General features: G+C 39.3%; 1 protein-coding gene, 2 long non-coding RNA genes and 1 pseudogene across 5 annotated transcripts, besides 6 other annotated features; 2 read left to right on the top strand and 2 right to left on the bottom strand.

Annotated features, from left to right (window-relative positions):
• The first annotated feature begins 16,543 nt into the window (after positions 1-16,543).
• On the top strand, positions 16,544-69,226 carry LOC105375836 (uncharacterized). Its single transcript, NR_188096.1, has 3 exons — positions 16,544-16,976; positions 55,272-55,477; positions 66,901-69,226. It is a non-coding gene; the product is annotated as an uncharacterized LOC105375836 (long non-coding RNA).
• On the top strand, positions 33,319-34,348 carry EI24P5 (EI24 pseudogene 5; annotated as a pseudogene).
• Positions 34,718-34,797: an enhancer, noted in NCBI's record as "active region_27351". NCBI's record gives its function as "activates an Ori minimal core promoter by ATAC-STARR-seq in GM12878 lymphoblastoid cells {active_cell/tissue: GM12878}" and the evidence as "EXISTENCE:reporter gene assay evidence [ECO:0000049][PMID:35858748]".
• Positions 34,908-35,017: an enhancer, noted in NCBI's record as "active region_27352". NCBI's record gives its function as "activates an Ori minimal core promoter by ATAC-STARR-seq in GM12878 lymphoblastoid cells {active_cell/tissue: GM12878}" and the evidence as "EXISTENCE:reporter gene assay evidence [ECO:0000049][PMID:35858748]".
• Positions 36,185-36,234: an enhancer, noted in NCBI's record as "active region_27353". NCBI's record gives its function as "activates an Ori minimal core promoter by ATAC-STARR-seq in GM12878 lymphoblastoid cells {active_cell/tissue: GM12878}" and the evidence as "EXISTENCE:reporter gene assay evidence [ECO:0000049][PMID:35858748]".
• Positions 36,245-36,314: an enhancer, noted in NCBI's record as "active region_27354". NCBI's record gives its function as "activates an Ori minimal core promoter by ATAC-STARR-seq in GM12878 lymphoblastoid cells {active_cell/tissue: GM12878}" and the evidence as "EXISTENCE:reporter gene assay evidence [ECO:0000049][PMID:35858748]".
• OPRK1 (opioid receptor kappa 1) lies at positions 64,697-90,610 on the bottom strand. Of its 3 annotated transcripts, NM_001282904.2 has the most exons (5): positions 90,421-90,610; positions 89,754-90,058; positions 81,712-81,885; positions 73,732-74,084; positions 64,697-68,802 (listed from the first exon to the last, which is right to left on the bottom strand). In NM_001282904.2, exons 4-5 carry the CDS (start codon positions 74,072-74,074, stop codon positions 68,270-68,272), a joined length of 876 nt encoding a protein of 291 aa, NP_001269833.1. In that variant the 5' UTR covers positions 74,075-74,084; positions 81,712-81,885; positions 89,754-90,058; positions 90,421-90,610; the 3' UTR covers positions 64,697-68,269. The 3 variants fall into 2 exon arrangements, with proteins under 3 accessions (NP_001269833.1, NP_000903.2, NP_001305426.1); NM_000912.5 differs by lacking the exon at positions 81,712-81,885.
• Positions 75,091-75,150: an enhancer, noted in NCBI's record as "active region_27355". NCBI's record gives its function as "activates an Ori minimal core promoter by ATAC-STARR-seq in GM12878 lymphoblastoid cells {active_cell/tissue: GM12878}" and the evidence as "EXISTENCE:reporter gene assay evidence [ECO:0000049][PMID:35858748]".
• Positions 84,323-84,452: an enhancer, noted in NCBI's record as "active region_27356". NCBI's record gives its function as "activates an Ori minimal core promoter by ATAC-STARR-seq in GM12878 lymphoblastoid cells {active_cell/tissue: GM12878}" and the evidence as "EXISTENCE:reporter gene assay evidence [ECO:0000049][PMID:35858748]".
• Positions 90,611-115,368: 24,758 nt separating the features above from the next.
• On the bottom strand, positions 115,369-117,256 carry LOC124901946 (uncharacterized). Its single transcript, XR_007060912.1, has 2 exons — positions 117,110-117,256; positions 115,369-115,835 (listed from the first exon to the last, which is right to left on the bottom strand). It is a non-coding gene; the product is annotated as an uncharacterized LOC124901946 (long non-coding RNA).
• Positions 117,257-144,179: the final 26,923 nt, after the last annotated feature.

Below are 144,179 nucleotides of genomic sequence, written 5' to 3' on the forward strand. Positions count from 1 at the left end.
CTTATTTACATATTTATAATTTTATACCTTGGCTCTATTGTAACCTTCCAGAATACATTCAATAATGTTTTGACTCAGTAAATGGCACATGTGGTACAAAACTAAAACTGGCTGATATAGTATTCTCTCAGCCACCAAATGTTTCTGTCCAGGAGCAATCATTGTCCAAGATTTTGTATTTTTTCAGACATAGTCTTTGGTTAAACAAGAACTTATGACTATAGTGATTCACTATATATATATATACACACACACACACACACACACACACACATATATATATATAGTGTGTGTGTGCCTGTATAATTTATTATCTTCAATTAACAATTATTACTATATTTTATACTCCTGAAATTTTCCTTTGCATACATGGTTACAGTTATATTTCTTTTTTTAAATTTCAACTTTTATTTTAGATTCAAGGGTACATGTACAGGTTTGTTATATGGGTATACTGATTGATGCTGAGGTTTGGGGTACAATTGAACCCATCACTCAGCATAGCACCCAATAGGTAGTTTTTTAACCCTTGCCCTTCATGCCCCCCCTCTCTAGTAGTCCCCAATGTCTATTGTTCCTATCTTTATGTTTATGTGTGCTCAGTGCTTAGCAGTTCTCACTTATAAGTGAGACCATGCTGTATTTGGTTTTAAGTTCCTGTGTTAATTTGCTTAGTGGCCTTCAGCTACATCCATGTTGCTGCAATGGTCATGATTTCATTCTTTTTTATGGCTGCCTAGTATTCCATGGTGCATATATACCACATTTTCTTTAACCAGTTGACCATTGGTGAGCACCTGGGTTGATTCCATGTCTTTGCTATTGTGACTAGAGCTACAATAAACATATGAGTGCATGTGTCTTTTTGGTAGAACGATTTATTTTCCTTTGTGTATATACCCAGTAATGGGATTGCTGGGTCAAATGGTAGTTCTGCTTTTAGTTCTTTGAGAAATCTCTAAACTGCTTTCCAGTGGCTGGACTAATTTACATTCCCCCAAGCATGTATAAGTGTTCCCTTTTGTCTGCAGTGTCACCAACATCTGTTCTGTTTTGACTTTTTAATAATAGCCATTCTGACTATTCTTAGATATGAGATAGTATCTCATCACAATTTTGATTTACATTTCTCTGATTATTGATTTTTATTATTAATTTTTTAACATTAGAGATGCTTCAGTTTTCTTATAAAAATAATACTTGATCACTATAAAAATTTAAATAGTATAGAAAAGTGTGAAGAAAAACTGAAAACCACATGTATTTATATTAATACTACCTAGATACCTTTTGTGAATAGAATTACATAGATAAACTAATGCAATAATTCAATGAAGATATGGTAATAGAGGTACAATAGAAGTTCAAAATAAATAAGAAACATGTTAGACAGGTTTGTGAAATTCTTCAACTATGGTATCTGATAGGAGTGATGCTGAACAAGGCAGATGTTACCGACTAGATGTTAAAAGAAGATTAATTGGCCAGGTGAGGTGGCTCACACCTGTAATCCCAGCACTTTGGGAGGCTGAGGTGGGTGGATCACTTGACATCAGGAGTTTGAGATCAACCTGTCCAACATGGCAAAACCCCGTCTCTACTAAAAATACAAAAATTAGCCAGGTGTGGTGGCATGTGCCTGTAATCTCAGCTACTCAGGAGGCTGAGGCAGGAGAATCACTGGAACCCGGGTGGCGGAGGTTGTGGTGAGCCAAGATTGTGCCACTACATTCCAGCCTGGATGACAGAGTGAGACTCTGTCTCAAAAAAAAAGATTAATTAACCTGTGTAAGAAAGAGCCTAGGGAAAATGTAAAATGAGAAAATGTCTTAGACCAGAAAAACTGATGAATTCGATGAACCAAAGAGAAATAAGCATGCAACATGAACAGCCAGAAGAAAGTTTTCAGGAACTAGTGGAAGATTACTGATGTGTTATTGAAGGACTCATTCAAGAGTAAAGATTATACTACTCTGCACAAGAAGTTTCCAAGTGTCTGTACATCATCCTGTGAAAAATCTGATCATAACTTTAATTTCAAAATCTTGTACCATTTTGCATACCTTAAAAGTTATCTAGCTTATCTTTAGTTGAATATTTTCTTTTGGAGAGATTGTATATTTTAAAAAACTGTTTAGAATTTGTGAGCATATATTACATGTTTTAAAAGTTATAGTTTCTGAAATAGCCAAAGAAAAGCAGTTGCTTTTCTTCTTAAGCAGTATAGTAAATGATTAGTTGTGATATGTTTAAAAACTTCTCTGCCTATAGTTTCATGTGCTCATGAAACACTAGTCCTCATTTTATAAACACTGAGGGTTTATTGTGGGCAAGGTACCATACAGAGTATTAGAGACAGTGGAGTGATAGATTCAGTTCCTCAGTCAGGAAAGCCTAGAAAGTGTTTGTAGACCGCCCGTCCTGGCTCTGTATCCTCAGTGGAGCCTTTGGATAGGCATGTGCTCATCCTCAGACATATGCTCCTTCATCTTTGGCCAGGGAGGAGCAGCAGCCATGATCTAGATGACGGCCACAGCAGGCAGCTTCAGACTTGGTCCTTGGTGACCTTTGGTTACATCAGCAAGGGGTATATTTTAAAACTTTAACCCCCAATTTCCACTTTTAGATAGCAATTGTCTTTTGAAGGTATCGTTAAAAAATCACACTAAACTTTTTTTTTTTTTTTTTTTTTTTTTTTTTTTTTTTTTTTTTTTTGAGGCGGAGTCTCGCTCCGTCGCCCAGGCTGGAGTGCAGTGGTGCGATCTCGGCTCACTGCAAGCTCCACCCTCCCGGGTTCAAGCCATTCTCCTGCCTCAGCCTCCCGAGTAGCTGGGACTACAGGCACCCACCAACACGCCCGGTTAATTTTTTTGTATTTTTAGTAGAGACGGGGTTTCACCATGTTAGCCAGGATGGTCTCGATCTCCTGACCTCGTGATCCGCCCCTCTCAGTCTCCCAAAGTACTGGGATTACAGGCGTCAGCCACCGCTCCCGGCCCACACTAAACTTTTATTATGAGAGAAAGTCTTCCAAGATTTGGTTTTGTTTTCTTTAACAATTGCAATCACCAGATTTTGGAGAAGTCCCTGAGAACAAGCTCTGTCTTAATCCATTTGGTGTTGCTTTTACAGAATACCTGAGTCTGTGTTTATAAAGAAATGAGGTTTATTTGTCTCATGATTCTCGTGGCTGGAAGGACACCTCTCGGTGTTTACACCTTTGTGTAATCACTCCCTACTGGGTATGGGAGGAACCTAGTGACTTGCTTCTACTAATAAAATATGATGGAAAGTACTGGAATATTTATACAAAGTAGACGGAATATTCATTCCAAAATTAGTTTGCAGAAACTTTTAACTATTGCCTTGCTGGCAGTCTCTCTATCATCTTCTCCACTTGCACACTTTGTTGAAGCAAGTTTCTACGTGGGAGAAACATGCATAGCAAGGAACTGAAAGCAGCCTCTGGTCCACAACCAGTGAGAACAGATGCCCTTATGGAACTGAATCCTTCAAACAATGATGTGAGTTTGCAAGTGAATCCTTTTTCAGTTTAGCCATCAGGTAAGACCACAGACTCTAAACTCAAGTTTGATTGCAGCCAGACCCAGCTAAGCCATGCTCAAACTCCTGCCCCAAAGAAACTGTGAGAAAATAAATATACGTTGGTTTAGGCTGCTAAGTTTTGTGGTAATTTTACATGCAGCAATAAATAATTAATACAGGACTGAAGAGCTCCATCCATATTCATTTGGACCTTGCTATGGTCTGAAAATGGTTTGTTTCCACCAAAACTCATGTTTGAGGCTTGGTTCCCCAATGTGGTGGTGTTGGGAGGTGGATCTTTAAGAGGTGATTAGGTCATTAAGGATGGATTACTCTCTTCTCAGGAAACTGGGTTAGTTCTTAAGAGAACAGTTTATCCCTGTGAGAGCAAGGTGTTGTTAGGCGAGATTGTGTCCAGTGTCTGCTCTTTTCTGCACGTGCACACTTCCCCTTCCCCTTCACCATGCTGTGACGCTGAGCAGATGTTGACATCATGCTTCCTGGACTTTCCAGCCACCAGAATCATGAGATCATGAGCCAAATAAATCTCTTTTCTTTATAAATTACCCAGCCTTGGGTATTCTGTTACAGCAACACTAAATGGAATAAGACAGACCTTGTTCTCAGGAACTTCTCCAAACTGTGATTGCAAGTAGAAGCAGAGCCTGGAACTGTTAAAGAAAGCAGAACCAAAGCCTGGGAGACTTTAATCTCATAATAAAAGTTTAGTGTGATTTTTAATGGTATTTTCAAAAGATATTGCTGTCTAAAAGCAGAAATTAAGGGTTAAAGTTTGAAAATATGCCCTTTGCAGAGGAAATTCTTTGTCAGAGTTATTTGAGCTTAAGAAAAAAGCAATAGAAATTTAACAACTGGATGTATAGCCTCAAGACATAGTCAATTGTTACCTAACTGAAACCTTTTTTTCCCCTTCTAGCAACTCTCCATCAGTTAAATAAAATTTAAAAAAGAAGAAAGTTTAGAGAAATAGTTAACCGCTTTTAGAGTGGTTTGGGGAAACATTTATTTTCTGTAATACCTCTATAGGACCTCTGATAAAGTTCTTCATCTTTTATGTTTGTTTGTTTTACACAAGATGAATTTTAACAATGAAATAACATATTCCCCTGTTGAATGTCCCAAAGAACAAACCTCAAAATGTATTTAATTATTTCTCTACTTCCCTATTTTTTCAATTTTTTTCTGTCTGATGAAGTGATTTGTACACCATCTATTTATTAAAGATATTTGATATGTTTACAATAGTAAAACACAAATAAAAGAGGTCATACATGGTAGAAAGAGGAAAACTAATGTATATCCCTTTACCTTAGATCAATTAGAATTAAATTTAGATATATATTTTCTGATACCCAGGCAAACGGGTGACCATTGAATCACCTCTGCTTACTTGGAATTCCTTAAGAATAGGGAGCATGTTTTATTCATTGCTTTAACCCAGTGTCTGATCCAGCCAGGCACATAGCTTGTATTTGTTGAACAAGGGAATGAGTGAATGAATACATAAATAAAATGCATCTCTGATTCCTGTTTCTAAGACTGTCTCCAAGTTTTGACTTCTCCTAAGCTTTTAAAAACTCAGCAGACTGGATAACCAAACTCTAATGTTTGAGACATGAAAAATCAAAGGTGAATTGCAAGCTATCCAAAATTTAAAGAAAGAAATTTCTACCATGGCATGGTGTTAGAACTCTTTAGTTGATGTCAGGGTTACTTTGGGAAGTAACATTTATCTTCATAATCTCACCAATTCTGTCACATATATTTTAGACTCAGCAAAACAGGAGGATGAGCCTCTGTTCAATGGGAAAGTGTTTAATTTGCTGCAATTACACAGCTTTAAGATGGAGATATTTAAAATAATAAGGAATACCATTTACTAAGCTCCATCTATTTATGAGACACAGAGAAAAAAGGTTTATACTAATGGACTTATTTCATCCATATAGCAAACTTGAAAGTAGATATTATTATACCCATTTTAAAGATGAGGAAACTGAAGTCAAACAACTAGTAAGAACTTGAACTCAGGTCTATTCTAACGCAAAGTGTGTTTAGAGCCAAAACTAATGACACAGTTTCCTTGATTGAAAAATGTCGTTGACCAAATAAAACTTGATGCACAGATTGAAAAACAAACAATGAACAAACGAAAACTAGTTTTTTGTTAGTACAGCTAAGACTGTCAAGCCTTAGTCTAGTTGCTGTCTCAGCCAGTTCCCTTGCTGTTTAGTTGGTCCTATGGATGTGCCTATCATTTATTATTTGTATTAAGTAATCACTGTACTAAAGAAGATTATGAATACTAAAGAAAAGAAAGGAAAATGCTATTGACTCTGGGATTAATTGAATATCAGCATTTAGGAAAAAATAATCAAAATATTAAATGTATACACAAATAATGTTATTAATTCATAATAATATGCATTTAATCTTACAGTTAAGTAACTTCTCCTACAGAATCAGACAAATCAATGTCTAAACTTCCTTCACATTTAAAATGTAAAGGTCCTTTTGAATCAATTTTGGCCACTGGCAGTTAAACACAGCATTGCTATGATGTACTGATTTTCGTAACTTTTACTATTGGCCTTTTTGGCACTATTAAAGTTGTCAATATAATTTCTAGGCATATTTCAGATCACAAGGGTTTTATCTATAGTGTCTACTTTGTCAGACTCATAGTCATTTATAGAGTTGAGAGCATTAACTTTGGATTCATGAAAACTTGTATTTGAATCCAACATCTGCCATTGTGTGAGTTTGATCAACTTTCTTTTCAGTTATGATAGGTTACACTGTGCTTTGGTATCAAATTACACTTACATTTCAGTGGCTCACACAGCAGGGCTTTATTTTTTCCTCCAGCTGCATGTCCATTCCATGTTCACCACAGTGGTTTTGCCCATTTTGGGGGTTGGGAAGGCTTCTCAGAGCAACTGACACCCAAACCAAGACTGGAGGTGGAGTGGAGGATTGGGATGTGATGGGAGAAAAGCGTTTCAGGTAGAAAAACAATGTGAGCAAAGGTCTCAAAAGTTAGAGTTTGGAAATTGTGAAAACTAGTTTTGGAGGCTATAGAGTGACAAAGGCTGTATTAAGTTCTTGATTTATCAAATATTTCTGTGACCTCAACAAATTTACTTCAAACTCTCTGGGTCTCGGTTTCCTCATCAAATGGAGAGAATGATAGCAACATTTTAACATCAAATATCCAATGATTAATGAAGGCAATGCATGTGATAATTCCTAACTCATTGCTTGGAACATATTAAATGACAGTTTTTGTGTATTTTGCTTGCCAGAATGTGAAATTGTGCAGTCTATCAAATGTAAACATAATGAAAAATTCAGTGAATATTTCTCAACACCAACACTCTTGGGCCTCAAAAGGAGGTTAAAAATGGGATCTAGATGCTTTGTGTTTCCACATAAACAGTTGTAATTCAAAATGTTTTTGCTTTCCTTAATTTCACATTTTATTTTTTTCAACTAGGCAAACTTTTTCAGTATCTATATATGAACACTTCTCTGGGTCCTGCAGGAATATCAAATCAAGTAAGACAGTCTCTCAAGATCTGTAGATCTGACAGCATCTACAGCCTAATGGGAGAGATAATCCAAACCATACTGAATTTTCTAGCTATCTATTTGCTAAGTGGTTTCATCTATACACAGCTGTCCTGAAATAAATTCAGGGTTTTTTTTAGCCATCATAATGAATGTCTATTTGTAATTAATTGTTCTTGACCCATAAAGACAGATAATAAAAATAGATATATCCTAATTATTTTGTGTATTTCTCATTTTTTGATTTGCTGTTATAATTGAAATAAAATTTGATTGATTCAATTAAGATACTATGATGTCAATAAGACCACAATTAAATCAAATGGCTGATTTAATGACATCATATTCTTGGATTGATACAACCTTTCTATAAAATGAAAGTAGAGAGAGAAGACAGAATGGAAAACTTAAAATGTTGGGCATTTATATCAAATAAAAGTTCTTTTAATTTCAGGATATCGGTTACAGTTGGCAGCTGCAATAAATTACAACATCTGATAAGGAATGATAATGAGCTTTTCTCCCTTCTGTGTTCAGCTTTACAGAATAAGAAATGAAAGTCTTTTCATTAAAATGATTTTATTTTTTCTATATAATGCCCTTCTATTACTGTGTTGAAGAGATTTTTTTTTATTCAACAGTAAGTGGAAGAGCATGTGATTTTGAATGTACATTTTGGGCACTTTTGTGACGTACTAGACTTGGGATATCAATTAGTGAGGAGTTCTTTATGATTCTTATTTTAATTGTGAGGTATCACCTATAGAGTGATGTTTTCCACTCAGCAATTTAAAATAGGAATGTGGGCCAGTCAAAGTGGCTCATGCCGGTAACACTAACACTTTGGGAGGCCCCAGGGCAGGATGATTACTTAAGCCCAGGAGTTTGAAACCAGTCTGGGCAATATAGTGAGACCTTGTCTCTACAAAAAAATGAAAAAAATTAGCCAGGAGTGGTGGCCTGCCTTTACTCCCAGCTACTTGGGAGGTTGAGGTGGGAGAATGGCTTGAACCTGAGATGTTGAGCTGCAGTGAGCCATGATTATACCACTGCACTCCAGCCTGGGAGACAGACAAGACCTTGTCTCCAAAAATCTACATAAATTTAAAAAATTAAATAGGAATTGGAGGAATAATTTTCAACTTGAAGATAACCTACAAGAAATGAACTTTCATGTTTTGCCTCCTTTGCCCACAATTCTAAAATGCAGCACTAGGTAATGTAAAAGAGACCACTGGTTCTCACCTAATGGCCCAGTGCTCCTCTCCATTTTCCAGCCCTGGCACTGGGTGGAGTCATATCACTCATTCTTACCAGTGGAAAATGCCCATGGATGTCAAGAACAGTTACGCTTTCTTCTCTCTCTCCCTCTCTTTCTCTCAATCACATTTATAGAAATGAAGTTTTCTGGGTTTGGGAAAATGAAATATGGAGCTGCATGGGACCCTTAAACATTGCTTGGAGAAGAGCCACACAAGAGAGCCACTAGAACTGCACCTGCCAGTGATGCAAGCAAGGAAAGCACTGCTCCAGCAGTGGGTCCCAAGGCTGGGTTTATTTGTAGCAGCTGGCTCGTCTTGTGTCTTCCAATCCCCTGTGGCTAAGGTGAGAAATGCCCAGCAAGCACACAGCATGCCTTCCCCCTGAAGTTAGGCTGGGGACAGCAGCTGGGCTCTGCCAGTCCACGCAGGACAGATGTGTGGGCCACGTGGTCTAAGGACATTTTCCCTGGAGAATGTTGAAACCATTCCTATAAACTTTTTAAAATTAACCAGGAAACAGGGATGAGGAGAAATAAAAATAAACCCAGGTTGCAGCACATCAGCATTCGTCATGGGGTCAGCTGCTCTCTGACCCCTTCCTCACAGTTGTTTGGTCCCTATTGCCCCAGAATCATACAGACCCAGTCACAAGATTATAGCTCCCTTAACTGCTCTAGTTGTTATCTAACAACTTTGAGCATGGTCAAGCGTTAAGTTTTCCATTTGAGATTGTTCCTTCAGGTCCTGCATACTGATGAAACTACAGACTCAGCCGATGTGACGGAACCCACTGATGCTAGCTGGTCTCACAAGGAGCTGACTCATCAAAGAATGCGGTTTCCATAAGATGATGATTTCATCCCCCTGCCCCAACCAATCAAAGACCCCAATTTTCCAGTACCTCTCCATCCATGACCCCCTTAAAAATCCCATCCCAGAACTCCTTGGTTAGATGGATTTGAAGATCTCCTCCCACATCCGCACTTGACCAACCTGCGATTATTAAGCTCTTTCTCTGCTGCAAACCCTGATGGTCTGTTCCTGTACAGCAGGCATTTGAACCTGGTGGTCCTGTAACAATGTGAGTTGGTGAGGAGCTCTGTAATAGCTTCACTGCCACAATCAAGTACCAACCATTCTTTCCCTACAGTGCAACTCAGGATCATTGGAGACATTTCAAATAGGATAAGAGTGCATCGTGTAATATAGATGAGTTACATGTGGAACATCTCTATCTGAGAACTAATTTCCATTAGATCATGTGACCTTCTATGATAGTTAATTTTATGTGTCAATTTGACTGGGCCATGGGCTGCTCAGATCCCTGGTTAAACAGAATGTATGGATGTGTCTGTGAGCATGTTTCTGGAAGAGATTAGCATTTGAATTGGTGGACTGAGTAAAGCAGATGGCCCTCCCCAGTGTCAGCAGACATCATCCCATCCATGGAGGACCCCAATGGAACAAAAGTCTAGAGGAAGGTTGAACTCTCTCTCTGCCTGACTGCTTGAGCTGAGATGGCATCACTCTTCTCCTGCCCTTGGACTGACACTTACATTATCACACTTACAGTTGTCAGGCCTTTGGACTGGGATTGGAACCACACCACCACCTTTCCTTGGTCTCTGGTTTGTAGACCACAGATTGTGGAACTTTTCAGCCTCTGTAATTGCATGAGCCAATACCTTATAATAAATATCATTCTATGTATTTTCTATTGTTTCTGTTTCTCTGGAGAACCCTGACTAATACAACTTAAGAAAATAATTTCACTGTATTCTCAAAATAGTTAGAATCCTGAAACAATGCAGATACAGTCTCTAACCTGTACTCCTATGAGAAATAATATAGGGCATATGGGTAAACATAGATTTTGTTGAGAGTAATAAAATCAATATAGTATAATCATATCTGATTAATATTGTAGCCATGTATGCAGGGTACTATGTGATGCTGCTCTATGGGGCAATACAAAAATCATAGGTGAAAGTAATATTGTAGAAGCAAATAAAACTTTTAATGGTATAGATGTTGATGATCAAATACATTGGTAAATCAATCACAGTTCCCTCAAGGTATTAGCTCTCTGGAGGAGAATTCTGAAGAAGTTTTAGACTTGATTAATGATAAATTAATTATGGTTCTCAATCACTGCATAGATGTGTATCATCAAGTCCAGATAGCTATAGATCACAGAGGTAAAAGAAGTGCAAAGTGAGTACAGAAACCTGAGAAAGTTTGCATTGCTATTATTGGATGCTGCAGCTGCCTGTCTAGAAGTCTAGACCAACCCCTCACTGCTTACTTAAAATGCTTAGAATGTGTGCATTTTGATTGTTTATCTGATTATACATTATTGCAAGGCCAATAATGGCCATCAAACTATGAGTGATTGTTTTGCATAAGCAGGCCTTGACCACAAGTCGGGGTGGTGAGCTATGCAGGGGGGTTTACTCCAGCAGGCCTGGGCTTGGCTTGAGCTGTTTTGCTAAGTGAGAGAATTGTCTTTACACACTGACCCCTTGTCAAGAAATGAAATCTGCTAGTCAGCAGTGTGGCCATGGGTCCAAGACAAGTCTCTGGTGGTTTACGCCAGACTGTCAACATTGTTGATTGAGTAAAGTGAGTCTAGGTCACTTTCCTCAAAGAATCTGCCATTGGGGCTTGGCTGCATAGCAAGAATATGCCTATAAGACCAGCTGGGGATAAGAAGCTCTGCTCAAGACTCTTATTTTGGGGTCCCTTGTTCTGTAGTGTTCTGGGTACACGTTGGTATATGTTGGTTTTTGATCTGAGAGAAGAGGCCTGTGCTGGTGTGACTCTTTAGAGAGAGGGCACTGAGGACTTGCTCTTTCTGCTCCCCAGACCCCTTGCTGTACAGCAGGCAGCCTCTGGCTGCAGTGCATGTCCTCACTTTAATGGTATTCCTGTGTTGAATCATTTGCCAACAATAATTGAATATTTTGTAAGCGTGGCCATTGTGGATCCTGTGAATATTCTTTCGTGGTTGAATCCTGTCTAACTCCCACCGTTAGTGCTGTTTCTGTTTCCCCACAGAGACAGAAACAGTGCCTGACCAGTGGGACGCATCCACTAAATGTGAAATGACTGAAATACCTATGTACCCTTCCTTGGTGGGGAAAGAAGCCAGAGTGATTTAAATAAATAGTGACCAATATAATTAAGTTACATTAGTTACCCAATAAAATCAAGTTTTTCATCTCCAAAGACAAATCTAACCACTAATAGAGAGAAAGAAAAACTGGAAGGTCTGTTTGTAGATCTTGGTTCATCATTAGACCTTAATAGCTGATACTTACAGAACTGATATTTACTGAGCACCTACTCTGTGCCAGGCACAGGGCCAAATGCTTAATATTTATTTGTTCATTCATCCATTCATTTATTCAACAGATATTTGTTGAGCACTTCCCTGATGGCAGTAATGTTTTAGATGCTGGGGATTCACCTGATCTATTTATCTCAGCTACCCTGTGGGTTGGGTTCACATTCTCATTTTACAGATAAAAAAACTGAGCTTTATTGAAGTTAACTTGAATCAGATTGTTATCATAGAACAATTTCAGGAATCTAGTCCTATCCCTGAGTCTCTTAGACTTTCAAACTATGCTTGGTTTCCATAAGACACAGAACCCTCCCCTGTGAAATAGGATAATGTTCTCCCACCTACCTCAACAGGGAAGCAGCTTAAGACCAAATGGGATGACGTAGACCACAGTGCTTTTCAAGCCATCAAGTGCCATATAAATTTATTGTTATTATGTGCCTAAGGAGTATCTTTGCAACACAAAATTAGTAACATATTTTAAAATTTTTCTCATTGTTTACTTTTCCTGTTTAAGAATCAGAGGTAGTTTGAAGAAAGTAGCACAAAGATGCTTTTTTAAGAGTAGTTTCAAGCCCCATAGCCAAAGACTTTATTCCTTCACAGTGGATGGTGGCACAGCTACAGAGACATGTCAAGGGCAGCTTTTCTCCCAACACACAGAAGATCACAGCTCTTGAATCAGACTTTGTTCATTACCCATGCAGTTTGATTTTGCATTTTGACCTTAAAAATCATGAGTCATGGTGATAGGTTTTAACCAGTATGACTCTGCCTGAAGGCAGAAAAATGGATTAATGACCTTCTGAATCCTACCCTCTTAGACTGAGAATTATGTTTTCTGTAAACGCTTTCAGAACTAATTATAGAAGAACATCCACCAAGACTAAAAATTTGTTTCAAAATGAAAAATAACTGCACCCACAGTTTAGGTACTAAAAGATTTCTTTTGACTGTTTCTGCAAAATACTGACTTTAGGCAAGAAATGGTAAACAATTTTTTTAATTTAAAATAAAATTTCCAAGTTACACAGCAGCTTGAAGTCTATACAATAGCAATTACCGTGTAATTAAAAGTCAGATGGTCTCTGGTTATAAATGTCATGAAAAAGACTACCTGTCTGATGGATTGTTTTTAGGAGCCATCACTAAGCACTGGATATGGATAAACAGCCTTGAGTTACAAAAAAAAAAAAATCCTCTCATCAGGACACCACTTAATTAAAGAAGCAGAATGTATTGTTTTCAAAATATTCCAGGCCTTTGCATGAAGTTTCAGAAATCTGGCTACAGAAGAAAGGAATAAAATATTTAGAAGAGAGCTGTTAGTCATCCATGAGATGGAGGTTCTGCAGGCCCATTTTTTTGCACTGGATTTTTCAAACTCTTGCCACCAATGAGCTGTTGAGAAAGTGGGCATTCTTTGTGCACCTAGTAGGGATTCAGACACAGTAGCAGGGATTACCTGCTATACCTGATCGTATGGGTTGACTTGTTCTCTCCCAAAAACAACTTAAAGCCTGTCATCCAGAAGACCACTAGGATGGCTAAACAGTAGGAAGGAGAGCTTTTATTGGTCATATCAGTTTGCAAGTGGGAAAAGAAAGTCTCCAGCATGGACCAAAGGTGCTCTCTCTTTGAAGAGAGGGAGGACAGGTTGCGTTTTTATGCCTCACAAAGTCCATATGACACAACAGAGTTCTACATATTCACCAGGTTTTGGGGAAATGCTAGACATAGTTTTGAGGGGAGCCAAGCCCATGTACAATGGGCAAACATGTATGTAACATACATTCCATGTTCACTTTGGGGTGGGCATTGAAATGAGATGGATTTTTCCTGTTTACATCAAAAGGTGAACTACAGGACACAGAGACAGTTTATGCACAGCCTCTGTGAGCTGCTAAAGCTGCAGTAGCTTATCAGGAAAGAAAGCATGTTGGTAAGGCAAGTCCTCTGTCCAGTCCCCATTGAGGTGGTCTGGATTATAAGTCGGAGTTAGGATAATTTGCCTGATAGCTCCCATTGTTAGGGAGTTTAGCAAAATGTGTTTTTTTCTGGTAGGAATTTGCCATGTCAGCCAGGCCCGAACCCTTGACTCATAGGTAACTTTGTTTCCTTAACATTTTGGTTCATCTTAGTTGGTAAAAGGCATCTATTTTCATCTCTCAGATCACATGTCCTAACGCCTAGATGACTAAGGTTCACTCAGAATGTGACCTTATTTGGAAATAGGGTCTTTACAGAGGTAATCGAGTAAAATGAGGTCATTAGGTCAGGTCCTAATCTAATATGACTGTGACCTTAAGAAAAAGGGGGTTACTGAGACACAGAGACAGTCATGCACAGAAGGAAGACAGTATGAAGAGACACAGGAGGATGCCGTGGGAAGACGGGAGCCACGCTGCAGAGACACAGAAGGATGTCATGTTGGGGCCAGAATCATGCTGCTGTAGTCTGATGAAGATCTGAGGCTTCCAAAGCCGGAAGAGGCAAGGAAGAGTCCTTCTCTTACAGGTTTCAGAGGTAGCATGACCTTGCTGACACCCAGAGCCTCCAGAACCACGAAGCAATACATTTCTGCTTTTTTAAGACACACAGTTGATGGTACTTTGTGATGGCAGCCCTAACAAATGAATATAATAATCTTTCTAAAGGAATCAATTTTGTTTAGTCATTAAGAGGATGGGCTTCCAAGTCAGTCAGTCAGCCAGTCATTCAGCCAATATTTTCTGAGCTCTCTGCCTTAGGCACTGAGACTACAGACAATGAAGACAGGCTGGGTCCACTTTTCACACAGCTCACATCAAGCAGAGGAAGGCAGATAATGAACAAGCAGAACAGAATATAAAGTGAGTTCAGAATTGGTAAGTGATACCAAGAAACAAAATGGGACACTAGTTAAAAAGAGTTATAGTTGAGATTTTAAAGGGTGTCATGAAATGCCTCTCTGAAAAGGTAATTTGAGCAGAGATGCAAAGGGTAAAAAAGGAAATAGTCATGTGAATACCTGGCAAAAGAAAATTCTGTGTAGCAGGAACACATCTGCTATATTCCAGCAATGGACAGAGGAAGAATCTAGCAGGAGAGTCCTGAATTCAGGAGACCATGATAGGAGATGATGTTTGAATGGCTTGTGAAACCAGGTGAGTCATGGTGGAGAATCTGGATTTTAGACTATAGCTAAAAGAAAATCACTGGAGTCTTTTAAGTACAGAGTCCATGTGACCTGTTTACATTAAAACATTTCTAATTGAAGTATTATTTTTATACTTCAATTTTATTCCCATTTATTTTTAATGGGAATGAAGATTGGAAGCAGGACAAGCAGCAACTTAGATGAGAGAGGGGATTGGCTCTGGCTAGTGTGGTAGTGAGGAGGGGTAATCAATTTATTTCCAATTTTTTTTGTCTTTTTTTTCCTTTTTGTGGCAACAAGGTCTCTCTATATTGCCCTGGCTGGTCTAGAACTCCTGGGATCAAGCTAGTCTCCCACTTCTGCCTTCCTAAGTGCTGGGATTACACAGGCATGAGACACCATGCCTGGCCACTGTGATCAATTTAGGATTGAGTTTGGATGCAGGATTGGCTGATAAATTCAATTCAGTGCAGCTGGTGAGGGTAAATAAAAGAAGGAATCAAAGATGATTCTTTATGTTCTGATGTGCAACTCAGTGGTGATGCCATTAAAGGGGATGAGAAGGAGGAGGGTTGATGGTAGAGAGAGATAGTGGAGTCAAGATTTTCATTTTGCACATGTTTAATTTATGAAGTCTGTTAACACATTTGTACAGAACTGTGGAGTATGCAGTTGTCAGAAACTTATGGGAGAGATTAGTGCTGAAGATATGACTTTGGAAATGATCTACAAATAGAAAAACGAAAGAAAGGGAAGGGTCAAAGATTATGTCATGGACTATGCCATCACATAGAGGTTGCAGAAGAGGAGAAACAAGTAAAAGAAGATGTAGTGAGCTTGGGGATTTAGTGGCTGACTAAGGAAAAAAGAAGAACATGACAGCAGTATTGCACAGAAAGCTTTCTTGGTGCAACATGGACAGATTTACAAGAGAGGGGAAGTCCCTTCCAGCAGGAAATAGCGTAAGACACCACACGGAGTGGGAGAGGAGTGTCGGAGAGGAGACTTACAAGACCAGGTGATGTAGCTCAACAGCAAGATGGGGACCCTGTGTCAGGGAGCTGAGAAGGACAGCAGAGGCTTCAGGTCTTTTATAGCCACAGAGTTTGTCTTACCTATGACGAGCAGATATTGAGTGCAATTTTGTAGAGTATGCCAAGCAAGCAGGCTCTAAATCATAAAAAATATACTTATTTGAGCAATTGGATGTGTAAGAATTATTTGAGTTTGGCATCAGTGGTCCTTGAGCCAAAGGTCCTTGCCTGCTGTGAGGAAGTAAACATAGAGAACAGCACAGGGGGATGTTAGGTACAGTAAGTTCCTCTTCAAAGAGTCAGCTTGTTCAGCTTCTTTGTTCTTTGTTCTCTATTTCAAAGCCTAACTTCCTCGTTCTTTGTACCTCCTTGCCCCTAGTTACATTTATCTATAACCCACATCTGTTCCCTTGGTTACCCACTCTACAACTGCCCTTCCTGCTGAAACTATTCTACCCACCAAAACCACTCCTCCTACCACTGTAACCCACATCCCTGCTCTATTTGAAATAGCCAATTGGGATTAGCTTAGATTGTGCCATCCGGCTCCAGCCAATGGGAACAGGACACAGAAGCAAGGACTAACCTCTTTAGGGATAAAAACCCCTTCCCTCGTTTGTTCGGTGTGTTCTGGCAGTGGCCAGGAGGGCAAGTGGCACCCTTCTGTGGAAGTAAATTTGCCTTGCTGAGAAATTCTTTGTTTGAGTGCTCATTTTCCTTGCGACTCCAAGCTCTTATTTCCAACAGGGAAATCTTTGACCTGTTTATGTAACAAAGGATGAGATAGAAAGACAGAAATGCTCAAGGATGGAAAGAAAAGTGAGTGAGCAAGAGAGATTAAGAGACAGAGAGTCAGAGTGTAACTTGGAAAAGTGGTGAAGAAAATCTCAGGAAAAAAGGAGCACTCCACGACTGCTGAGGGTTCAAGAAGAGGACAGAGAATTGATGCTGTATGTGCCTGAACAAGACAATTGACAACCTTGTTGAGAGCAGTTTCAGTGGAATAGTCAGGGAGAGAAAACCTGGATTGGAGCATGCTAAGGAATGGAAGTAGAGATGTGAGTATCTACAAATCTTCCAAGGAAGACTTTCTAACTGTTTTAAGGTATGTTGTCTGAAGAAAAGCAGAGATGTGGGCTAGTTGCTCTACAACAGTGGCAGACTTGAGAGTGCTTTTAAAACCTTTTTAAGGAGAACCATTACAGCATGCTGGTTTGGTGTTGGGGGCAAAGAGAACATCCTTTCCTTGGTTTCAGGTTTCCCTGTGAAGGGACCTTCACCAGAGGGAACTTTTGGCCTTTTGTAAGCCCTTTGCTCCTCACAATGGAGAATGAGTTAACTCGTCTTAGTGGAAACACATTGGTCCTGTTTCTCAAGCTGATGGAGTTGATCTATTAAAAGTTTGCAACACTAGGATTTCTTTTTCCCTTTTTTTCTTTCAGTGCCAGACTAGGATGAGACAGCCATCCTGGATAAGTGTTCCTACTCTAGACCTAAACTTTTCTTTAGGAAGGCTTTCCTAAGGTCTAAACTGGATCAGGAAGCAAAGAGTGTCAGCAAGCCCTTTGGCCAACAATTTAAAGATTCTCTACAGTGGATTTTCAGTAAGAATGATGAAAATCTTATTTCTATTACCCTATTTCAATCAAGTCTATCTCAATAGATTCCATACTTGGATCCATATAAAATATAAATATGTTGTGTATTGACCTGCTAAAAATGTACAAATTGGATATTGGCAAGAATGATTTGGTAGAATGGAAAGTAAATGTTGGGGATATGGGAAGGAGAATTGTAACTGGAGGAACCAAGACAATGAGTAGGCTGGACCTGCAGTATTGTATGTCCACTGAAACAGAAGAGAAAGTGGAATAGAGGGGTGCAGAGGCAGATAGAGCAGGGAGAGAGACTTGGGTTGAAATCTTGACTCCACAATTTAGCAAGCTAGATGGCTTTGGGAATCTTTCTTAATCTCTCTTTTATTTCTATTTGTAAAATGGGAATAGTAATACTTACCATAAATTTGTTGTGAAGCATACATGAGCTTTCAAATGCAAAATTCTTAGCAAAGGATCTGGTCCCTTATAATTGGTAAATAAATGATGATAATATCTGTAGTAATGTATCCGTAATAATAAGTGTATACATCAGGCAAGATGAAGTATAGAAAAGTGTGTGGGAATATATAGACATCCTTCTGGTGTCTAGCAAAGTTGTTAAATTTGTAGTTTGCACATCCATAAAGCCAGAGGAATTTTCTAGAGATTTCGATATAAATAACTTTTCATGTCTTTCTTCAGTGAAAAAATCTTTTTGGTGTTTGGTGTTCAAAAAGTCTTTTTGGCATTCACTTCGGGCAGGATGAAAACTGTTCTTGCTCTTAGAAACTGAGCAACCTGGAACAGATGATTGGCCTGTTTCATACTTTTAGTTCCAGGAAAATTTAACTTCACTTGAAAATGGAAAAGTTTGTGGAAAAGTCTGAGAGCAGCTTTTTATCACAGAGTGTTTGTAGAGAGTCTGAGAACAGATACATTTTGTTTCTCCTGATTCTCTCCTTATTGATCACGCAGTTTAGACAAAAGTCCTTATCAAAGTTTCTATTAAATTGTAATGATTTTCTTCAACAATATGCAATGAAGAACTGAAGGAGAGCTTCATGAGAGCTCGGTGCCTATTAGTCCACACTCCTTCTCTACTAGTGAGGCATCCCATATCAGAGATATTAATAACATTGTCTGCCAGTTCCTTTTAAGGGAGGACACTACCCTAAGGTAAAAGGTAAAATTTATAAAATACATATATTAAGGCATTCAGTTTCATTGACACACACACACAATCTGGTGTATTTCCTGTACCATGGAGTGTTCCCTTACACCCCTTGGAAGTTAATCCCCTTTACTCCTCCTCCCCAACTACCAGGCAAATACTTTCTGATTCTATCTCCATCTATTTGTTTTGCCTGTGTTTGGATTTGGTGATATGGAATGATGAAGTATATATTCTTTGTATAAGACTTTTTTTTCCACTCCACAGAATGTTTTTGAAATTAATGTTATTTCTGATATCCACAACCTATTCCTTTTTATTGCTTATTGGCTGGCTGAAATATTATTCTTTTGTAAACTGTCTGCCCAAGTCTTTTGTCAATTACCTTATTTATTTTTTACTGGTAATCTTTAGAAGTTATTTACATATTTTGGACACAAATTTTTATCAGATATAAATATTGTGAATATATTTTCAGAGTGAGTGGCTTGTGTATTTATTACTTTGATGGTACATTTTGATAACCACAAATTTAAAATTGTATCAAGTCTGACTTATCAATTATTTATTATAATACTAGAGAATTTGGGTCTAGTGTAAGTAATCTTTGTCTACCCTGAGAGTGAGAAGATATTGTCTGTGTTTTCTTTGAAAAGTTATATGGTTCTAACTTTCAACATTATGCCTACGATACAACTCTATTCAGCTTTATGAATGGAACGAGGTATGGTTCAAGGTATATATAGATATTTAAATCAGGTTTATTATGGTATAGTTTACATGAAATAAAATTCATCATTTTGAAGTATACTTGATAAGTTTTGACAAAAGGGTACAATTCTGTAACTTCTACCACAATTGAGGTACAGAACATATTTATCAACTCAAAGTTTTCTAGTGCTCCTTTTCAATCAATTGCTTTTATTTCAAATGCTGATGTGTCTCTGTCCCTTTAGTTTTGCTCTTTCTACAATGTCATATAAATGAAATCATACAACATATAGTCTTTTCTGTCTGATTTCTTTCATGTACCACAATGCATTTGACATTCCTTCATACCATTGCATGGATCAGCAGTTCATTCTTTTTATTGCTGAGTAGAATTTGAATGCATGGGTTTACCACAATTTTTTTTATTCATTCACCAATTGATGGATATTTGGGTTGCTTTTAATTTTTGCCTATTGTGAATGAGCTTCTATGAACATTTGTGTGTGGGTCTTTTGTGGATTTATGTTTCCATTTCTCTACATGAATCATATGGAAATTGTATGTTACATTAATAAGAAACTGGCCAGCTGTTTTCCAAAAGTGACTGCATCATTTTGCCTTTCTATCAGCAATATATGAGAGTTACTCACATCATCCCTGATACTTGGTATTTCTTAGTCTTTTTAAATGTTAGCCATTCTAGTAGGTATGCAGTGATATCTCACTGTGGCTGTAATTTGCATTCTAATAATGAGTATCTTTTTATGTATTTATTGGCCATTTGTATAGCTCCTTCAGTGAAATCTCTGTACAAATATTATTTTTAAATTCTACTTGGATTGTCATCTTATTATTGAGTTAGAAGAATTCTTTACATAATTTGGATGTGTGTTTTATCAGTTATGTATTTTGTAAATATTTTTGCCCAATCTCTGTGCGTGTATTTTTTATTATGAATGAGTGTTGAAGTTTGTCAAATCCCTTTTTAGTGCATTAAATGGAATAATCATGTGCTTTTTCCTTTCTATCCTGCTGAAATGGTAACTCACATTGTTTGATTTTTGAATATTGAACAAACTTTGCATTCTTGGGATAAGCATTATCACTTGATAAAATAATATTTGCATACATTGCTGGATTCTATTTGCTAGAATTTTGTTGAAGATTTTACATCTACGTTCATGAAGGCTACTGGCCTATAGTTTAATTTTCTTATAATGTCTTTTTCTGGTTTCAGTATCAGTGTGATGCTACCTTCATAAAATAATTTAAGTACTATTTACTTCCCTTCTATTTTCTGGAAGATTTTGTGTAGGATCAGTATTATTTCTTCCTTAAATGTTTGGTAGAATTTATCAATGAAGTCATCTTGTCAGGAGTTTTCTTTGAGAGAAGGTTTTTAACTACAAACTAAATTTAATAATACGGACTGTTCCGGTTACCTATTTCTTCACATGTGAGCTTTAGTACTTTGTGTCTTTCAAAAAAATGTATTCTTTTCATCTAAGCTACAGAATACATTGACATAAAGTTGATTGTAGGATTCCTTTGTTATCTTTTAATGTCCATAGAATCTAAAATGGGATATCTTTCTTCCAGGTAGGGTAATTTGAGTCCTCTCTTTTTTCCTTTCTGGCTAGAGGTTTATAATTTTATTGATCACATCAGTGAATCAGTTTTTAATGTCATTTATTTCCTCTAGTGCTTCTTTCACTTTTCCATTTCATTGATTTCTACTCTTTGTCATTCTTCTTTTTCTGCTTATTTTGGGATTAATTTTTCTAGTTTCTTAAGACAATAGCTTAAATTAAAGGTTGACAAATTACAGCCTGTGGCATATTTCTATCTAATCTCTTAGCTAAGAATGAATTCTATATTTTAAACTGTTGTAAAATTATAAAAAGTAAAGCCAAGTAATATTCAATAATATTCAGTAGAGATCATAGTGGTCCACAAAGCTTAAAATATTTACTGTCTGGGCTGGTCTCGGTGGCTCATGCCTGTAATCACAGTACTTTGGGAGGCCAAGGAGGGCAGATCACCCGAGGTCAGGAGTTCGAGATCAGCCTGGCCAACATGGTGAAACCCTGTCTCTACTAAAAATACAAAAATTAGCTGGGTGTGGTGGTGCGTGCCTGTAATCCCAGCTACTTGGGAGGCTGAGGTGAGAGAATCGCTTGAAACCAGGAGGCAGAGGTTGCAGTGAGCAGAGATCATACCACTGCACTCCAGCCTGGGTGACAGAGCAAGACTCTGTCTCAAACAAACAAACAAAACAATTTACCATCTCTTCACTCATTTGTAAACATTTATTAATTGCTGGCTTAGATCATTGATTTATGATGTTTTGTCTTGTTTAATATAAGCATTTAAAACTACAACTTTCCCATGAATCACTGTTTGAACAGCATCTCACAACTTTGTTATGTTGTGGGTTTTTTCCCCATTCAGACAAAACTTCAATTTCTTTTGTGATTTCTTCTTTGCTCCAGGGGTTATTAAGTGTTGCCTAATTTCCAAATGTTTACATAGATATTCCCTCCACCCCTTTTTCTCATTACTGATTTTTAGATGAACTCTGTTGTGGTCAAAAAGCATATTTTATATTATTTCAGTCCTTTTAAGTGTATTGAAAGTTATTTAAGATCCAAAATAAATGTTGTCTGGGTAGATATTTTATTTACACTTGAAACTAATTTGTATTCTTCTGTCTTCAGGTGTTTTATGTATGTTAATTATAGAGGTTCTTTTTTATACAGATATTCTGTTTTTCTTTTAAAAAAAAACTTTGTTGAAATATATCCTTTTTTTCCATCTAGTTGACAAAGTGCCTTGGCCAAAATTCAATACACTCAATATCTGCGAGTTAAATTTTGAACTCTTTAATCTGTTTTTTGTATAAGTTTTCTGTCTTTACATTAGTCTCATGCTCTTTTTATTACTATAGCAAGCACTGATAACAGGTGGTGTGTATTCTAGTATTACTTCAAAAATATTTTTTGACTATTCCAGATCCTTTGAAACTCCATCTTAATTTAGAAATGCCTATCTCTTTTTTCAGAAGTATCTGCTTGAAATTTGTTTAGAATTACATTAAATCTGTAGATCAATTCTGGAAGGACAAATATTTTTTAACAATATTGAATCTTTCAATCCATGAATATAGTATATTTAGGCTTTCTGTAATTTCTCTCAAAGATGTTTTATTGTTTTTAATGTAAGAGTTTTACATAACTTTTTAAGGGATTTATTTCTAGGCACTTGACAGGTTTTGATACTCTTGTAAATGGATTTTTAAAAATTATTTTCCAATTATTTATTGCTAGTATATAGAAGTGCTACTTATTTTTTAATATATTGACTTTTTAGCATGTATTTTTGCTAAATTCACTTGCTAATTCTAGTATTTTTTTACATTGTAGATATCATAGGGTTTCTACATACGCAATCAGAATTTTAGTTATTCTTTACCAATTTGTATAACTTTATTTCTTATTCTTTCTTTATGAAGTGGCTAGAAGGCTAGAAGTTCCAGTACAATATTAGATTAACATATGAAGAAGCAGTGAAAGGGGACATCCTTGTCTTGTTCTAAATCTTAGAGGGAAAGCATTCAATATTTCACCAATATGGAGGAGGTTACTAAAGGCTTTTTTTCTTTAAGAAATCAAATATCAGTTTTAGAAAATTCTCTTTATTTCTAGTATACTGAGAGTTTTATCACAAATAAATTATAATTTTTATCAAATACATTTCTGCATTTATTAAGATTATCTTTTTTCTATTATTCTGTGTATGTAGTAATTGATTGATTTGGATATTAAACCAACCTTGCATTTTTTAATTAGATTCCACTTACTCATTATAGGTCCATTTTTAATATATTGCCAGATTTGGTTTACTGATGTTTTCTTAAGGGTTTTTTGTGTCTATGTTCATGATGAATATTGACCTGTAATTTTCTTATAATGCCTGTACATTTTAAAAGTTAGGATTTCACTAGCCTCATAAAAAGTATAATTGGAATTATTTGTTCCTTTTCTGTCTACTGAAAGCATATATGTATTAGTCATATTATTTCTTCCTTAAATGTTTAACTGACTTCACCAGTGAAACCATTTAGTCTTGAAACTGTTATTTTGTTTTTATTTTGTTTGTCTTTGATGGAAAAGCTTTTCATAATGAATTTAATTTTTTTACTAGATATATGAAAAATCAGATTTTTTGTTTATTCTTTTGCCTGCTTTATGTTTTAAGAAATTGAGCATATCATCAAAATTCTTGAATTTATTTACATAAAATTGTTCATACTATCATTTATTACATTTTAAGTATCTTTAGGATCTGTAATATTTTTTCCTCCTTGATATTGGTAAATTGTTTCTTTTTTGATCAATCTTACTAGGGGTTTATCAGCTTTACTCATTGTCTCAAAGCACACTTTTTTGGCTTGTTGATTTTGTCTGTTGTCTCTTTCCTACCTCATTAATTTCAGTTTTTGTCTTTATTATTTTCTTTCTGCTATGTATGTTTGCTTTTTTGTGCACTCCTGTTTCTAGTTACTTAAAGTGAGATCTTAGGTTATGTATGTATTTGAGAAGTTTCTTCTTATCAAATATAAGCATTTAAAATTGCAAATTTCCCTTTAAATAATGATTGATCTATATCCCATAGATTTTTATATATGGTCTTTTTAATAATACCTAATATAAAATCTTTTGTAATTACTCTAGTTTGACCCATGGGTTTTTCTGTTGTTTTGTTTTGATTTTTTTTTCTTGTTGGTATATTTGCTTTTTAGAAGTGAGTTCAAATACTAAGATATTTTCTAGATGTATAACTCATTAATTTGTAGTTTAGTTTCATTGTAATCAGAGTCACACGTTGTATATGATTTCATTTCATTTCTTTTTGATTCACTGAGGTTTATTATATTGCCCAGTATGTGATCCATCTTGGTAAATGTCCATGCATATTTGAAAATGATGTGTATTCTGCTATTGTTGGGTGAGATTTTCTATAAATGTCAAATGGATCAGGTTGACTATTTGTGTTGTTTAAATTTTCTAAAGCTTTAATGATTTTTGTCTACTTGTTTTGTCAATTACTGAGAAATATTTGCTAAAATCTCCAGTCATGATTGGAATTTGTCTGTCTCTTTCTCCCCTCTCACAAGTTTTGTTTCACATATTTTAAAGTTGTAATATGAGATTACTATATACTTCAGTTTACAATATTTGATAAATTGATTCTTTTGTCATCATGATATGTATGTCTTCATTTGGTAATATTCTTTTTCTTGACATATAATTTATTTGACATTGGCATGGTCATATCAGCTTTCTTATGTTGAGAGTTGCATGTTACATCTTTTCCTATATTTTCACGTGTGGCTTATTTGTATCTTTATTTTTAAAGTAGTTTTATGAAAAGAGCATATTCTGAGGTCTAATTTTCTAATTCAGTTTGACAATTCTTGCCTTTTAATTAGAATGTTTGACTCATTACATTTAAAATCATTAATGATATTAATAAATTTAATCTTAAGCTCTGAGTAGTTTTCCCTTTTATCATATATGTTTTCTTTTTCTTTTTCTTCTTTCTAACCTATTATTTAATGAACTGAAGGTTTTTTCAAAGTTTTTGGTTTGTTTTTAGTATTCTATTTTATCATTTCTATTGGCTCTTTAACTATATCCCAATATTTTTTAAGTTGATATGCTAGACACTAAAATATGAATATCTAAATATCTAAATTGATTAAGATACCCTTGGCTATATTAATGTATTATTCTACTTCATAAACAATATTACAAATTCATACCAGTTGAATTCAGTTTACTCAACACAATCTTTGTGCCCTTGTCATATATTTTACTTTGACATCTGCTATGAACAGTGTAATACATTTTCATTATTTTGCTTGAAGTAGTCAACAGATTTTTTTATTACCCATATATTTGTTTTTTCTATCTGTATGTCTTGTCCTCCAAAGAGTCAATGTTTTAATATTTACCTTCAGCCTGATACAAATTCCTGTATATTTGTCTATCTAAATATTTTTATATTGTCTTCAAATTTTAAAGAAGAATTATGATACATATAGAGTTAAAGGTTAACAAGGTTTTTTCTTTTATCATGCTTGATCTTATTCTCAAAATATTTGAAGTTAGTGATGAACTGAATCTAAGTAGAATTGCAAGAAAATTCAGACTCAGATCAATTACAGATTAGAGTGACTCAACCATCAACCCTAACAATCAGACAGAAGATATGTAGAGGTTAAAAAAAAGACAAAGAAAAAAACAACAAACAAACAAACAAAAATGTGGGAAAATGAATAAAGCCTCCAAGCTCCATGAGGAGGTGTCAAATGGTCTAACATACATGTAAGTGGAACCCCAGATGTCCTTTAGAAGAGAGTTTAAGAATGAATGAGGATTCATCCTGTCTGTGACTCCTTGGGCTTCTAATCCACTGTTGGATCCATTATCAACTTTCTGTCTCTGAAGACCAAAGAAAGCAAATAAAATAGCAGTAGGTACAAGCAAAAAATATTTGTAACAGAAACTTATTGTTCTGTCTTGCAACACAAGGTGTGAGACATTCCCATAAGTTATTACTTGAACGCTTTGGATGTATGGCTCTAGAATCTAGCCATGCCACATTAGGTAGAGGGCAAGGAAGATAATATCTAAAGACACATGTAGCATTTATCTGAGTTACCTGGAAATACTATACAGTCTTTCATGAAGACAGTGTAGTTAGCATAGTTGAAAAAAATGTGGAGACACAATGTTTCTGGTAATAGAAGGCCTAGTAATTATGCATAACTTTGTTATTGAGCAAATTTCAATACAATAGCAACTAATAAGAATCATCCCCTGCTTAGGTAGGCATAGACTTTGCCCTTCTGGCTGTCTTCAGATATCTATTTTCAAACTTCCAGGTATATTTTTTTTCAAACTATAGATACAGTAAGAATCCCTTGAGCATTATTCTCTTGCAATAAAACAGTTTGTAACTAAAGATAATTTCCCATAACCTTCCTTTGAACATTGTTATCAAACTTGACAGTAATTCCTACTCCTATAACTTCTAGGGAAATTCTTTAAAACAATTATGATTTCGATTTGTGTTACTCTGATAATAGTGATGTTGAACATTTTTTCATATGGTCGTTGGCTGCTGCTTTGTACCCCAAACATCAGTGCAACACAGTATACTCATGTAACAAATCTGCACGTGTACCCATGAATCTAAAAGTTGAAATTATTTTTTTAAATGCTGAACAGTTCCCCATCCCCTAGTTTAATAAAGAATTTAGAGTAAAACAATTGGAAACTATCATAATGTCATGATTATAAATAGATGCATAAGTTAAGTAGAAATGGATGTGATTTTGAAGATGAACAAACAATTTTTAAAGTAACCCCAAAACTTGAGGGTTAAGTTCATACAGTTTTGACTTTTCATGATCACCCACTACCATCTTATTTTTTTATTTTCATATTCCCAGGCAATATTATTTCTGCAGAGGCAACATTATGTGAAGAATCTTATCTTGTAAAATAAGATTCTTCTAAACATTTTATCTGAATGAGCTTATAAAAAGGGTTATTGAAGAAGAATTTAAAGACAGCCAAGTATCAATAATCTGGAATCGTGAGATATTTAGGCTCACTTGGGAGTATATTTGATGCTAACAGCTTAATCTGTGACTACTCAATGTCTCAGCTCAGTTTCCTTTTTTCCGTATCTAGAGTGGTGAAAGTCTTTACTCAAGTAGGTTTTTAAGGCAAAATGTAGCATATTTGCTTGATCCGATTAATATTTAAATTGGAATTCCAGAAAGACATTTTCCAAAATGGCTATGTAAAAGAGGTATGAGGTCTAATAGTTACCTTTATAAGTGAATTCCTGGAGCTTCAGAAACCTGAGTGTCTTTGCTACACTCAGTTCCATCATTCCTCTGCTGATAACATACAAGAAGAGAGATAAAAAGGCATTTTTAATATAATCCATTTGGATGTTACCATATAAAAGATAAATTTTATGACAACTATGAGGCTTCAGGCCAGAATCCCTATTGGGACTTATATACTGCTTCCCAGCTGCAGAACTCAAACTGGACATAAACATGGGTTTCTGAATTAAGGGTCTGGAGAGCTACAGGCTCAGAACTACACAGTCCTCTTTGGCCTTGGTGTCACTGTTTTACCATGAAGTGAGGGAGGTATTTCTGCAGCGTAGGGCTTTCTGAGGCTACCTTATGCTTCAAATGAAAATGCTGGTTTGTTGATGCTATGTCAAATCATATCTGCAGAATCCTGGGCTCAGAACTTGCCAGCAGCAAATCAATGCCACCCTGCTTAGGGAGAACCTCCTCATGGTATAAGATACTTTCCTTTTTTCTTCCATAATGAATAGAATAAGCAAAATATGTCTTTACCTTGACTAGAAAATCCAAACGTAATTAGCAACCATGTTTATCTTTACATCATTTAAAGCATCATTGATATCAGTGAATTTTTCATAAATATGAGTTCTGGTGCTGTTGAAACATTTTTCATGATAATTAGCAGCCTTAGCAAAAAAGAGACTTAGACGGTCTTTAGGAGTAATCCTGCATTTACTGTAACTGTGAGGAATGAGAAATCTGTTCAAATGATATTGCTAGAAGATTTCTAAGTAAAAGCCTTAGGGAAGTTTATATAACTAAATATTAATATCTGAAAATTGAGTTTTCCCTTTACTGAAAAAGAAAACTTTTCATACTCAAAAATATTTTGAAAAAAGTCCACTTCACTGAAAAGTGGTGACACAATTATTGAAATAATATATACCTCCTTTCTAAATCGATACAAATAATATCAACTTCCTTTATAAATTAGTACAAATGTAAACAAAGATCTCTTTTCTTTGTTTACCCATGGATTTTGAAACTGTTAATATTAACCTAATAGAGTGCTTATGTTTAGTAACTATGACTCAGTAAAGATATGTAAATATAGTTTATTCAAATAGTTAACTTATTTAGAACTAATTTGATTATAAATTTTCCTTGAACAGTCATTCCAGTTGTGTTTTAAATAATCTGTTTCATTAAAGATATTTTCAAGTTTCCTATAGTTATTCAAGACACAGACTTTAAGGTCATTATACAAATTATTTCTAGTTAATGCAAGTTTTTATAAATGTTTTCCCATGAAAGGGTTTCTAAATAACTGCAAAAACCTAGATTGTAAAAAAGACCCACAAAAGAAAAAGGTAGGTGTGGGGGTGGTGGGAGGAGTTCTTATCAGAGTGAAGAGCATTGGATCAAAAGATCCGGGCTTGGGGCAAGCATCTTGGCAGGCTACTCTGCTCACTCGCCTCTGGATGGATTCTGGTTTCTCCATTTACCTCTTAGGTATGATACCAAGAACTGCATGAAGCACACCTTTGAGGGCATACAGGTCCTGTGAATCTTGAGAGGCAGCATCACACAGTGTTAGAGGGTTAATTTCATTCATGAAATTGAAATCTACCAGTTCCAGTACTCAACCCACAAACAACCCGTGGGTCCCCAAATGTCTCCCTTACACTACATTTATTTCTTTATTTGGTTAGATCCTTGAAGTAAAGCAAAGACTCATCACAAATGAATACTTTGTGAACTGTCGTTGTTGTTGTGGTGGTGGTGGTTGTAATCAACACAATCTTCTGGAGAGAGGAATTGCCTGAATCAGAAACAAACTCTCCTGATTTTGAGTAAGAGTTTACAAGAATTTGTATTGCTTCCTTTAGTTATCTTTACGTAGATAATAATGAGCTTATCATTGGAATGTTTGTTGTTTGCCTTTTTATTTAAAAGCACCTCAAGAATCTTACTTTGGAGAAAGAAGATAAAAACCCATTAAAATTCTCACACGATGCATCTGCTCCACTTGGGCTTGTACTTCAGGGCCTTTGCACTTCCTCTCCCTCTTCCTGGAAGTGTTGATCCAGGTATCCCCATGGGTGCTCCCTGCATGTCTTAAAATCTTTATTCAAATCTCATCTCATTACTCAGGCACTCCCTGATGACATTCTAAAGAGTACCCCATCTGTCTTTTTCCTTCCACGCTGCTTTGTTTTGCTCTAAAGCACTTGCCCCTCTCTTATATTATGTTATGCATCTGTTTCTGTGTGGTAAGAGTCTATTTCTGTCATTGAAATTGAAGTTACATGAAGTATGAGACTTCTTTATTTTTCATTTGTTGAATTAATAACTGATGGGAAAAGCACCACATATATTTGTACTTATATACAAGAAATTTAAAGTTTTGGATTGTATAATTCCATTTAGGAATAACATAAAGTATACTTTTAAGTAACAGGTTGATTTTCTCAAACAGTGGCCATTCAGGCGCCTTCTTTTTAAAACTGCATGTTCTGAGGCTCAAGTGCAATGAAAATGATCCAATTTATTGCTCTCCATAGTCAAAACTGTGCCTGTGCCTTCCAGCCTTCCTTCCTGTGCCCGCTTCTTCCCACACTTGCTGCTGCTCTCTTTCCACTGCACCCACACCGAGGGGTTTTCATCGGACCCTTAGCCCTGCCGTGTTTTTTTTTCTTCTTCTTTTTTGAGACGGAGTCTTGCTCTGTCACCCAGGCTGGAGAGCAGTGGCGTGATCTCGGCTCACTGCAACCTCCGCCTCCCAGGTTCAAGCGATTCTCCTGCCTCAGCCTCCCAAGTAGCTGGGACTACAGGCACGTGCCACCACACCCAGCTACTTTTTTGTATTTTTAGTAGAGATGGGGTTTCACTGCGTTAGCCAGGATGACCTATTAGCAGATCTCCTGACCTTGTGATCTGCCTGCCTTGGCCTCCCAAAGTGCTGGGATTACAGACGTAATCCTGGCCTAGCCCTGCCTTTTAATTTACTCGAGTCTGCTTTTGGGATTCATCCATGATGTCACGTGTATCAGCAGTTTGTTCCCCATTTTTGAGATTCATTCACCATGTGACATGTATCTACTGATATAGCAGAGTAGTGTTCTATTGTATGGATATGTAATATCTTTTTCTGCATTTACCTGTAGATAGAACTTTGAAATGTTCCCAATTTGGGGCTACTATGGAGAGAGTTATAATGGACCTTTACACATGAATTTTTATGTGGGCATATGTTTATTTCTTTTAAGTAAATACTTAGGAGTGGGACTGCTGGTTAATATGGCAAGTGTGTGTTTAAACACTTTCAGTGTTTTCGAAGTGGCTATACCTTTTGACATTCCCATCTGCAATGGCTGAGAGTTTCTATCACTTCAGGCTTGGTATTGTGGTATCACATTTTGGTTTTAATTTTGATTTCTCTGACAACTAATAATGTTGAGCATTGCTTTTAATTTTCAAAAGTTATGGTATTAAATACACAAAGTAAAATTCACTTTTTGATGCACATTTCTATGAATTTTGATAGATGCATAGGGTCATGTAACCACTGCCACAATTAAAGTACAGAATGGTTCCATCTCCCCCTCATGCACACATTTCTCTCATGCTGTCCCTTCATAATCAAATCCTCTCCTACATTTACAGTTAATGTAATTATGAATACTGTTGGGCTACATAAACCATCTTTTACTTGTTTTCTATTTTTTCCTTGTGCTCTTTGTTATTTTTCCTTTTTTATCCTTTTATGGACTAATTTAGTATTATCTAATATTCAATTTTATCTCCATGATTGACCTATTAGTTTTATATCTTCACTGTATTTTTTTAGTGGCTGTTCTGGGATTTACAACATGTGTCTTTAATTTATCACAGTCTACTTTCAACTAATGTCAGAATCATTCACATATAAATTAAGAACATCCTAAGAGGAGATTTACATTTCTTTCCTCCCATTCTCTTACCTGTATTTCCATGTATTTTATTTCTAAATGTTTTAAATCCCACAACACATTAATACTTTTTCAAATAGTAAACTGTCTTTAAAATTTTAAATTATTGAGGTATAATTTGCAAAACATTCGATCTTCTTTTAAAGAGACGAAAATACATATAGGACAATATTTTCTATTTACCCACATACACACCATTTCCAGTGTTCTTCATTCCTTTGCACAGATCTTAATCTCCATTTGGTATCATTTTTTTTTCTTTCTGAAGAACTTTCTCGGCTGTTGTAAAACATTCCTTGGCTTTTATTTGCCTCAAATGTCTTTATTACACCCTCAGATTTTTTAAGAAAAATATTATTAGAAATGAATGTGGGATTAACAGTATGTTTTTCTTTACACTTACTCAGTTTGAGTTTTCTTGCATCTGTGAATTTACAGTTTTCCTCATGTTTGAAAAGTTTTCAACAATTATTTCTTCAGGACCTTTTTCTGTCTCCCTTCCTCCCTCTCACCTCTTCTTCTGAGACTTTAATTACATGTATTTGAGGCTGCCCAATACTTGCCCAAAGGTCACTGAGACTTTTTCATTCCTTTCTAGTCTTTTTTCTTCTGTGCATAATGTTGGAAAGTTTCTATTGCTATGTTCTCAAATTCACTGATTTTTTTCTTCCACAATGTCAAATCTGTTAATCTTATCCAGTAAATATTTTACTTTATACATTTAGTTTTTCGTCTTTAGATGTTTCATTTTCAAATATCCTTAATATGGTGATGTTTTACTGCAAATCTTGGAGCAAATTTATAGGATTTGTAGTTGCTGTTCTGAAGTTATTCCTTGACACCTCTATTGTTTCCGTCATTCCTTACTCATTTTCCTACTGCTTGTGGATTATAATTTGCTTATTATTTGCATGTGAAGTATTTTTTGATTGAGTGGGAAACATTGCATACATCCCATTATTAAATGTTTAGATTTTGTTGTTTTACTTTTAAAATGTAGTTTTCTTTTGGAGAGGCAATTAAGTTTCCTCTGCATTATATTGTTACTTTTGGAAGATTATTTTTAAACTGTGTTAGTGTAGTTTTAGAATATCCTTATGTCTACAGCTAATTTAGCCCTAGTACTAAGATATGACCCTTCTAGTAGTTCCACTGATCTTCCCAGGTTTTCAGCAAGCTCTTTTTACTCTGGCTGGACAGAATTCAAATGCCTCCCCATTCCATGTGAACTTTGGGATTGTTTTTCATATTGCCACCAGGAGTTAGTTGTTCTTTGAGTGGACTTGCAGTTTTACTCCTCACATGCATAGATTAATACTCCACTGAAGGCTCAAGGGGACACCTTTGCACATTTCCGGACCTCTTTTTCTGTGTTGCTCCTTCTTGTCTGGTTATTTGGCCTGATTATTTCAGGCACATTCACCTCCGTGAACTCCCACCTCTGTCTCCTCTCTTCACACCAGCGAGATGGCTGGTCTCAGTCATTCTAGCAGGAGTAGGAGGTGAATGTTAGGGATAATTGAAAGTTAGAATCAGCATATGTCCATGGATTAGATGTAGTGTGTGAGAGAAGAAGAGACAAGTATGTCATCTACATTTCTGTGCTGAGAAACTGGGAGGATAGAGGTATCCTTAATTGAAATAGGAGTTTGTGGAAGAAAAAAGGTTTCTAAAGAAAGTGCGTTTAGGATATGTTAATTATGAGGTATCTATGAACTAGTCTAAGGAGATATTGAGTAGGCAGTTAGATATATATTCTCTGGAGTTCGGTAGAGAGATCTGAGCTGAGATATAATTGGGACTATCGGTCTATACGGTACTAATAAAGTACTGTATGGTGCTCTAGGTGATTACTGGGAGGACAATGGTAGATAGAAAAAGGAGGCGGTCCAGTGGCTGAGCTCAGGGCACTCTACGGGAACAGGGAATCCAGCCCTGGGGGTGCAGCTGTGGTGAAGGCCAGTGGGTCTGTGTGGGTGAGGTGGAGCCTAGGGCTGCAGCCAGGGTCCAGCTACAGCTGACAGGCCCTTCAGGATGATAGATTTGAGGCACTTTTCTCTCTTCTGTGTACTTGATAGTCTGGGCGGTGAAGACATGACTGACAGGGTCACACCCTTGCTCCTCTGCCTGCGGAATCAAAGACTCCATCTGGGGCTTGTGTGTCATCTGAAAGCTACACGCTCAGATCTGGCAACGGAGAGGGAGCAGGGCTGAAGAAGGAAGAGTAGCGTCCGGGCGCAGTGCACAGCCCAGAGCACAGAGCTCCCGCAAGAGAGTGAGCCCCATATTGTTGGTGGAATTTTCCAGTATTCCAGTTAAGTCCCTTGTTTCATTGAGTGTTTTCTCCTGTGCCTCAGTCAGTAAGAGCACAAATTACTGGAGATCCTTCTTTACAGAGACATGTTTGGTGGCAGCTGGAGTTCTCCCCACACCTATTTTCCATATTCTCTGACTGTGCCCTCTGATTACACTTAGCAAAACTGTCCAGGCCGTCTGATTTCAAGACATAGCTGACCTGCCATTTGGGGCGTCGGCAGGGAAGCCTCATCCACTCCTGAGTGTTGGCAAAATGACCGTGCCCAGCCTCTCCCACCTTTAGCTGTGGCTCTTGACCCCCCTCCACAAGGTGTGGGCCAGTCTCGAGCCCACGCGTCCACATCATTGGTCAGCTGGTCAGTCTCCTGCGTGTGTCTCTTCTCTACTCATTAAACTGCTTCTAGTAACCCTGGTGCAATAAAGAAAGTGGAATGCGCCAGCAGTTGTCAAGCATTGGAAAGGAATCAGCCTCACTACTTTGGATTTGGTTCACCCTTAGCTTTTCTCACAGCTACACCGTCCTCAAGCATCATCAGTAGCTGCTGCCTCTTCTCTCTCCTCTCTCCTTAGTTCATTATCAGCACCAATAAGCAAAGATGCTGGCAAAGTGCACAGTTTGCACCTCTTCTCCTTGGTGGTCTTAAGCCACAGACCCTTTTACACAACAGTCTCCATGCTGTCTGCCCTGCACAGCTCAACCTCTGCAGAGAAGTTCCCTTTACCACCTCCACCTCCTGCCTCACCGAGGGCTGCTGCAGACCACTGGGTCACCTGCCATCCAAAGGGGCTGGGTGGGATTGTACCAGCTGGACACTCCACCTACTCCCCACCACCTGCAAATACACAAGGAATGCAGGACCCACTCTGCCAAGGCTGTCACATCCCTTCTCTCTGAAGAACTGGAAGTTTATTTTCTGGTGCATGGAAGACAGAATCTCCCTGACACTATGTGGATTGTAAACACTCCCATGGTCTGAAAGGACCACAGGTTTTTCTGCAGCTCCTTTCTAGCCCTTGCCAGTCCCTGAGCCTGGGCTGATCTGGATACTTTGTCTTTCCACTTTGTCTTTCTCCCTGTGCTGTTGGGCCTTCTACCTCCTTGGAGGTGTGAATTGCATCACCCTTGCAGTTTGTGCTATCTTTCTGTGAAGTACATACATTGGATGTGGGACAGTAATGACAGCTGTCACTGTCTTGTTCCTTCTGACTCAAGTTAAGTTTCGGTCTGTCTTGCTCCACTGCAAAAAAAAGACAAAACAAAAGCAAAAGTGAACCTGAAGAGAAAGGAAAGGAGGGAAGACCTCATAGCCAGATCTGCTGGGTTTTGTGGAGTGATTTTCTTTCTCCTCCTTTAAGGGGCAAATGCTTTTTCCACTGGTACATTTGAAGTCCTCCAACTATGGAGAGGTACCAGCTCAGGACAGGTGGCATCCCAACACAGAGTGTTCAGACAGCCTGACCTTTTCAACTCTGGAGGGAAGAGATTTACTGTTGGCCACTCCTGGGTCTTTCTGGTATTTCAAAGGAATATAAGGTTCTGTGAATAGGAAATGAAGAGGTAAATATGTTAAACCCATTAAATCCATGATTGGTCGATATACTTCTGTCATTTTAAGAGACTAAATATGGAAGGACGGCAGATGTGAAAACCATCGTACAATTTTAAAATGTCACAATTAAAAATGAACTGGCCCTTGCCCCCTAAAAAAGTGAATCTGTCATTAAGTAGCAATATAACCTTTGATAATTCACTTTACTTGTGTATCTCAGGTGCTTTGTGTGTAAAATGAAGCAGGTAGACTGATAATATCTAATACCTCTTTTAGTTTGAAATCCTCTTCTTTCTTTCCCTCCTCTACAGGCAGACAGAAAACTTAAATTGTAGGGCATTCCAAGGTCTTCCAATAATATTCAACAAAGGTAACTTAAATAAGTAAAAATATTATAAAAACAGAAGTCATTGGCCATGAGATTTCAAGGTCTACTTCGTTACTTGCTAGAAGAAAATTAAAGCAAAAAATAAAGAAGGAAAGATCAAGGCTAAAAGTAGAAAAAATGTAGGTGGCAGGAAATATAATTGCATAGAAGTTTGAGAAATAGGCAGACTAAGTAATGAATTTAATATCAAAATGTCGAAGAGTCTAAAAGGGATAATTGAAGGTCAAGAGTGAGCCAGAAAACCTTTGACTGAAAAAGCCAAAAATATACAGGATAGAAAGTAATACAGAAGATATAAATCTATTAAAATATTTATGTAAACAAATGAAAGCTATAAAACTTGTGGCAACAGAAGTAAAAAGTAGGGGAAATAATTAGCATTTATAGAATACTATTACATGTCAGGCATTGGGTTAGCTGGTTTACCTAATCAAAGCAATTTATGAGTTCACTGGCAAATTAAAAACAAGAAACTAGGGCCACCATGAATAATTATTGTTTATGATGCATAAGCTTTGAGGATGCAAAGAAGTCTTGATCGGCGTTTGTGAAGTCAGTAGGACTTGAGCATGGGCCTGTTATCTGTATTTTCAATGTTTCTCATGCATGGTCAGGCTTGAAAATCACTGGTCTAGTGTGCATCCTTTGAGGCGGGATGTTTGCATTCAACTGGTGAAAGCAATGCACTGCTATAACTGCAGAAGACAGCAGAGGGCTATGGAGATGAGGGGAGACTCCCATGTAACTGAGCCAGAAAGCTGGGTGGGTGGGGCTTAGACAAATAGAAAGGAGAGGGGAAGGAAAGCAGTTTTGAGGTTGGGGCAGGCCTGGCTTCTCAGGGAGTCAAAGTTAGTTGGTTTGGCTGAAAAAGAGGGCATAGATAACATGGATTTTAATTAGAGTAAGACTAGAAAGGAAGTTGATGTCATAATTGACCAGTCTTAGCCACTGGTCAGGGTGGTATCTGAATTGGCAAAGCCCAGATGGAGAGTGAAAGCATTCGCAAGAAAATTGTTGTAAGCACAAATTGAAATATACGAAAAGCTCCATCCAGGTTTATATCTGATATGGGTTGGCTGTGTCCCCACCCAAATCTCACCTTAAATTGTAATTATCCCCATGTGTCAAGGGTGGGGTCAAGTGGAGATAATTGAATCATGGGGGGCAGTTTTCCCCATACTGTTCTCGTGGTAATGAATAAGTCTCATGAGATCTGATGGTTTTATAAATGGGAGTTCCCCTGCACAAACTCTCATGCCTGCCACCATGTAAGATGTGCCTTTACTTCTCCTTTGCCTTCTGCCATGATTGTGAGGCCTCCCCAGCCATGTGGAACTGTGAGTCCATTAAACCTCTTTCCTTTATAAATTACCCAGTCTTGAGTGTGTCTTTATTAGCAGCATGAGAATATACTAATACAATATTTAAGACTCCATAAAGAATAAGAGCAGGTATGTCAGGCAGGGAACAGTATTGAGTTCTAACAGCAGCTGGGCACTACCTGGAAATACTTAGGTATGCATGTGTTCAGGGGGCAGGAAATGGAAATAACCAGAACCAAGCAGGTCAACAGGGTTCCAGGTAAGGGGGTCCCAGATAAGGGTCTTTGGGTTCCAAATTCTGTGGCTCTCACACAGCTCCCAGGAACTAGAGTATGCATGGGGTAGCAAGTCAGAGGGCCTCACCAACTAAATGGAAAGGCACAGTGAGGTCCCAGGGGAAAGCTGAAGTCCAGAAGGTCAACGGGGTTCACACAGAGAAGCCCACCCCAGGACCCCAGGTTCTGGGCCACTCTGGCATGGAAGTGATTCAGGACAGGCAAGCCCCCAAATTGGGGCTTTCCCAGGAACGATTCTTGCATCACCCAGGAAAGAATTCGAGGGCCAGCCAGTGGTGTTAAATAGCAACACTTATTGATGCGCCAGTGTACAACAGCAGCAGACATACTGCTCCTTGCCCAGCAGGGCTACTTCATAGGTAGTGTGCCCAGAGTAGCAGCTCAGAGGAGCTTTTGCAGTCATATTTATACCAACTTTAATTCTATGAAAATTAAGGAGTAGTTTATGCAGAAATTTCCAGGAGTAGTTTAAGCAGAGATTTCTAGGATAAAGGCAGTAACTTCCGGGTTGTTAGGTTGTTGCCATGGAAAGGAGCGGTAATTTCTGGGTGTTGCCATGGTGATGGTAAACTGACATAGCACACTGGTGGACAATCTTGGGGAGGTGCTTCCTCCCCAGAACTGTTTTAGCTAGTCCTCAGTTTGGTCCAGTGTCTCAGTCCCACATCCTACCTCACCAACAGAGCAGAGAGGAGCCCAGGAGGTAGTGTGTGTTTGTGTGTGTGTGTGTGTGTGTGTGTGTGTGTGTGTGTGTGTGTGTGTGTGCATGTGAGAAAAAGAGGAGGAAGCCGGAGGAGTGCGCGGACATGGGAGGGAAGACATCAGGGGAGAGCAAAAGAAAGGGGACCCCAGAGGTGGGAGATGGGGCACCCTGGTCTGCACTGGAAACTGAGGGAGGTCCGCTGTCCCGGGAAGGATCCCCAAGGAGATGCGCAACCCCCAGGTTCTGGTCACAGGTATCAACAATGTGTGCACACCTGAGAGATTCCATGTGAACTCACTTTTCACAAACAAGCGCTGAGATTGTGAAAAGTGGGTTCATAGGGAATCTCTTAGGTCCTTCCCTACTGCAAAATGCTGTGCACAACCAGCGCATTGGGGCAGGCTGTGTGGAATTACAGGGAGAGTGCTTTAAAAAGGAGGCGGCCAGTGAACACAGTTCTTCAGAATTTTTAAGGTAAAAGGAACTTATGTAATACCTTCAAGGACTAGCAGGGCAAAGAAAGGTGATTCAGTAACCACAGGTATAGTGTGCTGGACTATGTTCCAGTGGGAGAATAGATCACCCTAAATTCATGGGCACAATGGAATAAAATCGACCAAAGAATCCTATAAGGGATATCTGTTTTCCTCAGTGATTCTCTGTGAAACCTTCTGGTTCTTATGAAATGAATCCACCAAATCCTCCAAACTATGAGAGCTAGTACCATGGAGTGCCAGGGAAACCAAGGAAGTGCTTTTGGGAGAATAGGAATATACATTTAAATGTCTTGGCATTTTGGCTAATTACTTGTGATTTCCTAGGGAATAGTCACAAGATGATACTCTCATATCCGCATATTCTATCAACCTTGTGCCTTGCAAAATATTATGCTCTTCACCACTGAAGAGTCCAGGAAGCAGTTGTTTCTATACATAAAATGTGCTTAAGACTTCACATCCCTGGAGTTTAAGATGAAAGGAGAAGAGATACATCACAAGGCACAAAGTTGCAGTTATATAGGATGAATAAATCTGGAGATCTAATGTTCACCTCCTGGTTAATATTTTTGTACACTGGTAACTTGCCAAGAGAGTAGCTATTAGGTACTCTTACCGCAAAGAAAGAGAAAGGTATCTACAGTATATGAGATGATGAGTGTGTTAATTTGCTTAACTGTAGAAATCGCTTCGCCATGTGTCTATCAAGATAAGTATATCAAAACATTATGTTGTACATCTTAAACATATACAATAAAAAGAGGAAACACAGTTTAACTGAAGAGCAGAAGCCCGAACTATTGTGGTGTGTTTGCATTGACAAAACCAACAATTTCTTTATTACAGTGATCTATTTTGCTATGAAATTGCTCTGGGCAAAACTAAAGTTCATTAAAAGAAAATAGTTTGGAAAAATTTCTCATCAGATAATCATTCAGATCATTTAGTGGGCTTGGGCTTTTAACAAGGAACAGAAGATTTCTCCCAAGAAAGATTTTCTCAGAAAAATAGGATTGCTTTTTCATGGATGATGATGTTATTAAGAAAATGTTTAGTTTTCAAGAATGAAAACCTTGGAGTTAACAACAACCCTTTGAAATCTAGCTCAGAAAATCTGTCTGGATTTTGATTCAACATTTGCCAAAAATATCTGACATACAGATCTAACCAGACATTGCCAGACATAGCTCAATATTCTGTGATTAGAGTTGCTGAACTCACTTCTGCCTTTAGGTCACACCAACTTGAAGCGTAGTTACCTTCCAGAAGGCAATAATGGGCTCTAGACAGGCTTCTTAATTCACTATAAAACAAAGACAACAAAAAGTCTTAATTCGGTCAAACTCATTCTCCATCCAGTTTTGTTCCCTTGCTGGCAAGGAGTTGTGAACCTTTGGAGAAGAGGCGTTCTGGTTTTTGGAATTTTCCACCGTTTTGCGCTGGTTTTTCCTCGTCTTCGTGAATTTATCTACCTTTGGTCTTTGATGCTGGTGACCTTTCGATGGGGTTCTTGTGTGGACATCCTTTTTGTTGATGTTGATGCAATCCCTTTCTGTTTGTTAGTTTTCCTTCTAACAATTAGGCCCCTCTGCTGCAGGTCTGCTGGAGTTTGCTGGAGGGCCACTCCAGACCCTGTTTGCATGGGTATCACCAGCAGAGGCTGCAGAACAGCAAAGATTGCTGTCTGTTCCTTCTTTGGGAAGCTTCATCCCAGCGGGGCACCTGCCAGATGCCAGCCAGACCTCTCCTGTATGAGGTGTCTGTCAACCCCTGCTGGGAGGTGACTCCCAGTCAGGAGGCACAGGGGTCAGGGACCCACTTGAGGAGGCAGTCTGTCTGTTAGCAGAAGTAGGCTTCAGAAAGTGGGTAATGACAAACTCCTCCGAGCTAAAGGAGCATGCTCTAACCCAATACAAGGAGCTAAGAACCTTGAAAAAAGGTTAGAGGAATTGCTAACTAGAATAACCAGTTTAAAGAAGAACATAAATAACCTGATGGAACTGAAAAACACAGCACAAGAACTTCGTGACACATACATGAGTATCAAGAGCCAAATTGATCAAATAGAAGAAAGGATATCAGAGATTGAAGATCAACTTAATGAAATAAAGTGTGAAGACAAGATTAGAGAAAAAAGAATAAAAAGGAACAAACAAAGCCTCCAGGAAATATGGGACTACATGAAAAGACGAAACCTACATTTGATTGGTGTACCTGAAAGTGACAGGGAGAATGGAACCAAGCTGGAAATCACTCTTCAGGATATTATCCAAGAGAACTTCCACAACCTACCAAGACAGGACAACATTCAAATTCAGGAAATACAGAGAACACCACAAAGATACTCCTCGGGAAGAGCAACCCCAAGACACATAATTGTCAGATTCACTAAGGTTGAAATGGAAGAAATGTTAAGGGCAGCCAGAGAGAAAATAATGATGAATGTGACCTTAGTTGGTAAGTGTTGCTTGTTAACCCTGAAAATATAATGTGAAGTACATGTGTAACACAAGACTCTTAACTGAAATTACTTGAGGTTTAGATTTCTATACCTAATCTTGGATGTATTCCTTAGGGTAAAATAAGCATATTTAATATTCAAACTACAGTGTTAAATATTTCAGTTGAAGTACTTTTCTCCCAATTCTGTTAATTCAGCACAATGCTCATCTCTGAGGATATGCAGGCAAGTAAAATTTCCTCTTGTTAATAAGTTCATTAAGACCCGGAGCCATGGTTATTAACACCAACTATACTGCAGAGTTTTCTGTGGCACTTTTGAAATACAAGGACTTCCCACTTTAACCCTTAGTGTTGGTTTTGGACAGCGCTCGGTATCTATTACTTTTATGCCCTGCAGAGGATTCTGATACCCAGCTAGTGAAAAGAATCACTAGTCTTATAAACATACTTTGCTTATCACCTCTTCCTTTATTTTTCTAAAGGTCATTTATATGCAATTTCTCATAAAACTAACTATGCATCTTTCCTGTAACCCAGCAGTTTTACTCCTAGGTAGTCACTCAAAACAAGTAAAGACATATGCCCACAAAAGGACTTGTGCAAGAGTGTTTATGACACTTTATTCATAATAGCTCTTGTGTCCAACAATAGGAAAGTGGTGGTGTGGACCCTCTGATACACTCATATAATGGAATGCCACTCATTAATTAAAAGGACTGAATTATTGATGCATGCAACAAGATTAAATCCCCAAAACACCATGCTTAATAAAAGAAATCTCACACAAAATAAAGGTACTTTAGTATTTAATACTGTATTATAGTATTTATATTACATTCTAGAGCAGACACAACTAATTTATGGTGGAGATAATCAGAACAATCATTGTGTTCAGTGAGGACAAAGTTGGGGAGAAGGTCAGTGAGTGTTGGTTGTTGGGAAGGCAAGAGGGAAATTTCTAATGTAATAGTCATAATCTATTTATTAATAGGTGTTTGATCATTCTATTAGTCTGTTTTCACACGCTGATAAAGACATACCTGACACTGGGTAGGTAATTTATAAAGAAAAAGACATCTAATGGACTCACAGTTCCACGTGGCTAGGGAGGCCTCACAATCATGACAGAAGGTGAAAGGCATGTCTTACATGGCAGCAGCAAGAGAGCATGAGAACCAAGCACAAGGGGGTTCCCCTTATAAAACCATCAGATCTCATGAGACTTATTCACTACCATGAGAACAGTATGGGGGAAACTGCCTCCATGATTCAATTATCTCCCACCAGGTCCCTCCGGCCACATATGGGAATTATGGGAGCTACAATTCAAGATGAGATTTGGGTGGGGACACAGCCAAACCATATCAGTCATACTGGTGCATACATTTATCAAAACTCATTAAATACTACACTTAAGATTTGTGTATTGGATTTTTTGTAATATTACCTCAAAAGAAACAAGTTTAAACAAATCTTGAACACCTGATGACACATACATTGAAGTATTTAGTGGGAAAATGTAACAAAGCAACAAGCAACTTACTTTGAATAAATGAGGTGTACTGATGGATAGAGAGCAAGATGGATGGATAGGTAGATAGGAATGTGATAAAGCAAACAGAATAAAGTGTAAATGTAGGATCTAGGTGGTAGATGGTGCAGAGTTTACTATAAAATTTTTTTCAACAGTTTTGTATATTTGAAAGTTTACATGACAGAATGTTAGGAAAAACATTAGAAGTGTGCATGTAATGTTCAAAGTGAATACTTTATCCATAATAACTCACTGATTTTGCATAAATCTTGTGATGGTGAGAGACTAGCTGTCCACCAAACCGACTCCTCTTCTTCCTGATTACACAGCTATTTCCTAAATAGTCATATGCTTAAATGTGGTCAGGCGACTGAGTCTGACCAATGGAATGGGAGTGGAAGGGATGTGCACCATTATCAGGCCTGGCCCATAAAAACCTTTCTCATCTGAAATTGGATGGAAACATGACCTTGGATACCTTTTGTTGAAGATAGTGGAGCCATACACAGTGAGTCTCTTAATCACTGAAGGGATGATGCTTGACAATCAGAAGTATCAGTTTTGGACTACTTGTGAAGTAGAAATACACTTCTAGTTAAATCACAGAAGTGTGTGTTTTATTTATTATAGTAGCCCGTGCACAACTCTACATGCCAGGTCCTATTAGTACCTTATTTAACATATGAGGACACAATCCAGGAGTCAGGTGGCAGCTCAGCAGCAGCCTTGCCATCCAAACCCAGGCAGTCTGGCTGCAAAGTCCAGGCTCCTGAGCCTTACACTATCTTGCCTCTTTCTTCCTTGCAGGCAGAGATACAAGATCATTGTTTGTTTCTCTTTTAAGAAGGTCATATAACCCTGTGACAGTGGGTAATCCTTCAAAATACACATTTATATTCTTGGGAGCAGACTTTTCTTGCTAATGGTCGAGCATGCTGGTTAGCCACCATTTCTGCCAGCTGGCAAGCTTCCGGGTACATAATGTCTGGCGAAAGCAGAGGGAGGCAGGAGGGAAGGAAGAAGAGGACATGAATATCAGCATCGCCAACCCTTGCAGACATTCTATCCCCCATTGCTAGCCTAAATGATGAAAAAGAGGGGGTGCCCCAGCCATTGCATAAAGCTCCCTGGTATGTTTCCAGCTGGTGTTTCTGCTGGCCCCAAGAATTCACATCCAAATAAGGGAGACTGAGCTCTCTTCCTTAACCTTCACCTCGCTCTGTCTCATTAGTAGTATCTTTGAAATAAACCATGTGTATTGATTTACCGAACTCCTGGTAATGAAGCTGGTGCTTACAGGACCCACAATGTAAAAAAGAGAGGTCAGAAGAGGACCTCTGCTGTTTCACTGAACTGAGCTCTGATGGGTTCACCACATCCTGCAAAATACATGCCTCAAATACAGCATCTGGTCCTCCAACATGCAGATGCAGGAAGTGGAAATTTTATATATAGAACTATTACCATGGTGTCTTTGGAACTTGTGTGAACCATCACGCTCCTAATTGCCAGATGCCATGCAGCTTTGAGTTACATTTAGGAAATTATCAACGCTGCCAAATTCACATTTAAAGACAATAACAAGGGGCACAGCAATATCAAGTAGGCTCGCAAATCAAATGCAAAATCAAATGAAATTCAGCCACAGACCTTCTGTTTTCATGTTTGTTATGCTTTACCAGGTAACTGAATGTGAAAATAAACCCATGAGGATTCTGTATTTTTTAATGTAGAGCTACAGGTTACAAATCAGTCAGCTTTTGGCAACACAATAGCGTTTCTGAATATTAATTGTTAACAATCTCTGAGCATTGAAATGATCTGAAATATCTTAGATTTTAAAATAAAATCTTCAACTTTCTCTAGGTGATTAATGTCGGAATAGAAATTCACCAAACTTACTCTTTAAACTGAACCTTTAGAAAAACTCTTGCGACCCTAGCCCAAATGAACCAATGGCATTTTGTCATACTACCCTCAGCTTCTTCCACGTGTAACAGATGTCAGGGTTTGGTTTTCAAATGTTTGTCAGCTAAGTCCCCAGAGACCACAACGTATGCTCATGTGTGGCCCTCAGGGCTGCTCAGTAACAAGAAAAAGAGTGGACCCCAGACTTTTGGCTCTGTTCTATCACATAATTTCTGAGGAGTTTCAAATTCAGTTAACTACTCAGCTTCCATATAATGTGCCTCCCTAAAATTCATGTCCACTCAGAACCTCAGAATGTAAACTTATTTAGAAATAGTATCTTTGCAGATGTAATCTAGTTAAGATGAAGTCACACTGGAATAGGGTGGGCCCTAACTCCAGTCCTTATAAGAAAAGAAAACAGAAACAAAGACACATGGGAGAAGGCTATGTGATAAACAGGCAGCAATTGGAGCCATGTGTCCATCGTTTGTGAAACACCAAGGATTATGAGCAGCCTCCAGAACCTGGGAAGATTCAAGGAGGAACTCTTCCCGAGAACCTTCAGAGGGAGCCTGGCCCCACTGACACCTTGATTTCAGACTTCCAGTCTCCAAAACTGGGAGACAAACATTTCTGTCCTTCTAAGCCACCCAGTTTGCAGTGCTTCATTATAGCAGCCCTGGGAAACTAATACAGGAAACACTATCTGTTAAAGAGGTAGTGTTTTAAGGATTTATTCCTAAGTATTTGAAATCGGATCAATGGGAAATGCAAAATGAGTCTTTCCTCATTTTGTTCAACTTTCCTCTGAAAGAGAAAAAGGAACAAGTGTTTCCTCTGAGGTCACAGCTACAGACGCCAGCTAGGCACTGCCAGCCATCTGTCATTCTCCACTATTATGCTTTAAGGAGCAGAAGACTTTCTATGGTAAATAACAGATAGAGAGCAAGCCCAGGGCCCCTTCTTCCAGCATGATCCTTGCTGTCTTCCAAGATGGCACCTGTGAGACTCTAGATCTGAGATCATCCTCATTGATGAAAGTGTCAAAATATAGAAGCATTTCTTTGCAAAAAAAGTTTAGAACCAGGCTGCAGAGAGTGATATTGGCATGCTACTTGTCACATCAATGAGCTTGCACTGGTTGTCTAGCCTTCTGAAGTCTCTATTTCATCTTTTATGAAATGGAAACAATGGCAATGCCTACCTCAGGATTATTTAGAGAGGTAAACAAGTTAAAACCTGAAAAGTGTGTAGAACAATAGTCAGCTCACAAAAGCACTTAGTCAATAATAGCTGTTATTGTCTAGGACAGTCCCAAATGTTCCAGAAGGAAAAGTTCAATATAGAGATTATCATTGCCTGGGAGACATTTGCTTCGCCTTCTGTTTTCAAATGCTTGCAACATAGAAGACTGGAGTGAATCCAAGACAAGTGTTAATACGTTGTCCAGATCTTTTATCCCAACTGATGTAAAACCATGAAGCAAGATAGCTATCTATCTCTGGTAAATAATCTATGTATTCCCTTGGCACGAGCAGCTTCCATGGCTTTCTGATAACAGTGATAAGAAAATTATTTGTCCATTAGAAGAACACCTTTTTTATCTGCTTTCTTTCACTGTATGGACAGAGTGCTCTTGACTTTTAGCCAAGACTTAGAATCAATTTGAAATGACACTGTTGATAGAGACAGCACCAAGTTTTCCTCCTGTGACACAGAAAATTCCAACTTCATAGGCATCTGAACCAGCACTTTGTGAGGCTGATAGATGCCTTCATTATTCAGAAAACACAATTATCTTTACTGTGTGATCTGTCATGAATATTCTGACTTATTGAATGTGATAGTTCCTAGTCTCCCACAGTATGTTAATTCTAGAAAAAAAGTTGGTCACACTTATAAGGAAGATCACCCATTTACTTATTGTGTTTCTCCATGAAAGTTGACTATTTGGCTTGTTTAGTTTCTTTGAACCCTGTATCGACTCATTTACTCAAAGCATAGAGCAAGAGAGTGAAACATCAAAGTTGGATGGTATCAACATTTCATTGCTTCAAGCTTACATCCAAATTTCACATGGTCTTCAGCTAAACTGCCTCAGGAGAGCTAAGAGCCCCTCTCTGTCTCCAAGTGAGTGCAGGTCCCTGCATTCAGTGGGCACCAAGTGAGCAAAGGAGCACATCTTCATTTTGCTTCTGGAGACTTCTGGTTTCTGGTCTGACACAAAAGAGCTTACATGTTATCACCTCTGTTCTCTGAAGAAGAAAGCTAAAAAAACTGAAAATCAATGACTCTTCTTAAATCCATCAGAAAATTGAGGTGACAAGACCAATTACTGACTCAAAAGCTGGAAAGAGAAAGATATGGAGAACCAGAGTGTACTGAGCAAAAGCCCCAGCTAGTAGAAACACTTAAAGGGTGATGGACTAATTCCTAGAGGCTGAGAATGGACTACTTCAGTAGAGAAAAAACCCCTCAGGGCCCAGCTGTGGTGGTGATGGGGATACATGATGAGTTGCAACTCCAAGAGACTACCAGATTCTCAAGGTGAAGATCAGAGAGAAAACCCTGCCTGATTTGAGCAAGGGGAAGGAAAGTAATCATTTTGAAATACACTTGGAGCATTTCAGTCTCATTAATAGTGGTAAATCCTAAAGGAAAACTATGTTATTTCCTTAAGGAAAACTTAGATCAACTAAGATGGGTTTTACCAGAGCCTAACCAATGAGGGGGAAGGGAAACACAAAATCTCAGCCCCCGTTCCCCTCCTATCCCACCTAAGACGGTGAAAAAAGCATGAGGAAGCATTTGTGAAGATTACATCCCAGGAACATAGGCCCATTAAAAGACTGAGACTCAGTTATAGAACTACAAAACATTTAGCTTTCCCCCATACCTTACCACTGTATCAATAGAACACTTTTATAATAAGAGAGGATTACAGATAAAAAGAACTGCAAGGCTCAGATTATTTTAGAAGACATCTGTAGGGAAACCAAAGACAACAGGGGAGTTGAAAACAAGGGCACTAGAAGAAATTTTAGCCTCGGATACCTATAGCAACAGCAAACAGTAAACACAGCCTAACTCCTTCCTAGATAAATATAAAATTGCACACTAAAGGAATATTTACCTCGGTTTCCTTTACACAGTACACCATGTCTGGCTCAAAAAAACAAAAACAAAAACTCAGGGCATACTAAAAAGAAAAAACACAGACTAAAGAGGCAAATCAAGCATCAGAATCAGACTGGGATGTGGCAGCAATTTTAGAATTATCAGACTAGGCATTTAAAATAATGGATTAATATGCTAATGGCTCTCATAGCAAAAGTAGGCAACATGCAAAAGCAAATGGGAAATGTAAACAGAGAGATGGAAACTCTAAGAAAACATAAAACTTAAACTTTAGAAATCGAAATGAAAGAACATCTTTGATGGTCTCATTAGTAGACTTAACACAATTAAGGAAATCAGTGAGCTTGAAGATATGTTAATAGAAACTTCCCAAATGAAATGGCAATGAGAAAAAATAATGGGAAGAAAACAGAACTGAATATGTAATAGCACTAGAGGGATTTTTTAATAGACTTTATTTTTTAGAACAAATTTAGACTTGCAGTAAAATTAAGAAAATGGTACAGAGATTTCCAGTATATCTTCTGCCCAGTTTCACTATTATGGGCATCTTACATTAGTAAGCATACATGTTACAATTAGTGAACCAATACTGATACATAAGTATTCACTAAAGTCCATATATTTTTCCATTTTCTTAGTTTTTACCTAATTTTTTTTGTTTCATGTCCCATCCAGAGTGCCGTGTTACATTTAGTCATCATGTCTGTCTCCTTAGGCCCCTCTTACCTGTGACAGGTTTTCAGACTTCCCTTATTTTTGATAATCCTGATTGTTTTGAGGAGTACTATTTGGGCATTTTGTAGAATATCATTCTCTGGGGATTTGTCTGACGTTTTTATTATGTTGTAAACTTGAGTTATGGTTGTGCTGGGAGGAAGCCCAAGGCAAAATGCCATTTTATCACATCATATCAAGGGTACATACTGTCAACATGACTTGTCACCCTTGATGGTGACCTTGACCACCTGGCTGAAGAATCGTTTGCCAGGTTTCTCCACCACAAAGTTACTCTTTTCCCCTGTTTCCATGCTATATTCTTTAGAAGGCAGCCATTCTGCACAGCCAATACTTAAGAGGTAGGGAATCATGCAATACCTCCTTGAGGGAGGAACATCTGCATAAAATATTTGGAATTTGTCTCTTTTCCCATTTATTTATTTGTTTAGTTATTTGTAGGCCAGTGTGGACTCATCAATATTTCTATTACACTTTGGGTTATAATTCAATACTACTTTATTCTGTTGTTCAAATTGTTCCAGCTTTAGCCACGGGATATCTTTCAATTGGTTCCTGTATCCTCTGACATATCCCCAGAATTAGAAGATTATTTATTTATTTTGAGTATATCCTCAATTTCTGGCACTGGAAGACATTCCAGGCTAATCTTGTATATTGCCTGCCTCAGTCTTAGAATTGTTGCTCATGTCTTATATTGGAGAGTGGCATTAGAAACTATGATCTGAGCACTAAGTGTGCTCATTGCTACTGGGTGTCATTTTACTTAGATTCTCTCAGTTGACAGAGCAAGGAAATACATGTGTATATGATAGGTCATACACATACACATCTATAAATTTTTCTATATGTAATTATCTGGATCTATATTAAGACAAACATGAGGTCATACTGATGTCTCCAATTCTAATCTATTACTACATGGATGATTCTAGTTCCCCTTGCTTGTCTGCAAATTCCTGTGCAACTAGGAAACCTGGCCCGTACATCTGCCATCCATTAACCTAATTGCTCAATTCCAATATACATGTGTCATAATAGCATGTATCCATCATTACAGTAACAAATAAATTATTTCGCTGCCCTAAAAAATCCCTTGTGCGTCACCTATAATCTTCTCTCTCTCTCCTTGAACCTCTCATTACCATTGATCTCTTTAGTTTCACTCTAGTTTTGCCTTTTCCAGAATGTCATAAAATTTAAATCATACAGGATGCAGTCTTTTAAGAGTGGCTTCTGAAAGTGAGACTTGGAAATATGCATTTTGGTATCATCCATGTCATTTCGTGGTTTGGTAGCTCTTTTTAAAAATCACTGACTAGTATTCCTTTATATGGATATGCTGCAGTTTATCCATTCACCTATTAAAAGATATCTTGGTTGATCTAGTTTTTATCAAGTATGAATAAATCTGCTATTATGAATAAATATGCTATCAACATTCATGTGTGGGTTTTTAGATGAACCTAAGTTTTAAATACAGTTGGGTAAATACCTGGGAGTTCAATTGCCACATTGCATGGTAATCCAACTGTTTAGTTTTGTAAGGGAAAAGAGGGTTAATTTTTAAAATTACCCCCAGTACCAATGTTTTATGATCCTACCAAAATATAGGATTTATATCCATTCTATATCAATGGTTAATAATGATAAAATGCAAAACATGAATGGGAGGGAACATGAAAATGATGATATACTAGCACTATTTTTCCCCAGAGTATTCTTTTCAGTGAATTAATACTTTATCTCAACCAGCTCATTTGGGATTAACAATAAATTCACATAGGGAAATAGGTGCTGATCTCTGTGACTGCCACCTTAGACATCTTGAAACCTATCATTGTCTTTCAGGCTAACAGTCATTAAGAAGTAATTCTCTTTTTTAGGGTTTCAGGGAGTATTCACTGGCCTATCTCTGGCAATCAGTGAGATGTGTTCATTCCAGCAATTTCAATGTTATATAGTCAGGTGACATTAGCCCAGTTGTTTATGAACTGTTGAGCAAAATGCAATCTGACTCTTTTAAAAAGAAAAAAACACAAACTTTTATTTTAACTTCAGAGGTACATGTGCAGGTTTGTTATATAGGTAAACTTGTGTCATGAGGGTTTGTTGTACAGATTATTTCACCATCCAGGTATTAAGCTAGTACTCAATAGTTACTTATTTCTGATCCTCTCCTTCCTCCCACTCTCCACCTGCAAGTAGGCCCCAGTGTCTGTTGTTCCCTTCTTCGTGTCCATGTGTTCTCATCATTTAGCTCTCACTTGTAAGTGAGAACATGTGGTATTTAGTTTTCTGTTCCTGCATTAGTTTGCTAAGGATAATGGCCTCCAGTTCCATTCATGTTGCTGCAAAGGACATGATCTTGCCCTTTATTATGGATGCATAGTATTCCATATGCACATGGTGTATATGTACCACATTTTCTTTATCCAGTCTACCATTAATGGGCATTTATGTCGATTCTTTGTCTTTGCTGTTGTGAATAGTGATGCAAAGATCATATGTGTGCATGTATCTTTGTGATAGAATGATTTATATTCCTTTGGGTATATAGCCAGTAATAGGATTGCTGGGTTGAAAGATAGCTCTGGTTTTAGCTCTTTGAGGAATAGCCACAATGCCTTCCACAATGGTTGAACTAAGTTACACTCCCACCAACAATGTATAAGTATTTCCTTTCCCCCACAACCTCACCAGCATCTGTTACTTTTTGACTTTTTAATAATAGCCATTCTGACTGGTGTGAAATAGTATCTCATCATGGTTTTGATTTGCATTTCTCTAATGATCAGTTATGTTAGGCTTTTTTTTCATATGCTTGTTGGCTGCATGTATGTTTTCTTTTGAAAAGTATCTGCTCATGTCCTTTGCCCAATTTTTAATGTTTTTTTCCTTGTAAATTTGTTTAATTTCATTGTTTACCCAAATGTCATTCAGAAGCAGGTTTTTCATTTCCATGTAACTGTACAGTTTTGAGCAATTTTCTTAGTTTTAACTTCTATTTTAATTGCACTGTGGTCCAAGAGAGTGGTTGGTATGATTTCAGTTTTTTGTATTTGCTAAGGATTGTTGTATGTCCAATTATGTGGTTGATTTTAGGGTATGTGCCATGTGGCAATGAGATGAATGTATATGCTGTTGTTTTGGGATGGAGAGTTCTGTAGAGGTCTATTAGGTCCATTTGGTCCAGTGTTGAGTACAGGTCCTGAATGTCTTTGTTAATTTTCTGCCTCAATGATCTGTCTAATACTATCAGTGGGGTGTTGAAGTTTCCCACTATTATTGTGTGGGAGTCTAAATATCTTTGAAGGTCTCTAAGAAATTGCTTTATGAACCTGGGTGCTCCTGTGTTGGGTGCATATATATTTAGGATAGTTAGATCTTCTTGTTGAATTGAACCCTTTACCATATGTAATGCTCTTCTTTGTCTTTTTTGATCTTTGTTGGTTTAAAGTCTGTTTTGTCTGAAATTGGAATTGCAACCCCTGCTTTATTTCTGTTTTCCATTTGCTTGATAGATTTTTCTACAGCCCTTTATTTTGAGCCTATTGGTGTCACTGCATGTGAGATGGGTCTCTTGAAGACAGCATAGAATTGGATCTTGCTTCTTTATCCAGCTTGCCACTCTGTGCCTTTTAACTGGGGCATTTGGTCCATTTACATTCAAGGTTAGTATTGATATGTGTGAATTTTATCTTCCCATTGTTCTGTTAGCTGTTTATTATGCAGACTTGTTTATATGACTGCTTTATAGTGTGACTGATCTGTGTACTTAAGTGTCTTTTTGTAGTGTCTAGTAACTGTCTTTTCCATATTTAGTACTTCTTTCAGCAGCTCTCATAAGGCAGGTCTGGTGGTAATGAATTTCCTCAGTATGTACTTGTCTGAAAAGGATCTTATTTCTCCTTCACTTATGAAGCTTAGTTTGGCTGGATATGAAATTCTTTATTGGAACGTCTTTTCTTTAAGAATGTTGAATATAGCACCCCCGCCTCCCCATCTCTTTTGGCTTGTAGTGTTTCTGCTGAGGGATCCACTGTTAATCTGATGGGCTTCCCTTTGTAGGTGATTTGTCCTTTCTCCCTACCTATGTTTAACATTTTTTCTTTCATTTCAACCTTAGAGAATCTAATGATTATACATCTTGGGGATCATCTTTTTGTGAAGCATCTTGCAGGAGTTCTCTGTGTTTCCTGAATTTGAATGTTGGCCTCTCTAGCTAGGTTAGGGAAGTTCCCATAGATGATATCCTGAAATATTTTTTCCAAGTTGCTTCCATTCTCCTCTTTCAGGGATGCCAAAATATTGCAGATTTAGTCTCTTTACATAATCCCGTGTTTCTTTGAGTTTTTGTTCGTTCCTTTTCATTCTTTTCTTTATTCTTGTCTGACTGTCTTATTTCAGAAAGCCAGTCTTCAAGCTCTGAGATTCATTCCTCAGCTTGGTCTATTCTGCTGTTAATACAGGCAGTTGTATTATGAAATTCTTGTAGGGTGTTTTTCAGCTCTATCAGGTCAGTTATGTTGTTCTCTTCTGTACTGGTCATTTTCTCTGCCAGCTCATGTATCATTTTCTTGTGATTCTTAGCTTCCTTGGATTGGGTTTCAACATTCTCTGGAATCTTGATTATCTTCATTCCTATCCATATTTTGAATTCTATTTCCACCATTTCAGCCCAGTTATGAACCCTTGCTGGAGAATTAGTGTGGTCACTTGGAGGAAAGAAGGCACTCTGGCTTTTTGAGTTGTCAGAGTTCTTGTGCTGGTCCATTTTTGTCTTTGTGGACTTGTGTTCCTTCAGTCATTAAAGTTGCTGTTCTTTGAATGATTTTTTTTTCTTTTATCCTATTTTATGACCTTGAGGGATTGATTGTGGTATAAGGTGGTTTTGGTCAACTGGCTTCATTTCTGGAAGATTTTAGGGGGCCAAGGCTCAGCTCAGGCCTCCTGGACTACATTCTCTAATTCTGGGGGACTGGTATCTGGTCCTGGCTTTGTTCTATGGCCCTTGGAGGTTAGGAACCTGCTGTGCTAGAGGCTCCACGGTTGTCCCAGACTACTGGTCACAACACTATGATGGGTGATGTCATCCAAATTGCTTCATGAGGTAGTGGCAGTGGGATCCATCCTTGTTTGCACATGCCAGCCTCAGCAGCAGTGGCATTATGGTGGGGTACAAACTCATCAGCTATGGTGGGGTGCCAGCAGGTGCCAGGGTGCCAGACTCTGAGTTTGGAGCAGCAGTGATGGCAGCATGACATGGTGGGATGGGGTGAGGGGGACCCTACCAGCATGTGTGTGTGCATTCACACTGGAGGTGGTTATTAGCATGGCGGTGGGATGCTGCTGTGCACAGGACTGTGTATGTCCTCTGTGTGAATTCCTGTATATGGCAGTTGCTGCTCAGTGTGGGAGTGTGTCCAGTGTTCTCTGTGCCTAGTTTTATGCCAACAGCAGTGTTGGCACAAGGGCAGGATGCTGGTGGGGGTGGGACTGGTAGGCTCCATGCCTGACAATGCTCTGACAGGTGCAGTGAGGGTAGGGAGGTAGGGTGCACTCATGCTTCCAGCAGTAGCATGGCAGGGTGCATGTGCACATGTATGCTGACAAGGAAAGATAGGCAAGGTCCACTCGCTTACACACACACCAGCAAAGCAATGTAGGGGATGTCCATGGGCAAATGCATGCAGGCAAAGCAGCACAGGGAAGGCTGCAGTGGGAATGAGAACATGAGTGTGTTGGTATATGCCCATGGGGGCTGCTCTGCTGGAGCTCTCCGCTGGTCAGCTGCCATCCACCAGGGCAGGAGCTATGATATGGCCCCTAGGAGGTACACAGCCCCCTCACCAGAACCCAAAGCTGCACTGCAAACAGGCGTGGTCAGGCTGGGGCCATGGAAGAGCCCAGGAGACTGAGGGATACTAAGATCAGACTGGCTCCATCTCATGGACAAGACGCTCTGCTGAGCTCAGGTCCAACATTTCCCCTGGTGTTAAAGTCTCCTATGGGAGCAAGTCAAGCCTAAGGGGATGAGCATTCCTGGCAGTGCTCCACTGCAGACACTCTCACACCAAACCCTCTGGGCCACTGAGGCTGGAGTTCTGCCCCTACCATTTCTCTAAGCAGCTCTTCCTGCCAACTCAAGTGTCTGTGTTGGTCAAGGGGTCTCCTCCTGCCAGGGTTCCAGAGGACTTTGGTGACAGCAGGTTGTTCCTTGCCTGTTCAACTCACCCCTTCCCCAGGAGCCACTGGAGGCCAGGAATGAGTTCCAGTGCACAATAGCCCTGTGTGGGGTTCCCAGCTTCCTCTGCCTTCAGCCCAGCTTCTGTGTCTTCCCTCTGTCAACTCTCAATGCTTCCCTCTGAAGATCTGCTAGGAAGGGACCAGTCTTTCTGATGACCTGGTCCCTCACTGGCAGATGTTCCTCTTGGCGCCATTTAGTCGGCCATCTTGATTATGTATATCACAATCTGATTCTTAAAATTGAAACATTTTTGGAAAGAAACTCGATAAAATTTTGAAATTTTTAAAAATCTTAGTTTTCACAATGTTGTTTAAATTTGAATTAAATAATGTTACAGATTTTGAGATTCATTATGGACTATATTCATTTGCTCAGGCTGCCATAGCAAAGTACCGCAGTGTGGGTGGCTTAAACAACAAAAATCTATATTCTTACAATTCTGCAGGCTAGAAATCTCAGGTCAAGGTGTCAGCGGGATTGGTTTCTTCTGAGGCCTCCCTCCTTGGCTTGTAGATAATCGTCTTCATATGCTCTTTCCTCTGTGTGTGTGTGTGTGTGTGTGTGTGTCCTAATGCCCTCTTTTTATAAGGACACTGGTCATATTGAATTAGAACTCACACTAATGGATTCATTTTAACTTAATTATTTCTGTAAAGACTCTATTTCCAAATAAGGCCACATTCTGAGGTGCTGGGGGTTAGTGCTATACGGCACATGAGTTTTTGGTGGGCAGAGAGGGGAATAGAATTCAGCCTAATATATGTACTTTAGTTTCTCACTATCAATTTTCAAACTAACAGTCATCACAAATTCAGTACAGACTTGATTTACCAGGAGTGTCATATACGAGCTTTATAAAAAGTGAGTCAGGAAACTTTTTTTTTTTTTCATTTCAGGAAAGCACTCAGGGGTGCCCAGCAGGACAGCCTCCAGCTCTTCCAATCAGAGCTGTAACACCATTTCCTGAAACACCGTTTTCAACTAAGCTTTGGAGTGACAAAAATACCTGTTATCACGGACTAATGCCTCCAGGAAAGAAATCCTCGTGATATGCATCTGTCCCCAATATGGCCACAGTAAATCTGAGAGGAAGAAGGCACAGGTAAAAATTAGGCTTGCTCATAGAATACAATATTTATGACTGTTGTTTACGCCTGCTTGTTTTACAGAGGAAAATTAAGAGCTGTGGAAATTAAAGACTAAGATACGCAGCTAGCTAAAAGCAGAGCCTAAGTTCCAGGTTCCTGATCCACTGCTCATTATTCTTTGAAGAAAAGATCACTCATATTGTTAAGGATTCTTTAGATCTTATATAGAAATCTACAACATTTACACCTCTATTCTGAATATTTAACTGACTCTGAAATATACAAGGCACTGTGCTGGGCCCTGAGGAATAAAAATTTTGTGTAAGACTCCAAAGCTGCACTTAGAGGGCTTGTGATTGTATGGAGGTAGCTAGTGGGAAGGAGATTGGAACGTGTTCCCAAAAGTTTCTAGAAAAAAATAATTTAATACAAATGTTGTGTGAATGGAACAGAAAGGTACCACAGGTACACTAAGGGTAAAGAAAGTACTTCCTGAGGGAGTAATCAATAAAGCTAAGATTCCTACAATTGATCAATGTCCAACAGGAGACCTTGGGTTTTTCAATAAAAGCCATTAAGCAGCAACAGTGATCTCAATCCCATAAAAGGATTCCATAAACCAAACATTTAGTTGGTATAGATAAATAACTGTAAGATACCTTATTAAATGTCCCACTATTAAAATTAAGCTTTACAATTATCTACCAATTGGACAATGCCACCAACACATGACAGTATTAGTGTTCTTGTTTTATAAACGTTGTCGTGTGTGTGTGCGTGCACACGTGTCTTTGTATATGAATGTGTATGTATACATATATAACAAACAGGGGTGTTATTGAAAAACATTTAATGAAGTTAATGTAAAGTATTAATGTCCAAAGCAAAAAATTAAGACTATATTTTTATTTTCTAGACAGAACTATGTGTTTATATGCATAATAAAACTGCTTTCCAAGTGATGTAAGTTCAAGTCACTTTAATCATTCCCAAATCACCTGCTGAGGTTTAGCATTTCTTTTCCACATATCCCATCACACTGTGTCCCTCCTCACTGGGTTTCCGCTGCACACTTGGTTGCAGTGAAGGAATGGCTGCTGTAAGGGTCTGTCTGCTCTTGGTTCCCCAGCGCTCCCAGAGGCCGTGAGCCAGGACGTGTCCACCAACACTGGGGCCTGCAGCCTCATCCACTGCCCCTGCCTGCTGAAGCTTGGAGTGAGGGGGCAGTGACCCCTAGGCCCTTCTCCCACCTCCAGCTCTGTGTGCCCCACAGTCATGGGGCCGCCTGCATTTGGGCTGACTCACAGCCTCTGCTGGGGACACCATCCTCTTATGCTCTTTGCCAAATGGTGTGGAAGACTTTGCAGCCTTTATGCTTCACACAGAAGCTACGGTTTGAGTGTGCGCGTGTGTGGGGGGGGTGTGTGTGGTGTGTGAGATTTATGTTTGTTAGATAATAAATGATTCTAAGCATTTAAGTCAGTTATAGCCTCTCTTTTATGGAGAGTGAAGGCAGTAAAAGATTCCCTCCTCCCCACCCTTCACTTTACCTTATATTGTTGTCTGAAAATCTATTATCAGACTTAAAGGAAAGATGGACTAAATTATGCTCCAAATATTTTGAGTTGTATAAGGCCAACTTTAAACCCCGCTAGCCTTCCTGTTCTGTAAAGCTTTAATGAACTTGTTTCTCTATCTAGTCATAGAAACCAAAACCCCAACTACCATTAATTCAGATCAAATAAATTGCTACTACTCTGAGAAGAAATAATTATGGACTCTTTGATGTTTTCTTCAGCTTATTAACTTTATATAATTTGCCTTGGGAAATATATTTTAACCCAGTATCAAAAAAGTACATATCTATTTATACTTCTGATTCCTAACTCAAAATCTCAAACAGTCGAATATGTTAACAGATTAAGAAGATAAGCATTTTTATCTTTGTTTCTAGTGCACAAAGAAACTAGGTCTGAGAACTGTTAAATAATACATTCATAGTCATAAAACCAGTCGATGGAGGTGATTTCGAATATAAATTTCTCTGCCTCCCAAAACCATGATTCTTTAACTTTCTTATAATGTTGTCAGTGATAATATTTGCATAAATTTGACACAGTAATATTTAGGAATCTGAGATAATATGCAATGACAAATTTACTTTTTACCACAAACACTTTATTACGATAGGGAAATTATTCATATCTAAGAGAAATTGTTTTCTGTGTCCTTATAAAATGTTTCAATTTATTGCTCAATTCCACTGTTAATAATTTCATTGTATTATTCTCTGCCACCACTAGGCTGTCTTTTTAGTTGTATTCATTGTCTGGCTTTCTGTGGCCCAGCAGTAGTCAGAGGAATGGGGTTTACATGAGTCTCTTAAAAGCCTTAGCATTTATGTATTACTATTCCTTAAAGAGGATGTGAATTGGTGAGCTAACGAGGTTTTGAAGAAAGGCTGAATCTACTTGGGATGATTCTTTTTATCATGCAGAGCAGTAGATTTCCCATATGCACTGTGGAGAGGTGAGTGGGGAGGTTTTCAGTGGAAGAATGGGGTGAAATTCTGTAGCCTTCTAGCGCTGTGCATTCCAGTTTCTATTGCTACATAACAAACTGCTGCGGAACATGGTGGCACAAAACAAACTCAGCTGCACTCACAAATTCTGTAGGTAAGGAATTTGGAGACAGCAAGAATGGATTGCTCTGAACCACATTGTCTGGATTCCCAGCTGCAAAGACAAAAGCTGAGAGTGACTGTACGGCCAGCAGTTGAAATCTAGGGCAATGCCTTCAACTCACCTACCTGGCAGTTGATGTCCTCTGTTGGCTGGGGCCTCAGTGGGGCAGTTACATGTGGCATCTCAGCAAGGGCTTGCCTGGGATTTGTCACAAGATGACAGCTGGTTCCAAGGGTAAGAATCCCAAAAGGGAAAGGCAGAAATGCAGGGTGTATTTTGATTTCATCTCAGAAGTCACATACTCTGTGGATTGTGACATTAACATTGGTCTGTCCGTGTTCAAGGGAGGAATAGACCAAGCACCAGATAAGAGGCATGCAAAGGTCTTATTGTATGAAGATCATTTAGAATAAAAGACACTGTACCATTTGGGGACATCCAGTCTCCTGCAATGAGTCAGATCTTAAAAATATACTTTCATTACTTTGTGAGCCATGTGATTTCCCAATAGCACAAGCAAGTAGGAAAAGAATCAATGATCTGAGACTATTTGACAATTAAATTTCTCATATCATGAGACTCTCCCTAGAAGACAATGAAAGTTGACTGTATATTTGTTCTTCACAACTGAATCTTTACTCCTTCAGTATTCCTATGATATAGACAGTGTAATGTACAGTAGCTGATACTTTACCCATCGATTGCCAGTCATTAGGATCTGTTTTATGAAAATGGTGAGAAAGACACTAGCAAAGCCTGCTTGAGTAGATATGGCCAGGAAAACTCAGTGCAACCAGCAGCTGAATCACAAAACACAGAAGCCTAACCATACCTGAACACTTCACCAAAACAAGTCAGTAGCAAAGACAGTGTTGGCTCACAAAGTTTTTACTCCCTGTCAAAATATTTGTGGGGTTTTTTTGGAAAGGGGTGGGATATGGGATAGTGTTAACATCCTTACTTATGTTTGAACAAATATTTAAATGACAGAATCCAAAGAAACCTCCCTTAAAGCAAATAATTTTTGCCTGAATGTTGATCTAACTACAAAGACCCTCGTTCTTTAAAAGTAGCCCTTAGAAGTAAATGCTGATATGGAAGAACAATTTCAAAATGTGACTTAAAGAAAAGCCGAGATCTGTTTTTAAATTTGAAAATGAAGTTGTGGGGAAGCTCATAGAATGAAAGAAGACACCGCAGAGGGTCATCGTATCACAGTGTGGTCATCAAAGCAGAGTTCCAAAATGTCAACAAGCTATGGGAAAATATTTTGTACTTTGCCAGTAAAAGTCATCATAAAAGACAAACCTAATCAGTATTTGGTGGTGCACTCCTCAGTTTGTCCCAGAGAATGATAAATACTCTTAATTTTCACTTCAATTGAAGTATGCTGCAGCTGGCATAGGTCACAGTGTTGTGTGGGGTTGCAAGGCGGATGGCAGAATCCCCTTCTTTGTAAGTAAGCTAAAGACACATTATTTTGTGTCTTTTCCTCTTATTGTCCCTGCATCATAATCACTTCTCTATGCCAACAATATACCTAGATCTACATATCTCAAAACGGTGTGTCATTTAGAGGGGACAGTCATAGGATAAATTAGGTCCAGAGAGCCACCATATGACAAAGTCCATGAGTTAAAGAGCCCATCTTTACAGAAGGTCCAGGAAAAGCATTAATTTAGTCAGCAGAGGGAAGCAATTGTTGTATCTTGTGTTTTGTGTTAGCAGTCGCATTTTTAGAGTTTTTATTTCTAACAACTGAAAATACTCATTGATTTCTAACAGATGTCACCTTGTACTATTTAAAAAATAATGTCAGTATTAGAACTCTTCAAAGGTATCCCTTACTCTAAGGCTTCTGTGTTAAATTTTACTAATTTTAAGTATCTTCTATTCTTTTCTATTAATACAAAATGCATAAACTTAGATATTAGTTGCTACTTAGAATTGATACTAGGGAATGAAAATGTTCTCAGTGTGGGTTTTCTTCTTGGTGATATGTGAATTTGGAGCCTATTTCCCAGAGTGGAAGGGAAGAAGTAGTGCAAGGTGTCAGAACTCCGTGTCCCTCCAGCCCGGGGCAGACTGTGCCAGTGACACTTCTGTTCTTATTGTCCACTCACCCCACACCTTAGGTCACTCTCCACCTCCACCAGCAAATATGCTCTCCACATGCGTTCCTTTAAAAGCTGTCCTCCCCATTTTTCCATTCTCCCAGATTCATCCCCTTCCTTCTTGTAGAGCCATTGAGGAAAGGGTCAAAGTGTAACTAGATGAAACTGTGGTAGATAACCATTGTATTCCTCTTTCCAGCATTGCTTTCTCTTCTCTGGTAGTAGGATCCATCTTTCCAGTGGAAACCCATTCTATAAGGATCAAGGAAAACTAACCCTTCTTGATGCCTCCCTGCTAGTACACACATGCACATGCACCCAAGGGGCTCTGGGAACACATCACTGAGCCCAGACCCACTAAAGCACACATCCCCCAGCAATGGGATTGGTTCAGGGATAGGACAGTTAGAATCTCATCCTAGAATATATGGGTTCTGGAAAAAAGAGGGTCTCTCTGTTCCTCAGTTTTTATGAGCTGCATGGACTATGTGAGCCTGGACCTGCCAGTGCCACACTTAAAGATACATGGCCTGAAAATGAAGGTGCCAGAGAAATACAGAGAGAAATAGAGCCCTGGCGTCATCATTTGAACACTGAATCTGCCCATATCCCTCATCTGAGACATCAGCTCCCTGAGCTTCACTGCAGGGGAAGCCCCATGACTTGTGAATCAGCAACGCTGTGCTCCCTCTTAGGTGAGAAAGTAACCAACCCAGTCCTTTCCCCTTCCTAGGACAAACCCTCACTTCCAGAAGGCATGAACCAATGGTGATAAGGCAATCCATTTGTCAAGAATGAATCACTTTTATATTTGGAGAAGGAAACAAAACTTTCATTATGCAGAAAGACGAAAGACCTGTGTTTCCTCTTGCTAGATACTCAGGCCTTCTTCCTAGCACATAGTGATATCCAAGTTTTATTTTGCAGCTACTGATGGGAAGGAGATGGCAGTAGGAATGAGTCATGTCCCAACTACCCACTAGATCTCATGAGTTCGTTATGTGTCAGGTGACTATGAGAAGCAGCCCATGGGAATCCAGAGTCATGTTATTTTAGAACTGGAAGAAACCATAGAAATCATTCAATCCAATGTTTATGTAGTGAGGCCAATTGAAAATAATAATAATTTTATCAACTAACACTTAGTGAGTACTTACTATAGTTATATGAGCACAATAACTTTATGTGAATATTTGGTCACTATTTTACTGAGGAGACTATAGTGTAGAAAAGATAGCATTTTGCACAAAACCACACTAATCCCAAATGGAGCTGAGACTTGAAACTAAGCTGTCTAATTCCCAAGTCTATCCTAGTTTTTATTCTCCCAATCTCATTAGTTGCAATTCACTAACCTCCATGAACACTGACCCTCAGAATTCCCATCATTTTGCATGTAAAAATCACATTTTTCCCACCTCTTCCACTTACTAACAATGTGGCTTTGGCAAATTTACTTGACAGACACAAGTTTTATACAACTAACTCATAGGTCTGTTGAGAGTAGTAATTCAGGACACATGAAACACTTGGTATAACAATAAATATAAGGATTTATAATTATTGATGTTATCAGTAGCAGCATTGTTCTTTTTAAACAAAAACTTGCTGATACATTTCCCTAGTAAATAACTCTCAAGCTTGAACAACATATTTTTAACCTGAATTTCTGGGTGAGATGTGTTACGACATACAAATATCAAGTTTTATTGATAATTTCAAAAATACAGAATATCTCCAGTTTGGGTGAAGTGAGAGAAATCTGGGACTAAAAGGGTGGTTCCTAGTCCTTCCTTCCTGCATCAGACATGGTCTCTTCCCCTAAATAATAGCTGGAGTTTCTAATGAAGTTGCAGTTCAACTCAAACAACAAGGAGAACATCTAAGTTATGAAACACGTCCATTGTATAACCCAAAATCATAAACCCTTAGATTATAGGTTTATTATAAGTAATCCTCTAGCCAGGGACATCCTGCTAAAGATATTCTGTAGGTTTTTTCCACATAGCAAAAATCACTATTTATCACAGGTCTAGTTGGCAAGGAGAATAGACAGTCACTGTTTTCTTTGCTTTCTCCACTTAGTTGCCCGGTGGTGAGGGGGCTTCCTCACAAAACAAATGAACTGGTTGCAGACCAGCTATTTTAACTCTTTCCTCCCTAGTTCCATTAAAAAATATTAAAAACAGCTACACTAGATCCTGTAGTTCAGTCTGTGTCTTATATGCACTTTTATAGCATAGCTCATAACAATGTCTCCTCTGCTAGTGTCATTCCGAGGCTATATTGCTGCCAAATTATTTGGCTTCCAATATATTGGCTTCCTCGACCAACTCAAATTCAAATAAGTCATATATTATTGAAAGCAGTTGCCACTTTAACTGTCTCCAAATATTTGAATAATTTTTATTTTAACTTTTCTAGTAATTTCAAGTATAAGATAAATACACAGATAAAACAATTTTAAAAATATATCTAGGTAGATGGATAGTGTAACCAAGTACCTCCATTTTTCTAAGTTGGTTGAATTTTTTTTATTATTTTCTCTTCTTTTCTTCTTTCCCCATTACCCCTACTCCCTTCTTCCTACTTAGTCCTTTAGAAATGCAAATGCAACCTTTCACCTCCCCTCGCCAGACATTCCCTACAGGGTAAGTTCATCTATGTGCTCCAAGATCTCTCCTTGACAGTGGATTTGCAGACCAAAGCATGCCCCAGGGAACCCTCACATCTAGGGAGTCACCTCAGGAGAGCATGTCAAAAGCATGCCCACTTGGCCACTTTTACAACTTATTTCTGACCAGGAAGGTACCAACTCAACTGCCCAGTACATAACTGCCCAGTAGGAGGGGGACAACTTCCCTAGCTCATTTGCTCCCCTACCTTATAAAAGTGCCCGCTTTCTGCTCCCAAAGTGAAGCAGCACATTTAAATGCAGGATGCTTTGTGCCCTTCCCCAAGCTAGCTTCTGAATAAATTCACATTTTTTTTTTTTTGTATCAGACCTCACACTCCCTAACTGGACTCTGCATTCAGCAAACAACTAAACTCCTTTTTGGTTACAATAGACCTTTTAGAATAAGCTATGTTGTACTAAAATTTGTGCTGCCATTGCAATATATTGTAGTTACTTGCTTAATTGCTTGTTTTTTGTAGACTGTAAGATCAAAAATGTATTTGGCCACTTAAGACACTAATAAATCCACTAGTAAAGCACTAAGAAAAGTTGGGGACGGGGCGTGCCTGTTTTGTTTACCACTGTTTATTCAGAATGTAGCACAGTTCCTGACAGAAATATATGACTGAATATTCTCTCAAACACGTTATTGAAAAAAAAGTAACTGTCCTGTCTCTTTGTTCATTTGTTTTATGTTATCATTAGTTTTCACAAACATGGGGACCATCAGCAGGAATGTGAGGAATGTATAGTGCTCCCAATTAATCATAAAGAAGATATTATAATGCCTAAAACTTGCTACATATTGAGTTATCTCCCCAGATATATTAAAATTTTCTTTAGAAAATAAGTTTCTAATTATATTCCATATTCAGAATTCATATACCCAAATACGCAACAACCAGCACAAAGAAAGGATCTCAATTCAAATGAAAAACTATTTGCTCTCTTATTTCCTTAGAATTTTTCTAACTTATTTTTGTCCTCATTTCACTAACCAACCAAAGATTCCACTGAAAATGGAAGCGGAGGCCCCTACCACACTTGCACTCCAATCCCTTATGAAATTGACTTACCAATCAAAGATAAACATGAATAAGAAATTTGCTTTGTTTTGAAAAGAGACTAGGACTCAGTAGTGTGTTCTTCCCAATTAGCAAAATGAGTCCCTTTTTACTTCCCATGCCTAAGTTTTGCTTCTGCTTCCACAAATCTTTCTTTCATCAAGATACTGGGTTTTAAGTTGTTCTTTGTGTGTAAAATACTATGCGGTTTAGAAACAGATCATTCTTGGCAGGGATGTGTTGTATTGTACTGGGAGCAGGGCAGAAGGCTGCTTGTGTTTCCAGGTGGAGTTGCTATTTCTTTATGCTTTTATTGATGGAACAGTTTGATTTTGAATTTTGCATGTTTTTGTAGTGAAAAAAGTGGATTTTCATTGTGAGAGCAATAGGTAACATTGAATCAATCCTGGCAGCATTATTGTGAAAACAGGTGAATTATCCTAAGCAATTCACAGGTCTGGGAATTAAAGACCACAGTTTAGATCCCCACAATTCACAGGTCTGGGAACTAAAGATCACAGTTTAGATCCCCACATATTTTGTTTTTATCCACTAATCACCCACAACATTGTCATGGATGGAAAGTTAGAGTAACCCTTATAGTTTTGAGAAACAGTTTCCATTGTTCTTGCTGAAGTGCAGCATCACTGAAGTAATTATAGAATAAATAATTTACCACAATAATTGACTGTTGTGATTTTCAGCAGGTACAGTTTTGATTTTATTGCAAGGCACACAATCGTATATACAATGCATAATTATCATCTTTTAAAGTACAAGATAAAAATCATATACATTATAGTAAAGAACATATGAGTATATTCTTGTTTCAGAGAAGAAAATTGCCTTAAGGAAGCTGGGTTATACCGTTTTTGGATGTGATTTTCGTATTTATACTGAATCATCCGAACAGCTCTTGGTTAGAAAATAAATCTCATTGATAGGACACACAACCTTTCACAGCTTTCACTTTACAATGTTCCAATTTAAAGTCAGCCAGTGTGCTCCCTGAATTTGCATGAGTCATCGTATTTCATCCCAGGACTAGATGAAACACCTATAAATTGTCTGACAATAGTTATACACGTTTAAGAACTGTATTTCTTAGTAATATATCACAGAATAGAACCATTTTCTTAAGATTTTATGTGACTCTTTATTGATTTTTTTTCTCCAAGCTATTTTTCCAAATGATGTATTATTTTTGGTATTAAGCCTAGAGTTTTGACTTAAACTCGAAGGATGCTCTTAGATTGGTAACTACTCTGAGATACTAAGAGTGTTTCCACTCTCCTCCCAGTTAGAGTGGGGGGTTTCCTCCTCAGTGCTGCCCCTGCATGGCTGGTTCATTTCTCTGTGCCTTCTCTGACCCCTCGTTAGGACCTGTCTTCCAGACCTTCTTACCAGGGTGGAAAGAATAGGGTTCATGTAGAGAATGGATCTGAAGGTTAAACACATGGAGTTCTAGTCTCAAAGAGACACAACAGACAGTGTCCTCCTTGTTGAGGTCAGAGAATAGGAACATCAAGAAATGAGAGATATCAGAGAGCCAGAGGGGTTTGGACAAATGCATTGCCTGGAACAATGAATAAATGGCAATGTGGTCCCTGCTTCACAGCAGGACATCAGGACAAACAGAAAGCGTGTACACACTTTGACAAAGAAATACATTTGTGCAAGTGGTATTTTCCCTGCTACGTTGTTTACTTTATCATTCCTTTAAAGCAGTACCCTAAAATGATATTCCCTTCTTCACTCCTTTTTCAATGTTGGGGAGTCGATATTAACAAGAATCAAGAAGCTTGGACACCCCTTGTGGGCACATACAGCTACTATTCTCTCCTTGGGCTGCAGACTTACATATGAGGAGATGCAGGAAAATCAGGCAAACCAATAATGGCAATTAACGCTGTAAGAGCACGTGAAGTGCTAACTTAAAGGAAACAGGCCAGGCGTGGCCATTCACATCTGTAATCCCAGCACTTTGGGAGGCCGAGGCAGGTGAATATTCTGAGGTCAGGAGTTTGAGACCAGCCTGCATAACATGGTGAAACCCCGTCTCTACTAAAAATACAAAAATTAGCCGGGCTTGGCGGTGCACGCCTGTAATCCCAGCTACTTAGGAGGCAGAGGCAGGAGAATCGCTTGAACCCAGGAGGTGGAGGTTGCAGTGAGCCAAGACTGTGCTACCGCACTCCAGCCTGGGCAACAGAGCGAGACTCCGTCTCAAAAAAAAAAAAAAAAAAAAAGAAGACAGAAAAAATTAAAGGAAACACACTACTGTGATTTCATCTCATAATCCTATCTCTGTTATACTTTGCACTGGAAAGGAATCTGACGAGAAAGTCTCTTGGGTTTTCCTGTTCCATAAAGAAGTTTTTATATTTCCTATTTCACCAGGGCTTGTTTCTGGAACTATCCTCTATATAGATATCCTTCCTGTACCATAGCCAAGATTTTTAACTATGGGATTAGTGTAAACCAGTATTTAAGCAATTCCTATTTACATTCAGTTATAAAAATACAAGGGCAGATAGGAATCTCAATAAAACAAGAAATACTCAAAAGAGCACTTCATTTTCATTAGGAGAAATCACTTCCATTCTGCCATATGTCATCTGTGTTAGGTGCCATGATAATCTGGAGTAGAGGCAAACATGGTCAGAGTAACATTCTGAAGCCATGTGTAAAACCTTCAATGCAAGGTTTTGTTTCCAAAAGGTGAGAGTACATACACCACCGAGAACTTGCATGGTGAACAGAACTTAACAGTTGTAATGATGTCTGTAGTTACATAGGGCTATATATTCAATTTTTCTATTAAATTCCAGAGGATGCAGCCCTAGTAATATATAGGCTTGGAGTGTTATTTCTAAATTATCCCTTTTTTCTTCTCAGGCAAATTACAGAAAAAGCCATTACCTCTGAAATGGTAAGTTTCAGGGGGAAAAAGAGGGAATTTATATGTCATCTGGAAGTTTTAGCAAAATTACCCTAAATGTGCTGCTCCTGGCATTATCCTCAGCAGGTATGCCCTTCACAGAATGCCATGCAGGATGTGTCCTGGCACCAGGAGGGACATCATGTCCTCATTCAGCACACATTTAGGAACAATTCTACTTCCTGCTGAGAGCCACAAAATAGTACCTTGAGATCTACAGAAGCAAAACACCTTCCTCTCCGTGAATAGAGAGATCTGCGAATCGCTATATGTTCATAAAGAGATGTGGCAAATAAACTAGATCCTGCGAAGGCTACAACCTGGGAGCTAGTTAAAGCCTTTGTGATTCATTAGCACATGAGTTGTGAGCACTGTTACGGGACTAAATGGTATTCAGGGAGTCTGAAAGAGATCATGCCATGACTAATTCCCAGCAAAATGTCTCAGCATCAACTTAGCAACTCAGGGGATATCATTAGTGTGCCCTCAGGAAATTGCCTGGCTGGGAGGCAAGCCTATTCCTTATTCACACAGGTACTATTATTTACAGAAGATACTATATATATATTTTCAGTGGTATTCACACCACTTTATGTTTCTTGACAATGGGACATGCTTTATTATAAGACTGTTTACCTGAATAGCATGCTAAGAAAAAAAACTGTAGTTTTTGGGAAATTAAACCATGTTAAAAACAATCTTTTGAACGTTTAAATAATTTCATAAATAGCAAGATAATGTTCTGGTATAAGTGAACATCAGATTCCTCAGATGTGGGTCCAAGCCATATGTAAGCTGTAATTCTTACCACACAGCCACATGAAATGCATGTCCACACAGCATACAGTGAGCTGGGCATGAACCCTGGAAATAGTTCCCATTCCGTTGGAGGTTGTTGCTGTCATTGTGAAACATCTGGATTGGATGCCCATTGAGCTCTGAAAGCAATGTTTTTTCTTTTCCTTTTTTCTTAAACCGAGCTTTTGAAACTACGTTTCATAGGAAGGCCACAGCAGATGGGTGCTGAACCTTACCTAGCAAACCAGAAGGAAAAGACCTGTTCCCTTGTTCATCAGAGGAACTGAGGCTCTGCCTCGCTTCTGTGCCCTAGAGAAGAGGTGCATGTGTTGCGTGGACCTTTTGTCCTTGATGTTTCCACTGATCACGAACGTGGTCTGCATCTGATGACTTCAGACCATGAGATCTCTAAAAGTTTATTTTAAATTCTATCTTTTCATGTCAGACTGCAGTAGTGATCTGAGTTAAACCTAGATCATTGAACTCCTCTCTTCCCGAAGAACTGTACGAAGACATCTCCACGACTAGTCATACTGGTTTATTCATCCCATCGATGTCCCTCAGGTAAGCAGGATCCTGAACTGTATTTCGGACTCTGCTAGTGCTCTGCCGCTCCATCCTCATCTTCAGTGGAAAGCAGAAGTCCCGGAAACACCGCTTGAAGTTTTCATCAAGAAAGGCGTAGAGAATGGGATTCAGGCTACTGTTGGTATAGCCTAAGGCGATGCAGAAGTAATAGCTGGAGAGAGCAGCTGTGCTGTGGGAGGTGCTCCCCAGAGCCTCCACCAGGATGAATATGTGAATGGGAGTCCAGCAGACGACGAAGACTGCCACCACCACCAGGACCAGTCTGGTGATCCTACGCAGGTTGCGATCTTTCTCTCGGGAGCCAGAAAGGAGCCGGACGCTCTTGAGACGCAGGATCATCAGGGTGTAGCAGACGATGATGATGAGGACAGGGATCACGAAGGCAAAGATGAAGACGCAGATCTTCATGAAGAGGTCCCACCAGGAGTAGTCATCATCTGGGAACTGCAAGGAGCACTCAATGACATCGACGTCTGGAGGAGGGCAATAAAAACCACAACACAGAAACCTGTTATTGTTATTACCGTGGCTGCAAAGTGTTTTAAATATGAATTTTAATACCTTTTATTGCAATGGTCCAATTATGGTAAGATGACATTACCTGAAGTAGATCACCAAATTACTAATGAATACTGTATTTTGTTAGCCATCCTAATCTTTGTGCATGGAACAATGATGATAGTCACTGTTTACTGGTAACATACACAATACTGTAGAATTAAGATTAGCTGACAATCTTGCTCATCTAGTTGCAGAAGTTGGTTTGACACTGATGGCTTGCAGAAGAGGTAAAGAGTTAATGTATACCATGAGTACTTATTTCTATTTCCATTCATTAACACTTCTCCCAGACCTAAGGCTCTGGCAATAAAAAAGCTAATGTCTATTTGTAATAAATGACTAAATATTTCAAATCTAGCCACTGAATTTAACAAAAGCCAACTTGTTTGAAAAACATTAACTGGTTTACAGGAAATCATTATGTGGGTCAACAAAAATTGATATGGAATTTGTTTAAATATGACTCAAGTATTGTCATTTAATGGAACCAATGACACTCATTGTGATTAAGGGCATTACTGAAACACAAGTAAAACCTTTGGAGGAGGTGGGGGAGAATCATCAACATCATCAAGGGAATTCTGAGTAAATCAGGCACATTTATTTTCATTTTTACCAACATTATTATGTAGCTCAGATAAAACAAATATTTGTATGTGATTACTTAGAAAATTGCTATATTTGCTCTGCTTCTCTTTGCTGGGTAGTATTCTCTTTGGAGTAGCCTTAATATTAGGAAGACCAGGGACTCAGGATGGACACCTTCTAAACTATTTTTGTGGGTGTCCCATGGGCTCACCTTTCCCCAAACACCAGCTAGCCCACATTTCCAACCCCTGCCCCTGAGAAGTCAGCGAGCACACAGCAGAGCTCTCTTTGCCCTGGTCCTTCCTCACAGACAAGGTAGTCATGAGCAACACCATGAGCGTGATTACAGTAATGAAAATATTTTTTTCTGACACTGGAAAAATCTGCTTCAAAAATAGCACATGAATATTTTTTTAAATAGCAAAACAGCTCTATTAATGTTTTCTAAAACATTTTAATGCAATCTTAATAGAATATCCAATCTTACTAGAATTTTAATTACATATACTTTAAAATAAAAAGGATATAAACATTTTTGACAATTAATAAAGACTATCTTAGAGACCTTCATGTATCAATGAAATACCAGATGAAACCTTGGAGTAGTAAATGAACACTTCCAGAGAAATTTGTCATTTTTGATTTTTTAAAAAAGTCATTGTCCAAAGTAATATTACTATGAAGACTATTAACTTTTGCTTTAGTGTTTATGGTAAATGATTTTTAAATCATTACTATTATAATAGAATATAAGATATCCATTAAGCAACTTTTGATGGGTGACACATGAAAAAAAAATCTGAGTTCAATATAAATATTCTATTCTGGGTTTTGACTTGTTTGTTGAATCTGGTAGAAGAGTTTCCTTGGAGGTAGGGACCATGGTTTGGTTTGTTTTTTTCTGCTTAGCTTTTATTTTCAGCATTAGTTGTTTCCTGTGGCTGACCTCAGCTTATATGTCACTTCAGAGACGTTTAGATGGAGGTCTGTCTCTTAAATTGTCCTCTCCTCGGTAACTTACACTTTGTCTACATGTTATATTCACCCAATTTCCCAGACAGAAGCCTGTCTGATCTGTAATTGTGTGTTACCTTCCTAACATTTTTCTCTCCATCCAGAATGTGAACTGCCTTAGTGGAGAAACCCAGCCTGCCTTAATCAACACTGAATCCCTGGCACCTAGGGTAGTACCTGGAACATGTGGTGCATAAACAGAATAAATTGTTAAATAAATGAACAAACAAATACATACCACATGAATAACAAACCCTCGAAAGTGTGTCCTAATTACAGTAGTTATTATGGAAAAGTCACCGGCTAAGCTAAGCTAAGCAGAAGCCGCACAGGGCTGCTGTTTAATTCGGATAGACCTTTAACTCCGAGGCTCAGCTTCCTCCCAAACAAACTGCCTTGCATGTGGTGGGAGATGGTAAGTATTAGATGACTGGGTGAAATAATTAACAACAGCTACTTTACAAGACTTTGGGAAACAAACGTCCCACTACAGAGTTGGAAATATCCTCCAGAAATGTCAATGAAGCTGAATTTGTAGCGTAAAGAGAGTGCTGAGGCAATCATCAAGAATCCCAGTGCACTTCACATTATGCTAAGGGGATCAAGCCAGGCACAGAAAGACAAATATCACATGTCCTCAAGCATCATATTTGGGAGGTTAAAAAAAAAAACCTGAACTTACAGAGATAGAGAGTAGAACCTCTAGAGGTGACCAGAGGCTGGGAAGGGTTGTGGGGAGGGGGATATACAGGGGTTGGTTAATGCATACGAAATACGCTTAGAAGAAAAAGGATCATGTTCAGTAGCACAAGAAGGTGACTACAGTTAACAATAATTTATTATATATTTCAAAATAACTAAAAGAGTGAAATTGGAATGTTCCTAACACAAACAAATGAGAAATACTTGAGGTGATGAATATCCCAATTACCCTAATTTGATCATTACACATTGTATGCTTGTATCAAAATAGCACTGGTACCCCCTAAATATGTACATCTATTATGAATTCATAAAAACTAAGCATTTTTTAAAAAAGAAATTCCTGTCCAAGCATGCCATTTTTATTAAATGTTCTGTTTCAGGAAGAAGGGGGCATTTTCAGGTTGAAGTATCCATACAACTGCCTCAGTTTAACAAGCAGATTTTGGTTTCTTTATATATTAATATCAGAGGGCTGTGGCTTCTGCTGGCTCCTGTTCCAGCATCTCATGGTTGTCATAATTATAGAGTTAGTTCTAATAGCTAAACTAAAGCTTTTCTTGTGTGTATTCATTTTGTTAAGAATAATTGTTTCTGCTTATAGCGATTATAATAATTCTTAGCTACTATAAAAAAGTAAGAGCAGACTATGAATCCTCACATAATACACACACATATACTACAGTATGGAAAATATTAGAGTCAACATTTTACGTTCACAAAGTGAAAGCTTTGCCTCAGAAAAGTTTCTTGCACTTTATTTCTATTTGCTGTAGGCATGAAGAAACAAAATCCTATGTGTGATTAATCATATTTTGAAATGCAAATATGATAAAGTTGGGCATTTCTTAAAATTTACCTAGTAGTATAGCTTGACACCTGCTATGGCTATGCTAGAAATTCATTTTGTAGTTTCAGAGGGAAAAGATCAGCTTCATTAAAAAACAATGAATAAAGTCATTATACATTTGTTCAAATCCACAGGACACATAACCCGGAGAGTGAGCCCTCCTGTAAACTCCAGGCTCTGAGTGATAACGACGTGTCAGTGTGGGTTCAGCAGCTGTAATAAATGGACCACTCTGTAGGGGAGGATGTGCCTGTGTGGGGTAAATGGAGGTAAATGGAAGTGCCTCTCTGTGCTTTCTGGTCAGTTTTGCTGTGAACCTAAAACTGTAAACTGAAACCTAACTAGATTAAGTCTAAAAACAAACAAACCATGTATCATGCAAGACAAGCTATGATTTTAGTGCCTTGCCCTTTCACTATGACCTGGAAAATCCTCACTATATACACTCAGTTATCTGCTCTCACAGGTATTATGAACCCCCTAGTAAACTGGAGCATTTATATACCTGCTGGAGCATTAAACAGCATGAGTAGGCCCAGAGTGACTATTCTGCTCACCTCCCCATCATTAATTTCTATGAGGAACAAAGATGCTTTCTATAGCTTTATATTTTGCTAGTAAAGCAAAACTCCTAGAACAGTACCTCTCACCTTGGCTGCAGGTCAGAGTCACCTGGAGAGAGCTCAAAAATCTTGACACCCAGGCTGTACCCCAGGTCAATTACACCAGACCCTTAAGGGGTGGGATGCAGGCAGCAGTGTTTTCTAAAGTACCCAGGTGATTCCAATGTGCAGCCCAGAGTGAGAACTACTGTCCTAGAAATACAGGAAAAACATCAACAGGGGGCCGGGCGCAGTGGCTCACGCCTGTAATCCCAGCACTTTGGGAGGCCGAGGCGGGCAGATCACGAGGTCAAGAGATTGAGACCACCCTGGCCAACACGGTGAAACCCTGTCTCTACTAAAAATACAAAAATTAGCTGGGCATGGTGGTGTGTGCCAGTAGTCCCAGCTACTCGAGAGGCTGAGGTTGAACCCGGGAGGCAGAGGTTGCAGTGAGCCGATATCGCGCCACTGCACTCTAGCCTGGCAACAGAGCAAGACTCTCTCTCAAAAAAAAAAAAAAAAAAAAATCAGTTGGCTGGTTTGCATGGGGTAAAACCTGATATGTCCAAAATCAAGTGGTTCTGCTCATCTGTAACTACCATCCGTTAACTTGATTTTGAATGGCCTACAGCCAAAGCTGTTAAAATAGTGATTTGGAGGTTATCCTTTAGGAATAAAAGAGGAAAGAACCAGCATATGTCACCAATAATTTATATCCCTTGTTAAAGAGAAAAAAAGGAGTGAGAAGGTGTGTCCTGGACTTGCCAGGTTGTACTTTAAAATTCCACATGCCTGTGGTTTCTTACCTCATCCTCACCCCTCCACTTTCTACTAAACATTGCCAGAATGGGAGACAGGTCGGGCATCTCTCTTCTGGCAATGTCATTATTGCATTCTGTGTTTAGAGGTGGAAAGGGACACAAAATTGTTCTACTTCTCATCTTCCATGGATTTAGGCACTACATTTCCGTCGTCTTTTGGCATCGATTTCCACTAAATATGTGGCCTACTCACGCTCAAATTAAAAGTCTATGTAATTTGAAGCTACATTTTTATGAACAGAATGAAATGACTGCTCTTACCTTCCCTGACTTTGGTGCCTCCAAGGACTATTGCAGAGATGCCAACAGATGACGACAGCAGCCAGATGCAGATATTGATGATCTTTGCCTTCAAGGGTGTGCGGAAGTCCAAAGCCTTCACGGGGTGGCACACGGCAATGTAGCGGTCCACGCTCATCATGGTCAAGGTGAAGATGCTGGTGAACATGTTGTAGTAATCAATGGAAATTACTATCTTGCACAGCACATCCCCAAAAGGCCAGGAATTCATCAAGTAGACCGTACTCTGAAAGGGCATGGTTGTAGTAACTAAAGCATCTGCCAAAGCCAGGTTAAATATGTAAATGTTGGTTGCTGTCTTCATCTTTGTGTATCTAAAAGAAAAGAAACAATAGCATTTCCCTCCATTTTCAAGTCAAACCCATAAGGTGAATGTGTTTGTGATAGCCTTTGGATTACTGATTTTGCTTCTTCATTCAATTATTCTTATATTCATTGAGGGTCTAACATGTAAATGGACTGTTCTAGACATTGATAGGAAAAATGGACAAAGATCTCCAACTTTATTGTTTATTCTAGTGCTTTGTTTAAAAAATTTCAATATAGAAGATACAGAAAATAGCAGAGATAGATGAATAGACATATAGATCTAGCATTGCATATAATACAGATCTTTATTTTGTGGCTGACAATTCATCTTAATCCTGCCCAGAGTCGCTTGGCTTTAAGCATTTTTCAAACACTATATTCATTCTCTTTGACTTGTTTAAAACATTTTTTTCCTCAGGGTTATTTTGAGAAATCAATCATTATAATTATGATGTATTTTGAAAATACAAAATGGTTTTCAATTTTGATATATGCTCAGTTGCAATGGCTGAAACACAATTAGGTTTGCTGATTTTTGTTCTCCAGTGCACCATTAATTTGTCATTTTAAATATATTATATAAATAAAGCAGATTGAATTCTGCTCTTACACATCATAGCACTAAGCATAGTATGGTACAGCAGAAAAGAAATAATTCTGTCTTTCTTTACTCCTTGAGATATTTTCTAAGCACGTAATATGTCTCATCTTCCAATTGAGAGAAGAGTAATTTTCAAGGTAGGTAAGAAAGATTGCTTTTATGCCTGAGTTATTCTTTACATTATAACATGATGTTTAGGACAACTTAATTTTCAACTAAGACTGAGTTAAGAGGGTTGTTTTGCTTAGAGAATGCTTCCTCAAATATCCATAGAGTATTAAATAAATGTTCCAAACCATACCATCAGATTTTCAAAGGCCAAGAGCTGAAATATGTTGGGAAAATCCATACGTTGATTACTTTCTACAGCCTCAGATTTGAAGATCTTGTCACAATTCAAGCGTGCCCCATTTGATACATGAATTTCCACATGAGAAACAACTCTGAACATTTCATGATAGAACAGAACAGCTCTTGCTCCTCTTGGAGGCAGTGTGGTCTCATGTGAACTCAGACAATCCTGAGTCTGAACTCAGAGAATGACTTATCTGATTTTCAGTTCCTGCTAAATAAGAATCATAAAACCTAACTCACAGTACGTGAGACAAGGGCAGTAGATGGCCTGATGCACAGGTTCACACTCCAGCCTCAGTGTCCACTGCCTTCCCTCCCCACCTCCCATCTCTACTCATTAGGAAGTGGCTGTGTTTGGGGTCAGCTGGGAAGGCATTGTGAAGACGGGTACTAGAGTTGGTATCTGTTAGTTTCCATTTGGATGTTCTGCTTACTAAAGAGTGATTTAATCTGGAAAGCGAGGAGTTTATTTAAAAATGTGTTTTGCCTTTATACTTTTTATTCAGACATTATTAAATGACCTATAAGTTTTAGATAGTGACTAAACATGGATGGCCAAGTTCTCATAGCACAGGCTTTAGAAAAGCAGAGATAGCCAAGCAAGGACAGTTACTGAGAAGGAGCCACATGTTTCTAATGAGAAAGACTGAAATGCTATCTGTTCAGATATTTTCTTAAAAATATGGTTTTATGTTTGAAAAAAATGCATCTTACAAACCTAACTTCTACTCTTTCAACTCCTCCCACCCCAAAACCCCAGATACTAGCAAGGATTCCAGCAGGAATCTGACTCCTGCTCTTGTATTTTATGACTCTGATATTCCCCTCTTTCTTTATGAAGTCAGAGTGGCATTCTTTTTGCTATAAACTTAGGCAGACCTGGGTTCTAGTCCTTATTTTTCAAACTAACGAGTATATTTTAGAGGGTCCTTAACCACCCTGAGCTTCAGTTTCCCCAACTATAAAATGGAAACTATAATATTTATCTCATAGAGTTCCAGGGGTAATTAATGAATGCACCTGACCCAGACAGCATGTCTAATCTATGTCATGTTCCCCAACTCCCACCTCCCTTCTTACGTGAGTGGAAGCCACCAGTTACCACAGGAAGCAGAAAAGAATGTAGTTTCTAGGTAACATCCATGGTCATATTTACCCAGTTCAGCTTAAATATAAAAGGTGAGAATAAAAAGGAGCCCCAGGACCTGACACAAAGAACATGAATGCAATGATCCATAAATTACTGTAAAATGTAATGTGCATCTTTAAGTAGTCATACAATGTAGAGTGATAGCTTGATTTTAGTTTTTCAAAATATTTATAGCCAATAGATGTATGAAACTGTGTAAGACTTGAACATGTAAAGAATTCAAACTCCATCTGCAGATCTCAGAGAGATGAGTACAGGCAATAATCACACTGACCACATTTCCGAAGTGCCTGCGTCAGGACCTCTGCCATGCATTCCCCAAGCTTTGTCTCAATTCATCCTCACAGTCACTTCATGTGGTAGGTACTGGTATCCTTATTCTATAGATGAAGTGACTAAGAATCACAGGATTTTCTTTAAAATTCTCAAAGTGATATAACTATAGGCATAGCAGAAATTTAAACCCAGGGGTTTGATCCCAATTCGTCCATTCTTACATCTCCCCAGCACTTTGTAATTTGCAAAGTCCAGTATTTTGACTTCCCCGTATCTTACTTGATTCTCGAAACTACTGCCCTTCTAGTTTACCTGAAAGACTTATGTCTTTTCCCTCATATAGCTGAAGAAATTTAGGCTCAGGTAAGTTAAGTGATTTGTTTGGTGTCAGCAGAGGCAGGACCTCAGTGGGAGGATCTGGATGGGGTGGCAAGGCAGGGCCCCCTTCCAGGTTTCTGGAAGACACATGCTTATAAACCTACAACACTAGAAGGGGAGAACTCATGAGTATAATTAAAAGTAATGAATAAACTCTGAATTCAATGAATATTTGTAGATAGTTCTTCTGCGTACTACACTGGACTACTCTGTGAACGTGAATATAAAGCAAGGCTGTGACGCTCAGAGGCAGGCTGGTTGAGCCCCAGGGTATTGTTTGTATCTAACCGCAACAGAATTAGCCAGTCTTTTCATTCACTGTATGTCCACCACTGAAAAAACAAGCAAGCTTTCTCATTATGCTATGATATGAAATTATTTTCCATTTCACCCACACTGCTTTACAAAAATTCACAAGCATTTTAAGCAAAATGGCACCATCTGGGTGGGAAGTTCTGGCTTGTGTGGAGGAGCTGGAAGTGGGCTGGCAGCTCGTGGCTGCACTTTTGAGCATACACACCGCAGGAGCATATGGTATGAAAAGAGCAAAGTCCGTGGGCTGTCCTCGCTAAACTGACAACATAACAGACCTGAAAAAACAGTACGGTGCATGGAATGGGAAGCAAGGGGCAGGCCGGGAAAGAGGGCTTACCTGGGGAACTTGAGTTGTGAGCACCGGGAAGGCTATGGTGGCCAGGCAACAGGGCGGAGGGTGTTCCAGAGACTTAGAAATGCTCCCCAGTGACACTTTAACTCAAGACCATCCTAGCGTACTTCTCTTTACAGAGAAACGAGGGTTGGCTTCAAAATTGGCAGACACTGGTGCTTGTGTGATGGTGAGGGGAACAAAGTTATCTGCTGAGATGTCAGGAACCAGTGTCACCAGGCAGGGTTTCTGGGAGGACGTGACACTCACCATGCTAGAAAGGTGGCACTTGAGAAGGGGGAGCTGACCCTGCAACACAGCACTCTCAGGACTTCCTGTCCTTTCCATGCATGGCTGTACTCAGACAATATGCAGGAGGTAGAGGAGGTAATTATTGGATTATTAGCATGCTTTGCTGTTGAGGTGCATTGCCTAGGTTTGTTTTCTGTTTTTTAAATTTCAATGATGCTTCTTTAATCAGGAACTCCTTTTCACCTTCATGACAATAGTATAATAAACCTTTAATCTTGATGACTGATTACCATATACCTTTCAAATCAACACACTTTCAGTTGCACTGATTTCAGTTATTCTGGGTCTTCTCTTGCACTTGTCCCCTATGGTGACGCATGCACCCTCTCTTCCCTCTCCAGTTATGTGCATGGCCCCTCCTCTGTCTTTACTCTTTCATTTCCCTACCCCATAAGTAGCAATATACTAGACTTTGAGGATGACTGAAAAACTCAATATACAGACCCTGGCTCTGAGGATCTTTTAAACTGAGAGCAGATTATAATGTGAACTATAGGAATACATGGAAGAGAAAGATTGCTGTGTAGTGAGGAAATCAGCACATATTCTGAAGAGAAAATTTAGCAGGATCTTGAGATTTGAGAAAGATCTGGACAGAGAGAGAAGCTTTCTGGCTAGTGTCTTATTCAGAGTCAATGAGGAAATGGATTTCCTGGTTCAGGGTTCCTGCTGAGGAGTCACAGGTGGCTGCCTGGGATGGGAACAGTAGTGTCAGGCCACAGAGGGCCCTGAACACCAGAAGGAAAAAAATCACTTTAACATTTATTGATGACATTATGTGACAGACACTGTCTGGGGAATTCCATATTATCTGATAAAGTTGTCATGATGATTAAATGAGACATGCATAAAATTACTTAGCACCAGACTGGTACTTGATAATTTCTTAGTGAATGCCAGCCTTCATTGTCACATGACTGCTCCTGCTGTTGTTACTGTTATTATTCATTACCTGCCACAGCCCTAATAAGCCATATCACAATCCCATAAGATATCACTGCCCCTACTTTCTTCTGAAGAGAAAAAGTTTGAGAAAACGTCTTAGAAATACTCTCAGTGTTTTTCAGTTCTTGGAATCTACATGTAATAAGTAAAGGAACTCAGGCTTGTCTTATTCCAAGCTTTCTTTAAAAACCAGGTATTTTATCAGAGAAATAAATACTGCCACTTCCTGCAGTTCAATGTTGAAAAGCATTCTGATGAGGACGGTCAAGTATGCATCATGAGGGTAGAAAACATTTAGCATGAGAAACAGGGCAAGGTCCAGGCAGAAATACTGTAATAATACATTAAATACTACCCCTCAATGGACAAAACAATGTCATGTACATTGTGGAATTTTTCCATAGGCCCATTTTTGGGGGTGGGGAAACTGAGTTAAAAGGGAGTAGGTGACTTGCCTGAAACTACAAACTAGTGAGACAATGGGAATTCAAACTTCAGCTCCAATATAATAAAAAAGAAAAAGGAAACAAAACAAAACAAAAGCCCTGGTGATTTTCTAAATAGATTCCTTTAATACAGCAAAAACCTAAAGGTCCATAGAATGCACCTGAACAAATGCTGTTTGGTGAAAACACAAGTGTGATCAAATGCCATGGACCCACAGGAAGCTGGTGGCTCTCTTACAACACTAGAGCTGCCCTTGGAGTCCAAAGAGGCCCAAGACACCAAACTCAGTAAGAGGAGAGCTCTGCAGCAGCAGGGAAAATGCAGTCCTTCTTCACAAATGATGGAAGATGAGCATGGTCAGAGATGAGTTTGGGAGCTCTTTTCTCTGTATTGCCAACAAGCATTTTCCTGGGCGTGTCTTCCAGATGCATGGCATTCTAGATTTTATGTGCAAAATGATCAGAAATGGTGGGGGAAATGGAGAGGGCTGGTCAAAGGATACAAAGCTTCAGTATAAGATGAATAAACTCAGGGGATCCAATTTACAGCAGGGGGCTAGCATCAACAATACTGTATTGCTTATCTTGAAATTTGCTGATTGAGTAGATCTTAACTGTACTCACCCCTCCAATACACACCATACATGCACAAAATGGTAACTGTGTGTGGTAATGGCTGTGTAATCTGTGGTAATCACAAATTAATGTATATCAAATCACCATGTTGTGCATGTTTAATATATGTAATTTTTATTTGTCAATTATGCCTCACCAAAGCTTGTGGGTGGGGGGAATAATGAACTCTGATGTAAGGTATGGCCTCTGGGTTATGATGTGTAAATGCAGGCTCATCAGTCCCACAAATGTCCCACTCTGGGGGAATGTGAGAATGGAGACTGTGCATGTGTGGGGGCATGGGGTATATGGGAACTGTAACTTCCCTTCCATTTTTCTGTGAAGTTAAAACTGCTTTTTTAAAAGTCTGTTTAAAAAATAAAAATAAAATGAAGAATGATGACCGTGCTGACGTGACTTTTCAGTGGAACTTACTTAAAAACATAATGAGTGTTTCACTAAATTTTTCAGTCAGTTTCAGTTCACCTCAATGAAATTAACTGCTATATGCTCTTCTGGGTTATTTACTATTGAAATTGTAGGGTTTTTTTTCTAAAGGGGCAGTAGTTTATTAATTCTAGAAAAGAAAGGAGGGAGGCAGAGGCAGGAGGATGGCTTGACCGCCCCACTGCACCCCAGCCTGGGCCACAGAGAGAGACTCCATGTTTGTTTGTCTGCTTAAAAAGAAAGGTAAAAGGAAAGGAAAGAAAAAAGAAAAGGAAAGGGAAAGAGAAAGAAAGGAAAAATGGAAGGAAAGGAAAATGGAAAGGAAAGATAAGGAAATTAAATTCACTGCTTCTCAAAGGATCTGATATCCTTTGATATCCCTCAGTCTGTAGTATTCTGAAGGAGTCATACTCACATAGGAGCCAGGCCCTTGCAGCTCTCCAGAATCACTCTCCTGGTGCAAAGCGCAAAGGCGTCAAGAGAACAGCAGGCACCCACGTGCGATCAGGACTCCAGACGCACAGCCCCGCGCAGGTGCAGGCTACCCATGCAGAGTGGCAGCAAGCAAGGAAGGAAGGGTAACGGGGAGCGATGATTCCGCGGGAACAGCCAGTGCCCCTGGGAGCTGCTAAGCTCCTCCTCTCAGTTGTCCCGGCTGTGGAATCATGCGCCTCTGGACCCCTAGAAGGAACGTTCTAGTGCATTCAGGGTTATGTGCAGGGTGAGCGCTTCTCACGCCCAACAGCACCTATAAGAAAATGGCACCTCGCTAATGACTGGCGTGCACTTTCCTAGGGCACAACTACCCGGATGCCTAGCGGTATATGGATACTTAAAATTAGTTTTCCTATTTTTATACAGAAAGCTGACCTAAGTCAAAGCAAGCCACAGAGCGTGGGCACATGGAGAGGAGGATGATGGCCCTCTTGCGCTGCCCTCTACCCATGAAGCCAGTTCTCCACTGGACAGGAAGCAACCCAGCCAGGCAGAGGGCGCTGAGAAGATTCAGGGCTAAGCAAACTGGGCTGTGATACTGGATTGATCATTTAACAACTGCCTGCCCTTGGGCAGTTCATTAAACCTCTGTAGTTGATTTCCTCATCTGAAAACGAGCTCTAACAATCTTCATTTCATAGGTGTGTTGTGAATTTGAGTGAGCTCAACAGGAGCTCTGAAAATCAGTCCTGTCATAGCTGATCTCTGACTGCATGTAACTAACTCCAGCCATTCTTTTTTTATTTATTTTTTTAGACGGTGTCTGGCTCTGTCGCCCAGGCTGGAGTGCAGTGGCGCGATCTCGGCTCACTGCAAGCTCCGCCTCCCGGGTTCACGCCATTCTCCTGCCTCAGCCTCCCGAGTAGCTGGGACTACAGGCGCCCGCCACTACGCCCGGCTAATTTTTTGTATTTTTAGTAGAGACGGGGTTTCACTGTGTTAGCCAGGATGGTCTCCATCTCCTGACCTCGTGATCCACCTGCCTCGGCCTCCCAAAGTGCTGGGATTACGGGCCTGAGCCACCGCGCCCGGCCACTCCAGCCATTCTTAATCCAAGGCTTCCCTGCCCGGCTTCACACCAGTCCCTTTGGGATCTCTCAATTCATCACATGGTTTTGTCGTCTTCCATTGAAATTCCAACCTGTTTGGCCAATGGAGAAGGCAAGTGTTAAGCCATTTATAGTATTATCCCCACTCCTAAAATCTATTCTTCATATATAAGCCTTCCTTATCCAAGACATAAACCAGCACCCCCTCCAAAGAAAGGGAAAAAAAGGGACTGCTGCTGATCTTTCTGTTGAGGAATAAATCAATGTTATTCTGAAACTATCTCTTGTTAATATGATTCTAAGTATGTATTACTTGCACCACTGAAACCACATAAGCTAAACCTTCAAAAGGCAACTGTCCTGCAGCCATACAATTTGAGATTTTTAGCTGAGCACAGAGACTCCTGGGGCCATGACAATTAAGTGCATCCAAGTTAATCAGGAATGAAGGGAGGTGCCAACTGCACAGCCACATGAAAATATTGCTGCTGATGAGATGCAGCTGAATGAGTCATGGAGAGGAGATATTCTGTACCAGTGAGAAGCAAATTCCTTCTGAAACTAACTCTGAGACAGGCATCAGAAAACACGTAAAGTCAACACAATCAAGAAATGATTTTGAAGGCTACAGTTTTTCCTGGAGTCTATTAAAGTTTAGGACCTCTATACCTGATCACCCAATTGGTTTCTCGCATTCTCACTTGCTCTCTTTCTCTCTCTCTCTGCAGTTGTATAGTCTCTGATCCCTGAGAAACAGTTCCACGAGACTTTGGCCTCCATCTGTGATCACACATCCCTCAGGGGAGAAAATAATTTGGCTAATCCACATAAGCAGTTGCAATTCTCTCTTTCAAAAGGTTGTCAAATGTATACAAATTACTTTGAGAAATGAAAGATAGTCTCTTGAAAATAATTTCTGAAGTTATTTTTGCTACATTTGTATTAAAGAAAATGTTTAAAGACAGGATCAAGAAATTAAAGACAGTTTCAAGAAAAATTAGAACATACTATATTAACCAAAGCCTAAAATAAGACTGGTGTCCTGTAGGGAGCAGCCATTGGTGAATTATACAGGTACCATATTGTACCTTTGCTTTTTTTTAATGCCTCTGTATGTGTGATTTGGTGATATTATCTAAGGTAGGCTATGTTGACACTTAGGAGAATGTGGAACATGTATGTACACACAACTACAGTGATTACAACACATACTTCAATGATGGAGAAGAAGAAACTTGGGAGAGAAGAGGCAGGCATTGTGCCAGACCCTCTGTCACCCCATTCCGTCCCACATTTCTCTAGTTCCAAGACAGCCACATAGTTCTGGTGAGGCTGAGACAAGTACAACCATGAGGCCCAGACTGGCCCAGGGGTGACTTGAATGAGTCAGTAAATGGCACATAACCTAAGATATCCCAGCAGAGGAAGCCTGGAACTTCTGTTCAGTGGACTGGGGAAGAAACACTGTATCCTGCTATTTATAAGCAAGAAGAGGAGTATTTTTAGAAGGACCAAGCTCTACGCCTAGCAAGCTTGGGTGAGTTGGCTCCCTTTGGTGCAGAAATTTGAGTTCAGGAAATGTAACCATTTCCATAGTACTTTTGCAGTTTTGTTTTCTTCTACACCCCTTACAAAGTTCCCCCTTTGGGGAGGTTTCAATACTGCTGAGGCTGAACTGTAGGGAAGCAAAAGTCTCCCAGAGGAAGGTTCGTGAGAGATTGAACCCTACAGGTCTGTATTGTGATAGCAACAAATTAATTACAACTAATGAGAAAAGGAATAGGCTAAACTAAGACCAAGGATCAAAGAATTTTCTGATTCCTCCTATTTTTTCTTGACAAAATTTCCTTGTTTATCCTTATAATTAATTTACAGAAATAAATGAAAAGAGAACATATACATAATTGTTGTGAAAACTGAAGCTTGACAGAGTGTCCTCTTAAGGAGAACAGAAAGAGGATGGGCAGTGTTCTGAGCTGAACCGTGTCCTCTCAAAATTCCTATGTTGGAGTCCTAAACCCCAGTACTTCAGAATGTGACTGTACGGTCCTGCCTTGGTATCCCTGGGGGAGTGGTTCCAGGATGCCCCCGTCAGATCCAAAATCCATGGATGCTCCAGTCCCTGATATAAAATGAGATAGTTTTTGCATATAACTTATGCAGATCCTCCCTTATACTCTAAGTCATCTCAAGATTACTTATAATACCTACTACAATGTAAAGGTTATGTAAATAGTTGTTATACTCTATTGTTTATGGAATAATGACAAGAAAGAAAGTCTGTACATCTTCAGTGCAGGTGCAATTTAAAAAAACAACATTTTTCAGCCATGGTTGGTTGAATCCATGGATGCAGAATTCACAGATATGGAATGAGGGCTGACTGCATTTGGAGACAGGAGCTTTAAAGAGATAATTAAGGTAAATGAGGCCATATGGGTGGGCCCCAATCTGATATGACTGGTGTCCTCATAAGAAGAAGAGATTAAGACACAGATGTGTAGGGGAAAGGCTATGTGAAGTTACAGGGAGAAGGCAGCATCTACAGGCCGAGGAGAGAGGCCTCGGGCCTCAGGGGAAGCCCTGCAGACACCTTGATCTCAGGCTTCTGGCCTCCAGAACTGTGAGACAATCAACAACAGGGGTTGCTTAACCCACCCAGTCTGCGGTGCTTTGTTATGGCAGCCTCAGCAAACTAAGGGAGGCTCTAGAAACCTGAGGTGTCAGGGAGATCATCACACTGAGCCATTTAGAAGGAAGGAGTCCAGCTGAGTCTGCAGAAAGGAATGGATAACTGGGAGAGAGAGAGATAATTAGATTTAGGATTTGTCAGAATGTACCTGACAGTTATGGCCACACAAATGGATGAAACCATTGAAAGGGAGTGTGATGAGTCACCTTGGCCAGGCTACAGTCCCCAGGTTTTCAAACACTCATCTCGGTACTGCTGCAAAGGTGTTTTGTAGGAGTGATTTGAGTCCATAATCAGTTGACTTTAAGCAAGGGAGACCATCCTATGTAATCTGAAAATGGGGCCTGATCCAATCAGTGGGAACCTTAAAAGCAGAGCCAAAGATCCCTGAGGAAGAAGAAATTCTGCCTGGAGAGCAGCAGCTTGTCTCTCCTGACTTCCTATCTTAGCCAGTCCCACAGTCACCTATGCCATTTTTTTGTGAGAAATTTCTTAACATGGACATCCTCTACTGGTCCTGCTTCTTTGGCTGATCCTTGACTAATACAGAGAATATGCAAAGTGAGGACAGAAGAGAGCTGAGAAGGCTCTGGAGAATATGAGCATTTAGGAAACCTCAGAGGAAGGGCAATCTGTGCAGGGGAGCAAGGAGAATGCCAGAGGATGTGGGGGAAGCCAAGGAGAGGGTGCTATTCGAGAAAGTGAGGACCTAAGGTCACCCAAGCATGCCAGACCCTCCACACAAGCCAAGTGAAAGTGGCCTAAAACGAGCATCTGAAACACACACCAGGGCTTTGGTGAAGGAGCATCAGGGGGAGCTCAAATGCTCAGGGCAGAGGACTGCGTGGAAGAAAAGGAAACAAAGAGTAGGGATTACTCCTCCAAGAAGCTTGCCTACCCATGACAGGCAGGAGGATGAAGGACATTAGCTAAGGAAATGAGGAAAATGGAGGGTTGGTGGATAGTGGGTTGTTGATTGTTTGTAAGATGACAGATGCTTGGTTATGTTCATGTGCTGAAGAGCAGGTGAAGAGGGAGAGATTGCAGACACAGTAGAAAGGAGATAGCTTATATGGTAAAGACCCCAGGAGCAATGAGCTTCAAAACCAAGGAGAAGGAATTAGCCTTGGATAGAAGGAAGGAGAATCTTCCTGTGAGACAAAACAGAATGCAGGGAGGATGGCTGCCAAAGTGTGTATGTAGAGAAGCAGTGTTCCTGAGGGCTGCACTCCAGTGTCTTGGTGAAGTACTGGGTAAAAACACTCATGAAGAGAATATGATAAAGAGAGTAAAGAATATGACCATGAAGAGAATATGATCAGGTGGAGGGTTTGGGAATAAGGGTAGATTTGAATTCATTTTTTAAAATGGGAAATGAAACAAGGAATTGGCTCTTTCTGGAAAACAGAAGAGGGACACAGAAAAACTTCTAGGGAGAATTAGGGTCAGATATACTTGAAGGTGGTGACTGTCTTGACAAAAATAAAATTGATTTTATCCAACAGCATCCAACTAGCTGGGTATAGGAATAAGGAAGGTAGGTTACTGGCTTGATCAAGGGTTAAGGCTTTGGTGGAAGACACTGGCAGAAGTACAAGAAGGCAGGACACTTGGGTGTGTTGTCAAGACAGAGCTTTAAGTGATAGCTCATGCAGTCTAGGATGGGGAAGAGAAAAAGAGACAATCTGGGAGAAAATGTAGAACCTCCTGGAAAGAAAGAATCCAAATGTTTGCAGGAGTGGTATGGTGGGAAATGAGGAGCAGAATGGATAAGAGCATAGGATCAATGGTCAGGCCACTGGCATCATTCTGGCCCCGTGAGTTACCCAGGTGTAACCTTAGTTTATTTCATCTTTCTGCGCTTTAGTTTCCTCATCTGTTAAGTGGGTATGGTAATGATATACCTATAGTTGTGAAGATTAAATAATTCACATGAAGAAGGTAGCTTTACCTGCTTGACACATATTAAGTGTTCATTAAATGTTAGTTATCTTCTTTAAGGGAGGAGAAAGTCGAACGCGTATGAAGTTGTGGTAAGAGTGGCAGAATGGATGTTTGTGATGTCAGAGGTAGGGCTGCCTCTGGCAGGGCAAAGGGGCGTGAGTGTCATGGTGTTCATTAATTAATGAAAAATGAAGACTGCACGGGGGAATCCTGCACAGGAGGAAGTCAGGAACCACAGGATTAGAATCATGATGGTCAGCCAAGTGTAGTGGCTCACACCTGTAATCCGAGCACTTTGGGAGGCCAAGGCCGGCAGATCACTTGAGATCAGGAGTTTGAGACCAGCCTGCACAACATGGTGCAACTCCATCTCTACCAAAAATACAAAAATTAGCATGGTGGTGCATCCCCATAATCCTTGCTACTTGGGAGGCTGAGGTGAGAGAATTGCTTGAGCCTGGGAGGCAGAGGTTGCAATGAGCTGAGATCATGCCGCTGCACTCCAGCCTGGGCAATAGAGCCAGATTCTGTCTCAAAAAAAAAAAAAAAAAAAAAAAAAAAAAGAATCCTGAGGGTCACACCCACATTCACACCCAACAACCACAAACCCCAAAGCCTGATGAGTGAGGGGGCTGGAGCACTGACATTTGAAGGTCTCCACAGTGAAAGTTAATGTGCCCTAATTATCAAGGGATTATGTCAGTTGGTACACACTAAATGATGAGAACTCTTGAAACTTTAAATCAGAAGATACGAGGCAGCATTCCAGGGGCCCAAGGTGGGAAAAGCTATTTGTAAGGCAGGCCTAAAAGTAGGCATATCTTTCTCCAGAGCTCTTTCTCCCCAGGTCTGAGCTGAACAGTCTAGATCTGCACCTGCCCACACTCTGAGCATCTAAGTTCCATTTCTACAATGATTTTCTATAAGGTTGAACTATGCTAGGAGCCTTTCCCATGTAAAACATATAAAATAGTATCCTTCATCTTTCAAGCACAGCTACTCAGTCTCTTCAGTAACAAGGGCTATGGGGCCTCCACACCCTGGTTCTGCACTCAGGCCTGATGATCACAACGCAACCCACTTCATGCCACCCTCTCTCTGATCTTCAGTCTCTTCATTTCCTAAGATAAATAAACCCAAGTACATCAATTCTTCTTCAAAGGTTTTATTTTTCAATCCTTGAACCATCTATCATTATGAAATAATACTAAATACTCCTTTTCCTTCTTAGCTATAGACTTGAGTGAACTAGGTTCACTAGACATTAACCTTTTACTTGTGAAGACCTTAAAATGTATGTGCTCTAGCCATAAGTGAACTAGATAGATTTCAGTAGGTTGGTACTCCAGGATGGCAGTAGAACTCTTCGCTTTTCATTCATCATCAAACGTAACCTTTAAGTATTGGGAGGTGGGAGAATGGAGAATGATGTATGTGAACTATCCAACTTCTTTTATATTTTTAGCTGAACTTATCCCCTTATAACACACTTTAGTGTTGGATATATTTGGGAAATCTATCCATTAAAAATCCTAGCTAATCTACAGGATTTTTTTTTCCTTCTTACATGTCAAATGTTCCCCATGGAGTTATATTTGCACATAACATCTAAATGTTATTTTAGGATTCTTCATTCTTTTTAATCCTAGTCTGCAAAAGGTTGTAGAGCAACTACAAAGCTCTTTTCAAACTGCAGACTTCAGGGGCTCATTCAAATAACAATATGTATCTGTTTTACTTGAGCACCTAAATATGATATGGGTAGAAACAGAGCTATTTTTTTTCCTAGAGCTTTCTTTTGCTTAACAATGTTTCTATTACCCCACCACCAAATAAATAGCTTCTGTACCAAAGATCTCCTAAAATTTTTAATTAAAATTTAGAATACAGTTGTCTTTTCTTTTGTCTAATTGTCTCTTTAGTGGAGGCCAGCCCTGAGATTACTAATGACTTGGACAAACAATTTAATTTTAAAATATTCCTTCCTTCTATAACCTTTACTCATCATGGATAGAATTCCTGCGAAATGCAATAGGCAATTATGAAAACCAAGGGCACCAAGCTATAAACACTAGTTGTTGATGAAATGAGCTTTATAATATGTGTTTGGCGACTTAAATGATGGTTTTTAATGTCAGAGCATACATAGGAATAAAAGACCTGACATTCTCAAGCAAAAAAGTAAAAATAAAAATAAAGCAGTATTTTATTATGATAATTTTCCAAGAGAAACATTTATGCTACCATTCATGATATGGTTGTTAAAGTTCATAATAAATAAATGGCCTGTTTCAAAACTAAAATCAAGCTTAAAAAAAATCAGCTATTCATCGTTTCAGAGTCCCTAGCCAGGGTGACTTGCATCCCGCCCTTATTTCATAGAGACTTCTCAAAGGAACACAAGCTTCCTACTCCCTCTCACAGGTGTGTTGACAAAGCTCTAGTGCTCCCAGAAAAGGAAACACATCTATCTTAAGAAAAGTGCAGAACAAAGTTAGGTTTTCCTTTTCTTGTTTTTCTTTCTTAAAGTCAGAATCACTTTGCTTACCAAAAAATTAGCATATATGTGGATATTGGGATACTTATTATTGGAAGTTGACTTGAAGAAATTTCCACACACACACACACACACACACACACACACAAATAAAACCTTCAATTTCTCATGGTGAAAAAAACAGCGAAGTAGTTTTTGAAAATCTCCACAGGCCATGTTTTAGAGGATAAATATTATTTACTGATATTCCTAACAAATGGGATGCCATTTGATACTAAAAAGGCTCATATATGCATATCAACAACGCTAGAGCATATATCAGGTTTTGTTTCATAAGCCAAAACACCAGTCTGAGGAGTCCCAGGAAATTCGGAATTATCTTCAGTGCATTGGGTGGGCTTGAAATTTATCTTAAGAAATATTTGCAAAGGGCATAACAAAGTGCTCCAAACTGGCGCAGGCAAATGGATTAGTTCCTTTACCAGGAACCCCTGACCCTGTTGTCAGCACCCTGGCACCTTGCCCTGCGCATAGAGTTTTCAGCAGAAACACTGGGCCCTAGGGTGGGGTCGGGGGGTTACTCTGAAATCTTCCAGACGCCCCTGGCCGCTCGGATTCGCCTGTGTGAACCTCTCAGCACTCCACCAAAAACTCCCAGAAAATCCTTCACCTCTTCTAGGAAGCCACCCTGTAGCATTTCCAGGATCCTTCACGGAACAGAGTCCCCACCACCTGGCTGGCTGCCCCCACTGCTGCTCCAGTGGCGGGGCCTGACCCTCACTCCCTGCCCCGCCCAGCCCCCAGCGCTGCGCTGTCCCCGCGCTCACCGGATGATCACGAACATGACCAGCGAGTTGCCCACCAAGCCCACGACGAACACTACGGAGTAGACCGCCGTGATGATGACCGGGATGGCCGGGGAGATGTGCGCGGGCTCCAGCTGCGCGTCCTCCGAGCCGGCGCTGCCGTTGCTGTCGGGCTCGGCCCAGCCGGGAAACCAGGCGCTGCTGTTGGGGGGCAGGCAGGCGCTCGGGGCGCAGGTAGGGCCCGGCTCCCCGCGGAAGATCTGGATCGGGGAGTCCATGGTGGGGCGATTGCAGCAGGAAGGCGAGGACAGGCGGCACCTGCGGCGCTGCGGGAGCGAAAGAACCGGCTGGACGCGGAGAGGCAAACTTTGCCCGCGCCCTGGCCAGCGGCGCTGGGGACCCGGAGCCTGCGGACTCCCACCCGGGCCGCAAGTCGCCGGGGGCAGGACAGGGAGAACGGACTTCTCGCTGCCTTTCCGGCCAGCAGGCGCGCCGCTGGGTGCCAGAGAGGGGCGAAGAGCGCTCGCTCCTTCTCCCCCAGCCCCTGAGGTGCCTCCCTCACCAATTCTAGGCACCGGCCCCTGGTGGAACTGTCCCCAGACTGCCTGAGTCCCCAGGGTCAAGCCCCCTTCCCACCTCCCAGCACGGAGCTCTACCTAGAACTGCACCTCGAAAGCCCAAAGCTTACCTATGGTTCCCAGAGACAGGCGAAGGCGAGGTTTTTTACGGGACGCCCTGGTAGGTGCTGAACCGCGCGCTCACGAGTCCCGCTCAGCTCTTGGCATCACCTGCTCTCGGACCCCGGCCCCGCTCTCCGCCCGAGGGCTGCTGTTCCGCCGAGCGCAGCCCCCGCCTCTCAGCGCACGTCTCCCACTACTGGCGGCGGCTCTGCGGGGCGGGGCGGGGCGGGACCGGCGGGACGCAGCCGGGACGCGGCTGGGCGCTGGGGGCCTGCGGGCGGAGAGCTCGTCTGGTGCGCCCGCCCCAGGCCGGCAGGTCCCTGCCCCGCCCCGCCCGCCCGGAGTCAGCCCCCAGCTCCCCAGCCTCCCAGCCCCGCGTCCCCTCCAGCCCCGCAGGCTCGCCCGGCCCACTAACTGCCCGAGCGGCACACCGCCTGGTCCCCGGCCATGCAGCCTTCCCCAAGACCTGAGACTGAGCCATTTAGATTTAGTAAAAAGGAGGAGCATGCCTATTTAGTGCAAGTATGCACCTGGATTTTCATATTGTGTCTAGAACTTCTTATCTGCATAGTTCGCAGTCAGGAACTACGCTTATTAGAATGGCCCATCCAAAGAAAGTAACAAAATGATCCAGTTAGAATAAGACCAGTTCATAAAATAATGACTTAAAAGACACATAAATAGAATATTTCCTTGCGTTCTCTTCCATTCCGTCTGCTCTAACTGGGATGACAGGCTGCAGACAAACTGCACCTTACGGGTATTACCTGAATTGCTGATAGTATCTGAGAAGGGCAAAACACTCTCCTTACCCGGGCCTCAGTGGTGCTCCAGGGAGGTGACAGTGTCTCTGTTTTACATTAATCCCTGCAGCCATCACGTTCTCCTCACTTCTCCCTCACAGTAGGGCTGCCTCCATTATACGGCCGCGAATCTGAGCGTCCGTAAATAAACTGTCACCATCATTTCTTTGCAAAACTCTGCTAGTCCAAGGGTAGCTGTCAGATCCTGCTGAGTGAGAGACATTCTCTTCTCAGGCAAAGGGACCGGCAAGACACAAAGGGAGCAAGGGCTCAGCCCCTGAGGTGAAGGTTCTGAAAGGGAGTGGGGAAGTTCCCCTTCTCCACAGGGTACTGGAGACAGGCCTGGGGGAGACTGGGGGTTTAGGCACCTCAATTTCCCCAGTGGATTCACTGCCTCAGGCTGACAAACACAGGTCCCCACTGCATCCCACAGCTAATGTCCATGCCACACCTGGACACACTAATGACTGATACAGCCCTTCCCTCCATCAGCGGAGGGCAGAAGGGGGTTCCTGTCTCTTTCAAGACGCCATGACCCCAAAGTGGGATTTGACCACCAGCGTCTTGCCGCCTGGAGATGAACAACTCTTTTGAGCAGTGTAATATGAAGAGCATAAGGAAATCTTCCCTTTGTTCAACCATATCCCTTCAACCCTTTCAAATAATTTTGAAAATTATTATCAAGTCTTAGAGTTCTTTTAAGTCTGATTGCAAACTGTCATTGAAGGATCACATCTCCTTCAGTAACACATCAGACCTGCTGAGACCTCATAAGGGCCTCAGTAGTTTTATTTCATTTGAGCACTCTTACCTTTCTTGTTTACCAAATTAATGGCCAAAATAAAGGGAAGACAAAATGAACAGAGCATTGAGAAGCCCTCAGGTGGCTCAGGTTGCCAGGGGAACCCACTCGAGTCTCTAAATCCAGGAAGTATGGCTGCTTCTGTGGAGTCATGCTCTTAGGAGTATGCAATTTTATCATAATATCAGATAAAAGCTCATAAAATAGAAAGGAAAAGTAAACTGCTAAAATGCTATATACTGTTACACACTGATATAAAGCACATGTGGTTATACTTGGCCATTCTACTCAATGCAAACACTATGCTTATAACTAAGTACATGGAAAGCACTTTTAAAGATGAAAATGTGGAGATTTTTATTGGATAATGCTACAATGCTAAGGAGCATCCTGGGTAGTGGGTGGCTTTGACATTTTTGTTAGATAGACTAGATAACCCACCAGTAAATTGCAATTAACTCCCTTTCTTGTGGCTCCAACAACAGATATTGTTGTGCAGCAATGAGTGCAGAGCTGGAGGGAGCAACTTCATTAGCTTAAGACCCCAGTGCAGCCAATGGAGTCTTGCTGAGCCGGGATGCAGCTGGCTTCAGCTCACTTCACTCAGCAGATATTGCAGAGTATCCCCAAGTGGCTGAAGAAAAGGCACCCTCTGGGGATACAACAATACCAACACAGAGACAATCTCTTCTCAAAGAGGATGTGAAGCTAGTGTGACACATGGGATCTAAATTTTTTTAATGTTAGGAATAATTAATAAATAATTAATAACAAATTCATCCAACTCTGGCAAATGTTATGTGGAAAGGTGTTTAATAAACAGTGATAGCCAGTGCAGCAAATTTGCATGAAATTTAAAAATAGCATCCCTTTCATAAGGCACTTTACTTAGATCTGTCAGCAAGTTGTTATAATAAATACCCAAATCAGTCTTGTCTTCGGTGTGAAGCATACTGTGAGATACTGCACACTTAGGTGCAGTGTAGTCTACACAAGTGTGCAGATCCCCTGAAGAAGACCTGGTGTCTGGGAACCCTGCTCAGTCAGAGAACATCAGGGAAGCCCTTCTTGAAATGGCATTGAAGCTGATATTTAAGGATTGCAGTTATGGCAGTTATCCAGGAGAGGGGGAAGAAAGAGCATTCCACAGCATATGTGAAGAATGTAGATGGTCAAGAGTGGGGCATTTCTGTGGCACCCTGACGAGGCTGAGGTGCTTGAGCCTGGTGATCAAGAGCAGTTAAGGTGCAGACCATGCTGAGCCTTGTCAAGAATGTCAAAGATTTTGGATTTCAGCCTAAGAGTAATAAAGAGCCAGTGAAGGCTCTCAGGCAGGAGAGTGGCATGCCCAGATTGGGGTCTTTGAAGTATCACTTGTCTTTAGTTTGGTGAACATACTGGAGGGAATGAGGAGGTGTGAGGAGCTCCAAATTCAATTGGAATCATGTGCTGTTCCAGCTAAAGGTGCCGCGCATCTGCATGTGACATAGACAACATGCAACCAGGACTTTTTCACGGCCATAGACTTAAACTTGGAACTGCTTATACTGAAATTCTTGACTGCATTAAATCCACAGGTTTGAAAAGTCAATGCCAGTCACATGTCAGACTCTAAGTTGGGGAGTGAGAGAAATTTTGGCAACACAAAGCAATGAATGGCACATCAGACGTATGGGCAGAATTATTTCAAAAGAAGTTGAGATTATCTCTGGTAGTAGAAGAAAGATGACACTAAGGTAGGGATCGGAATTTAAGCAAGAATTTTATCAAGAAGGAAAGGCAGGGAGGCACATGTGCAAAGGTGTGAGAGCCTGACACGTGGTGGTGTGGGGCTTGCAGTGTTACAGAAGGTGTGGGGGGAGGAAAGTGGTGCATCAGGACAGCCAGGGTGCAGACTCAGGGAAGAGCAGGTCGGCCCGGCTGTGCTGGGATCGTGAGCTGACCGTGTGGTGGAAGTGGCCCTGACTGACACAAGGAGGACACCTTTGGACAGAGAACAGTAGTAAAGCTCTCCTAACCATCTAGGTTAGAGATGAATCAACCCTAAAACAACACAATTGCTAAGCAGATTGGGGAGGATAGGATAGTTTTGAGAACTGTGTAGGAAATTAAATTGACAAGAAATGGTCTGGATGAATATGGAAGTTAGGGAGGAGAAAGAGTTTAGAATTACTTTAGGATTATGCTTGGGTGACCAAGTGAATGACGGTGCCATTAACTGAAATAAGAAATACAGGAGGAATCACAGCAAGCTGTAGAAAGAACATAATGAGCTTGGGTTTGGAAGGCTGTGTTTGAGGCATCAGTGAGGCATTCATTTGTGTGCGTGGTCCAGGGCTGTCTAATGCTGGGCAGATTGTGTTGGAGAGACACAGGCCGAGCCATGCAGGTGAATAAGGGCATGGAAAGTGAACATCGCAAGAAAATCAAGCTGATGAGAAAATGCTGGAGAAAGCATGCGCTTTAATAGGGATCTATCAAAGAACACTGATGAAGAACAGGCATCAATGAAAAAGGAGGAACATAAGCAGAGAAACCAAGAGAAGAAAGAATTTCAGGATGGAGAGGTGATCAACAGTGTCCACATGTCCAAGAACTTAAATAAGTTATTTGGCAAAGAGAATGTCACTGGAGACACCAGTAATATCTATAATTAAAATTATGTTTTATATTTGTGCAATAGAACAGAAATGAACAGACAATAAAACAGTGAAAGGGCAAAGACCCACTGGGCCTTAGAGTCTCTGCTGAAGGTACTCCTAACCTGGGGCAGAGGGTAGGGGTATGCCACATGGCTAGTGCGAAACATACCTGCCTCTCTTTCACTGCCCAGGGCCACTCCCCACTTTATATCACAACTGTGGGAACACAAAAAGCACCCCTTGCCGCTGGCCATGGGAGAATTTTGCTCTCTGTAATGGAGGTGCCCTCCCTCTGGTAGACAAGGTCTCAGGCTCTTGGCTTGTGTGATGTTACTCTCCCCTTTACTCATTGAAATTCAGTATGTTTCCACTGAGGTTAAAACACAGCCAACTCCACACACTATAGGTCATCACTAGCCTGGATTTTGACCAAAGGTCATCCTTATTGGTGACTGTAGGGAGAGAAGGCTCCTGCTGCAGTGGACAGCTGCTCCAGTGCTGCCAGGCCATGGGTCACACATGGCAAAGCCACTTTGTGTCTCAGCTGATCAGCCTCTATCTGCCCAGTTTGTAGGAAGTTGAGTTTTTCATAAGGTTCTCTGTAAAAGAATTTCCGAAATCACTTTTTCTAAATCCTTTTGCAGACAAATTAAATTAAGGCAATTTTTTAAAGGAAAATTCACTCTTTATTCTCTGTAATGCCTGTATTATTTGAAGTTTTACAAAATGATATATTACTTTTCTAAAATTTTATTATTATTATACTTTAAGTTTTAGGGTACATGTGCACAACGTGCAGGTTAGTTACATATGTATATCTGTGCCATGTCGGTGTGCTGCACCCATTAACTCATCATTTAGCATTAGGTATATCTCCTAATGCTATCCCTCCCCCATCCCCCCACCCCACAACAGGCCCCGGAGTGTGATGTTCCCCTTCCTGTGTCCATGTGTTCTCATTGTTCAATTCCCACCTATGAGTGAGAACATGCAGTGTTTGGTTTTTTGTCCTTGCGATAGTTTGCTGAGAATGATGGTTTCCAGCTTCATCCATGTCCCACAAAGGACATGAACTCATCATTTTTTATGGCTGCATAGTATTCCATGGTGTATATGTGCCACATTTTCTTAATCCAGTCTATCATTGTTGGACATTTGGGTTGGTTCCAAGTCTTTGCTATTGTGAATAGTGCCACAATAAACATACGTGTGCATGTGTCTTTATAGCAGCATGATTTATAATCCTTAAGGCAATTTTTAAAAAAATAAATAAATAATCCTTTTGCAAAGACATATTCAAGTTCCAAGGGATCTTTTCTTTTTCTCTCTCTGTTTGGTTTGTTTTCTGTCAAGTCCAGGAGGATCCTCTACCCCTACCCAAGCCCCTATCATTACCTCACATTAGTGTTTACTAAGACTGTTTCTGGGAATTATATTCTCTTCCCCAGTGTGGGGATGCTCCTCATCTACCTTAGAAGAAGCATGGTGGGAAGATCAGACCCCTCCAAGGATTATTTTCACAAACATTGGCTGAACTGACTCTCCCGCTCCGATATGATCCCCCTCAAGTGGGTCTGGAGGACAAGTGGATGCCTCTCTACTTCCATCATTCCCGCCTTCACTGTACTTGAAAATTCTGGTTTGGACTGTAGCTGTAGGCACTTTCCATTCTTCAACTTCTGAGAACTGAATCAAAAAACCATTTTAAAGGGCTTGAACACACTCTTTACATGAAAGTGTTGCTCATAGTTCAGATGACTGTCTTACAGTTTCAGGTTATGGATAAAGACATGAGTCTGCAGGGAGAGCAAGATGGCCAGGAGCTTTTCATCTTCAGGAATTACTATAATTACTGATGCACAATCCAGCAAGCAAGGACATTTAGGGCAGATGCACAAAAGCACTTACCAGAGAGGGACTGGTTGACTGCTAGTTTGGAGAATAACTGGCTTCCCTGGGAGTGAGGGACTCCTCAGTCCCTGAATGGCTGGATTTTGCCTTGCTCTTGAATGGGCCGGGAGAGGCTGTGCAGAATCTCCAGAGTGTAGCCTGAGCAACCAGCAGACTTTAAACTCTTCCTCCCCACTCACCTGGCTCCTTGGCATGAAAGCGCTCTGACAAGGCAGCCATGCTGTCAGCTTCTGCAGAGGGAAGACAAACTTCACCCTGGGATGGTGGGTCTTTATTACCAAACCTACAGTGCTCAGTCCCCCAAAATTTGGTCTGGTCATGCAAGTAGTCTGATCACCCTCAACCTTACCAAACCCACTGTCCTGTATGCAAAGAGAGAAAAGCATTTTTAGTTAATAAATATTCATACTGATACTTTTACTCATATCTCCAATACAATTTCTGGCATCTACAAAGCATAAATTAATTGGATGAATTAAAAATGATGGCAGGCTGGGCGCAGTGGCTCTTGCCATGATCCCAGTGCTTTGAGAGACCAACGAGGGAGGATCTTTTGAGGCCAGCCCTGTACAACAAAAATATTTTTTAAAAAATCAAAAATTATTAAATAAAAATAAAAATTAGCCAGGAATGGTGCCCACCTGTAGTTCCAGCTTGAGCCCAGGAGTTCCAGGTTACAGTGTCACTACTCTCCAGACTTGGGGACATAGTGAGACCCAGTCTCAAAAAAAAAAAAAGGACAAATTATATGTTACATTTCACATTAAAGAAGCAAAGGAGAATGGATGGGCTCGGGACCAGTAAAAGTGCTGATAGAATATAAGCATGTGTTGGAAAGCTAGCATTACCTTGAGACAGTGGTTATATTTAATTTACCAACTTCGACAGCATTTTTTTTTCTTTTTTCTTACATACATCTTGAAGTATAATTATGGCCAAAATGGTAGAACCCAAGTCTAGAGAAAACTGGTTGGTGGATTTCTTTGGATCCCACATAGCATTGTGCACATTTATTAAGATCAATAAATTCACTGAGTTTAACAAAACTTAGGAGTTCATGACTCCAAAGGCAATTATACTTGGAACAAGCTTTGTATCTGAAGGCAGTGATTGCTCAAAATTTTACTTATTTTGCAATAAAGTTAACAATTATTCAGTTAGCACTCAGAGTCTAGAAACAAAAATCCTCTCAGTGGAGAAGGCTCAGTAGCTCATGACATCTAATAATATCATCTCTACTGACTCCTTTGTCTTATAAGAAAAAGATCTTCAGTTTCTAGCATTTCACAGCATGTGCCATTCAAATTAAAAGCTTTAGACTGCACTCAAAAAATCATATTTAGAAAGAAGATCAAAGCATGGTTCTACAAACTACAAGAAAAGAAAAACAGAATAGAGAATGTTTGAATAATCTACCCTAAGAAAGAACGAGATAATTGCAAGCATGTTTCAGGTGATACAGAGGTGAATTCTATGTGATTTATTCCTGCCCCCCACTCACAGTTTAACACAATGTGAAAACAAGGACGTTCAAACAGCAGAGGGAGTAGGTGCTATAAAATATTACTCTTGGTAAAGAGATTAAAAATAAACAGAGATAGAACTGGCATAAATACTTTCAATGACACAGCAAAATTTGAATCCAGCTTTATTTAGAAGATATAGAAATTTTTTATATTTCAAAATCTAGGCAGCATATTAAGCCACCTCTGTGGTCATGGTAATAATAATATCATAAATTTGTTTGAGTCTTTGCTTTCATCAAGGTACTTCATATAAAAAATGCCTTATATTTGGTCATATCTTCCTTGTACTTTACTCAGAAAAAAACTGACTATCCCTATTTTATAATTAAGAAAACATGTTCCAAGAGGTTAAGCCCTATAACCATGATCACTTAATAAATGGAGGACTAGGAATAGAATCTTCCTCTTGAATTTCAACCCAGTGATTTTTTTCACCTTCCCAGGTTGCACAAAAATTTTAGTTTGAATGAAAGCAGAGATGAGTCATAACAGTAAAATTAAAATGTGAGAAGACTGTCAAGTGTTCTCTTTAACACTGAAGCATGAACTGTGGCTTCATTGTCTTCATTGTGCAAGAGCTACCTAATGTAATTTTAAACCAGAAACAAATGGTCACAACGGAAACAATTTTGAAAAATTGCATCAATACTAGTATGTTGAACTTCTCCATAAAAAGACTGTATTTGGACAACTAAAGCAAGTAGAAAAAAAGACTCATCAATTCCACAGTCAATGAAAAGAAAAATATCGAATAAGTGAATACCGAAAATATGTTTATTTGGGGAAAAATAATTGATATGAACAGGATTACATGAAACGTGAAAGTAACATTTTGTTATATAGGATAATTTATCAAGCTTAGATGGTGAACAATAAAAAACATTATGTATAGGTCAAAACAAGCAAGATTTCCTTATTAGTTTAAAAAGATTGTTGGCCAGGTGTGATGGCTCACGCCTGTAATCCCAGCACTTTGGGAGGCCGAGGCGGGAGGATCACTTGAGGTCAGGAGTTCGAGACCAGCCTGTCCAACATGGCGAAACCTTGTCTCTACTAAAAATACAAAAAATTATTCATTCATGAGCGCATGCCCCTGTAATTCCAGCAACCTGGAAGGGTGAGGCAGGAGAATCACTTGAATCCAGGGGGCAGAGATTGCAGTGAGCCGAGATCATGCCACTGCACTCCAGCCTGAGTAATAGAGTGAGACTCTGTCTCAAAAAAAAAAAAAAAAAAAAAAGATTGTTAATTGTTTTGCTAATATGTTCACATGAACCAAAAGTCAAAACTATTTACAAAGATATTTGGAAGCTTTGTTCTCTCCTATTCTATCCTTTTCCTCCCATCCTACTCCTATCTCATATAAGCAAACTACTTTCTCAGTTTCTTTTACATGTGTTTTTGTGTTTCTTTACGCAAATGAAATCAAATTACATACTCTACTTTTTTACATAAAAATATTAATTGTTCCCCACCATGTTTTTTTTTAATGTAGTTGTACATTCTGGAGGTATTTCTATACTGAGACACAGTTTTCTCAATTTTAAAAAAAAAATTTTAACTTTTTCAGAGTATTCCACTTTGAGGCTATACCAGAGTTTATATAACCAATCCTTCACAAATAGAAGTTTGGATTGTTTTCATCTCCTTCTATCACAAGCAATGCTGCAATTGTGTGTATACATCACCGGGCAGGAGTGCAGGTATACCTGTAATTCTCAGAGGGGGGTGATTTAATCAAAGCATAGTTAAAGTAAGTAGTGTGCTTTAGCATTTGGGAATCTTTTGTTCTGGTCGTTAAAAACAGACTCTACTAAAAATTAAATTATACAAATGTTAATTATATATCATATTATAAAATTATACTATAAAATCATATTATTATGTTGTCTTAATAAATTACGTTATAAATAAAGGTATTAAACAAATAAATGAATCACTTCCTCACTATTTTACTGTGCTTTAGTCTGTGCTCTGGAGATGTCTATTATATGGACGTGGCGGGTACTGTATAATGGTGTGCTGCGTTCGGTAACATCACATCGGTTGCTGACTCAGCCATGATAGGCAAGTATTGAAACCACAGAAGTTAGCATATGCTATCAGTCAGGGTCTTGTTTTCTTTTTTTCTAAAGAGCCAGTGGTTAAACATTTAGCTGCATACCACCCATTAGATATCTTTGAGCTATTCTTAACCTGTAGCAATTTAGTAGACTCCAACTTTATACAAGGAAATTAAACATTTTTAATTGACATCTGATTCTCATTCTCCACACCATTCACTTCTCTTATTGAATCTCTCTACTTTTTAATGACCATATAGATTTTTGCATAGGTTCAGTAAGAATCTGCTCTTCTTTTTACCAGAATGCAATTGGAAAAAAAAATCAGAAAAAAAAATTGGAAAATCTTTTCTGGTGTTAATTTTGGCAAATTATATCATCCTATAGTTTCTTCCTTCCTTATGATTACTTAATTTTTATATTTGAAATTTTTCCCCTTTTCAAACACAGTGTTTTATCTATTCTATCATTTCTCATTATTTTTTTAGAACCAGATTTGAATTTAGTCTATTGTATTTCTTTTTAAAAGCTTCATAATTTCTGCTTTTACCTTTACTAATTCCTTTCTTCTGTTTTTGTTCAGCTTAATCTATTCCTGTTCTTCCATCTTTTCCATTTGGAGGATAATTTATTTCTTCCTTTTCCCAATAGTTAAAAGTATGTAAGGCTTGAATTTTCCTCTGAATTCTCACTTTATTTTATTTCAAAGGTCTTTAAACACAATGTTTTCATTATCTCGCTTTGAGGAAATTCTCTAATTTTGGTTTCTATTTCCTCTTTGATCCAAGAGTTGTTTAAGAGTTTTGTAAATGTAAATGTTCAAAAGGAGAAACTTTTCTGTTTTCTAATTGTTAAAATTTATTTCTATTCTTATGTGACTATGATCAAATTGTCTGAGTTTTTTTCTTTTCTCCTGTTTTGGAGTATATTGAAATTTACTTACGTGGTTCAATAGATGGGAAATGTGAATGTTCCATGAGCTTTTGAAAAAGAAGATATTTTTTCCAATTTAAGGATACAGAGTTTAGTAAATGTCAATTACATGTACTTATTAACCATGGTATTTTAGTCTTTTATATCCTTATTTATTTACTGTCAACTTGATGTATCATATAAGAAAGAGGTGATCTAAATTCCCTTACCACACTTGTGTTTCTTGTGTCTTCTGTAATTTCTGTTTTATGAATGTTATTGCCATACTTTTTGATGCATTGCTATTTACAATTGTTATGCTTTCACTGCACATTTCACTTATTAATGCTAATTTAGTTCATTCTGTCCCACATCTCATCTTGTCTGGTATTAACATCTGGGAAGGATGGAGTTAAGCAACTATCCTGCAATCCATTTCTCTTCAGTTATAGGATTTGGGAGAAACTCCTTGGAAATAAAGGAGGCAGTTAGCTCAGTCTAATCACCTTGTAAACATACCTTAAAAGATGCTCTAGAAAATACGTTGAATAATTGAAATAGATAAGAAAAGAGTCCTTATCTATTGAATGCTTTTAGCAGGATGTTCCTGTTCTAGGATTGTTTGCGGTAAATAACTTGAGAATCTTTGGACATACAAGCCATGTCTCCTGGAAAATATCACATAAGTTATGTAAATTATATAAATCTGAGATAAAATAAAGGCATTTCATAACCTAAATGCTCTCTGCCATGCATGAGCAAGGTAACCACAGACTCATTTAGAAATATCATCTTATGAGTTGGCCAGAGAGTATGTCCAGTGCAAGCAAAAGGGACCTGGTGAACATGTGAATGTCCTGGACACCTGGCTGCTATAGCTGTGTCACTTGGAAATTACTAATAAGGTTTGATATATAGTAGATTGTCTGGTTCGTGGAACTCTGATTTAACAACTCAATCCTCAATCCTTTGTGTTAGGACAACATCACTACCTCTGCTTTCTTTTTCTTTGCCTTTTTCTAGTGTAATGTTTTATCATTTTTATCTGCAACTTTTCTGAATCTCTTTATTTAGGGAGTGTTCCTTATATATAGCACGGAGTTGAGATTTGCTTTTTAATTCAATTTGAAAATATTTTTGTATTTGTAGGTAAATTAAGCCCATTTGTATTCATTAATTTCACAGACATATTTTGACTTAATTCTCTCCTATTATTTTGCATTAAGTTTTCTGGGTTTTGCAAAGTTTTGGTTTTGTTTTGCAGCTTCTAATAATATAGGGTACTATTTTTTCTTGTTTTTGTATTTAGTTCCTCTGATATTTAGAATGGGTTCTGTTTATATTGGTCTGCTAGGATTGGCATAACAAAGTACCACAGACTGGGCGGCTTCACCAGCAAAAATTTATTTTCTCACAGTTCTGGAGGCTGGAAGTCCAAGATCAAAGTGCCAGCATAGGAGGGTTCTGGTGAGGCCTCTCTCCTTTGTTCTTTGATGGCCACCTTCACGATGTGTCCTCACATGGCCTTATCTCCATGGATGTAAAAAAAGAGACAGAGGGCTCTGGTGGTTCTTCTTCTTCTTGTAAAAACACCAGTAAAAACACCAGTCCTATAAAATTAAAGCCCCATCCTTATGACTTCATTTAATTCAGTCACATTGAGGGTTAGGGATTCAACACATAGATTTGTGGAGACACATTTTAGTCCATAACAATGCTTATAAAGGTGAAGTGGTTATCCTCATAATCACGATTACATAAAATCACCTTAATCGTCTGCTTCTGAAGAAAATACACATTAATTTCTCTGGTAAACTGAATAAGTGCCCCCCAAATATGTGCATGTCCTAACATCCAGAACCTGTGAATGTTACTGTATATGGAAAAGGGGACTTTGTAGCTATCAGTAATGTAAGGATCATGAGATGGTGAGATTAACCTGGGTTACCCAGGGGACCCAATGTAATCTCACAGGCCCTTGTAAAAGGCAGGCAAGAGTCAGATTCGAGTAGAAGGTGATCTGATGACACAGCAGAGATTGGAGTGATACACTCTGGAGATGGAGGAAGGGTCCATCTTGCCTTTTTCAGTTTCTAGTGACCACTTGTATTCCACCAGCCAAGGAACTCAAGTGGCTACTAGAAACTAAAAAAGGCAAGGAAATGAATTCTTCCCTCAGAATCCCCAGAAGGAAGCAGCCCAGCCAACATCTTGACCTTAGCCTTGTGAAATTGATTTTGGACATCTGACCTGCAGAACTATAAGATAATAAATTTGTATAGTTTCTATTTCTTTTCTTTTCTTTTCTTTTTCTTTTTCTTTCTTTTTTTTTTTTTTTGACAGAGTCTCACTCTGTCACTCATGCTGGAGTGCAATGGCGTGATCTCAGCTCACTGCAACCTCCGCCTCTTGGATTCAAGTGATTTTTCTGCCTCAGCCTCCTGAGTAGCTGGGATTACAGGCACATGCCACCATGCCCAGCTAACTTTTGTATTTTTTAGTAAAGATGTGGTTTCACCATGTTGGTCAGGCTGGTCTTGAACTCCCGACCTCGTGATCTGCCTGCCTTGGCCTCCCAAGGGGCTGGGATTACAGTCATGAGCCACCGCGCCTGGCCTAATTTATGTGGTTTTAAGTCGCTAAGTTTGTGGTAGTTGGAGGTAGTTTGTTAGAGCAACCATAGTAAGTTAATACAATTCTCTCTATAAGTAAGATAAAAATTAGCATATTTCTTTTCTCCTTCCACTGCCAAGTTTTAGTCAATATATTTCTTAGTGTTCACCTTTGAACTGTGAAACATGTTTATGATTTAAATACTTGATTTTGCAACTTCATGTGATACTTTTGATTCCCAGACATTACAAATTAGGCAATTAGCAAAACTATGCCACTTCACACTTTTTTTGCTACCTTCTCTTTCATATACATATACTAGTATACGTATCATTTCCACATTTTCAAGGCATATACATTTCCATTATATTCTGTCACATTAATTTTCCATATTTCTTTAATCTTAGTTTTACAGATAAATATTATCAATGTTCACTGCTATTACCTTTGCTCTGGCTTCCTTAGCCAATTTATGTTTTATTGAAGTTTTTCCTGTGTTATTTTTTTAAATGGCTCAGGAAACAGTATTTTCTGAGCTTTTATGTATTAAAACCTATTTTAAAACCTATCTAATTTGGCTAGATAAAAAATTATTTGCTCACACTTTCTTTCCTTAAAGATCTTGTAGGCATTGCCTCACTGTCATCTGGCTTTATATGTTGCCATGGAGAAGTGAATTCAGCTTAACTGCATTTCCTCTTATAAAACTTGATCATTTTCTCAACTTTTCATAGATTTTAAAATTATCTTTTAAAGTCCAGTAAGTATACCTGAATATTTCTCAATATCGATCATGTTAGACCAATTTTTGTCATTTCAAATTGTAAAATTCTGCCTGTGTGGCAGAGACTCTCAGAGCTTTGAAGCATGAAATATGATCCTGATGTCACCCTACACCATGAGAACTTCCTGCAAGTAGGTACTACAGGAAAGTAAAAGTCACTGATGAATAATCAAAAAGAAAAACTAAAAGAAAATGTATACAAAACAAAAATTAGAGAAAAAGAATAGATATAAAAGAAAAACAAAATTGTATCTCACAAACACACACACACACACACGACACAGCTCCACCTTGTACAAGAGCTCTTCCAGCAGGCTCAGCAGCTGAGTGGCATCTCCTGTCTCCCCCAGCTCCCTGGATAGAAGACCTAGTCCTACTGATTCAGCAGCCAGGAAACATCAACAGATTCTATTTTGTACAACTTCATCTTGTGGAAATCCTGTACCAGGAGGATGGGAGAAGCTGAGCAAGGCTCCTATTCCCCCACTGTCAACTCCCACTCCATAGGGAATACCTGAGCAGAGAAGATAAGGAAGAATGAAATTTGCTTTTCCTGCACAGCTCTATGTTGCTGAGAGCTGCTCTGGTTTTCTCAGCAACCAAGTGGTAGTCCCTTCCCCAGCTTTCTGGGGTGGAAGAACTATTTGGGGTAGCTTCAGCAGCCTGTGAACATTGGCAGATCCCAAGTTCCTCAAAGGTTGCCTGCAGGAAATTCTTACTGGGCAATGGCAGCACCAGTGGCAGCACTAACTCCTAACCTTTCCCCTTCCCCACTCCCCACACCCATGCAGCTCTAGCCCATAAGGAGGATCTAGATGGATTAGCTGGTGAAGAGTGAATCCTCATCCCCACTGCAGCCTACCTTCTGCTCCACAGTACAGAAATTCTTCCTCGAGGAGGGTCAGACCAAGCCCCAAAGGTGAGCAATACCCTACCCTGCCATGGGGCCTGGCTGTATTTGGATCAGACAACAGAACAATTTATGTCCCAGGACAATGTAAAAATTAATAAAGCAATCAGTAGCAATTAGTGGAGGCTGCCAGTTGGGGGTGATACCACAGAGAAGAACAAAAGGTAAATGGGGAAATTAGTGGAAAAAAAAACAAAGAGAGCCCAACCAAAGCTACAGTCATGTCTGACAGTCAGGAAGATTATGTGCCTGCCCAACACTAACCTCTGAGAATGATCAGAGAGGGAATCTCTGAGCTCGAAGTCCTGAGTTAAACATAGGGCAAAAGTAGTATCCAAGCCACATATGGCTCCAACCATACTTGACTAATACATTGGAAATAAGAGCTCAGAGTTGCCAAGAGAACAAGCACTCAAACAGAGAATTTCTCAGCAAGGCAAAGCTTACTTCTGCAGAAGGGTGCTGCCTGCATCAGTCATGATCACAAGAGCACCCCAAACAAACAAAGAAGGATTTTTATTGCTAACACAGCTTCTGTTTCTGTGTCCTTTCTCCATTGGCTGGAGTCGGACCACACAATCTAAACTATCCTGATTGGCTAATACCTGAACCTTTCCAAATGGGGTAAATGCACAGTTTGTGAAAAGAGGAGGAGAGGGAGAGACTGTTTGTTACTAAGGTGGGAAGGGTTGTCTACAGAACAAGTACAAAGTATGTCTGAGCATGTCAGGGCACGGCTAGTTACAAATTAATCTGAGAAACAAGAAAAAATGGAGAATGTGGGTTACAGGTCAGGACTAGTGGGAATAGTGGTTTACAGAGCAGTAACTGGGGGTGAGAACATACAAGGAAGTTGATACCGAAAACAAAGAACAAGGAGGTTTCACCTTTGAAGAGGAACTCACCGTACCTGACAATTTCCTCCCTTTGATTTTTATAATTCTTCTTCTTCAAATTTATTTAACATATTTTGGCTTTGTTGTTCTTCTTGATTTTCTAAAAGTAACAGTTTATCTGAATAAGGCAGGGGAGAATGGAGAAGGTTTTAGTGAGAGCTGTTTCAGTAAGTTTTGGCACCAATCCACAGGCACAGGGTATAATGTAGCATCCTACAAGAATGAGTACACCTATTACAATTGCAAGGGAGGTGAGGATTGAGATCATGAGTCCCTTCCATTTGCCAAACCCTTTTTCCATTAAACTAGTGAAGGGGTCATTTATTCCAGAATTCTCAGCTAAGTAATTCTTGGTGGCTAAGGTAGTAAGACCTTGTAGCGCCTTTGTTATGGTTCCATCGGGTGCAGTGTTATTAGGGATGCAAGTACAGCATTGGGTCCCAATCATGATACATACTCCACCTTTTTCAGCTAATATCATGTCAAGATGTTAAGGGCTATCCTATTCTTCCAGGCCATTTGGCTGGTAGGGCCTAATTGTTCAGTTATTCCTTTAATGGCATCTCTTGTGTAATTGAAAAATCACTGTTGATTACAGTAAATATAATTTATCCAATCTACATTCTTGTTTATAGTTGGTCACCAGCACAATGCAGATTCAAATCCTGCGGCTATTTGATTTTGGGCTTTAAATTCATTTGGCACCCCTCGTGGAACTCCAATGGCATCTACATAACCATGAAGGTCAAAAGACCCAGGAGGGGCACCTCTTTTTTTGTGATTTTCCTTCCTGTTTTGTTGATGAAATGCCAGGGTAAAAGGGATGGCCAATTGGACTAGAGCGCAAGTGCTTCTCCATTTACTTTGACAGAGTACCCAACAGTGGTCCACCACAATACCACCACGCATCCCCTAGGGAATAAACAAGGGCAACTTGACTAGTAAGCTCTCGGAAAGGCTTGGTTTCACTGCATTCTTTTGGGTCTCTGAGGGACGTTAATCTTTCCCCCTGTCGTGAGAGACATGAGGTACAATTAACATCAAAAGCTGGAGACCAGAGGGCCCTTGGGGCTGACCCACAGAGCCTTTAACTTCAGGGAATAGCAGTGAGAGATTCTTACATGCCTCGTGGCCCCAGGCTGTGGGGTTTTGAAAGAGACTCACCATGCAGCTCATGCCTAGTCAGTCAGAAGACCGCCCAAGTGGGAAGGGGACTATCTGGGCCTCTGGCCTCCCTGCCACACAAGCATAACTGTCACTTTCATTTAACCTGTGAACAGAATATTCAATCCGTTCCAGCCAGGCATTTGCATCATGGTATCCTGTTTCAATCGCTAAAGTTTGCTTTAAATCTTTAACTTCTACAATGTCTACTATAGTTTTATCAGTGGGTATTGAAAGAACAGCTGTTTGATTGGAAGAAGGTTCAGAAGGAGGAGGAACGGAAGGGGGTGGAGGAGCAATGAAGCACATCTCAAAGGATCCTATAGGGTCTATTCCAGGAACATCAGCTCCTAGGCCATAGAAGCAACCTATAATGGGGTTAGTGTCAGTAGAGGTGGGGAAAGTAATAGAGATTTGCACATGGTTACATTGTTGGAGTTTACAATTAGAGGGAGTTGTCTCTTTGGTAAAGTGGAAGTAAGGCTTTAGGTTAGCACAACCTCCTCCTGGAGAGGTCCAGCCTTGATACTTGGTGGTACAGACCACATCTCCCCAGCCAAAACAGAACTTCCAATAACTGCCTTGTGCTTGTTTGGTGCAAGAGTCACTCTTATAGGCAGTTCTATTTATCCTGGAAGGGCAAAGGTACTTTTCTAAAGAGGCTAGCTTCCTTTGGCTTTGGAGATCTCCACAGGGCATAACAAGACAAGGTAATGGTTTGAGGGGAACTAGACTTAGTTATATTAATAATAAGATGTGAGGTAGCTGGGGAGAAGAGGAAAAGGAGGAAGAGACAAATTAAACTGTTCTTTTCAACGTTACTGTGGTTGGGGTGGGTCCTGAAGTAGATGGTGCTCTTTTGACCCAGGTGTGATGAGTCCAACCCTTTTCACTGGTCTGGACTGCTGTTTCAGTTGTTAGAAGCACTAAGTAAGGTCCTTCCCATGTAGGTTTGAGCTTTCCCTATTTCCAACTTCTGATAAGGACGTTATCTCCAGGCTGGTGGTGGTAAACCGGGAATTTGAGGGGTGGAGTCTGTGTCAGGAGACCTTGAATCCTCAGGGAGGAGAGGGTGGAAGGCAACCCTAATATATAATTCTTGAGAAGTTGGTCTTTTGTTTCAAAAGTAGGAAGGCCAGTAGTAGAGTTTAGGTAAGGCAACCCATAATGCATTTCATAAGGGGATAGGCCTATGTCTTTTCAAGGGTCAGTCTGGACTCTTAAAAAGGCAATAGAAATGCATTTTGTCCAAGGTAGCTGGGTTTCTAAAATCAGTTTGGTTTAAATGGGTATAGAGGGTTTGATTCATTTTGTCTACTTTCCCTGATGATGGCGGATGCCATGGTGTATGATATTCCCATTTTATTCCTAATGGTTGAGTTAACTTCTTAATGATGAGGGCAGTGAAGTGGGTCCCATTGTCTGAATCAATATTCTCTGTTAAACCAAACCTTGGTAGGATATGTTCTAACAGGGCTTTGGCCACATTGTTAGCTGTTGCATTTGAAAAAGGGATAGCCTCTACCCAGAGGGTGAGATGATCTACTATGACTAGTAAATATTTAAGGTGGCCTACTGGGGATAGTTCTGTGTAGTCAACTTGGACACTTTGGAATGGCCTCAACCCTGGGTTTCTTTCCCTGAATAGTCTTTAAGTTTTATTTATTGGTTTTTCTGCATACTATACAACTATCTGTGACTTGCCTAGCAAGAGTGTAGATTCCTATACATCCATAAACCCTAAGAACTGCATCACACATCACTTGAGGGTCCCAATGAGTTCCCTGATGAAGTTGTGATAGTATTTCTCTCATAAGAGGTTTAGACCACATTTCCCTTCTGTCTGGTAGTACCGACTTTCCCTCTAGGTTTTCCTTAGCTCCTAATTTTGTTAGTTTTTCTTGGTCTGCATAAGAGAAGATGGGGGTTGTTGTTGGAGGGGGAAGATGAAGGGTTAGATGGAAAATGGATGCAGCTTGGGAAGAGGCAGCTTGATTGGCTATTTGGTCAGCTAGATTATTTCCTTGACTTTCAAAAGAGGGGTTTTTTTGGTGTCCTCATGGTGGGACATGAACAATAGCTCTTTCTTCTGGCAGCTGGAGATTATGTAGCACTTGTATTAATAACTCTATTTGGACTAGGTTTTGACCTTTACTGTTAATAAGGCCTCATTCAGTCCATATTTTTCCAAAGGTATGGACTACTTCAAAGGCATAGTTGGAGTTAGTATAAATTGTTCCTTCCAGATTTTGTAGAAATTTTAAGGCTTGATTTAGGGCAAATAGCTCACACATTTGTGTGGACCAGTCATTTGGTAATTTTCCTGATTCTATTTCTGTGAGGGTGTTCCTGTCAACTATGGAGTACCCATTATGCCTTTTTCCTTCAATAAACCGGGAAGAGCCGTCTATAGAAAGGTGACGCCCTGTTTGGAAAGGCGTTTCACTTAGGTCTAGTCTAACTTTGGTTTGATAACTGATTAGATCTAAACATTTGTGCTCATGGGTCTCTGGGTTTGGATTCCCTGTTAAGAAGGCAGCAGGGTTAAGTGAATTGTTAGTGGTTAAGCTTAAATCATCCTTTTCTAATAAGATAGCCTCATACTTTAAAATCCTTGAGTCAGTAAGCCACCTTCCTGGCTTCTGATTAAGGATAGTTTTGAACAAAGTACACCAGATGGAGTATAACAAACAGAGGAGTAAGCTGCTCGTGAGTGGATTAAAAAGGTAAAGAAGTGGGTCCTACCTCTAAATTTATCAAGGGCTCTTGGTGGGACTTGAGATAAAAGAAACAGAGCCCCTGAGCTCCCTATTCCTCCTCAAAGGCCATAAGTGGATGACTTCTTTTTCTTTTTCCCATTCAGGACATTCTCTCTTGAAGTGACCTATTCTTCCACATTTGAAACATTTGTTTGCCCTTTTACTCTCCCTATTTTTAAGTTCCCTTGCTTTGCTTTTTCATACCCTTTATATGGCCTAGCGAGTAGAGCCTTAGTTCTTTACAGGGTTTGATGCCTTGGATACTTTGTTTTAGAGCAGACAGTAAGATTTTTGCCTTTTGCTTTGCTTTTCTTCATCCCTTCTTACATACACTTTTTGGGCCTCCCTCTAAAGTTTCTCTATAGGCCAGTCTTTCTGGTTCTCAATTTTCTTTTTTTAATTTCTTCATGATATCTGGCTACCTAGTAACAAAATGGAGGTTTAACATCCCCTGCCTAAGGGGATCCTCTATGTCTAAGCCTGCATATTTTTTTCATCTTTTCCATGAGTTTGTTTAAAAACTTGGCCAGGCACAGTGGCTCACATCTGTAATCCCAGCACTTTGGGAGGCCAAGGCAGGCAGATCACAAGGTCAAGAGATCAAGACCAGTCTGGCCAAACACAGCCCACATGGTGAAACCCCTTCTCTACTAAATATACAAAAATTAGCTGGGTGTGGTGGCATGCACCTGTAATCCCAGCTACTCGGGAGGCTGAGGCAGGAGAATTTCTTGAACCTGGGAGGTGGAGGTTGCAGTGAGCCAAGATTGTGCCACTGCACTCCTGCCAGGTGACAGAGGGAGACTCTGTCTCAAAAAATAAATAAAATAAACAAATAAACAAACAAACAAACAAACAAACAAACTCCATGGACCCTTCGCCTTTTCCCTGCTTTATATTAAATGCTCAGGAAATATTTTGGGTTTGAGGTACTGATTCCCAAATCCCTTTAATTATCAGTTCCCTAAGGTCCTTCATGTTTTCTCGGTGTTTCCCTGAGTCTGTGGGGCTCAACCTCTCTTACCAGAGATTTCTTGCACCCTTTCCCTGGAGGCTCAACCCCCCTACTACAGGTTTCTTTCGCTCCTTTTCTTTCACATTGTCCATCTCTGGCCACTTCCCTGGGGGGAATTTAAGTCCCTCTTAGCTTGGGCATGTCAGTATAAACCTCACAACAGGAATCTGCCATAAGCCATATGAGATGACTATGGAACCACAGATAAGGATCACATTTGCTTCGCACTCAATTGTGTGTCTCACTCATGTACTTTCTATCTTCAAGATGTCCCGACCACCAAGGAATACTTCACTGCCCCCATGACTTTTCTTACTTTGGTCTGTGCACAGAGTTACCTGGTCAACCACAGTATCTGTAGGCCTTTCTTTTCAGGTTGCTGAGAGCCCAGGTTTATTCATCACACTGGGTGGGTCTTGATCCCTCACTTCTGAGGCCGCTGCAATGAAGCAGCAGGATGCATCTCCTCACAAGAGGGGACCAACTGACCCTTTCTCTGAGGAGAATGAGATCCTGGACAAGCCTCAAATTGTTGGAAATAAGAGCTTGAAGTCACGAAGAGAACAAGCACTCAAACAGAGAATTTCTCAGCAAGGCAAAATTTACTTCTGCAGAAGGGTGCTGCCTGCATCAGTCATGATCACACAAGCACCCCAAACAAAGGAAAGAAGGGTTTTTATCTCTAACGCAGCTTCTGTTTCTGTGTCCTTTCCCCATTGGCTGGAGTCAGACCACACAATCTAAACTATCCCGATTGGCTAAGACCTAAACTTTTCCAACTGGGGTAAATGCACAATTTGCTAAGAGAGGAGGGGATGGAGAGACTGTTCATTACTAAGGTGGGAAGGGTTTTCTACAGAACAAGTACAAGGCATGTCTGGGCATGTCAGGGCATGGCTAGTTACAAATTAAGCTGAGAAACAAGAAAGAATGGAGAAGGTGGGTTACAGGTAAGGACTAGCAGGAATAGTTGTTTACAGAGCAGGTAACTGGGGGCGAGAAGGTACAACGAAGTTGAATCTGAAAACAAAGAACTAAGAAGTTTCACCTTTGCAGAGGAACTCACTGTACCTGACAATTTAATGTATGTTCTCAAACAAAAACAGAATTAAACTATGTGATAGCCATAAATGTTTAAACTTTCATCATAGAAACTAGAAAAAGTAGAGCAAACAAAACTCCAAACTAGTAGAAGGATGGAAACAATAAAGGTTAGAGCTGATATAAATGGAATAGGAATTCTAAAAACACTAGAGAAAATCTACAAAACCAAAAGTTGGCTCTTTGAAAAGAAAAATTGACAAACTTTAGCCAAATGATGCCATCAATAAACTGAAAAGAAAAGTCATCAAAATGGAGAAACTATCTGTAATTTATATATCTGATAAAAGATAAATCCAGAATATACAAAGAACAATTACAACTCATAATCATTTTAAAAGTAACTCAGTTTTTAAATGGGCATAGGATCTAAATAGGCAGACCTCTGTAAAAGATATACAAGTGACCAATAAACACACGAAAACGTGCTCAACATCATTAGTCACTAGGGAAATGCATGTCAGAACCACAATGAGATCATACTCGACACCCACTACTATGGCTACAATAAAAAATATAGACCATAAAAGTGTTGGAAAAGATGTAGAGAAAGCATAACCCTCATACATTGCTGGTCCACTTGGAGCAACAGTTTTGGAGTTCTCAAAATAGTAAATGTAGAGTTGCCATATGATCCAGAAATTCCTGTCCTTGTTATATCCAAAAGAAATGAAAACCTGTATCTACACAAAAACCTATACACTAGTATTCTTAGCAGTATTATACATAATACCCAAGAGTGGAAGCAACCAAAATGTCCACCAACTACTAAGCAGATGAATAACATGTTGTATGTCCACACAGTGAAATATTATTCAGCCAAAAAAAAGAGAAAAGAATGTAGTACTAATGAAGACATGGTACCGCATGGATGAACCTTGAGAACATCATGGTAAGGGAAAGAAGCCCATTGCAAAAGACCACATATCACATGATTCCATGCACATGAAATGCCCAGAACAGGCAAATCTACAGAGGCAGTGAGGACATTCATGGTTGCCTAGGTCTGGGAGTGGGAGATAATGAATGACTATCAATGATACAGGATTTCCTTCTGGGGTGATAAAAATGTTTTAAAATTAGACTGTGGTGATAATTGCACAACTCAATAATATACTCAAAACATTGTATTTTTCACATTAGGTAGTTGAGTTTTATGTTATGTAAATTATAGCTCTATAAACGTGTCAAAAAAGAAAATTACCATAATGAAAGGAGACAGAATATCTCCAGTATCTCCCCAGGAAGAAGATAAAGGCCGTATTTTCTTATTACAATTCTGCAGGTAATATGGTGGGCTAACAGTGCAGTTATCCCAATAGTTAGAGGAAGAAAGTCTCAAAAGAATGGAAGTTGTCTGTATGGGATAGCAAAAAAAACAAGGAACAAAGGGAGGCAGAACACCCCAAGTGTTAGCAGACAAATACCAGCTAATTCAGTACCCTGTGGATTTGGAATTATGTCCCTATGGCAGCTATGAGTGCATCAGACTGCCATAGCAGGAGCAGCCACACCCTTTGTGCTGATTTTATATGCACTCAGCAACCTTTTATTTGTATTTCACTTCCCCTTTATCCTTTTCTACAGGAAAAAAAGGCACTGATCACTCTAAGAAAGAAAATTACCACTCATGTTACAATTGAGTATCTTATTATACAAGAGTACATTTAATTTTCTTATTGAGCAGTGCCTTGTGAGCCTGATGATTATAAGTATGTCGCTGAGACTGGGTCCCTGAGATTATGTTTCTGGACTCTTGAAGCTGAAGACCAGACTGTGGATCATAAACACAACTCCACTTCATGAAGTTTGTAGGAATCCAGCCATATGATTGACACTTTTTAATTTTGATATTGCAATCAAACTGTAAGAGTTGTATTCTCTGACAATAGCTTTTAAGAAATAATTACCTGTATTAAGTAAGAGAAATAATTGGACGATTCTAAACACTGGGCCCTGCTAATGGCAAATATTTAGGCCCAGGAATCAAGCAGCAGTTAAAGAATCTTTGTCTTTAAGAAACCTTTTTTAAATGTGTCAAGATAACAGAAATTCAGGTCAACATAAGCATCAAAAGTACATTTAAATATAACTATTTTTTGTGTCAGTCTAAATTTGCCCAATTATTTCTTTCAATTGCAGATCAGGTGGAGAAAATAATTATATTAGGTACCCATTAAAATGTACTTTACATCTCTGCTTTTACTGTAAAAGAAAAAGAAGTTTCAGAATATTGTTCTCTTTACATCCATATTCAATTTTCTAATATAAGCCATCTATCACAACAAGGCCAAATTTTATGATAGGTCCACAGTCCCATATACAAATCCTTGGGCCCTCATGCTTTTGAACCTAACATTTTTCAAATTTCAGAAAACTAATACAGTGCATACACCATGTTTTACATAATTTCTTCAGGGAGCTCTGAGGTGGCACTCTTGTAATCCAATATTAATGGTAATCAATGTATTGACTACTCTTGTAATCAGTCATTAATATTGCACCAAACTGGGATAAAGACTCACGTTACTTCAGACCAGATTTTGCCTCCCTATAAATTTACTGAAATTTTCTGAGGAAAAAAATTGATTTTCAGAGCTTTCTGCTTTTGGAATCATGATGATGTGTAATTTAAATGACTATGTCACATCAAGAAGAGAACTAATAAATTTGTCATGGGATGAAGGAAAGGAGAACAGATGTAATCCTTCAGGTCTAATAAGAAATTATATATAATTCTCTTACCTTCTCACCATCCCAATCCACCCTCATATTCATGCCAGAATCAAGCAGGATGACATACTTTAGAGATGTCATTTAGCTACATGGTATCATGAATTTAACATATTTAAAATACAAGTTAATCCTGGGATTAAATCTTTCTCTGTCTTCTTTATCTCCCCCAGGATTTTCTCAGTGGTGTGGATTGGGACCAGCCTCATGTGCGATCCAGAAGTAGAAAGGACTGGAAAAGAGATTCTGATGGACACAGAACTCCTGCTACATCATATAGATTGACAGAACATATAAATATAAATAATCATATTTTATTGTCTGATTTAAGCATTATATTTTATTGATAGGTGTGTTAGAAAACAAGATTTTATAAAGCTTTCCCAGATGGCAGAATTTAGAGAAAAATATTTCACATCAAAATTCAGGGACTTCCTCCATAAAAATAGCACTGTTTAGCTCTAAAGCGAGAGACTGCATTTCAGTTTGTTCATGACATACAATGGGTGGACAGGTAAGAAACCAAGTCAGCAATTGCTTGATTTACATTTTTATAGCCATTATAAACAAGACTGGTTCAGATTTTGATCTGATGACTAAATTGATTTTTTTGCAAAGGGAAATATTTCATTACTCACACCAGAATTCAATTCTAAGAATTTTCTTGCATGTAATGTTTTCCAGTGTTTCAGTGCGACTTCCACTGTCTCTGACCCTGGAGAAAACTCTCGTGGTAAAGCACAGGGCTTCCTGCAGAAGGCTTGTCTGGAGACACTGGCACCAATACTCCTATGAAACACATTCAACGCCTACTTTAAAATTCAAATGACCAACATTCCTTTCAGCCGTATTTGCATATGATCCTGGCCTTTTTTTATCTGGCAGGGATGTTAATAAAAACTTAGTTTTGAAATAATTTTAGTTTCTCTCTTAAAAATGGAAAACTGCCCAAGTCTGTATTTGTTTGGGGAGAAGATAGAATGTCTTATACAGAATTCATTCCATATAACAGCTCTCAGAATAAAGCAAAAGAAGAAGTCATTTCAATATGGAACGTCATAGAAGTCATGGAAATCGATATCCAATATGCAGTAAGAAATGTAGTGATATACAGATCATAGGATGATATTGAACTCTCCCATCTTTCTTCATTCCTTTGTCTAGAATTGCTGACAAATCAACATTTTTATCATGCATATGCCAATATCTAGTTACAGATTAAATTTTTTGGATCTATGAGGACAAAAGTGAGTTGCTGTAACTTTAAAGTAGGGACATTAAGAAAGAAAAGAAAAGAAAAGAACAAAAGAAGGGAAAGGAAGAAAGGAAGGAGGAAAGAAAGAAAAAGAAAAAAGAGAAAGAAAGAATGCAAGAAAGAAAGAAAAAAAGAAAGAAGGAAGGAAGGAAGGACAGCAAGCCTCGACATATTTGGATTATGCTTATACCAAAAATATTGCCATTTCTCAAAAAAAATTAAAACATTCCTTTTAGAATTCCATCCACAAATTTCTGTATATGAAGAAATGCTATGTTTTAGTATTTGGAAATGTCCCAAAGTCACTTTTAGGCTTGCATAGTGAGTCAAATTAATCAGATTGTGGTTTTTTTTTTTTTTTTTTAGGATTTAAGTTTCTTTTATTGTTGTTTACCTTCAAACCAGTAACGAGGCTATGTAACAGATATGGTTGTACATAGCCATCAGTTAAGAGGCTTCACCACCCCACTGGCTTGCCAGGTCCTCACAGGGGTGCCCCAATTAGGAGTCTTGGGTGGGCACAGGACATCACTAGGCATGAGCTTCATGGGTGGTTCATGAACTTGTCTTTGAAACATTAACTGGGCACTCCAGGCTCTACCTACAACCAGAGGAGGCAATTTTGAGTTGTGCTCATCAGACCTACAGAATGGTTGGCCCTGGCCAGACACACCTCTCTATCCTTTGAGTTTCTTGGAGGAAGGAGAACCATGTCTTGTATCTCTACATCTGCAGTGCCTAACACTGTAACAGGCCTATAGGAGGCCCCCAGGAAATATCTCTTGATCAATTGGATAGACTGACTTACCTTCAGTTCCACACCCTGGGGTGAGTGAACATTTCTCAGAGACGAAATGTTTGGTCGGATAGTCTTGAGGGGTTTCTTCTTTGTAACATTGCCAGTTCTCAACAATGTAGGGATGGAAGTCTGAGCTTTCTCACAGCTTCAGCAGGCCTGCAGAGAAGTGGGGAAGGAACATCTGTGTCCTCAACTGGGGCTACTCCCAGGGCAACAGAGCCAAATAGCAGGAGAGGGACGGTGACAGAAGGAGATGGGCAAGGGGGCTGTAGAAGCCTTATGTAGATTACATGAGAGATAATGAATGCACCAACCTTTATCCTTCTTTTCATATAACACTGAAATATCATCCAACTAAGTGAGGCTTATGGTCTACGGTATTGGTATAAGATTCACAGAAAATAATAAAAATAAGGATAATGTGACTTTTTTCACCAAGTTAAGCATATCCTTTTAAACAAATTACTTAATATAGGGATATGTATTTTTTAATTTCATATATTTGGGGAGTATTTTATGGCATTATGGAGATAGTGGATTTTTTTCCTTTTTAATGTTTTTTTATTATTATTATACTTTAAGTTCTAGGGTACACATGCACAACATGCAGGTTTGTTTCATATGTATACATGTGCCATGTTGGTGTGCTGCACCATTAACTCGTCATTTACATTAGGTATATCTCCTAATGCTATCCCTCCACCCTCCCCCCATCCCACAACAGGCCCTGGTTAGTGATATTCCCCATCCTGTGTCCAAGTGTTCTCATTGTTCAATTTCCACCTATGAGTGAGAACATGCAGTGTTTGGTTTTCTGTCCTTGCGACAATTTGCTCAGAATGATGGTTTCCAAAAAGAAGACAAGCAGCCAACAGACACATGAAAAAATGCTCATCATCACTAGTCATCAGAGAAATGCAAATCTCACACCAGTTAGAACGGTGATCATTAAAAAGTCAGGAAACAACAGGTGCTGGAGAGGATGTGGAGAAACAGGAACACTTTACACTGTTGGTGGGACTGTAAACTAGTTCAACCATTGTGGAAGACAATGTGGCGATTCCTGAAGGATCTAGAACTAGAAATACCATTTGACCCAGCCATCCCATTACTGGGTATATACCCAAAGGATTATAAATCATGCTGCTATAAAGACACACGCACACATATGTTTATTGCAGCACTATTCACAATAGCAAAGACTTGGAACCAATCCAAATGTCCATCAATGATAGACTAGATTAAGAAAATGTGGCACATATACACCATGGAATACTATTCAGCCATAAAAAAGGATGAGTTCATGTCCTTTTTAGGGACTCAGATTGTGTTTTGGATGTGCTATGGTTTAAATGTGTCCCCTCCAAAATTTATTTGTGGTGGTATTAGGAGGTGGGGCCTTTTGGGAAGTAATTAAGCCATGTGGGTTCCACCTTGATGAATGGATTACTGCCTTATGAAAGGGCTGGAGGTAACTAACTTAGGCCTTTTTCTCTAGCCCTTCTGCCTTCCCCCACCTGAAGACACAGCAATAAGGCACCATCTTAGAAGCAGAGAGATGGGACTTTTACCAGACACCAAACCTGCTGGTGCCTTGATCTTGGATTTCAAGCCTCCAGATCCATGAGAAATAAGTTTTTATTGTTTACAAATTACCCAGTCTGAGATATTTTGTTATAGTAGCACACATAGGCTAAGACAAAATGGTTCATAAGCATATTATGATGACATTTATAAAAGAGGAGTCCCAAAATGTTTTGAGCAATGACAAAATTTTGGAAATATGTGTGTGTATCAGTTGGAGTCCCATCAGGAAATCAGTAACCACTCTACATATCTTAAACAAAGGATATTTAATCCAGGGAGTTGGTTATGTAGCCAATGGAAGAGCTGAAGACACAAACAAGAGACCAAAATAGAACCAGAGAATAGCAGGAAATTGTACCAGCTCTGGGACTGGAGGGTTGTGCGGGAAATGGAGTTCGTAGGGTCCAGGCAGAATCTTGGAACATGTGGCAAGAGATAAAACCACCGGAGTGATGGAGCAGTGTGGGAGGGAGGCACCAGTGTGAGCTCAGACCAGAGAGGGAAGGACTGGCCAAAGGACCTGGAGCCACAGTGAGGTGTAGATACTGCTGGAGATGCTGCTCAAAGTAAAGGGTGGGGAAGGAAAACTCTGGCCTCTTCACCTCTCTCACACCAAGCTTTTCCAGGACTACTGTTGGTTGAGCTCCTGGGAAACCACAAAGAGGTGAAATGTGGAACTGCATGCATGTATTCCTGGCAATACAGTGCAAGTGGAGGATGCAGATTATAGCTGAAAGCAAACCAGTAAGTGTTAGCTGCTAAAGTACACTTGAAAAGATTTATGTGGAGTTTGGTATTTCTCTATGTCTGTTCATTTGTTTCTCAGATAACTGAGCACATTCTGCATTCAGGCAAAATTTCAGGCTTTAGGAGGAAAAACACCATCTCCTGCTTTACAAAGCTTCCCTACTAATGAGGAAGACAGGCAAGAAACAAGAAAACACATAAATAAATAAACACAGAACTGTAAGACAAAACAAAGTGTGTGATTGGGCAAAGACTCCTTTGAGGTCTTCACATGTGAACTGAGGTTGGCCAGGCAAGCCGGACTGAGCTGCGGGGGAACTTGGCAGCCTGAGCATTCCAAGTAACAGAGCCGCAGTGCCTCTGGAGCACCGCTGTGAGGGAGGAGAGAAGGGTGGGAGATGAGGCTGGAGGGCTAGATGGCGTAGGGCCTTGGAGGCCTCATTAAGGTACCCTGTCCTAAGGGTAATGAGAGGCCCATAGAAAATTTAAATCAAGGAGTGGCATGATATAATTTTTTATTCCAAAAATATTATTCATACTGCTCTATTTGTATAATATTGTGGGGGCAGAGGGACAAAAGTGAATGCAGACAGGCAAATTAAGACCTTTTAATTGCCCAGGAAAGATGATAGTGGTATGGACTATGGAGTCCTGAGGGAAACAGAGAGAAATAGATGAATTTGAATATTATTTAGAAGTTAACAAAGAACGTTTATGGAGTGAATGTGGGGGAATAAGAGAAAAGAAGAGATCAAAGGTAATTCCTAAATTTTTGTTTTAAATAACTGACAAGATAAGTGATATAGTTTGAATGTTTGTCTCTTCTAAATCTCCTGTTGAGATGTAATCCCCAGTGTTGGAGGTGGGGCTTGGTGGGAGGTGTTTCGGTCACAGGGGGATCCCTTATGGCTTGGTGCTGTTTTCACTATAGTGAGTGAGTTCTCTAGCGATCTGGTCATTTGAGTGTTGGCACTTCCCCCCTCACCTCTCTCTTACTCCTGTTCTCACCATGTGATACACCTGTTTCCCCTTCTGCCATGATTTTAAGGTTCCTGAGGCCTCACCAGAAGCTGAGCAGATGCCATACCAGTGCCATACTTGTACAGCCTGCAGAACAGTAAGCCAATGAAACCTCTTTCCTTTATAAACTACCCAGTTTCAGGTATTTCTTTATAGCAACGCAAGAATGCCCTAATAAAATGGGGGTTCCATTTACTGAAATGGGGAGGATAGGATCTTCTAACTCTTCGTTATTGAAATGTCACTGAGAGGCTGCTTTGGATATGTTAATGTATGAATTATTCCTCAACAGCCAAGTGAAAGAATTTCATGCCATTTCATTAATAGAATTATACTAATCAGTGGAAATAAAGCTAGATACATAAATAAATTTAGGCAGCACTAACATTTCAATGGTAACATAAAGCCATAGGATTAGGTAAGATCACCAAAAGAGAGGGCGTAGATGGACCTCATGTTCCCTTGGAAGAAGCATGATTGGCTTATTTAAAAAACAACATAAAAACCTCTTGTTTGAGGGATGCATGGGACACCTTTTGGAATAGATGTTTCTATATCTGAATTTCTTTCTATGGGTACTTTGAAGAGCACTAATTGAAGGGACTTTGGGCATTTGTCACATGGAAAATACACTAACAACTTGCCACTTAGATTCTTCTTCCTGTCATTTTCAGGACTTCTTGTCTTTCTCGGCACTTTCATTCGATTTGGAAAATTTTCAGCCATTATTTCTTCAAATTTGCTCTACCCTCGTTTTCCTCCTTCTCCTTCTGGATGACACAGATGTTACTCCAGTGACACAGACAGTATTCCAGTGACACAGACGTTACTCCAATGACACAGATGTTACTCCAGTGACATAGATGTTACTCCAGCAACACAGACATTACTCCAGCGACACAGACATTACTCCACAGATGTTACTCCAGTGACACAGACAGTATTCCAGTGACACAGATGTTACTCCAGTGACACAGACATTACTCCAATGACACAGATGTTACTCCAGTGACATAGATGTTACTCCAGCAACACAGACATTACTCCAGCGACACAGACATTACTCCACAGATGTTACTCCGGTGACACAGACAGTATTCCAGTGACACAGCTGTTACTCCAGTGACACAGACATTGCACTTTTTGACTACATCCCACACCTCTTGCACATTCTGTCCTGTTTTTGCCCATTCTATTGTCTCTTTTTCTTCTTTTTGGATATATTTAGTATACCTGTCTTCCTATTTACTTACGCTGTTTTCTACTGTGTCCAGTGCGCTGTTACATCCATTCAGTGAGTTCTTATTTCAGACATTAATTTTTCAATTATAGAATGCTCATTGGATTCTTTTAATAGATTTTAATTCTTTGTTGAGATACTCCTTTTCTAAATCCATTTTTGTCCAGATTTTGCTCTGTTTTCTTTGACATATTAATGTCAGTCATACTAAAGTCTTGTCTTTTATGTCCAAAATCTGGGTCATCTTTGGTATCCTTCGACTGACAGATTTATCCTTTGACTACTGGTCACAGTTTCCTGCATATTTATATTTCTAGTAATTGAATGCTGGATATTATGGATGACACATCGTGGAAGCTATGAAATACATTTTCCTCCTTTAAAGAGGGTTCAACTTTGTTCTAACAGGCAGGTAAATTACTGACAGATCACCTATATCCTGTCAGGCTAAGGCAGCCCGAATGTGGTTTTGTGTTTATTCCTTAGTTATACCTTTAACTCCTACTGTGTGATCTTTTCACCTGAGAGTGGTCTTTCTGGGGTCTCAAGTGAAGGCCTGGGATAAATATCTCCCCCAAAGGTCTGGCCATGCTAAGCTGGAACTCTACTGTCTCCAAAATATACTACACAGCTAGAGTAGCTAAAGCAGCATGGTACTGGCATAAAAACAGATACCTACACCAATGGAACAGAATAGAGAGCCCAGAAATAAACCCACACATTTACAGCCAACTCATTTTCAACAAAGGCACCAAGATCATATATTGGGAAAAAACAGAAAACTGGACATTAACATGCACAAGAATGAAATTAGACCTCTATCTCTCACCATATACAAAAATCAACTCAAAATGGATAAAAGGTTTAAACATAAGACCTGAAACTAAGAATCTACTAGGAGAAAACATTGGGGAAACACTTCAGGACATTTGTCTGGGCAAAGATTTCTTGAGTAAGATCTCAAAAGCACAGGCGATCAAAGCAAAAATTGAAAAATGTAATGACACCAAGCTAAAAAGCTTCTGCACAGCAAAGAAAACCATCAACAAAGTAAAGAGGCAACCTACAGAATGGAAGAAAATATTTGTAAACTATTTATATGATAAGAGATTCATAACCAGAGTACATGAGAAACTCAAACAACTCAATAGCAAAAATCAAATAATCTGATTTTTTAAAAATAGGCAAAAGATATGAATAGATATTTCTCAAAAAGAGACATTCAAATGGCCAACAAGTATATGAAAAAATGCTCAATATCACAAATCATCAGGGAAGTTCAAATTAAAAACACAATGAAACCCAGTTAAAATGGCTATTATAAAAAAAAAAAACAGAGAAAACAACACATTCTGGCAAGGATGTGGAGAAAGAGGAACCCTCATACACTGCTGGTGTAAATGTAAATTAGTGCAGCCACTGTGGAAAACATTATGGAGCTTCCTCAAAAAAACAAAATTAGAACTACCCTATGACCCAGTAATCCTACTGCTGGGTATATTTCCAAAGGACAGAACATCAGTATATCAAAGACATATCTGTACTCCCATGTTCGTTGCAGCACTATTCACAACAGCCAAAATAGGGAATCAACCCAAGTGTCCACCAGCAAATAAACGGTTAAAGAAAATAGGGTAGGTATATATATACACACACAAAGAAATGTCATTCAACCACAAAAAAAAAACCAAAAAGCTTGTCATTGGCAGCAATGTGATGGACCTGGAGGACTTTATGTTAAGTGAAATAATGCAGGCACAGAAAGACAAACACCGCATGTTCCCACTCATATGTGGGACCTGAAAAGCATTGATCTTATGGACATAGTAATAGACTGATTGTTACCAGAGGCTATGAGGTGGAGGGATGAAGAGAGGTTGGTTGATAAGCACAAAAATACAATGAGATAAAAGGAATAAGATCTAGTGTTCAGTGGCACGATAGGACAACTATAGTTGACAATGATTTATTGTATATTTCAATATAGACAGAAGAGAACATTTGGAATGCTCCCAACACAAAGAAATGATAAATATTTGAGGTGATGAATATCCCAGTTATGGACATTGATTATTACACATTCTATACTTGTATCAAAATATCACAAGTACCCCCAAAATATGTACAACTATAAGAATAGGTTAAGAGTTATATCCAATATGACATCCTGTCTTCTTGTTGTTGTGGTAAGTTCATTTCTATTTTTGTGACTATTGATCTATTTGAATTCATTAAAAGTAGAATAAAAAAGAGAAATGCCTGCTCTCCAGGATCTCCACCTGGCTCTCAGCCCCAGCAGCTGCTTTTCGGTATACGCACACAGTGGAGTCACCCAGGCCCTGAGACATTCCCACTCACATGCTGAGCTCCCCTCTCTGTGGTGTGCCCTCTTTGTGACTTTGCCTCCCAAATCTCAGTCACCTTAGTACCTCGAACTCATCTCTGCCTCTTCTACCAGCAAGACCACTGCCTCCTCCCTGGGATCATTTTTCCCTGAGCAATGACCCAGAAATACGTCTACAAGATGCAAGTCTGGGTGAATATGGGGCTAACCTTGTGTGTCTCTGTGTTTTCCGCATTGCAAGCCAGACTTGATTGTTTTCCAATGCCTGCAAACTGTTTTTCTAAATGTATTTTTCCAGACGTTACAGTTTTTTTTATGATAGGGTGGTAAGTATGAGTTCCATCTACTTTCTCTATGGCTAGCAATCTAGTTATGCTTTCATTATTGACTTCTAACCTAATTCAATTTTGATCTCAGAATGTGGTCTCTACACTATCAAATATTTGAAGTTTCCTGAAACATTTTTATGACCTAGTAGATAGTCAATTTTTATAAATAGTTCATGTGTGCTAGAAAATAATGTGTATTTGTAATGTGTGGCCATTGGAGTCTACTAGTACCAACGATATTAAGCTCACTAATTGTATTGTTCACATCATACACATCATTATTAAATTTTTTTGCCTGTTTTATATATCAGTTACCGAAAGGAGCATGTCAGTTGTTTCTGTTTCTCCTTGTGGTTCTGTTCATTGTCCCTTTATGTGTTTTGAGTTATTCTCAAATTTTGAATAATTTTAGGATTATTTTAGTTTCCTGTGTATTTGACCTTTACTAATTACTCTTCAGTAACTCCTTATCCCCATTGATACTTTGACTAAAAGCCTAGTCTGTCTTTTATTAATGAAGCAACACCAGCTTCTCTTTTTCATCCTTTTACTTTAAACATTTTTGTGAACTTGTATTTTAGGTGTAGGCCTTGCAAGAACAGGTTAAGAGTTAAATTTTATTTTTATATCCAATATGACATTCTGTGTCTTCTTGTTGTTGTGGTAAGTTCATTTCTATTTTTGTGACTATTGACCTATTTGAATTTATCTATCATTTTATTGTTTTCTATATTTTCAGCTTTTCCTATATTCTCTTTTTTTCTCTCTTTCTTCTTTTAGACTGACTTGGTTTTTAACATTTCATCCCCCAACCTCTACTCTTTCAGAAATTATTCCCGGTTTTGTTGTTTACTTGGTGGTTATCCTTAGAATATTAACATGCTGTAAAAGTCAGGATGCTGGTAGGAAATTAATCGCTTATATGAGAACATTTTAATAAAGGGGGTATTCTCTGAGGCACAGTCAGGGTTTAGCTGGGTTTTATGAGGAACAGTAATCGATCATTGTCACACCTGGGTTTGAAAGGGCAAGGAAAGGAGAGTGGTTTCCAAACCCACAAAGGGTAGAGATAGCTGTGAGAGCTTTAAAAGAGGATGTCTTGGGTCGGGCACGGTGGCTCACCCCTGTAATCCCAGCACTTTGGGAGGCCGAGGCGGGCGGATAACGAGGTCAGGAGATTGAGACCATCCTGGCTAACACGGTGAAACCCCGTCTCTACTAAAAATACAAAAAATTAGCCTGGCATGGTGGCGGGCACCTGTAGTTCCAGCTACTCGGGAGGCTGAGGCAGGAGAATAGCTTGAGCCCGGGAGGCGGAGATTGCAGTGAGCCCAGATCACGCCACTGCACTCCAGCCTGGGCGACAGAGCAAGACTCTGTCTCAAAAAAAAAAAAAAAAAAAAAAAAAAAAGAGGGTGTCTTACAGAAGCTGCCTTTGGAGAGCAACGCAGCCACCTGGGATGACCCAGCAGAGGGAGCCGGGGAGTACATCCCTCTCCCTCACTCCCCTCTCACCTCCAGTGCCTCCCAGGGCAAACCCACGGAACAGGCACAAGGGCCAGCCTTCCTGCGCAGAGCGGGACAGGCCTGAGAGGGTAACTGAAGAAGTCGAGCATACAAACATGTCTGAAGCTAAAGTAAATCCACCACTCCACTCTCTCCCGAATAAAACAGGAATCCTAGAGCACATCAGTCCAACCACTTCATGGTAAATTAGTATAATATTGTTGTGAGCCTTTTACTTGCATTTTAACCCTCAAACTTCGCATTGTTCCTTCTTTCTTTCACTCATTTATTGCTTTTTGCACCCTAAGCCAATATCTTTCTTTCTCATACTCCTTCAAGAGTTCTTTCAGTGAGGGCCTGGTGGTTGTGAATGCCTTCAATTTTTGTTTGTTTGAAAATGTCTCTATTTTGTCCTTATTTTGTAATGAAAGTTAGGCAGACCAAATAATTTGAAAGTGACAGTTATTTTCCCTGAGCCCTCTGCAGATATTATTACAGTTGTTTCTGGGTAACATTGTCTTTTAATGAAGTCAGCGCTGGTTTAATTGTTATTCCATTGTAGGCAGTCTGTCTTTTCATCTGCTTTTAAGATCTTTGTCTTTTTTCTTTCAGCTGTTTAACTACAGTTATTTAGGTTTCTTTTAAAAATCTATCAGTTTTTCTTTTAACTTCTCAGCCATGCTTTTCTTAAATATTCCCTCTTCTCCACTTTCCCTATTCTTTTGCTTCTGGAATGTTGATGAGTGTGTTTTAGACCACTCTTTCCTATTTGCTATCTCTCTTAACTTCTCTGACATATTTACCATTTTGTCATCTCTTAGTGCCATATCTAAGTACTTTCAAACTTCTTTTCTAGCTTACCAGTTCCCTCTAAGCTGTATCTAATCTGCTCTCTGAATCGTCTATTAACTTGATAATTTCATTGACTGTATTTTTCATTTCTAAATCTTATATTCTCTCATTTTAAAAATCAGACTTTTTGTGCTGTGGCTCCTGCCTGTAATCCCAGCACTTTGGGAGGCCAAGGTGAGCAGATCACCTGAGGTCGGGAGTTCGAGACCAGCCTGACCAACATGGAGAAAACCCATCTCTATTAAAAATACACAAAATTGGCCGGGTGTGGTGGCGCATGCCTGTAATCCCAGCTACTCAGGAGGCTGAGGCAAGGGAATCACTTGAACCCGGAAGGCGGAGGTTGCGGAGAGCCGAGATCGTGCCATTGCATCCAAGCCTGGGCAACAAGAGCAAAACTCCATCTCAAAAAAAAAAAAAAAGAAAGAAAGAAAGAAAAAAGAAAATCAGACTGTTCTTATTTGATATGAGTAGGTAAAGAGCCATAGAAAATACATGCATGTCAGTACAGTATGTAGTTTTTTTCCTATCTCACTGAAAAACCATAATTTATGTATCCTTATTTTAGGACATTACAGACAATAAAGTTGCAAATTTATCTTTTTTTCTTTAATCTTTCCTAGGCAGTGAAGATCTATAACTAATATTCACCTTTCTCCTTCTGCATATTCCTCAAATTTCTTGGCACTTTTGCATTTTAGCTGCTCTCAACTCTGTAGTTCCAGTTGCCAATTAAGTATTCGTCATAATTTAAAATTAACAGGTAATATATAACATTTTCAAAATTACTAATAAATGGATATGGATTTAAATTCAAGTCTAAGGCTGATTCCTGCAGGGCCATTTATTTTTGGCATTTAATACCACCTGCCTATGCAGGAAATTAAGTAATGTTCTTTCCTTAACTATAATTTTTTTTCTTTTAATGATGGCAATTGCAGAGAAGAAATAAATCACAAAGAAAATAAAAACAGAACTATATATGTAACTATTTGTGGTTACACTGCCTTTTCTAACAAGGCATAATGAAATTGAAGATCAAGCAATAATGTAATTATTTATGGACAATCAATCTAGAGCACTCAGACTCCCAAGACAATGCATTTCTCTTGAATGGCAATACATTTAAACTGTATAATTCACAACTTCTAATACTAATTTTATTTTGCCTACATTAATCTGGTTGGTGTTAAAGGAAAATAAGTAAATGCTTTGGCTTTTATATTTTTGCAGTCTTTTATATTTCATGTAGAGCATCAATACCACATTTTGTAATTACAAAGATTATATCATTTAAATAATGCTTCTAAAAAAAACAAAAATTGGCAAGCGGGACCTAATTAAACTAAAGAGCTTTTGCACAGCAAAAGAAACTATCAAGAGAATCAGATTAAACAGATAACCTATAGAGCAGGAGAAACTATGTGTCCAAGTAATGTCTAATATCCTAATTTATGAAGAACCTAAACAATTGAACAAAAAAAAAAACCCCATTCAAAAATGGGCAAGAGACATAAACATTTCTCAAAAGAAGACATACAAACAGCCAACAAACATGAAAAAGTGCTGCTCATCACTAATCATCAGAGAAATGCAAATCAACACCACAATGAGCTACCATCTCACACCAGTCAGAATGGCTATTACTAAAAAGTCAAAAAATAACATGCTGGTGAGGCTGTGGAGAAAAGGAAATGCTTATACACTGCTGCTGGGAATGTAAATTAATTCAGCTACTGTGGAAAGCAGTTTGGAGATTTCTCAAAGAATTGAAAACAGAATGATCATTTGACCCAGCAACCCCATTACTGGGTATATACCCAAAAGAAAACAACTCATTCCACCAAAAAGACGCATGCACCCATATGTTTATTTCAGCACTATTCACCAGAGCAAAAATATGGAATCAACGTAAATTGACACAGGAAGAGAAAACCAAATGTCACATGTTCTCACTTATAAGTGGGAGCCAAGCATTGGGTACTCATGGACACAAAGGTGGCAACAATAGACACTGGAGACTACTAGAGTGGGGGGTAGGGAGGGAAGGGGAAAAGGGTTGAAAAACTAACTGTTGGGCACTCTGCTTAGTACCTGGGTGATGGGATCATTCATACCTGAAACCTCAGGATCACACAATATACTCATGTAACAAACCTACATGTGCACCCACTAAATCTAAAATAAAAGTTGAAAAAGATAAATAAATAAATAAATAAATAAATAAATATAAATAAAACTTCTGAGATTTAAAGCCCCGTTGTTAACTGCTTGAATTTTTTGAGGATACAAAAATACATGGAACTTGTTGACAGGCAAACACCTTGTTTGTCACTTTGTTTCTCTATTGTATAGAGGTGATCGCTCTTGTTAAATGCAAATAAAACAGGTCAAGGCCACACCCAGGTGATGTTCCAAGGTAAATGTATATTACATCTTCCCATGTGCTCCTCTCTCATTGATCAATGTCTCTTGCTGTCCCTCTAGCCCAGGGCAGCCAGGAGCATCCTAGAGCTCTGAAGCAGTCCCTATTTATTCCATCCCCTTCCTTTCTTTCTTCCCCAGTTCATCTATCTTGCTTTCCAAACACTCAGTCAAGGATTATCTCAAAAGTAACATGAAGGTCCAGTCTATATGACATAACTTGATGGACACATGTTTCCAAATATGGACTCATCTTAATAAAGAGCTCCATTAGGACTCTATTCTTTTCATTTGTGTAGGTGTTACAGGACCAGCAGATTCATATGCCCACTGCACAGTAGCAGACCAATACACAGGGACAGCAGGGTTTGCAGCAGAGAAAGAGTTTAATGATCACAGGGCAGCTGAGAAAATGGGAGCCTTATATCCATCTTCCCAGGAGTTCTGGGTTGGGTTTTTAAGGAGATCATGAAGGGTGAGGGGCTGGAAAATTAGAGTAATTGATTGGTTAATGTAAGTGGGGGATAAAATAATCAGGATATGGAAACTGCCCTCTTTGGTGTCAGCTCTTTGTGGAATCCTTTACCAGCGATGCAAGTAGTTCCATGACTACACAGGACCTGAAAGAATATCTCAAAGGGAAAACTTAACATTTCATAATGTTAAAGTTGTTATCTATAGAGCAGTTAAGGGGAACTAGAACCTTATAACAGGGTCTGTGTGATTCTGGGGCAATAGGTACCAAACAACTATGAGGAAGGGGTCAGAGAGCAGCTGACCTCATGATGAATGCTGATGTGCTGTACACTTGGCTTATGTTTGTTTTTTCCCTCCCTTATTCCATGATTAATTTTATAAAGTTTACAGGGGCAGTTTCATAGGTATATCAGACTTGAAGGGTCCCTCATTAAAAATTCATGACCTCTGAGGTAGTAAAAACAGCTAAAATCATCATTAGCACCTAGACAGTAATTTTCACTGAGCAAGGCCACAGATACCTGTGCAAAGAGGAAAGCAGCAGGATCTCTGAAGCCAATCTCTGAGATAATCTCACCAGTCTAGTGTGCAAATGTGTGGATGGTGCATGGTAGGGACTCAGTAGACAATGAATGGAATTGTGGGTTGACAATACAAAGTGGCAAGTGTTAAATTCATGTTTCACCTCATTCTCAGCTTTCTATGAGGCTTTGTTCTTAGGGCACTGTTAGAGGGCCAGAAAGTCAATCTCATAAACAAATGCAACTTAATATAAGGTGTTAATAAAGAATTTCCAAAAATACTCCTCCAATACACCATACACATATACACACACACACACACACACACACACATGCACACCCACCCCCATCATGTCCTCATGGTCTCATGTAAATACATCTGTTACCGCCTTTCTCCACACCATGTAATCACCAACTGGACCTACTTCTCCTTCAACTTGGCCACATGTCTCAAATTCAAGTGCTTACTAGGTCCTGGCAAACGACGTGATTGTCCAGACCAGGTGGAGGCAGGTGAGGACTGCATCTTCTAAAGCAGCAACACTGCCCAGCTGCCAGCTGCCAGCTGCCATGTGTAATGTGGGCCTGATGTACTGTATATTCTAACTTTTTTAAGTTGAGAAAGATATATTAGCCTAATGTAAAATTAATGGGTAACCAATTCAGCTCTGCATCAGTTAATATATTGTTCATCTTTGCCCAAATTGGACCACAGGTTGCCAATATTACGGTCTCTGAAGTAGAACATGATTCTCTGAAAGTGTATCTAGGTCTTGTTCTTTCTTCTATCTTTAGCGCTTAGCCTAGTATTTCACGAGTAGTAAGAGCTGGGTCTGTGGAAGAGCTAAGTATGCACACAGTGCTATCCATTCCCAGGAGAGTCCAGTGCTTAGAAATATCCCTGGGGCCCAGGGAAATGATTATCTTTTCTCCTCTAAGATAGAAAAGATCTTAGAGGAGATAGAAAAGATAGTCTTTTCTCCTCTAAGAAGAAAATTTATTTTTATAGATGCTTCCCCTTACCACAATACATCAAAAATAGAAAAGAAGACATAAAAATCATTCAAGGCAATATTATCAAAGACCATAAAGTAAAATATTTTCTTAAAGTAACAAATCCTTGATATTTTCTTATGTCAGGTTTGACTAGAAAAGCAAAATCGGCCGGGCGCGGTGGCTCACGCCTGTAATCCCAGCACTTTGGGAGGCCGAGACGGGCGGATCACGAGGTCAGGAGATTGAGACCATCCTGGCTAACACGGTGAAACCCCGTCTCTACTAAAAATACAAAAATTAGCCGGGCGTGGTGGCGCGCGCCTGTAGTCCCAGCTACACGGGAGGCTGAGGCAGGAGAATGGCGTGAACCCGGGAGGCGGAGCTTGCAGTGAGCCGAGATCGCGCCACTGCACTCCAGCCTGGGCGACAGAGCGAAACTCCGTCTCAAAAAAAAAAAAAAAAAGAAAAAGAAAAGCAAAATCAGCTAAAACATGTCTAGACAGTGCCAAGTTCTCCCTCAACTTGCTCTTCTGACCACAAATGATACTTTGGGTGCTTTTATGCATAAACTCTCGCCTACATTAATGTTTGCAGTGCTCTGTGTTCATAAAGTTGCTGCCCAGAAAATTATGAGCAAGAAAAATTTGAAAGTGTCCTGAAGAGAGTGAAGAATCACTTGATTTTATGAACTTGCTCTTTGTTGACAGAGTAAAATAACACTTAAAGTATCATTCAACCTACTCTACCAAAGTGCAGTACAGATTTAAGGAAATTACATTTAATTCAGACAAAAAGAAGAGCTTAACACAAATGATTCAAAACTCAATGATCTATTTGGTTCAAATTCATTATCTACTATTAGTTTTTTACTTGTTCAGACAGTCTAAGTTTAATCTCCTTACTTTCAACTAATGTTGGTTTCATCTGTTAAAAAAAAGAAAGAAGGAAAGAGAAAGAAAGAAAGAAAGAAAGAAAGAGAAAGAAAGAAAGAGAAAGAAAGAAAGAAAAAAGGAAAAGAAGAGAAAAGAAAAGAGAGAAAACAGGCCAAAATACCTCTGACTTGCTGGTCATTGCATCACATTACCTGGGTCTAGGGTATATACTACACAATGAGCTTCATGAGCCCCATGAAGCCCTTGAAATTGTGGGCAAAATACTCTCTCTGTTTTCTTTTTGGGAAGGGAGTTCAGATCTTTTATTAAATTGTCAAAGAGACTAAGAAAATATTAATAATCATGGAGATACATGATCTCCCAGTTCTCTTCCAATACTGAAATTTCTGTGACTATTTCAGAAATTCATGCAGGTGAGCGAGATCATGAAAATAAGTAAAAACTGTGTAAATACCTTATGGGAATAACAAATTAGTCAACTTAAGAATAATTAGCCAATGGCTTGTATGTATTAATCCTGTATCCTTTGAGATTGTTTACTATTGTTACAAAATGCAAAACCAAACCTCAATATACAAAAAATTTAACAAATCAATAATAAATGAATGAAATACTCAACAGAAAAAAATTGAGCAAATGGCACCCCCCCTTTCCAAGCACCAACCTGGTGTGATATATATATAAACATAAATATATCAACTTTAATGAGCTATATCTAATTATCTGTTTCTATATAACAAACCACCCTGAAACTAAGTGGCTCAATACAATCAATAATTGTTTATTATAAGGCATCATGAGTCTGTGAATTGGCTAGAGGTTGGTGGAAACCATTTGGGCTTACACATCTGCAGGCTGGCTAGGGATTCTACTCTTAGTTGAGAATGGCTAGGACAATACAGCCTAGGCAGCTCAGCTCCATGCTTCTCCTCAGACCATTGGGCAAATACAGGTGTGTCATGCTCATGGTGATGGCAGATGAGCCAGAAGAAGCAAAAACTTTGAAGGTCTCTTAAGGTCTAGGTTGGAATAACTTCACCATCACCTCTGCCTCATACTGTTGCTCAAGGCAAGTCATGTGGCTGAGGGTTGAAGAAATACACCCTGCATCTTTAATGCAAAGAACTGAAAGTTATGGAAAAAAGCATAAATACAGAGTTCTCTATACGGAGGCTATTAATTAAGTTTATCACATGGGCCAAACTTCTGAAGAGTCCAAACAGGAAGCAGGTTTATTTTTCTCCTGGCATTGCCTTAAAATATGTTCTATTGAGACTCCCTTCTCCTACCCCTTGACCATACCTCGAATTTTAGCTCATTTGCATTGAAACAGTCTATCTGAGTAATGACTCCTCACTTTCAGGCAAGAATATGTTCAGGCCAACCATATCCAACATCTAATTCAGAGCTTCAATTTTGTCAGGTTTCTTTGCTCACAGACTTGTAGAGGGGACAAGGGTGACAGTTCAGATCCCCCCTTCAAGGAAGGATGTGCCTCCCAGCTGCAAGGAGTGGATAGCAGATAGATCCAGCTGTCAGCCCCTTCAGGGCAGCCTCAGCTGCAGAGAGCCCCCACCCAAGCCCACGCCTTGTCTGAGCACCAGTATCCAGTGCCTGCGGTGGGGGCATAAAGGCCTGGCCAGTTGACCCCAACCCAGACGATGCTGGTGGGCAGTTCTTCCTGCAGAGCCCCTGCTGGGGTGGCTGAGGCTTCGTAAGACCTGCCTCACTGTCTGCCTGAACCTGCTCCCTCCCTCTTGCTTTCACAAGTGTCAATCCCAATAAATATTTTTTGCACCCCAAACTCCACCTCAGCATCTGCTTCCAGAAAATTCAGCCTGTAACAGATTTGTTCTATAACTATTTCCCCTCTCCTCCTGCTGACTTCTCCAGGGGATGTGCCAGGGAATGGGAGACCAGGGGTAAGGATGGAAAGGTCGTGTCACTGCTGCTGTTGTAATTCAGATGTGCTGTATCAATCTCTGACTCCATCTAGCTATCTATACACATCTACACATACATGTCTATCTCTACCCATATATATCCATATGTATGTATCGATATCTTTCCATACATATGAACACATATATATCCACAGCTATCCACACACGTTTGAATATATGTTGTATCACTACCTCAGTGGTAAAGGAAGGAAGGAAGGAAGATGGCATCATTGCTGCTGTTGTAATCTAGATGTGCGTAAGGCATCTAGCTATATCAATCTCTATCTAGCTATCTATGCATAGATATGTAAGCATACCTATATCTATCCATACATATCTATACATATGTATCTCTATCTATCCATACATATTTACATATCAGAACATACATATATACATCTATCTATACATATCTACACATACATATGTATCTACATGTATCCATATATACATATTAAAAGAAAACTGTTTTTCTACTCAACAACACTTCTAACACTCAATGTGTGGGTTTTTTCCACAGCAAGCAATTCTCCAATTCTCGTGGATATCAACTGAGTGTCCTAAAATTAATTTAATTTTGACACCATCTGGAGTCACTTCATTAGCATAATGTGGCATCAGATTCCACTAATTAAGGGCTCAGACCCACAAGACTGCCACTTTAAACACCAACTGCAAGTCCTGGGCCTCCCAAACTTCCAGATGCCCATAAATTAGGGGTTTCCACCATCCCTTTCTCAGGATTGGTAATTTGCTAGAATGGCTCACAGAACTCAAGAAAACAGTTTACTTTCTACCACTGGCTTATTAGAAAGGACACTACTGACTGGGCATGGTAGCTCAAGCCTGTAATTCCAGCACTTTTGGAGGCTGAGGAGAGAGGATCACCTGAGGTCACGAGTCCAAGACCAGCCTGGCCAACATGGTGAAACCCTGTCTCTACTAAAAATACAAAAATTAGCTGGATGTGGTGGCACATGCCTGTAATCTCAGCTACTTGGGAGGCTGAGGCAGGAGAACCATTTTAATCCAGGAGGCAGCAGAGGATGCAGTGAGCCAAGACCATGCCACTGCACTCCAACCTGGGTGACAGAGTAAGACTCCGTCTCAAAAAAAAAAAAAAAAAAGAAATAATGCTACTGAGGAACAGCCAGATGGAAGGCATGTGTAGTTCAAAGCATGGGGGAGGGGCCCAGAGCTTCCATGCCCTCTCTGGCCACCCTCCCAGTGTAACAGGACAAGCTGCAGACAAAATCCCTCAGACACCAAGTTAAAGAAGCAAAGGCTTTATTCAGCCGGGAGCTTCCGCAAGACTCACGTCTCCAAAAAACGAGCTTCTCGAGTGAGCAATTCCTGTCCCTTTTAAGGGCTTACAAGAGTGAGAGGGTCGTGATCAATTGAGCAAGCAGGGGGTACGTGACTAGGGGCTGCATGCACCAGTAATCAGAATGGAACAGAACAGAACAGGGATTTTCACAATGCTTTTCCATACAATGTCTGGAATCTGTAGATAACAACCAGTTAGGTCAGGGGTCGATCTTTAACCAGGCCTCGGGCGCCGCACCAGGCTGTCTGCCTGTGGATTTCATTCCTGCCTTTTAGTTTTTACTTCTTTCTTTGGAGGCAGAAATTGGGCATAAGACAATATGAGGGTTGGTCTCCTCCCTTACCAGCACTTCAATGTGTTCACCAAACTGGAAACTCTCCAATCTCTGTTGCTTATGGTTCTTATGGAGGCTCCATTACAAAGGCATGAATGATAAGATCATTGGCCACTGGCGATGGAACTCAATCTTCAGTTCCTCAGGAGGTCAGGACTGGGGCCACATGGTTGATTCCTCTGGCAGCTGGCCCCATCCTGAAGCTGCCTAGGGCCTACCAAGAGTCATCTCATTAGCACAAACTTAGGAAGAATTAAAAAGGGCTTGTTCTGAATAACAGAAGGTGTTCTTCTCACCCCTACCACTCAGAAAATTCCACGAGTTTTAGGAACTCTGTGCCAGGAATTGGGAATAAAGACCAAATATATATATTTCTTGTTCTATCACAGTATCTTTATCTATCATCATCTCCCACCTGCTTATCCTGCCTCCATGTATCCCCCTTCTAGGCATACCTTCATTTTTGTGGGGATAAGGGAAGACTGCCTCATGGCTACCCAGAGGTGTATGGGGGTAGATGCTTCTCTGCCCTCTGTTCACCTCTGCCTTGAGCATCTGGTCCCATACAGAGTGGCTTGGACAGCGGTAAGAATCTTGTCCTTCCTGTCTGCTCCTGCCCCTGTGGCCTCTGGCAAGAGGCCTTACCTTCCCTTATATATGTGTTCTGAATGCCCTACAATCCCATTGTTTTTATAAGTAAGTAGATTTTACTAGAGTTTCAGAAATAGCTATAAAAAATTGCAATGTAGAATTAAAATTTTAAACTGGATGCTTAATAGGACTGATCACAGAGTTCAAGGGAAAAACAAAGAAAAATTAAATCCTTCACATGAGCTCTTCCTTGCATACACCTTGTAGTTAGCCTTCTTTTCCTTGTATAGGATATTTTCCCCTCTCTGCCTCTCAGAGAGCTACCCCTTCAAACTTCTCTACAACCTCCAAATCTCCTTTTCCTCTAGAATTTGTTTGTTCACCCACCAAGGAAATTCCTGGAATGCAAGCATCACTGATGTCTAAATTATCGAGTAAAGCAACATCTTTGGAGATTGATAGGAAGGTGAATAACTGGATTGCAGTTTCACAGTTCACGGTAGATTTGGAAACTTTTTTTCTAAAAGTATCTTTGCATTTTATTTTAAACGGCAATAAATGCACTCCATTTTTGCTCTTGTCTCCTGTGCGTGACAGAAGACACGCTCTGCCACCCTCATCTTTTCCTTAAAAGTCGCCCCCAACTCCTGCCCCAGATCTATCTACACACAAGTTAGGCTTCATTACACCAAAGAAAGCATGGCATTAAAAAAACAAAAACTAAAACAAAAACAAAAAAACCCTATTGGCTATCTCTTCTGTTCCAAAACACTGGACAAAGTTTCACATGATCTTTTTGAAATATTGTGATGATGGCTGGGCGCAGTGGCTCACATCTGTAATCCCAGCATTTTGGGAGGCTGAGGCAGGCAGATCACCTGAGGTCAGGAGTTCAAGACCAGCCTGGGCAACATGACAAAACCCTGTCTCTACTAAAAATACAAAAAAAATAGCCAGGTGTGGTGGCACACACCTGTAATCCCAGCTACTCGGGAGGCTGAGGCAGGAGAATTGCTTGAAACCCGGCGGCAGAGGTTGCCGTGAACCGAGATTCACACCACTGCACTCCAGCCTGGGCCACAGAGCAAGACGTCAGCTCCAAAAAAAAGAAAAGGAATATTATGACTACATCCTTTTGTAGTACACTAAATTTGGTTAAGCTTAAATAACTTTTTCAAATATTATGCAGTACAAGCAGAATATATCAAGCTTGCTTGGCTATATAGCAAGAAAAACTGACTTGTAATAATCAACCCTGAGACATATCTCAGCAATATGATCAAACATTCAAAGCTAACATTCAACCAAGACAACACTGGATCCATCTTTCTGAAAAAGTAAGGCAAGACAATGCAAACCAATGATCTTATATTCAGCCAAGCTCTTCTTCAACTGTTGTGGCTACAGAAAAGTTTTGTTTTGTTTTGAACTTTTATTTTAGGTTCAGGGGCACATGTGAAGGTGTGTTATGTAGGTAAACTCCCATCACAGCGTTTGTTGTACAGATTATTTCATCACCCTGGTGTTAAGCCTAGTACCCATTAGGTATTTTTTCTGTTCCTCTCCCTCCTGCCCCTCGACCCTCAAGTGGGCCCCAGTGTCTGTTGTTCCCTTCTTTGTGTCGAGTTCTCATTTAGCTTTCACTTATAAATGACAGCATGTGGTATTTGGTTTTCTGTTGCTGCATTACTTTGCTAAGGATAATAGCCTCCAGCTCCTTCCATGTTCCTGAAAAAGACATGATTTCATTCTTCTTTATGGCTGCATAATATTCCATGGTGTATATGTATCATATTTTCTTTATCCAGTCTGTTATCGGTGGGCATTTAGGTTGATTCCATGTATTTGCTATTGTGAATGGTGCTGCAATGAATATTCGCATGCATGTGTCTTTATGATAAAATGATTTATACTCTTCTGGGTATATACCCAGTAATGGGATTGCTGGGTGGAGTGGTAGTTCTGTTTTTAGCTCTTTGAGGAATCACCATACTGCTTTCCACAATGGCTGAACTAATTTACACTCTCACCCACAATCTATAACTGTTCCCTTTTCTCTGCAACCTCACCAGCATCTATTTTTTGACTTTTTAGTAATAGCCATTCTGACTGGTGTGAGACGGTATGTCATCGTGGTTTTGATTTCCATTTCTCTAATGATCAGTGATATTGAGCTTTTTTTCATATAATTGATGGCTGCATGTATGTCTTGTTTTGAAAAGTATCTTCATGTCCTTTGCTCACTTTTTAATGCAACATCTTTGTTCATAATATTTTATGAACAAAATATTCATAAAATATGAATATAATTATATTATGGATATAATTATATTATGAATATTATAAATATTCATTTATTTGTTGTTTGCTTTTCTCTTGTTTAAGTACTTTATAGATACTGGATATTAGACCTTTGTCAGCTGCATAGTTTGCAAATGTTTTCTCCCACTCTTTAGGTTGTCTGTTTATTCTGATGATAGTTTCTTTTGGTGTGCAGCAGCTCTTTAGTTTAATTAGATCCCATTTGTCAATTTTTGCTTTTGTTATTATTGTTTTTGGTGTCTTTGTCATGAAATCTTTGCTCGTTCTTATGTCCAGAATGGTATTGCCTAGGATGTCTTCCAAGGTTCCTATATTTTGGGTTTTACATTTAAGTCTTTAATCCACCTTGAGTTGATTTTTTTATATGGTGTAAGGAAGGAGTCCAGCTTCAATCTTCTGCATGTGGCTAGCTAGTTAACCAGGCACCATTTATTGAATAGGAAGTCTTTTCCCCATTGCTTGTTTTTGTCAGCTTTGTCAAAGATCAGATGGTCATAGGTGTGCAGTCTTATTTCTGGGCTCTCTATTCTATTCCATTGGTCTACGTGCCTGTTTTTGTATCAGTACTATGCTGTCTTGGTTACTGTAGCCCTGGAGTATGGTTTAGAGTCAGGTAACATGATGCTTCCAGTTTTATTCTTTTTGCTTAGGATTGCCTTGGCTATTCAGGCTCTTTTTTGGTTCCATATTAATTTTAAAATAGTGTTTTTCTAGTTCTGTGAAGAATGTCATTGGTAGTTTGATAGGAATAGCATTGAATCTGGAAATTGCTTTGGGCAGTATGACCATTTTAATAATATTGATTATCTTATCCATGAGCATGGAATGTTTTTCCATTTGTTTGTGTCATCTCTGATTTCTTTCAGCAGTTATATGTAATTCTCATCGTAGAGATCTTTCACACCCCTGGTTATCTGTATTCCTAGGTATTTTATTCTTTTTGTGGCTATCATAAATGGGATTGCCCTCCTGATTTGGCTGTTGGCTTGGCTTTGTTGGAGTACAGAAATGTTAGTTACTTTTGCACATTGATTTTGTATCCTGCAACTTTGCTAAAGTTGTTTATCAGCTGAAGGAGCTTTTGGGCCAAGACTATGGGGTTTTTCTTGATATAGAATCATGTTATCTGCAGATAGGGATAGTTTGACTTCCTCTCTTCCTATTTGGATTCCCTTTCTTTCTTTCTCATGCATGATTTCCCTGGTTAGAATTTCCAATACTATGTTGAATAGGGGTAGTGAGAGAGGGCATCTTTGTCTTGTGCTGGTGCTGGTTTTTGTGGGGAATGCTTCCAGCTTTTGCCCATTCAGTAAGATGTTGGCTGTGAGTTTGTTATAGATGGCTCTTATTGCTCGTCATAGTATGTGCCTTCAGTATCTAGTTTAGTGAGAGTCTTTAACATGAAGGGATGTTGAATTTTATCAAAAGTCTTTTATGCATCTATCCAGATAATCATGTGTTTTTTGTCTTTAGTTCTGTTTATATGATGAATCACATTATTGATTTGCGTATGTTTAACAAACCTTACATCCCAGGAATGATGCCTACTTAATTGTGGTGGATTAGCTTTTTGATATGCTGCTAGATTCTGTTTGCAAGAATTTTGTTGAAGATTTTTGCATTAATGTTCATCAAGGATATTGGCCTGAAGTTTCTTTTTTTTTTTTTTTTTTCGTATCTCTCCCAGGTTTTGGTATCAGGATCATGCTGACCTCATAGAATGAGTTGGGGCGGAATCCCTCCTCCTCAATTTTTTGGAATAATTTCAGTAGGAATGGTACCAGCTCTTCTTTGTACATCTGGTAGAATTTGGCTATGAATCCATCTGGTTCAGGGCTTTTTTTTGATTTGTAGGCTATTTATTAGTGATTCATTTCAGAGGTTGTTATTGGTCTGTTCATGGAATTAATTTCTTCCTGATTCAGTCAGTCTTGGGAGCATGTATGTGTCCAGGAATTTACTCATCTCTTCTAGGTTTTCTAGTTTGCATAGAGGTGTTTGTAGTAGTTTCCAATGGTTATTTTTTATTTCTGTGGGGTCAGTGGTAACCCTCATCATTTCTAATTGTTTATTTGGATTTTCTGTCTTTTATTTTGTATTAGTCTAGCTGATTACCTATCTTATTAATTTTTTAAAAAAACCAACTCCTGGATTTGTTGATCTTTTGAATTTTTTTCATCTTGATTTTCCTCCAGTTCAGCTCTGACTCCCGTTATTTCTTGTCTTCTGCTAAATTTGGGGTTGATTTGTTCTTGCTTCTCTAATCGTCCTGTTGTGATGTGTAGAAGACATAATGGCATAATCTACATGGCAACTCATAAATAGATGTGGAACTTCACATCTTGATGATAGCCAAGACATCATATTCCCAAGTGCATAGAGAAAATTCTTCTAAAACTTGATTGTATATTTGGTTACAGATAAAACATTAGTAAGTTTGGTAAAGTAGAAATATTACAAGCATGCTCTTTGATCACAATGCCATAAAATTCAAAATCATTAACAAAGTCACAGGCCCTCCTACACAGAAAGTTTAATTCTTAGAGAAAAGGGGAAATAAAGACTCAAATAAAAGAATTCCTAAAACAAATTTAATGAAAACATGTACATCAGAATCTCTGATACATGAAAAGCAGTGATCAGAGAATTTATAATAAACATTCCAATTTTAAAAATTGAAAAAATGAAGAAAAACTTGAGAAAAATTCTCAAGAGACAACAACAATGAAACAGAAACAGAAAGAAAGCATAAGAAAAATAATAAAGATAAACGCAGAAATTAATGGGTTAGAAAAGAAAAAATAATATACCTAATTAGTAAGTCAAAATAAGTATAGTATTTTCTTTTTAATAAATAAACACTAGTTATCTTAATTTAGAAAAAGGGAGGAAGCACACATATACAAAAATGAGAAATTACAAAATTACAAAATAATTTCAGAAACATAGATGAAATAATTTCACTGAGAAACAAAGTTTAGCAAAATTAAACCAAGTAGAGGTAGATAAATCAATTTACTGAAAGACAAAGAGAAGGGTTTCAAGGAACTATACTGTAAAAGAAGCACTGACCCCAGGGTGTTCCACAGGGGAATTCTACCAACCTTCAAAACCGTATTGTCCCAGTGCTCTATAAACTGTTCCAGAGCATTGACAATGAAGGAGAAATTTTCAGTGTTTTCATGAATCAAGTAGAACATTAAGAATTAAACAGATTAAGACATCACATACATAACAACAAAAATTCAGACAAATATAATTTATAAATATCAATACAAAAATATTAAAAAAAGTATTGGCAAACAGAATACAACTTCTTGGGAAAATAACAATAACCAATTGGTATCTACCCCAAAATGCAAGGTAGAGCAATGTTAGGACATCCATTAACATAATACAGCTTACTAGAAGACCTAAAGAGAAAAATTACGATTATTTCCATAGGTGCTGAAAAAGACTTTAACAAAATTTGATACTAACACAGATGAAAATATTCAAGAGAACAGGAAATGTTAAAGTTATTTACACTTAGATCAGGAAAGAGGCAAGAACGTTCATACTAAATTCAGCATTCTACTGAACGTGCTGGTCATTGCATTAAATTAAACAAGAGACAGCAAGGAAAAGCACCAGAATTGGCAAACTACAACTTGTAGAAGATATGAGGGTCTATCTGGAAAAGTCTGGAGAATCATAAACCAACTCAAACAATAAGAGAATTCAGGAAGTGGAAGAATATAAACTTTATAACATACAGAAATTAATGGCCTTTAGCTGAGTGTGATGGTGCACGCTGGTAGTCCCAGCTACTTCAGAGGCTGAGGCAGGAGGATCTCTTCACCCCAGGAATTCAAGGCAGCAGTTAGCTATGATCACGCAACTGCCCCAGCCTGGGCAACAGAGTGAGACTCCATCTCTTAAAACAAACAAACAAACAAACAAAACCAGAAAATCAGAAATTAACGTTAATGACCTTCATATATTAAGCTAATAACAAGTAGCAGAAAAGTGCTTTTACAAACACAATTAAAAAGATAAAAATACTTAGGAATAAACTTAAATTAAATATACAAAACCTATACAACGGAAAAATTAAAAATTTTCTGAAAGACCAACAAGTAGTTGTGAACAAATAAAAATGCATTTCTTATTCTTACATAAAATGACCCAACATCATAAAGTATCATTTCTCCCTAAATTAATTTGTAAATTTGATACAATCCTCAAAAAATACCAAAAAGCTTCTTTACCAAGGTAGACATGCTGATACTAAAATTCATATACAATCAAAAATGCAAGAATAACCAGAAAAACATTGAAAAGAAAAAAACTATGAGAGAAGGCTAGCTCTTTGAGAAATTAAAACATAATTCAAAGCATCTATAATTAAGTAGTGTGCTATTGGTTTATTGTGTAATAGACAGTAAATTAGAATTAAAAGTCCAGAAACAGAACCACATACATATGGAATACTATAAATAAAGGTGACATTTCAAATCACTGTTGCAAAGATGTACTTTTTAATAAAAGGTACTGAGAAAACTGGGTAGTCATTAGGGAAAAGGTAAAACTATATCCACAACTTATATCATGCACAAACTGTATCTATAACTTACATCATGCACAAACTATATCCATGACTTACGTCACACACAAGAACTATCTCCAGATAGGTCAAAGATGAAAGCATGAAAAATGAAGCCAGCAGGGCACGGTGGCTTATGCCTGTAATCCCAGCACTTTGGGAGGACGAGGTGGGTGGATCACCTGAGGTCAGGAGTTCAAGACCAGCTTGGCCAACATGATGAAACCCCATCTGTACTAAAAATACAAAAAATTAGCTGGGTGGGGTGGTGGGCACCTGTTATCCCAGCTACTTGAGAGGTTGAGGCAGGAGAATCACTTGAACCCAGGAGGCGGAGGTTGCAGTGAGCAAAGATCGCACCACTTCACTCCACCCTGGGCAACAAGAGCAAAACTCCATCTCAAAAAAAAAAAAAAAAAAGAAGCTACGCAAGTACTAGAAGTAACAGTAAAGATTTTGTAATCCTGATTAGGGAAAGATTTTCTAACCATGCCTCAAAATCTAACTGTAATAAAAGATAAACTTGATTACCTAAAAAAAAAAAATTTAAGATCTTTTAAGTTACAAAAAAAAAATCATAAAAGTCAAAGATAACTTAGAAATCAGGAGAAAATAATTATAACATTTATCATAAATACAAGGATAACATCCCTAATACATAATAAATTCAAACTGCAGGGGGGAAAAGGTGAAAAACCTCATCAGAAACGGGCAAAATATATGACAATTTATTCATTAAAATATTTATAATTTAGACCCTAAAAATATGAAAAGGTGCTCAAACTTACACCTTATTAGCAAAATGCAAATTAAAACTACCCTGAGACATCATTTCTCACCAGAGAATCTGGCAAAAATTAAAAAGTATGACAACACATTCAGTTGGGGAGATGGGAAAACAGGACTCTCATAGCTTACTGGTGAGAACAGATAGACACAATTCTTTTAGAGAAGAATCTGGCAATATCTAGTGAAACTACGTAAGTACTTACTTTTTGACTTAAAGAACTCACCCTAAAGTTACATCCCCAACAATAAGAA

This window comes from Homo sapiens, chromosome 8, assembly GCF_000001405.40.
Source record: "Homo sapiens chromosome 8, GRCh38.p14 Primary Assembly".
Classification (NCBI taxonomy): Eukaryota; Metazoa; Chordata; class Mammalia; order Primates; family Hominidae; genus Homo; species Homo sapiens.

What these genes read in the sequence shown, in the direction of transcription:
- OPRK1 (NM_000912.5), bottom strand. Translation starts at nt 90,010, where the DNA reads ATGGACTCCCCGATCCAGATCTTCCGCGGGGAGCCGGGCCCTACCTGC. An exon ending in GTCATGTTCGTGATCATCCG is followed by an intron (nt 74,085 to 89,753) that starts GTGAGCGCGGGG and finishes CTTTTCTTTTAG; the next exon opens with ATACACAAAGATGAAGACAG. An exon ending in AGGCACCAAAGTCAGGGAAG is followed by an intron (nt 68,803 to 73,731) that starts GTAAGAGCAGTC and finishes GCCCTCCTCCAG; the next exon opens with ACGTCGATGTCATTGAGTGC.